The sequence below is a fragment of the Lotus japonicus genome, chromosome 1 (genome assembly GCF_012489685.1).
Source record: "Lotus japonicus ecotype B-129 chromosome 1, LjGifu_v1.2".
In the NCBI taxonomy this organism is placed as follows: Eukaryota; Viridiplantae; Streptophyta; class Magnoliopsida; order Fabales; family Fabaceae; genus Lotus; species Lotus japonicus.
This window is the reverse complement of record NC_080041.1, coordinates 126248687-126387829: the sequence shown is the minus strand read 5'-3', so window position 1 is coordinate 126387829 and position 139143 is coordinate 126248687. Positions and strand designations below refer to the sequence as shown.

The 139143-nt window shown below is 38.6% G+C and overlaps 16 protein-coding genes across 26 annotated transcripts; 8 read left to right on the top strand and 8 right to left on the bottom strand.

Moving 5' to 3' along the window:
* The first annotated feature begins 17977 nt into the window (after positions 1-17977).
* Positions 17978-24117, top strand: LOC130730411 (calcium-transporting ATPase 4, endoplasmic reticulum-type-like). The gene is made up of 8 exons (XM_057582421.1): positions 17978-19752; positions 19988-20051; positions 20466-20587; positions 21132-21413; positions 21508-21885; positions 22130-22239; positions 22926-23154; positions 23267-24117. Exons 1-8 carry the CDS (start codon positions 18340-18342, stop codon positions 23837-23839), a joined length of 3171 nt encoding a protein of 1056 aa, XP_057438404.1. The 5' UTR covers positions 17978-18339; the 3' UTR covers positions 23840-24117.
* Positions 24118-42600: 18483 nt separating this feature from the next.
* On the top strand, positions 42601-45321 carry LOC130730410 (ABC transporter G family member 20-like). The gene has a single exon (XM_057582420.1). It carries the CDS (start codon positions 42774-42776, stop codon positions 45081-45083), a length of 2310 nt encoding a protein of 769 aa, XP_057438403.1. The 5' UTR covers positions 42601-42773; the 3' UTR covers positions 45084-45321.
* A 1780-nt stretch (positions 45322-47101) lies between these two features.
* LOC130730409 (serine/arginine-rich splicing factor RS2Z32-like) lies at positions 47102-50404 on the top strand. Of its 2 annotated transcripts, XM_057582418.1 has the most exons (7): positions 47102-47210; positions 47504-47628; positions 48406-48445; positions 48619-48714; positions 49214-49401; positions 49524-49625; positions 49773-50404. In XM_057582418.1, exons 2-7 carry the CDS (start codon positions 47522-47524, stop codon positions 50164-50166), a joined length of 927 nt encoding a protein of 308 aa, XP_057438401.1. In that variant the 5' UTR covers positions 47102-47210; positions 47504-47521; the 3' UTR covers positions 50167-50404. The 2 variants fall into 2 exon arrangements, with proteins under 2 accessions (XP_057438401.1, XP_057438402.1); XM_057582419.1 differs by lacking the exon at positions 47102-47210 and having other exon boundaries at positions 48175-48445.
* A 2625-nt stretch (positions 50405-53029) lies between these two features.
* On the top strand, positions 53030-56908 carry LOC130730407 (serine/arginine-rich splicing factor RS2Z32-like). Of its 3 annotated transcripts, XM_057582413.1 has the most exons (7): positions 53030-53160; positions 53441-53566; positions 54292-54331; positions 54503-54598; positions 55758-55975; positions 56096-56194; positions 56369-56908. In XM_057582413.1, exons 2-7 carry the CDS (start codon positions 53460-53462, stop codon positions 56709-56711), a joined length of 903 nt encoding a protein of 300 aa, XP_057438396.1. In that variant the 5' UTR covers positions 53030-53160; positions 53441-53459; the 3' UTR covers positions 56712-56908. The 3 variants fall into 3 exon arrangements, with proteins under 3 accessions (XP_057438396.1, XP_057438399.1, XP_057438397.1); XM_057582416.1 differs by lacking the exon at positions 53030-53160 and having other exon boundaries at positions 54054-54331; XM_057582414.1 differs by lacking the exon at positions 53030-53160 and having other exon boundaries at positions 54054-54598.
* Positions 56909-58885: 1977 nt separating this feature from the next.
* On the bottom strand, positions 58886-61769 carry LOC130730408 (uncharacterized). The gene is made up of 4 exons (XM_057582417.1): positions 61422-61769; positions 61131-61306; positions 60125-60323; positions 58886-59260 (listed from the first exon to the last, which is right to left on the bottom strand). Exons 1-4 carry the CDS (start codon positions 61495-61497, stop codon positions 59037-59039), a joined length of 675 nt encoding a protein of 224 aa, XP_057438400.1. The 5' UTR covers positions 61498-61769; the 3' UTR covers positions 58886-59036.
* A 1885-nt stretch (positions 61770-63654) lies between these two features.
* On the bottom strand, positions 63655-65910 carry LOC130730406 (protein ALUMINUM SENSITIVE 3). The gene is made up of 3 exons (XM_057582412.1): positions 65349-65910; positions 64913-65158; positions 63655-64178 (listed from the first exon to the last, which is right to left on the bottom strand). The coding sequence occupies exons 1-3, from the start codon at positions 65652-65654 to the stop codon at positions 63867-63869; spliced, it is 864 nt and encodes a 287-aa protein (XP_057438395.1). The 5' UTR covers positions 65655-65910; the 3' UTR covers positions 63655-63866.
* Positions 65911-72904: 6994 nt separating this feature from the next.
* LOC130732630 (dirigent protein 17-like) lies at positions 72905-74941 on the bottom strand. Its single transcript, XM_057584641.1, has 2 exons — positions 74747-74941; positions 72905-73696 (listed from the first exon to the last, which is right to left on the bottom strand). Exon 2 carries the CDS (start codon positions 73686-73688, stop codon positions 73194-73196), a length of 495 nt encoding a protein of 164 aa, XP_057440624.1. The 5' UTR covers positions 73689-73696; positions 74747-74941; the 3' UTR covers positions 72905-73193.
* A 9082-nt stretch (positions 74942-84023) lies between these two features.
* On the top strand, positions 84024-87031 carry LOC130730404 (probable protein phosphatase 2C 38). 2 transcript variants are annotated; one of them, XM_057582411.1, is made up of 5 exons: positions 84024-84393; positions 84498-84886; positions 85413-85780; positions 86298-86534; positions 86616-87031. In XM_057582411.1, exons 2-5 carry the CDS (start codon positions 84598-84600, stop codon positions 86832-86834), a joined length of 1113 nt encoding a protein of 370 aa, XP_057438394.1. In that variant the 5' UTR covers positions 84024-84393; positions 84498-84597; the 3' UTR covers positions 86835-87031. The 2 variants fall into 2 exon arrangements, with proteins under 2 accessions (XP_057438394.1, XP_057438393.1); XM_057582410.1 differs by having other exon boundaries at positions 84024-84412.
* Positions 87032-88875: 1844 nt separating this feature from the next.
* Positions 88876-91339, bottom strand: LOC130730403 (protein MODIFIER OF SNC1 11). 2 transcript variants are annotated; one of them, XM_057582409.1, is made up of 6 exons: positions 90914-91339; positions 90738-90818; positions 90520-90648; positions 90369-90429; positions 90192-90271; positions 88876-90063 (listed from the first exon to the last, which is right to left on the bottom strand). In XM_057582409.1, exons 1-5 carry the CDS (start codon positions 91189-91191, stop codon positions 90236-90238), a joined length of 585 nt encoding a protein of 194 aa, XP_057438392.1. In that variant the 5' UTR covers positions 91192-91339; the 3' UTR covers positions 88876-90063; positions 90192-90235. The 2 variants fall into 2 exon arrangements, with proteins under 2 accessions (XP_057438392.1, XP_057438391.1); XM_057582408.1 differs by having other exon boundaries at positions 90192-90274; positions 90914-91338.
* Positions 91340-93066: 1727 nt separating this feature from the next.
* On the bottom strand, positions 93067-97846 carry LOC130730402 (zinc finger BED domain-containing protein DAYSLEEPER-like). Its single transcript, XM_057582407.1, has 3 exons — positions 97646-97846; positions 96796-96945; positions 93067-96711 (listed from the first exon to the last, which is right to left on the bottom strand). Exons 2-3 carry the CDS (start codon positions 96911-96913, stop codon positions 93209-93211), a joined length of 3621 nt encoding a protein of 1206 aa, XP_057438390.1. The 5' UTR covers positions 96914-96945; positions 97646-97846; the 3' UTR covers positions 93067-93208.
* Positions 97847-100945: 3099 nt separating this feature from the next.
* Positions 100946-103731, top strand: LOC130730401 (glutathione S-transferase L3-like). Its single transcript, XM_057582406.1, has 10 exons — positions 100946-101100; positions 101202-101273; positions 101397-101457; positions 102111-102197; positions 102277-102375; positions 102467-102569; positions 102660-102736; positions 102913-103020; positions 103224-103304; positions 103413-103731. The coding sequence occupies exons 1-10, from the start codon at positions 101090-101092 to the stop codon at positions 103422-103424; spliced, it is 711 nt and encodes a 236-aa protein (XP_057438389.1). The 5' UTR covers positions 100946-101089; the 3' UTR covers positions 103425-103731.
* A 550-nt stretch (positions 103732-104281) lies between these two features.
* On the top strand, positions 104282-106975 carry LOC130730400 (glutathione S-transferase L3-like). Of its 4 annotated transcripts, none has more exons than XM_057582403.1 (10): positions 104282-104439; positions 104540-104611; positions 104737-104797; positions 105412-105498; positions 105581-105679; positions 105770-105872; positions 105963-106039; positions 106266-106373; positions 106514-106594; positions 106713-106975. In XM_057582403.1, the coding sequence occupies exons 1-10, from the start codon at positions 104429-104431 to the stop codon at positions 106722-106724; spliced, it is 711 nt and encodes a 236-aa protein (XP_057438386.1). In that variant the 5' UTR covers positions 104282-104428; the 3' UTR covers positions 106725-106975. The 4 variants fall into 4 exon arrangements, with proteins under 4 accessions (XP_057438386.1, XP_057438384.1, XP_057438388.1 ...); XM_057582401.1 differs by having other exon boundaries at positions 104300-104439; positions 104537-104611; XM_057582405.1 differs by having other exon boundaries at positions 104382-104467.
* A 1575-nt stretch (positions 106976-108550) lies between these two features.
* Positions 108551-112135, bottom strand: LOC130730399 (probable serine/threonine-protein kinase PBL7). Of its 2 annotated transcripts, XM_057582400.1 has the most exons (6): positions 111750-112135; positions 110882-111072; positions 110347-110536; positions 109860-110251; positions 109451-109509; positions 108923-109060 (listed from the first exon to the last, which is right to left on the bottom strand). In XM_057582400.1, the coding sequence occupies exons 1-5, from the start codon at positions 111847-111849 to the stop codon at positions 109465-109467; spliced, it is 918 nt and encodes a 305-aa protein (XP_057438383.1). In that variant the 5' UTR covers positions 111850-112135; the 3' UTR covers positions 108923-109060; positions 109451-109464. The 2 variants fall into 2 exon arrangements, with proteins under 2 accessions (XP_057438382.1, XP_057438383.1); XM_057582399.1 differs by lacking the exon at positions 109451-109509 and having other exon boundaries at positions 108551-109060; positions 111750-112124.
* A 1257-nt stretch (positions 112136-113392) lies between these two features.
* Positions 113393-118427, top strand: LOC130730397 (pentatricopeptide repeat-containing protein At1g05600-like). 2 transcript variants are annotated; one of them, XR_009016336.1, is made up of 6 exons: positions 113393-113581; positions 114119-114192; positions 114341-114492; positions 115844-116083; positions 116387-117868; positions 118244-118427. XR_009016336.1 is itself a non-coding variant. In XM_057582398.1 (3 exons), the coding sequence occupies exons 1-3, from the start codon at positions 113834-113836 to the stop codon at positions 114360-114362; spliced, it is 264 nt and encodes an 87-aa protein (XP_057438381.1). In that variant the 5' UTR covers positions 113393-113833; the 3' UTR covers positions 114363-114493. The 2 variants fall into 2 exon arrangements, 1 of the variants encoding a protein (XP_057438381.1); XM_057582398.1 differs by lacking the exons at positions 115844-116083; positions 116387-117868; positions 118244-118427 and having other exon boundaries at positions 113393-114001; positions 114341-114493.
* LOC130730396 (WRKY transcription factor 44) lies at positions 115296-118868 on the bottom strand. The gene is made up of 5 exons (XM_057582397.1): positions 118644-118868; positions 118427-118558; positions 117146-117837; positions 115888-116046; positions 115296-115757 (listed from the first exon to the last, which is right to left on the bottom strand). Exons 1-5 carry the CDS (start codon positions 118866-118868, stop codon positions 115592-115594), a joined length of 1374 nt encoding a protein of 457 aa, XP_057438380.1. The 3' UTR covers positions 115296-115591.
* A 10303-nt stretch (positions 118869-129171) lies between these two features.
* LOC130724424 (uncharacterized) lies at positions 129172-130227 on the bottom strand. The gene has a single exon (XM_057575648.1). The coding sequence runs from the start codon at positions 130225-130227 to the stop codon at positions 129172-129174; it is 1056 nt and encodes a 351-aa protein (XP_057431631.1).
* Between the last annotated feature and the right edge of the window lie 8916 nt (positions 130228-139143).

Genomic DNA, 139143 nt, shown 5'->3' with positions numbered 1-139143 from the left:
TCGAGGACCTTTGCAATCTGAGGCTAGATTGCATCTATGATGACGGCCCATTGGGCTTCGAGAAGCCAGTGGTCGATGTTTCCAAGAAAATGGAAGCGCAAGACCCTTTAGAAGAAGTGGACCTGGGTGATGGCTTAGAAAAGAGGCCAACGTACATCAGTGCTCTCATTGACCCGGAGCTAAAAGACAGATGGTGAAATTACTCAAGGAATTCAAAGACTGTTTCGCTTGGGATTACGATGAAATGCCTGGCCTCAGTCGAGAAGTGGTGGAATTGAAGTTACCCATCAAAGAAGACAAGAAACCAGTCAAGCAATTGCCCAGGAGGTTCCATCCAGATGTGTTGGTGAAAATCAAGGAAGAAATCGAAAGACTCCTCAGGTGTAAATTTATCAGAACAGCTCGATATGTGGACTGGTTAGCCAACGTGGTTCCAGTAATCAAGAAGAATGGAAAGATGAGAGTTTGCATAGATTTCCGAGATCTTAACGCTGCCACTCCAAAAGACGAGTATCACATGCCTATTGCTGAGATGATGGTGGATTCAGTTGCTGGTCACGAATACTTAAGCTTGTTGGATGGTTACTCAGGCTACAACCAAATCTTCATAGCAGAAGAGGACGTGTCGAAAACAGCTTTTCGATGTCCTGGTGCCTTGGGGACATACGAGTGGGTGGTCATGCCATTTGGGTTGAAAAACGCTGGCGCGACCTACCAAAGGGTAATGAATACCATTTTTCATGATTTTATAGAAACCTTCATGCAGGTTTATATTGATGACATTGTGGTGAAATCCCCATCAAGGGATGACCATTTGTTGCATCGAAGCAAATCCTTTGAGAGGATGAGAAAATATGGCTTGAAGATGAATCCCCTTAAATGTGCCTTTGGTGTTATTGCAGGTGATTTTTTGGGTTTTGTGGTGCATAAAAAGGGCATCGAGATCAACAAGAACAAAGCTAAAGCCATTCTCGACACTAGTCCACCAACCAGCAAGAAACAACTGCAATCACTATTGGGAAAGATTAACTTCCTAAGGAGATTCATTGCTAACCTCAGTGAGAAGACCAAGTCATTTTCCCCACTTCTTCGACTTAAAAAGGAAGATGCGTTCCGCTGGGAAGCAGAGCATCAAAAAGCGTTCGATGAACTCAAAGCGTACTTGTCTAGCCCACCTATAATGGCACCACCTATAAGAGGAAAGCCAATGAAGCTGTACATCTCTGCCACGGATGGAACCATCGGAAGCATGTTGGCTCAAGAAGATGAAGATAGCAAAGAAAGAGCCATATTTTACTTAAGCAGGGTGATAAATGATGCAGAAACTCGATACACCATGATCGAAAAATTGTGTTTATGCTTGTACTTCTCTTGCGTAAAGCTGAAATATTATATAAAGCCAATCGATGTAATGGTTTTTTCTCATTATGATATAATAAAGCACATGTTATCCAAACCTATCTTGCATAGTCGAATTGGTAAATGAGCTTTAGCCCTTACCGAGTATTCACTAACTTATGCCCCACTAAAGGCAGTTAAGGGACAAGCAATTGCTGACTTCCTGGCAGACCATACTTTGCCTCAAGAAATCATAACTTACGTAGGCATCCAACCTTGGAAGCTATTTTTCGACGGTTCTAGCCATAAGAATGGTACTGGGATCGGGATGTTCATAGTATCCCCAAGGGGCATCCCCACGAAATTCAAGTTTAGGATTAAGAGTAACTGCTCAAACAATGAGGCTGAGTACGAGGCATTAACATCAGGCCTCGAGATCCTGATAGCCCTTGGGGCAAAGAATGTCGTCGTAAAAGGGGACTCTGAGTTGGTAATAAAGCAACTTACCAAGGAATACAAGTGCATTAGTGAAAATCTAGCTAGGTATTACACGAAAGCTAGCAATTTGTTGGCCAAATTCGACGAAGCTAGGCTAGGTCACGTTTCCAGAGTGGACAATCAAGAAGCCAATGAATTGTCACAAATCGCGTCAGGATATATGGTCGATAAATGTAGGTTAAAAGAGCTTATCGAGGTCAAAGAAAAACTAAACCCCTCTAACCTCGACATCCTGGTCATTGACAATATGGCACCTAATGATTGGAGAAAGCCAATTGTCGATTACTTGCAAAATCCTGTGGGTACTACAGATAGAAAGACAAAATACAGGGCAATGAGCTATGTCATCATGGGAAACGAGCTATTCAAGAAAAACGTCGACGGAACACTACTGAAGTGTTTAAGTGAAGACGACGCGTTCATAGCGATCTCGGCCGTTCACGACGGGCTATGTGGTGCCCACCAGGCAGGAATCAAGATGAAATGGATCCTATTTCGACAAGGGATGTATTGGCCTACTATTATGAAAGATTGTATGGAGTATGCCAAGAGGTTCCAAGATTGTCAGAGACACGCGGGGATACAACATGTGCCAGCAAGTGAATTACACTCGATCATTAAGCCTTGGCCATTCAGGGGTTGGGCTTTAGACCTAATTGGCGAAATTAACCCATGTTCTTCTAGGCAGCATAAGTACATCATAGTGGCTATAGATTACTTTACCAAGTGGGTAGAGGCAATTCCTCTACAAAATGTGACCCAGGACACGGTGATCGAGTTCATTCAGAATCACATAGTGTACCGCTTTGGGCTACCTGAGTCACTTACTACAGACCAAGGCACAGTGTTTGTAGGCCAAAAGGTAGCATCATTCGCAGAATCTTGGGGTATAAAACTCCTAACCTCGACCCCCTATTATGCTCAAGCGAATGGTCAAGTCGAAGCGGCCAACAAAACGTTGATCTCCTTGATTAAAAAACATGTTGGTCGAAAACCTAAAAACTGGCATCAAACGTTAGGCCAAGTGCTTTGGGCTTACAGGAATTCACCTAAGGAATCTACCGGAGCAACGCCTTTTCGACTAGCATATGGTCAAGAAGCGGTATTACCAGCAGAAGTATATTTACAATCGTGCAGAATTCAAAGGCAAGAGGAAATTCCAAGTGAAGATTATTGGAGTATGATGCTTGACGAATTAGTCAATCTCGACGAAGAAAGACTATTGGTGTTGGATACCTTAACCAGGCAAAAAGATCGCATTGCTAAAGCTTATAACAAAAAGGTTAGAGCTAAGTCTTTTATGCTTGGTGATTACGTATGGAAGGTCGTCTTACCAATTGATAAAAAAGATAAACGTTATGGAAAGTGGGCCCCAAACTGGGAAGGCCCTTTTACAGTCGAGAAAGTACTTTTAAACAACGCTTATTCGATTAAGTAATTAGGAGGTAATCGACAAATGACGATAAATGGCAAATATTTAAAAACGTATAAGCCAACATTGCATGAGATAAACATCGAATAAGGAAGTAAAAGAAAATAAATTGCCGAACGCGAATGTTTTATTGAGTAGAATAGAGCATTACAACTATGGCAAAGGAATTTTAAAAGGGAGGGTTGGCCCTACAACTATTGTATCTGGCCCTAAGAGGCTCTATGCGCCCCAAGACATCCTCTTGTTGGGATTCCAGTCGCGATTTCTCCTGTCGAATATCCAGCTCTTCACGGGCAGTAGAAGAAAGCTTGTCCACCAAAGTTTTCAGAGCTCCCACGCTCCCCTCGGGGTCCGCCTGGCTAAGAGCAGCCTTCAACTCTTCAAATTCCTCCATCTTCTCGTCAATCTGGTGTTCAGCAAAGAACACTCGAGCAGTAAGCTCCCGGTGTTCTTCATATAGAGGTACAGCTTCATGCAGGAGGCTCAAGAACTCCTGAAGAGGAATTCTTACCGAGGCAATAATATTCCTCGAAAGAAGTTGGTTAATGAGCCCCGTAAGCTCTTCAGCCAAAGGAAGGAAAGAGTGCAACTCCCAGAATAAGTCTTGGTCAAAAGCCAAGTTCCGGATCTGGTTGAGAACACGACGGCTAGCCATGGCTGAAGGGATTTATGAAAGCAGGAAAAGAGTTCTGGAAAAGAAACAAGGGAGAGTTTGGAGAAGTTACTGAAAAGAAGTAACCAAAAAAGCTCTATTTATAGGGTAACAACCAAGGAATGCATTAATTAATGGCAATCAGTTGCCAACTCTTCATCTTATGGTTATAGGCCATGCAGATTACCACCACCATCGTGAATAGCTTTGGCTTTTAATGAACAAAGACTTGCATTGAATCAAGAAAACGTGGTATAAGATTGCAATAAATTGGTTCATTCCCCAGAAACAAAGCGACGACTATGTGAGGGGGTGCAAGGAAGTTTGAACGATGCAACAGTAAATGAATAGCCGTCAAAATAAATGCGTAGTGGAAACTGAAAAGACTTGGCAAATTAAACGTCAAATTATATGGCTTAGGTGCCAAAACCATTGTCGAAATATTACACGCAATTGGCATAGCCATGGTTAGAATAGTGCCATCATTACATATTAATAAAAAAAAAAAAGAGTCCTACAGCAGGGTTTTAAAAGAGTTCAAACAATCAGCAAAGGTGGCAATCTTGGCATCGAGACCCTTCTTCACAGCCTGATCAATCTCCAATTCCTTGATAATCTCTTCTGTCGAGATGATTAGAGCCTTGTAGTCTTTAGTAAGCACATCCAACTGATCCTTCACAGCAGGGCCTTCCTCGACCAAATCAGCTCGCTTTTTCTCCAGTTTGGTAATCTCTCGATGCAGCTCTTCAAGTTTGATGTCGACTTCAGAGATTTCATCTGCGATCAAAACCTTCCTAGCAGTGAACTTCTTGAAGTCCTCTTTCATTGCTGCAACTTGAGCTTTACCAGCAGAGACTTTTGCTTCCTTAAAGCTGACAGCTTGACCAACGTCCTTGACTTGATGAAAGGTGGCTGAAGCATCCACTAAAAAAGATCGAATGGTCGAGAGCACAAAGCATTTGAATCGTTGGAATCGAACGGCTGCGATATAAAAAAAAAATGCTTGGTGTCTTTGAGCTAAAGCAGTCGACAACCAACATTTTTGGGGGGCAATTGTTAAGCCAAAATTACAAGTACTACAATTCTCGACACCATGGTGCAAAAGTGGTTTCTCGACAGAAAGGGTTGGGCGAAGCCGGCAACTCAGCACACGATGTCCCTCAAAGACAAGTTAGTAAAAGCCATAACTCGACACACTCAGAAGATGAAGAAATCTCGATCATCTTAATGGAAGAGGCAGTTACCGAATAACAAGCAACTACAAGCACGTGCGTACACCCACGATGCCACGAATAGCAACGGTTGCCCACGACTCAGAACCATCCACGTGGCAATAGAGTCACGTGCGCGAAGACCATCGGCTAAACGTGGGGTATGGCGCCAAAATTCAAAACCCACGAAGCCATCGTGCATCCAAGGAAAACCGCCAAGAACATGGGCAGAAAGAACAATATAAATAGAGGAAGCAGCAGCAGAAGAAGAGGTTCCCAACTAAAAACTCTGAAAATTCACCAAAAGCTCTAAACGTCCGCATCAATGAGACTTCGAGAGCAGAACGTGATGATGGAGGAGTATGTTGCAGAACCAACGCTTTAGTTTCCCTGCATTTCAGTTTGTTGATTTCCAGTTCTTGTGTGTAGCTTGTTTTGTCGAAATTTGCTTTCATGCTATTTTAGTTTGCTTGACTGTTTTGTAATCGACTCATATTCAATAAAGTCAAGTTTCGTTTGAGTTGTTTATTGTTGTCGAGAATACACTCGTTCACACACTACACTTTGGCAAAGCGTTTTCTCAAAAGGACCCCGAATCTAAACTTCCTTTAGTCGAACTAAGAGGATATTTGTTTACCAAAAATCCGTGTAAACAGGAATTAAATAAAAGAAAATGATCCATCAGGCTAACAGTTATAACTTATAAAGTGTGTGTTTGGTTGATTGCTGAGCACAAATGTCCTTGTTCTTCTATTCAAAAGCTAAATTGTGTAGCTTCTTCTAATTTGGTCCAAAAATTAATGCTCAAAAGCTAAACTAAACACAGTAACAAATAGTCAAGACTAACTAACTGATTTAGCTAAACTAAACTATTCTTTCTTATTGAATTAGGATTCATGTCACCTATACAAGCATGAAAATGATAATCATAGTGAGCAAAAGACGTCTAGCTAATAAACATCAAAATATCAAATATACAATTTTATTGTAGTTTCTAGATAACAACAAAACATAGACATGTTGAGTGAGCAGTAATTTCTTACATTCTTCCATTTAGGCTTTAGAGATGTTTTGGTTAAAGTTTCTCATTAACTAGAGATATTAAAATATATATGATGTCACTCTAAAAGTTTATTTAAAAATGAAGGTTGTTAACTTGTTATACCATTTATAAACTTAATTGCTCATTTAATCAATGTGAAACTGTGACTCTCATTAAAAAGTCCCACTAAGTTGTGAGATATTGCGCCTAAATCTGATAGAACATTAAATGCAATGAATAGATTATTATAGAATTAGGGTAATTGTTTTATTTCATAAAAACAACATAATTTTTTTAGGTGACAAAAGGCATTATTTGCATCCGTCACTATCAGTTAATAAAATATGGGTTATCATGAAACTCACTAATCCAAAGCCACCGGAGTTTCGATTCAGAACATCATTCTTTCTTTGATAATGGAGATTGGAGAGGGTATACATATCTTTTCAATTCACAAGATTACCTTCCATATCATGATAGAATTAACAAAAGAGAAAAAGTTTGATGCACCTACACCGTCAACCAATCAGATTTTAAGGAGGTGAGAAAATCTCTTTTTTCATTTAATTTCTTTAATTGACATGTCACATCCTTGAAATCTGATTGGTTGACGGTGTAAAAAAACTTTACACCGTCGGTGCATCAAAATTAAACTCTTAACAAAAATTTAACAAAAATAACCAGATTACTTTAATTTGTTACGGAACGCAACCCGAACATGCACGCATGGAAGAAACAAGAATAGAAACAACGTAACACAAAACATAATGACCACAAATTAAGAATTTGATTATTGTCATATGCAAGCAGCTAAACACATAATAGTAGCACAACCTATATAAGACAAAAGAAAGAATATTAATCAAGCAATCTGGTTTTTCCTCCTTAGACTTCTGCCTTGTATATGTTATGAGAATTTTTCAAATCTTCTCATTTAATGCTTTTGTTTGATTATATAGAAAATGAAAAAGATAAAAATCTTGTGGTGCTTGCTGTGGTACCTTAATTTAAATGAGGGTGGGATACCTTAAATGATGTAAAATTTATTTATCTCCAAAAAAATTTAACTTTTAAAAGCCTCTAGCACCATCATTTATGAGCATTTTAGTAGATTATCTCAATATCTTGTCGTTCGCCAGACACCAATTTCCATATCTCACCTTTATTGTGGTCAATAACTCTCTTGTTCTTACATCGCATACATTTCCACTTCCACCACTAAATTCTGACTTAAAAAAAGCTGCAACAACCAACATGACGTCTAAGATTCCAACAAAAGTCAAAAGATCTAATCTCCTCTCTTTCTTTGCCCTTCAATTTCACATTTTCTTCTAGTCGGGGTACCGTACCCAAAAGAAATTCAGGGTACCACAGAATTTACCTAAAATCTTCTCCCGTGAGAAAGATAACTAGGCAAGGAGAACAAAATTAATTTGTGTTAATATCTCTTTTTTCATATAGGGTATTTTTTGTTTGAACCATGCACAACAACATTATGAGGAGAATTGTACTGGTCATATCGGTCCTACTTAAATCGAATATGATTAACTCTATAAATGGTACATTTTATTCATGTAATGAGCTCTAGAAGATGGATATGAGTGGATATAATCTTTGTAACTATTTATTTGTAGACTAACCCACTCCTATCCGTGCATTTGCGGGCCACGCGAACTGGGCCTAATCGGACCCATAAGTGGTGCGTGTAGCCAACTCTACATAGAATCTAGAGTATTTTACCTATGTTATTTTGACCAAAAAAAAAACCTATGTTATTGTCCTAGCTATCTGAATAGTCAAGACTCAAAAGACAACCAATACAGTGCCCTTCCCAGTTTGCCCCAAAAAGTTGGACTGGCTCACTATCTGTCTTCATACTTTCAACGCTAGCCCCTGAATGTTCAAGTGAAAGCACTCTAGTCTGAAATGTGAATGTTTTTCCAACCTTTGTTGGCCCTAACAACTCGTACTTTTGATACTTCAACCATGACTTTAATGGCCAGCTTTGACTTTAAAGTTCAATACACACATTCCCTTTATATTTTTTGTTTTACTCCCTTCTCCAACCACTTTCTGTTGATCATCTCGTGGTAGAAATCACCTTGCTCGGTGATGCTTTGATTCACATCAGTTTCAAGCACTTATTGAATTTGTCACAAGAAATTGTATTGGCATTTTTATTTTAATGTTTTGTCACAAGAAATTGTATTGGCATTTTTATTTTAATGTTTTGGAATCCGACCCTACCGAAAAGCGATTCACGGGTCTTTTCATACTTTTATTGACACCCGACAAAGAAATATAAAATGTAAGAAGAAACAAAGGAATATAGAAAATCATAAATGTTGTGTTACAACTTAGGAAAAAAAAATATGAATAATGCGAACAAAAAAAAAATTACCAAAAAGGGGGAAAAAAATTGGTATTTACAGGAATGGTGTGAATCTTAACAGCTTGGAGCTTGCGTGGCAAAGAGGGTGGATCCGCTCCATGCTACACGGATTAGTGGAACAGAACTCGTGTCATGTGACGCGGATCCCGTGTAAAAACTTTTGAACTGAATTCGCGTCAGATGTAGCGGAATCAGTCTAATCAATGTCTGCACTTACCTTCCCAAGGGAATCTGACAGGAATCTGATGCTTTAGAATCCGCATAACCTGGGGCGGATCACTGGCAATAAATACGCCCCACATGAACCGGATCCTTGTCCGGGGGAACATGATGGGATGTTGGAGACAGGGGCATTAATACGGGTAAGGTGAAGCAGATTCATGAGAAGCATTAAATGCGGTTCATGTGAGGCGGATTCAACAAATTGGAGTTAATAAAATAATGCTGCGAACTCATGAAGCTCACACTCTAAAAACCAAGCTTCCATTCGAAAAAAGAGCTTCTTCAGCTCATTCTGAAATCTTGTAGATGAATCAAGTAATTGCTTGTGTGTGTTACAATGGTAGAGCTTACGAGGGCAATGAAGGTATGGTGTTTGAAGGCCCGAAGAAGATGATGCATCTGAAACGCAGCATCACATTCAATAACTTGAAGAAGAAAATGCATGGGAAATTGAAGCTCCGAAGTAATCAAGTTATTTCGTCGGTGGCATTTAGGTATTTGTCGTCATCTAATCCAATTCAATATACAGGTCTTCAGATAGTGGATACTGATGATGTGGCGGTCATGATGGACGTATTTACGCAACAATCTGCCCAGCAGTCAGTGGTGACCATGTTGGAGCTTTATGTTCAAATTGATGAGGCCGGAAGTTCATCAATACCGGTTTCAACGAATCCTACAAGCACTCATCCGACGTTGACAGACGAAGGCGTCACACAAATGGAGATTCACGAAGATGAACCAGATAACGTTCATTTGGGTCCCACCGTTAATTTGGATGATGATGATGATGTCCACCACCACCTTGTTGACAATCCTGACATCATATATTCAGAACCAGAGGGAAGTGAAGATGAAAACATGCTTCAAGCTGCCGACGGAGACTCATCGGACTCAGACCACTCAGAACAAGAAGGTGGACAACAGGCGGCTCCTGACCCCCCTGTTAATTCTCAAGTGCATGGTTTGTTCAACCAACTTATCTTATAATTACTGAATTGACCTACTTGTGCATGTACTGATTTTATTTTTATGTTCAGCTGTCCCAAACACCGAACCATTTTGGAATTCTCCTCCACACTACTCATATATCAATTGGGATCACCCAGATCAAGAGACAGATTTTTTTCCCGGTACTGATGTGGGTGGCTCGTGGGAGTTAGGTGATGATTTGTATGTTGGTTTACGTTTTGAGGGCAAGGCAGATGCCAGGATGGCTGTAAAGTACTATTGTTTCAAACGCCATCAAACCTACAAGATTCTCGAATCCAAACCAACTTACTTTACTGCATACTGTCCAAATACTGAGGATGGATGCCTTTGGAGGGTAAGGGCACGCTTAGATAAAAATATTGATAAGTGGGTAATATCTAGGTGGGTCGGCCCACATACGTGCGTCAATCCGATGAAATCGCAGGACCACACCAAGATGACTTCTGACGTCATATGCTCTTACATACTAGGTATGATTGTTGACATGTATATAATCTCATTCCTCTTAAAATGAATATTAACATATAACATATAATATCGTTAATATGTTGCAGGCATGGTAGCTGGTCAGCCATCTATCCCTATTGCGGCCATACAGGAGAGAATCAGTGGGGAACTTAACTACCAAGTGTCATACAGGAAAGCATGGTTAGCGAAGCAAAGGGCACTTGCTCAGGTGTTTGGCAATTGGGAAAATTCTTACAACGAGCTTCCGAGATGGCTTGGTTATATGAGTTCATTTTCCCCAGGATCCTACTACTACATTTACACAGATGATTATGTCAGTGCGGATGGTCTTGTTGATGGTAGTCGTCGCAAATTCCGTCGGGTGTTCTGGACTTTCAAACAGTGTTGTGAAGCTTTCAACTATTGTAAGCCGATGATCGAGATAGATGACACTTTTTTGTATGGAAGGTATAAAGGAACATTGCTGGTTGCCACCTCACAGGACGGAAACTCCAATATTTTGCCAATAGCTTTTGCAGTGGTGGAGGGTGAAAGTTTGAGTTCATGGTCTTGGTTTTTGCGTCTGATAAGGCAACATGTTACTCAGAAACAAGGTATATGTCTGATATCAGACAGACATGCAGGCATCAAAGCCGCTGTGGCAAATGCGAGAAACGGGTGGCAGCCTCCAAATGCGCATCATGTGTATTGCATCCGTCACATTGCTAGCAACTTCAACCATAAGTTTAAGAATGCAAAGCTTAAACACGAGCTGGTTATGATGGGTATATTTTTCAATTCAATTACTTAAGTTCCTTTCAATAGATAAAGTGGCTTACATTGCTCAATTGTGCAGGTTACGAGCCATGTGCGTACCTTTTTCAGCAACGATTGGCCAGGTTTCGACAGACTAGCCCTGCTATCCAGGCATGGATTGATGGAATCAGTAAGGAGAAATGGAGCCTCGCCTGTGACACCGATGGTCGTAGATTCGGTCACATGACAACCAACCTTGCAGAGTCTGTTAATAAAGTGTTCAAGGGCGCTAGGAACATGCCAATCACCGCACTTGTCAAATGCACATATGCCCGTCTCGTAGATTACTTTGTTCAAAGAGGCATTGCTGCAAGAGATCAATTGGCGGCCCGACAGGTTTACTGCAACAAGGTCATGGTCGCATTAGCCAAAAATCATGAAAAGGCATGTGCTCACATTGTGCGCACGTATAACGTGGAACGAACTAGGTTTGAAGTCGAGGAAGGATTCAACCAGCGCACGCATCGTAATGGTTACAGGTGGAGTGTTCGACTCGATCTGGGAACATGCGAGTGTGGACGTTTCCAAGCATTCAAGTATCCATGTGACCACGTGATCGCGGCATGCGCTCGACAGTCTATTAATTATTATGATTTTGTGGACCCTGTGTATAAGCTAGAGACTGTACGAGATGCGTATAAGGCTGAGTGGTGGGCCCTTGGCAATGAATTGAACATTCCGCCAGCAGATGATGGCCCTCGGCTAGTTCCAGACCCCGCCATGGTGCGTGCTAGAGGTCGTCCAAGGTCAACTCGCATCAGAAATGAGATGGACCTAAGGGAGCCTCAACCGAGTCGGAGAAATAATTCTCTCCAGCGATAATTTGTTTTACCATGTTGTTGTTGATGTCTTATCTTTGAGTGTATGCTTAATGATGTATAATAAACTTGTGTAAGAAATGAAGCATCATTTTTAATTCTCGATTTAAATGGTGATCACATCTTGAACACATTATAATAATTTGAAACAATAGAACTGAATGATCATAACATACAACCTTCAAACAACGAACTATTACAAGGAGCTGCATAGAAAATAAAAAAACATAGACACATCAACGTTGGTATGGGTTGATGGAAGGGTCATAGCCCGACGCATGGTAGCCTGTGAGGGATGCCTGATTAAGATCGATGTCAAAGGCTGTCTGTGTAGCACGAATCTCAGAATCTGGCGGATGGGCATGTTGCAAGTCTGGTGAACCTCCTAGCAAATCTTGTAAGGCCCCCCACCCGGGTCGGGGGCTCGGTGGGGTCCCCCATGACGAGGGTATCGATTGACCCTCTGGTGTGAACCACGTGTCATCTTGTTGCACTTGTGGAGCTGAACCGTGGTAAGGTTGGGACTCTGGAACCTGCTCAGGTCGGTAATACTGTTGAAATCCGAATGATCCCTCTTGTTGCTGACCTGCGGATGACGCATCATGTTGCTGAAATCCTGAAGCATTCCCTTGCTCATGGTAGGAAGACCCACCTTGTGGCTGACATGCGTATGACCCCTCCTGTTGCTGAAATCCTGAAGCATTCCCTTGCTCCTGATAATTAGACCCATCACCACTATAATAGTACGACATGTAAGAATCACCAGTCTGGGTGGGTTCTAACCAAAATTGCCCTGATGGCAGCTGTTGGGGTGCATCAATTTTAACTAGTTTTTCTCCTTCTTGTATTTCCCCCCGATGGAGATCTTTTCCTTGATTTCGTCCAAGCTTCGGGAGATAATTTCGGGCTTCCTCCGGGATCTGAACAGACTCCATTGGAGGCACCTCAAATGAGGGAATGGTGATCCGCCCCATCTCTTGGCATAAGGCAAGGCAATGCATGGTTTGCTTCTGAAGATTTTCAACTGTGTACCTCCCTTGTCCAATAAGAGGCAGCCCATACCAGATGTGATGCAGATTCGCCGCCTACAATTGTAACAAAATAATCTATTTCGGTAAGAATTAAGTATAAATTATATTAAAAAATTCAAAAGGTAACCATAACATTACCAATTGTCCTAATGCTGCTCCTTTGCGTGTAAGCCAACGTCGAGAATGTTGTGAATACCACCTTATGTACAAGTCACTGCCTTGTGCAAGCCTCGTTAATGTAGGACCTTGAGCCAATTGGCGATGTCTGTTGTTCCAAGCTGAAAGAAAAGGTGCATGCAACGTGACCCAATCCCAATCATGTTTCCCCGCCATTGACATGTCATGCACACCAGGAACTTGGAGAGGTTTTTCAGGAACATGTTGCTGCAATCCAAATTGCTGCATCACCCGATCAGGTTGATGCCATTCAACAATAAAAAAGGATATCATGGGTGCTAAACATCTCCATAAATGCATATTGTCCTGACATATTGGAGGTAGCTTTTGCATAACACTAGGTGAATAAGGCATCCATTCGAACTGTATACACAATAACACCGAAAATAAGAAGAAATTTACACTTTGACTAATATAATATGCTATATCTTAAATGTACTCACTTCTTCTGTTTTAATTGTGTCCAGTTTGTGCCTCCACCAAGGTAACTGATACTTGATCCATTCAGCATCACTAACCCACCTATATCATTTATCAAGTATTCAAGTTTGAAATAACGATTGGTTGGTATATGTTAGGTAACTTGTAAATTGATAAAGTATTCAAGTTTGAAATAAGAATTGGTTGCATACCTGGCTCCAAGAGCACGACCTTCAACGATTTTGTTAAGTTCTTTGACGGGGCCAATATTAGGAAACCTCGTCCAGACCCAGAACTGGATGAGTTGTACACAACCACCGATCTCCACGCGGGACGGTTTTGTTGCCAGACACATTTCCTTAAATAGATTGGCAAGTACCGCAGAACCCCAACTATAATTTCCAGCCTCCTTGAAATTCCCTAAAAGAGGAAGATATCTCAGAGGAACATGTGAGCCGCTATGGTCAGGTAAGAGGAAACCTCCAATCATGCGCATGATATATGCCCGTGCAAAACACGCCAACTGTTGGGGGTCGTTAACAAAGTCTCCCACATTATGAAAATTCTCATTTATCCACTTCATATGTAACGCACCGCCTTTAAAAGCCTTCGCCGGGGGTGTCTTTCCCAAATACTCCTGGACAACGTCGGGCCAATCACGAGCGGTGGGACCGGTGACAGCGTGACCATCAATTTTCAAGCCCAACTGTACTGCAACATCCTGAAGAGTTATGCTGCATTCTCCGAACGGCAGATGAAAAGTGTGAGTCTCAGGTCTCCACCTTTCTATAAACGCTGATATTAAGGTAAGGTCTGGATAAACATATGAGACTAGCGCACAATGGTAAAAACCTGCTGCTTCAAGGTGACCTCTGATTGGCTCGGGAACGCCGGATATGAGTCTCTGCGCTGTATACCGTGAATCACGTGCACGCCGGACTTTGAGAATTCTATCAGGTTTTTCATTCCAAACTTGGTCAGAAATGTGGGTTTGTTTGACAGTAAGATACAACAAATCAGTATTATGGGGACCAGGATTGATCACCAATTCATCTGCCATTGATAAGTATAAGAAGAGTGAAAAGATGAGTGGAAGAGTGGAAATTTCGAGTGTGAGAAATTGATAAGAGTTGGAAGAAAAAACTGATGTTCAGGGTCTGTTTTATAGGGGCTTCAAACCGCCATAAAATATGACACAGAAACCGCCCCAGTCAAAACGGAACCCTTGTCAGTCAATGTCTGATTGTTTACGCCTGGGACGACACGTATTCCCTGCAGTCAATGCGCCTCGATCCAAACGGAATCCTGACAGACCAATCAACGCCCTGTCGCTGCATCCCATCAAGTCAGATAAGCATAAATCCGAGACCATTGAGGCGGATTCAGGTAAAGACAAGGCTGACAGATTCTCCCTTGGGAAGGGAAGGAATCTCTGCGAAAGTGAGGCTGTCTGAATGTGTTGGATCCGTGTCATTTGAGGCGAATTCACTTTGGGATCCGTGTAGCATGGAGCGGATCCACCCTCTTTGCCACGCAAGCTCCAAGCTGTTAAGATTCACACCATTCCTGTAAATAGCAATTTTTCCCCCCTTTTTGGTAAATTTTTTTTTTGTTCGCATTATTCATATTTTTTTTTCACAACTTAGAAGGAAGGGTTTTCCGATGAATAAAAAAAACAACTTAGAAGGAAGGAAAATATTTGGTACACCATGAGGACGTAAGAAAATGAAAAGAAATGAGAGATAAATAGTGAATGTATATATGATATATTGTGATAAGAAGTATGAGATAAAGAGAAAAAAATATGTATTTAAGAGGTGTATGTACTTGTTTCGGGAGACATTTAAGACCGACTCTTACTAAGGATGATCGGTTCACGCTTATAGCTTAAGCTCCACAACCCTTGTAGACCAGAGCTAGAGGACTACTGATCCGGGAGACACTAAGACTGACCGCCCCCTGAGCCGGTCACATCCAACCTCCGATCGAGGACCTGAACCTGTCAATCTGTCCCAACCACACTGTGGGGCCTGGCGAGTTAAGTCATGAAAGCACCAATCGAAGATAAGATCCGGTTCACCTCAATTATCCTATTGCTGACCCTAATCTAGGACTAGCTGCATCGGCTAGGGGCGAGGCTTGATGCTTAGTCCAACTAACTAGGAACCCTTGGCTATCAGATCTCTACAAACAACATGAGCCCTAGAGGAATCCAACGACAGAAAGGCACATGAAGTCTAGTTACTCACGGCACCACCTAGGGCTACCTTGACCCCTCGGGCAGGGATATAAGACCATCTCAATGAGGGTTCCAGTCAGGTATTCACTAATCTTAACTTAGAGATTTCCCAAGAATGACTCATTTGTTAACTTAGGCATCGAAGTGCCCTTGTAGGGACCCCTCCCGGGCTAAACAACGGCGTTTGGATTCAACTTCTTCATCCAGCTAGCTCGAGACGTTACCCCCATCTCCTCAGCTCAGGCTTCCACCGTTCGCTCCTTGATCAACACCTCCCCGAGTGATTTAATCGGCTTCCCCCGATTAGTACTATAAGTAATCTATGTATCAGATTGGGTAAGCATGTATCAGAGAAATGAAATTTCTTTGGTGTTGTTAGTTAAGATAAATTTATGTCTAAGAGTTGTCGTGTGAGTCGGCTTAAAAATCACCGTAATAATATATTTAAAGTGATTTATCAATGGTTTTTTTTTTTTGAAATGAAATGATCAATGGTTTTAAAATTAAGAATATGTTTGTATCATATAATGCCACTAAGTATATTATTAGAAAATTAATGATACGGTTTTTAAAATGAGATTAATGGATATACACCGTCAGTGTAAAGAAGTTTTACACTGACGTCCAATCACATTATGCCACATAGGACTAAGTAGTTACAAATCTTTTTTATTTTAATTAGTAAATTAATAAATAGCTGATGTGGCGGAAATCAATTGTGGAAATCAATTTGGTGCATGTGTAAATTAGTAAATTATGTATTTCTCATTAGAAAATTAATGATATACTTAAAGTGATTTTATCAAAGGTTTTAAAAGAACGAACATATATGTTTTATCATTGATGTCTCATATCGGAATAGTGAGATCGATTGGAATATACCATGAATTATTCTATTTTGGAGGCAATAATAGTGATTATATACTTACTATTAATTAATTATACATAATAAGAGTTTAATATTGTGTGCGCCGGAGCATTGCTATTTCCAGGAATCCCGTACTACTGCAATTTAAAATTAGAGGGCCGTGTGCAAATCTGAGATTAATTAACAAGAACATTCCAAGAAAGCACGCATCAAAGCTGTTCCCTTGCAATTTGCATTCTTAATTGTTTATGCTAACTCCAATTTTATTCATTGTTAGAAGAAAATATATGTTTTTACAGTAATTTTAAACTTTACAGTAATACGAATTAATTTTTGAGGTTTACCTTAATAGCACTTTCTTAGAATAATCTTTAGTATTGTACAGCTTTAAAATTAAAGTTTTTATTTTTAGAAACATGGAGAAAACTGACCTTCCTGTGCATATGAGCATGTCTCTCATCCTAATAATCACATTCTTAAGCAGTCAGTATGCATATCAACATTACAGATAAATAAGTCCTGACATAGTGACATCCTTAGACTCTGTTATAATTGTGATGTAGCTCCTAAACATGGAGAATGTCCTTCTCCACAGCTTTGCCCAAAAGATATCACCCTCTCGAGTTGGGTAAGACGTTTTTTTATCAACTATTCAATGCAGCTGTATTTACCATGACTCGTACAAAAAAAATTTGTAGATAAAAAATATCCTATTGATCTACGCGTTTAATATGTAACACCTGACCAAATCAAAATTATAATGATATTGTTTTATTATTCTAATTTCTTTCAAAAGAATTATTCTAATTTTGCTACAATATAAATAAGTTTTTTGTAAATGCACGATAAAAATAAGATAAAATATAAAAATATAAAAAATTACTATATGATAAGATTGAATTGGATATCTGCATAATTTATTTTTGCATGATCTGTGTATGAGATAATTTTGATTAATTTATTTAATTTTTTAAATAAATAATTATTTTTACTTTACTAAAATAAATAAAATAATAAAAACTTTACATTTACTTCTCTAATAAACAACTTTTTTGTACAGATAATTAAGATAAGAAATTTAAAAAAAAAAAAAGATAAAATACAATGGTAAAATGGGGCAAACTGTTAGATTAGAAGTAAAAGATAACATTAAGAAACAAACAAATCAGCCAAATTCAGAGTGGACCCCGCACATGGCATCACTATGAAGTACTCACAACCAATGAAAACACGCCAAATCATCTTTAGAACCTGTCAATTCCCAATTTCAATTTTTTTATTTAAATCTATATATCAATCCCACACGATGCCGATGGTACTACGAAATTTCCTGTTATATGCTCCCTCTGATCCCTCACAAGTGTTGTTAAAACCCTTAATTAATCACCACTAACCACGCCACACAAACTCACACAACCACAAATTGTTACTACTAGCTTACTGGACAAGCACACCCTTCGATGCGTGTGTGCACTCGTTGAATACCACCTTTCCCTTACACTCACTCAACAAACGCCCCTTCCATTCATCGAACAACCAACAAATCTACATCACTAACTGCTTCATCTTCCTCGAAACTGCGAGCGAAGATTTTGCTACTTCATACTCTCACGTAACTGTTAATTAGGGTTTTCGATTTCCCGATTCATCGATCCAAACTCGAATCGATTATCGTTGAATTTCTGTTATTTCATGGATTGATTTTGAGAATTGACAAATTTGTTTTTATTCAACCGGATCTCAATGGGGAAAGGGGGCCAGGATTATGGGAGAAAGGAGAATCCGATTCCCGATGCTTCGGATCGAGAAACCTACAAGGCGTGGGCCAAGGAAGTGCGGGAATGCGAGGAGCACTTCAAGGTCAAGGTGAAATCAGGGTTGAGTACCGAGGAGTTTGAGAATCGGCGCAAGATCCATGGATTCAACGAGTTGGAGAAGCACGAGGGGCAATCTATTTGGAGTTTGATTCTGGATCAGTTTAATGATACTCTCGTTCGGATTCTGCTTGGTGCGGCGATTATCTCGTTTGTTCTCGCGTGGTATGATGGCGACGAAGGCGGCGAGATGGAGATTACGGCTTTCGTGGAGCCGTTGGTGATTTTCCTGATTTTGATTGTGAATGCTATTGTTGGGGTTTGGCAGGAGAGTAATGCAGAGAAGGCGCTCGAGGCTTTGAAGGAGATTCAATCGGAGCAGGCCTCGGTGATTCGAGATGGGGTGAAGGTTCTGAGCATTCCGGCCAAGGATCTTGTTCCGGGCGATGTTGTGGAGCTTAAGGTTGGGGATAAGGTGCCTGCGGATATGCGTGTGGTGGAGTTGATTAGCTCGACGTTGCGGTTGGAGCAGGGGTCCTTGACTGGGGAGAGTGAAGCTGTGAATAAAACTAACAAGCCTGTGGCCGCGGATTCCGATATTCAAGGGAAGAGGTGTATGGTTTTCGCGGGGACGACTGTTGTTAACGGGAATTGCATCTGCTTGGTGACTCAGACTGGCATGGGTACTGAGATTGGGAAGGTGCATATGCAGATACACGAGGCGTCGCAGAGTGAGGACGATACCCCCTTGAAGAAGAAGCTCAATGAGTTTGGGGAGAAGCTAACCATGATTATTGGATTGATTTGTATTTTGGTTTGGCTCATCAACGTTAAGTACTTCTTGACATGGGAGATCGTGGATGGGTGGCCGAGGAACTTCAAGTTTTCATTCGAGAAGTGCACGTATTACTTTGAGATTGCGGTGGCATTGGCTGTGGCTGCTATTCCAGAGGGTTTACCTGCAGTTATCACTACTTGCCTCGCCTTGGGGACTCGCAAGATGGCCCAGAAGAATGCCCTGGTTCGGAAGCTACCCAGCGTGGAAACTCTAGGTTGCACAACTGTGATTTGTTCTGATAAGACTGGGACATTGACCACGAACCAGATGGCTGTGTCGAAACTAGTAGCTATTGGCCCTAATGTGGACACGCTGCGAGCCTTCAAGGTGGAAGGAACTACATACAGTCCAGCTGATGGTAAAATAGATAACTGGCCAACGGGTAAATTGGATGCTAATCTTCAGACATTAGCGAAAATAGCCGCTATCTGCAATGATGCTGGAGTGTCACAGTCAGAGCATAAGTTTGTTGCCCATGGAATGCCTACTGAAGCAGCATTGAAGGTAAAATCTCTCTAAGTTCCTTGGCATATTTCTGATTAATTCTATGCAGCTTATCTCTGCATGACTCAACCGCCCGAGTAATTACCTTTGAGAATTGAGTGCTAGCCTAGCTGTATCAAATTCGCACTTTTTTTTAATTATCTTGGCTTTCAGTCTAATATGTCCTTTTTAACTTTCAATTAATCTGGTTAAGGTGTTCACCATTTGATTTTCACACTCTCCCTTGTCATTCTAGGTTTTGGTAGAGAAGATGGGCTTACCCAGTGATGCACGATCAGCAACCAAAAATACCTTACTACGTAAGTTATATCTTTTCGTCAATAATCAATTATCGCAACATAGCAAAACAAGTGGTTTAAAAAAATCTTTTGAACATACTTGGACTGCTTTCAAAAAAGTTTCTTGAAGTTAGTTGTTTACTTGTTTATAGTTGTAAAGCAAGATTGTTATACTTCAGTTAAAGGCTTAAAGCAATTTTGTTTAATGTTTTGTTTAGTTAAAGGTTCCTAATACTGATTGTTACTAACTGCCTGTTGGCTTTTGTTTTGTTCTGTTTTGTTTGTTTTTGTTTGTTCTGAGGTAATAGATTTTGAACTTTGACAGAAAGAGCCAGTATTTGAGGATTGACAACAAGTGTGGTTGCATTGTAATTTGAGTTGGTATTAAAATAGATTCAATATATGGAACTAACCTTTTTTCAACTTTTAATTTAGGTTGTTGTGATTGGTGGAATGAACAAGACCGGCGGATTGCTACTCTCGAGTTTGACCGTGATAGGAAGTCAATGGGTGTTATAGCGAACTCTGGTTTAGGAAAAAATTCGCTTCTGGTTAAGGTATTATATCTTTCTGGTTATGACAGTTTTATTTCCTAATATGCACTTATTTTTTAATCACAGAAAATCTTCTGCTCATTTTTATTTGAGTAAGGTTTTCTTCTACTGAAATAATGTAATCCATTTGGAAAGTAAAGAAAACAGTCACTGATGGTTTCACCATTTATGAATAGATTGTATATTTAACCAATAAATAGCATCCTAACTTCCCAAAACATACCTGACATGTTTTTGGGGAGTAGTAAAAAGAATGAAAATTATGTTTTATGGTGATACCAGTTCTGCACAACAAAGTACTTTTCAGTATTTGATTGATATGTTTCAAATTGAATTCCGTTACACGGGATGTCTATGACCAGCACATTCTTCTTCTCCTTCACCTTCTCATTTTGCCTCTATTACCATATTCTTAGTACATTTTTCTTTCCACAGTCTAAACATGATTCAATATGCTTTTGTTCTCTGACTTCTCTCCATTTCCTGTTTCCTTTTACTAGACTGCTGATTAATATTTTTAACTGACATTTGACCCTGCATTTAATAGGGTGCTGTAGAAAATGTACTGGAAAGAAGCTCGAAAATCCAGTTGCGTGATGGTTCTATTGTTAAACTGGACAACAATGCTAGGAACCTTGTATTACAAGCTCTTCATGAAATGTCCACTAGTGCATTGCGCTGTTTGGGATTTGCGTACAAGGATGAGATCCCCAAGTTTGAAGACTACGATGGTAGTGACGATCATCCAGCCCACCAGCTTTTGCTTAATCCTTCCAACTATTCATCAATTGAAAGTGACCTTATTTTTGTTGGACTGGTTGGGTTGAGGGTAAGTTTTTCATTTTCCATTTTTTACTTTCTTATTCTCGTCATATCTGTTTGTTGTGGTAAATTTGTAAAATTGAATGTTGAATTGTGCTCAGGATCCTCCTAGGGGGGAGGTATACAATGCAATTGAAGACTGCAGAGCAGCTGGAATTCGCGTTATGGTTATAACTGGAGACAACAAGAACACTGCTGAAGCTATATGCCGTGAAATAGGTGTATTTTCACCCAATGAAGACATTAGTTCGAAAAGTTTAACTGGTAAAGATTTTATGGAGCTGCGTGATAAAAAGGCCCATCTGAAACAGGATGGTGGGCTTTTGTTTTCGAGGGCTGAACCTAAACACAAGCAAGAAATTGTGAGGCTGCTCAAAGAGGAAGGGGAGGTGGTGGCTATGACTGGGGATGGTGTTAATGATGCACCTGCCTTGAAGCTTGCAGACATTGGTATTGCAATGGGCATTGCAGGGACAGAGGTATTTTATTTTCGCTATAATCATGGGGTATCTGGTACAACAAATAAGTGAATGTTAGTAATTGGTGTGGGCTTTCTAATTGGAGATGTTAATCTTGAAAATCTATAGGTTGAGTTTGGTGTGGTGGTTTGATGAAAATCTGATATGTTAGACATGCTCTGACTGACTGATGACTGAAATAAGTAATATTGTTCTTTTCTATGTGGCAACTCATTTTTTTGTTTTTATGCTTAATCCAATCTAGGTGGCCAAGGAAGCTTCTGATATGGTGTTGGCAGATGATAATTTTAGTACAATTGTTGCTGCTGTTGGTGAAGGTAGATCTATCTACAACAATATGAAGGCTTTTATCAGGTGAGTCCATTCATCTTTATATTTCTTATTTAACGACTGGTTATCCACATAAACCAATGCTGTGAGTAAAGTATGATTTGCTATATCACTTACATTCGATTCCAGTCTTTGTTTAGTTTATAGTTAAAACATATAAGAATAGAAAAATTGCAATTTGCATTTACTTCCTTTCTACTCTCTTCTTTACTATGTGTATGCTGGCTGTAGTTATCTATTCAGAAATAAGGAGGGCACCACATATTCACCCACTCAGATATGAACTTGGAATTTTGTGCTAGGAGTAATAAGCAAAAAATGAAAGGAGAATTATGGAATATAAGATAGAAGTGTGAGTCGTGATTAATCTGGTACTCTGTTTTAGTTGGATTTTGTAGTATTGTACATCGATTTTGGTTTTTAAAAACTGGGATATTGTGGTGGAACTGGGAACAAAGCACTAATGTACAAGTTACAAAGAGAATTTCCTGTCGTAATCTTCTTTCTGAAATCCCAAAGTGCACAATAGAATTGTCTATCATTGTGCAGCACTTAAAATCTGGAGGGCACTGCATGGCTTCCCATACACATGTTAAAATTTGTAATTGATACCTAGTTATCTCTATATGCTGCTATTTAAAGAACCTTCTCTATTCTCTAATAATCATAGTTATACTTAATAATCTCTCATGCATGAAAATTTTTCGCAGGTACATGATATCCTCCAATATTGGGGAGGTTGCTTCTATATTTCTAACTGCTGCACTAGGTATTCCAGAAGGGTTGATACCTGTCCAGCTTCTGTGGGTCAATCTTGTCACTGATGGACCCCCTGCAACAGCTTTAGGATTTAATCCCCCAGATAAGGATATAATGAAGAAGCCTCCTCGTCGCAGTGATGACTCACTAATTGATCTGTGGATTTTATTCCGCTATATGGTAATTTGCCGTTTTTATCCTTCCTTTCTGTTACACTATTGCTGGGCTATAGTTTCAAATACTAATAACATATTACTTATCTCTGATATCTCCCTGTTGTTACACTTTGCAGGTTATTGGGATCTATGTGGGATTAGCTACCGTTGGTGTCTTCATCATATGGTATACACATGGTTCCTTCTTGGGTATTGACCTTAGTGGAGATGGGCATACTCTTGTCACTTACAATCAACTTGCCAACTGGGGTCAATGCTCCTCATGGACGAACTTCACTGCTTCTCCCTTCACAGCTGGTGCTAGAGTTCTCTCTTTTGATGCTGACCCCTGTGACTACTTCCAGACTGGTAAAGTGAAAGCTATGACACTGTCCCTCTCTGTGTTGGTAGCCATTGAAATGTTCAATTCTCTCAATGCCCTGTCTGAAGATGGAAGCCTTTTGACAATGCCCCCATGGGTCAACCCTTGGCTGCTTTTGGCAATGTCCGTGTCATTTGGTCTGCACTTTTTGATCTTGTACGTGCCATTCTTAGCCCAAGTATTCGGCATCGTGCCCCTGAGCTTCAACGAGTGGCTTTTGGTTTTGGTTGTTGCGTTGCCCGTCATTCTTATTGACGAGATTCTGAAATTCGTGGGGAGGTGTACAAGTGGATCTCAAGCAAGAAGATCAAAACAAAAATCAGAGTAGACAAGATAAGATAGTCTTTAGAGTAGTTGCTCAATCCTTCAGAAGTTTGAAAGTTATCATGGAGACTGAAGAGGTGGACTCAACTCCAATTAATTTTATGTTAGAACTATTTTTAGGCCTCCCTGTAGTCTTCATCCCATTTTAATAGTGAGGGATGGCTGGGCTTGCATTGGGTGCACTATATATTGCTTCTTTTAATATTTTATTATCCTTTTTTCCTTGTTCTTTGAACTGTTTCAAGATTTTCTAACAAAGGAAAAACCTTTGGTTTCTTTTCACATTAGTTTTCTTGAAAAAATACATAACTTCTAGTTGCTTGTTTGTTTGGGTCATTTACTGAGGCAAAGGTAGTGCTAATTGTTGCTTGTCCAGTGGAGTCTGTCTTTTGTTTCAACGATACATGATGTTAACCCCAAGTTGAACAACTCATAAAAGATATAAATCAAACATCTCTTGCGTTTTAAGCATGCAAATCCCCCCCCCCCCCCCCCATCTTTGGTAGCAAGTGTGACAATGGAAAAATGTATGGCTGACATATCTAATCTAGAAGCCTTGATTCTTTGAATTTTGAGTACACAAACAAATTCTGAGTTAGGGTACCTGTCCACAAATTTGGTTAAAGGATACATTGAAATTTGAAATTGTAAAGGAACTAAGCAAACATATAAACTTTAGTGGCTTACAAAATGAGATTTGAGCACCAAGGCCAGAAATAATTGAAGCCAAAATGTTCTTCTCAAAGTATAAAGGAAATGAGAGGTGCTATGCTAGTGAGCATTGTGATACCCTGATAATTTAAAGGGTTGGAGAAGCTACAAGTTTTAGTATTATATGATGGTAGATTTTGCAAACAGACTTTTCCCACCAACTATCACCAAAGCAAAATAATAATCATAGTCTAAAGAAAATAAAATTTTGAACTGATTATTTGGCCAGTTCAACTACCTATCCGGTTTAAATCTACATTATTCTTTTTTTAGGGGAATACAATATTACTCCATACAATTTAAACTCTTATTATTTTAAGTTTTTTTTTTTTCAAGTCACATGTTCTTGAACACGATTTGCTTCTAATAATAATATTGTTGAGCACTGCCAATTACAATCAGGCATAAGGAATCGCATTCTCCTGGGTAGAAATCACTATGAAAGTGCACAAGTGCACATCAGTTTCCCTTTTTTTCCTAGTAGATGAACTCCCTATCTGTTACAAAAATAATTTTCTAGGGAGATTAGGACAGGAAACTAATTATATTAAATTTTGAAAAGAAAATGATGACATATTGTTAGTTCGATCCATCATGACCTTGTGCTTCATGCTAATCTTTTTGACTCGTGTTATTTATAATTTATTTTTATAGAATCCCTTTTGCTCATTTTGGACCTAGCTAGATTAACCTTTTACGATATGTAAGAGTCCAAATAAAATATTAGGGGTTATTATTGGGCAAGACAATTAACATATCTTAGCATTGATCAATCTTACACGCAGTCGCAAGTAGTTATCTACTAGAAATTAAACCCGTGCGTTGCACGAGTTTGTTTTTAAGTTATGTGTCTATTATTTGTAAAAATAATTTATGTAATATGAAATATTATTGAATAGTAGATAGTTAAGAATATGATAAATATATGTAATGTAATTACATTAATAAAGCTCAGTAAAAAATTTATTGTACATTAATTTTTTAGTATATTTTTCTTTGGTATAAATATTTGGTACTGGTCACCCTTTGCATATACCTACAAATTCGAGATTTAGTCATAATTAAGACTTTTCATCCCTCCTTCAGAGTGTATTGTGTGGGGATCGAAGCACATATTTTATATTTTATGTTTCTTTAATAAAAATTATTTTCAATTTATTTGTTAATTATATGTTTAAATAGTAATGCACTCTCAATATTATGTAAAACGATGAAAATATATAATTAGAGCTGAATAATTTAGTCTGTGTTTGTGTAAAGTCATCTATAAAAGTAAAACGACTTTTATAAAGTTGTATTTATCTCTTGCTTTCATGTTTTGGCCATGAAAGTAGTGTTTTCAGTTGAAACTTTATGAGAAGTGTGCTAATGAAAGTTTAATGTCGAAACATATTCTTAGTGACACATATAAAAGTTATATTATTTATTGCATAATGAATATTTAATTAGTTAATATGCAGTTTGTAAGAGCATATATTTTTTTAACTTATTTATGAATTAAGATAATAATTTATCTTATTCGATAAATTTTTATAGTTTTAAAGAAAGTAAAAAATTATAAAACCTCATAAGACAATTTTGCAAACACAAATCGTTCAATCTAATGAATGTCTATTACAATGGTTAAAATTAAATCTTTGGATCCCTGAGATTTCGTCCTTAAGGAATGCACCTTATGATAGACCTTTAGCTTTCACTACACTTGATAGAACTTGATTCCCTCAGTAGAGGATACATGTGGTTAACATAAATAAATTATAAGGACTTAGTTAAAAAAAATCTTAAACTCGTGTACCATAATAATGTGCAAAAGTGATGAAAGTTGGTTAAGAATAATTGTTATTTTTTATCCATGAAGAAATATTGTAGCTATATCAATTATAATTTCATTTAGGAAGTTTATTAAATACTTCATTGTATACTACATTTTTAGTCTATTGTAGATGAGTGCAACAACTATAAACCTCATAGGAGGTTATGAACCCATATGAAATATTATTAGAAAACATATTTGAAATCAAAATTATAAAATTAAACTATTTTGACAAATAAATTTAATTTAATTATTCTATTATTTTTTATAACTAACATGACATGCATAACATATATATTTAATATATATCTCCTAATTTAAACTTAGTTTTAAATATATTTAATTTATTTATCATCATATATATAGTTAAATAGAAATATTACTCTATGATAATTTTAAGGCTTAATTCCAGTTTGGGTCCCTGATGTTTCACAAATGTGCGATCTGCACCCCCTGTGTTTGAAATGTGCGGTCAAGGTCCCTCATGATTCTAGAACGATCTGCTGAGGCCCTTCCGTTAAGTTCCGTCAGTTGACTAAACGAAAGTCCCTGACTAAATTCATTAATTCTGAAAAAGCAAATTGGTGACAGAAATAATCCGTCACAAACACAGGCCTCTTCCAACCAATCCAAAAATACAACCCCCCTCAACACAATATAGAAACACAAACTTGGAATCAAAAATAAAATCCAGAAACACAAACTCCTTCAACAAAATTCCAGAAACACAACTTCTTTTAACACAAAATCTAGAACCACTAACCCCCGCACCACATCACCATCACTGCAACCCATTTTTTCACACTCATTTTCACCTTAGAAAACTCTTCATCCTTCCGTCTGAAAATCCTGGAGGAGGTTGAGAAATCTTGCATTTTGCCTCATAAAAAACCAATCTTCACGCTGATTGAACCATTTTTTGTACTCCTAAAAAAATAAAACTCATAGAATCAATAAGAAAACCCACTTTTACATTCCAAATCCTATACACTCAAGGATTAGAATGAATAAGATGAAGATATAATTTTCCATGATAAACAGAGAAAAGTGCTCAAGGTATGATCGACTCAAGATGTTCCCTACATTACCATCTCCTCTCCCTTAAGCTGTCTGGAAGACCAATGCTAGAGTCCTTACCTCTTCAACTCTTAAGCGCAAGGCAAGCCATGAGCAATTGGAAGAGCAGTCCCTTTTAAAGAAATCTGCTACTGATGGTGAAGCTGATGTAATTATGACAAATTCATCACCATCTCACAAGCAAGGGGAGACAAAGACTCAAAATTCCTCAGTTGATTCAATAGCAGCCGCATCAACATCTTATAGGCAGATGAAAAATGAGACCACTTTACATGGCAAAGTTAAAAGTAACAAGATGAAAAATGAGACCACTTTAGATGATATTTTTGACAAACTAAAATTACTACCTGGTATAAAATGTATAATTTTCTTTCTAATGAGAAAGTGTCGTGACCTCCTCCAAATTAGTCAAAGCCATCCCCTTTCCCTCGGTCTCCAAATCACCACCAAATTTACCTTCCTTCAACCTTTGAACAGCCCCAAGAACTCACCTCCATCCCAGCCAAACTCAACGACCTGCAAACCCCAATGCCGAGACACCATGAAATCCTCTTTTCTGTTTTGGCTTCCACCGCTGTTGAACCACACCCGTTTCGGTCCTCTCGCCTCGTCGTTGAGCTCGTTGGAGAGACTTCCACCACCCAACAACCTCCCTCACCCCCACCCTTAGAGAACTTCTTCCTCTCTTTTTTTCCCAACAACCCCACCCCAGCAAACTGAGACGCAACCACTCATAACCTGCCCTTAATTTTAAGGACGATGCTCGCCGGAGAAGACGTCGGTGGCGGTCGCCGGAGTGACGACGACCGAACATCAAATTGGTTGAGGGGTTTTGAAGCTGGCTTCAAGGGGAGTCTAACCATGGTGTTGATTTTTCCATTGGAGGTCGGACGGCTCTGAAATCGGGGCGAGAAGGTGGTGGCGGTAAGGTTTCATATCCTCTATTTTGTGTCGATTTTCTTCGAATCGGGAGGTGGTGTTGGAGCGCCGGTGTTCGCTGGGACAGGGGGAGGAGCATGCGATTGACAGGTGGTGGTCGCGGCTCTGGTGGTGGTCGTTGGACCATTTGCAGGGGCAGAGCTTCATGGTTGTGGCCAACGGTGGTTGTTGCGTGCGTGGAGGTGGTGGTTCAGCCAAGGAATGAAGAAGAGTAGTATGAAGAGGGTGATGAATAGAGGAGAAGGGTGCTGCCATGGTGTGTTGGGTTGCAGAGGAAAGGGTAAAGAAAAATGAAGAAGATGATGTGTGAGGGAGAGGAGAAAAACACGAGAGGGAGAGGGAGAGTGAGAGTGAGGTGTTGGCTGAAGGGTTTTGTGACGGAATATTTCCGTCACAAATTATTAGCCTATATTTCATGAATTAAATAAGTGACACGTCAGCATTTCCGTTTGGTCAACAGACGGAACCTAGCGGAAGTTAACGGAAGGGCATCGTTATCACGTTTTAGATATATGAGGGATCTTGACCGCACGTTTTAAACACAGGGGGTGCAGACCGCACATTTATGAAACATCAGGGACCTAAACTGGAATTAAGCCTAATTTTAACTATCAATAATTATTTAATAAAAATATTTATTAATTTTAAATCTACTTTATCTAAATTAATTAATTATAAATATTATTTATAATTGGCTTAATAGCTCTTTTAGTCCCTCACTTATCACGATTTTGCGCTTTAGGTCCCTCCAGAAAAATATTAGCAAAATTTGTCCCTCACAATTACACACTTTTGCCGCTTTAGTCTCAAATAGGGATATTTTTGCAAAGAATTAAGCAATGTGGAGGATCAAAAATGCTAATTTTTTATTGGGGACCAAAAGTGCAAAATCGTGATAAGTGAGGGACCAAAAGAGCTATTAAGCCTTTATAATTAATTAATTTTAATTCTTAATATTTGTCAACTCAAGTTATTTTTTTAAAATTATAACTATTATTATTTAATATAGGTATTTTTGTGAATATTTAATGTAGGTAGTTGAATAGCTTTTGACAATACAATTTTTTTTTCCAGTTTTTAATCTTATTATTTAATATATTTATTACAAAGATAATTTATTATTACTTAATGCATTATAATACATGTAATCTTTACTAATGTATTTAATGTAATGGTTCGAGTGTGCTTTACTTATATATATAGATATATAGATAGATAGATTTTTTTTTTGGAAAAACCAAAAAAAAAATTATATATATAGATATATAAATAATTACTTGGGGAAATAAGAGCCCCAAGTACAATATAGATAGAAATATATTGATAGAATTTTTTTATTTTAAAAGTATTTTATCTAAATTATTTATTAATAAATATTATTTTGATTTTTTAAATTTGTTAAATGCAAAGCTCAAGTCAATTTTAAGTCTATGAATGTTGTTATTTAATATAAGTAGTTGAATAGGTTTTTATAATACAATTTTTTTCAGTTTTTAGTTTATTAATTTTTTTATTTTTTAATGTATTTAATATAAATGTATGTGAGCTTTATTGATTTAATACATTAATTGCATGCAAAAACACAAGTGTGCTTTACATATATATATAGAAACCAAATATATATATATATATATATATATATATAAATAATTACTTTGGGAAATAAGAGCCCCAAGTACAATATAGATAGATATATATTGATAGAAATGTTTTTATTTTAAAAGTATTTTATCTAAATTATTTATTAATAAATATTATTTTTATTTTTTAAATTTGTGAAATGCAAAGCTCAAGTCAATTTTAAGTCTATGAATGTTGTTATTTAATATAAGTAGTTGAATAGGTTTTTATAATACAATTTTTTTCAGTTTTTAGTTTATTAATTTTTTTATTTTTTAATGTATTTAATATAAAGGTATGTGAGCTTTATTGATTTAATTCATTAATTGCATGCAAAAACACAAGTGTGCTTTATATATATAGATTTTTAAATCTCCATACGAAAATATTTTTTCATACATACCATGATATATTTGAAGGTATGAAAAACGGTAGAAAGGGGGGGTTTGAATAACGTTTTCAGTATAAAACTTCCACCTTAAAGATTTTGACAAATCTTTCGAGAACTTAAGTGCTAAAGATAAGAGATAGAAAAGCACACAAGGATTTTATCCTGGTTCACTTGATGAATCACTCAAGCTACTCCAGTCCATCCGTTAAGGTGATTTCTTCCTTCTTAAAATGAAGGCAATCCACTAATCAGGTAAGAGTTACAACTGCACTTGAAACCTACAAGTGACTAACAATTACACTGACTTAGCTCACACTAAGATTCACTCTCTTAGTCTTCTCTAGGATCCGATCAACCTTGATCTCCTAAAGGAACTAAACAAACTGTTTATCAAAGAATTGTTTACAAGAGATTTGCTTCTAAAAAGCTAATAGTAAACTCAATGAATTTCAGATGAAAGAAAGCTTAGAAGAATTTGAATATGTCTTGCGCGTATATGAATGCTTCTAGCCGCTTCTTTCAGTCTTCAGTCTCTTTATATACTCCAAGAATTAGGGTTGAGCGTTGCATGGAAAATGCTACCGTTGGAGGGCAGTTCTGGAAAATCCAGCTTCTGCTATGTCTGAGACTGTTAGGTAGGTCGTCAGGAAGGTACAGTTGCTTTTGTACTTGGATAGCGACTTGACCTTTAAACCTAGGAGACTTCTGATCAGGGGAATGCTTCATATTGGAACTTGTGAAGCCGGTTGATTAGAGTCAGAGGGAAAGCCCAGATCCTCTGACCATTGTTTCTTCTGATTCTGAACTCAGAGGGAAGTACATGGTCTTCAGAGTATCTTGCTTCTGGACATCAGAACTTCACTAATCAGCTTCTGGATCTTCAGAGTCTTCTACACCATCAGAATATCTGAGCCTTCAGTGTTTCTTGGTTATCAGACTTTCTGGATCTTCAGAACTTCTAGTGACTGAGTCCACATCAGAGTTTGTATAACTTCAGAACTTCTGAAGCTTTTCCACTGTTCATACTGAACATGGTGAATGCGAAAGCGTTGCTTGGGTCGCTCTTTAACACAGTGCTTCTGATTTGTGTGAGATTGTGTTGAGGTCAGAACCTGTAAATAGCAACTCAGAAAAAACACGTTAGAGTACCACAATTGTTCATATCAAAAGGTTAACTTGTAATCATCAAAACATAGAGTTGTACTACTAGATCAAAACTTGATCTTACAATATTTACTGAGAAGTATTTTCTATCTTAAACTATTGATAAGTAATATTTTTTGAATTTAGAATAAAATTTAAAAGTATGAATTGATCAAAATGAACTTCCCTTAGACCCAAGATTTGATAAGTGTTATGCTCTCCGTGTATATTGAATGGTGCTCGACTGAGTGATTAGTGGTGTGATGGGGTGAACGGTGGAGCACATGGTGAATTTTCTCCTCGCAATGGGAAGTATGTGAGAAAATTCATTTTCTCCTCAAATTTAGTCTATAGACAATAATTTAATGTTACATGTTACAAGTAACCAAATAAATGTTTAAAGACTTCTTACCTCTTGTCAACCCAAGTCTGATCTTTCTTCTTAATGTACCTTTGAAAACCCTATGGATATGCACCTCTCTTCCTAACTCTCTCGCCTAATATATAGAACATGATTATAAATCATGTGTAATACAATTATATAGTGTGAACTTGAAAATCTAAAATAATGAGATCAATAATTGACCTATAAACATTGGGGTGGACAGACTCATAAAATTGGAACGAAATAAAGATGAGTGAACAATTTCATAATTAATACTAGGGGTGCACATAGGTCAGATCAACCCGATTCGAACCTAACCCAGAAATACAGATTGGTTCGAGCTCGCAAAACAATTTGGATTTGAAGCTAGGCAACTCGAGGTGTTTGGTTCAAGTCTCGGGTTAGGGAGATCAAAATTTGAACCGACTTGAGACCCGACCATACTATCAAAGTCTAGTCGCGTTCCACACTTTCACTAACAACCTTCACATTTCAATACACATTTTCACTCCTAAAACCTAACCCTAGGTGGACTGGTCAGGACTTTGGGTCCACTAGCTAGTGTTGGGCATCCTGACTTGGAAGGGTTCCAGGTCGCAGCGTGCCTCCTATTAAGGGGCCTAACTGAGGACTAGCAAGAGCGACACGTTCCAAGGAAGACGCTGCAGAGAATGTGAATGGAAGACACACTTCATCCTCGAGACTTGGACTTGGTGTTTTACTAGCATGTGGATTGGTTAGGGCGCCTCACCTCGAAGCTAGCGGCTCGACCCTACACATAGGGGGTCATGGGCCCCATGGCGAGTCCACTTCTATGGACCTAGCAGGAGTCAACGTTAGTTGGGCTGATCCCGACACAAGGCCCATTAAGCTATAGCGAGAGCCGTTGTGTAAAAGACTTAGGGTTAGGGTTTAGCCCCAATATGAAAGGCTAGACCTCTGATTCAATAAGACAGGTTCTCTTCAATTTATTCTTTACGAGGCACAAAACCTAGATATAAGATCCCTATGTCCTTGCCATAGGTATTGTTTACACATGCGTCATCATCTTCGGATCTCTTCTCCCCACAATGTTGTTCTTCTTCCTTCATCGCCCTTCTATAGTTCCCTTCTCCCCCACGATGCGGTCCCTCTTTTTCTTTCAACCCTTATGTTTCTTCTTCACCTTGACGACAAATATGATTAGTGACATTACTCTTCCTTCTTCACGACGCAGTGACGTGTTTAACCTCCATGGTGCATTGCTTATGTCTAGTTCTACTCTTCTCCTACCCCATCACGACACGGCCACTCCGCCCCATACCGATGCGCCTCCGTCCTTCGCCAAGTTGAGTTCATCGTTTATTGTAGTTTTATTTCCGTTTGGTTCAAGATGCATTACAACATACAAAGTACAAACTCAAATTCCGTTTTATTTTTTGTTTTCGAAGAGGAGCGTATTTAATTTTGAGCTGAAGGTTTCTAGTTTGTGTTTGTTCTGGGAATGAACATTGAAGAGAGGCATAGTACCTAGAGGTAGAGGGATTGTGCCAAGAGAGAGTGAGAATGAGAGAGAGTGCTGAATTTCAAGTGTTATTTCATCCAATGAGCCAAAAAGTCCCTTACAATTGATAACTACCTCCTATTTATAGAGCTTGGGTACTACCTATTGGGCCAATTGGGCCTCCAAGATCAGGGCCCATCTGAAGGCCAGGGCCCCGCCTCAAGGGCGGGATATACGCTGGGCGTTGCCCCTCTAGGGGCTCGCCCAGTCCACTAGTCCACAAGACACCGAGCTCGAGGTACGAGAGCTAAGGGTGTCTTTTAAATGCTGTCACATGTCTTATTGTACACCGGAATCTACACTGCCAACATGGCTTGAAAAAAGAGAAGTTAACTATATCGCCAACATGGCGTGAGCAAAAGGAAACTAGCATTTTCAGTTACCCAGTCCACTGACTTGACGAGTAAACCAAGCTGGCAAGTCCACAAGTCCGCAAGCGGCGAGGACGACTACTTTGTATTGGTGACAAGTTGGAGCAGGTGTATGATCGCTCGCCAGCGGGAAAGGTGGCAGGCATGGGTCATGTGCTGATCATTCAGTCATTGACTGGCGGTGACCCCGGCGAGCGACTGAACTTCGTTGTTGGTGTCAATCGTCAGGCGATGGCGTTTGATCCCTATAGTGGCGAGGCTTTTCGCGCTTTCCCTTATTTTAAAACCCTTTCAAATTTCTATCTGCCTCACGTGGCTGCCCCACGTGATGTGTTGGTTACATCAATTTCCCTCTTTCTCCGGAACCGTCACTTCACCTTTCATAACCGTCCCATCGTGCGCAGTAACTCCCCTTTGCACGCGACCCACCTCCCTAAAACCATCATGACTTCCAACCTCCCACACGCGTCCAACACGCGTCACCCTTCCAGCTTCTCCCCTTCTCCTATAAAAACCCTTCTTCCCCACTGTCATCCCTTTCCGAGACCCCTCTTCACTTCCCTAATCGCTTACCAAACTCCTTCTGCCCACTTCCGCTCCGGAGCCGTCGCTTATCACCCTTTCCGCTACCCACTCTTCACATCCTACTCCGGTGAGTCCCACTGTCTTTATCTTTACATCGCACACATACTGATCTTTTCTTTTCTTTCACCTCACTGTCTTCTAAAAATGGCTTCAAACCCTACCTCCCCTAATCACTCTTCTTCCTCCTCCGAAAGCGACCCTGACTCCACCGCTGCCGGCGGCCTCCGTTTAGAGGTTCCGGAGATCCCAGCTCACCGATTAAAAACCTACGCCACCCTGCCCCTTCCAGTCCAAGTAGCCCCCAAACACGAGGCTATAGATCAACCTTCCATCTTCCAAGATAGCGATCCCATTGTGCAATTCGTGAACTCCCTGGGTGGCTTGTCCAATGATGATGAGTTTAACGCCAAACTCAGGATCTGGGTTTGCAGTCCCGGGGATCGCCCCTGGCTTCACAAGCCAGACGGCGACGTAAAGAGATCCCATTTTTTCTTTGCGTACGAATACATGTTTAGCGAGCTTGGAATCAGGCTTCCTTTCTCGCCCTTTGTCCAAACCGTCCTCCGCGACATCAACGTGGCTCCCTGTCAACTCCACCCTAACGCCTGGGCCTTCATTCGATGTTTTGAAATCCTAAGCGCCGCTGTCGGCATCGCCCCGTCCCCCACCAGTTTCTTCTACCTTTACGACGTCGACCCCAAGTCCATCAAAAACAAAGGATGGATTTCCTTGAAGGCTCGAGCCGGCCGGAAGTGTTTGCATCCCCACAAAAGTAACGCGAAGTCCTCCTTCGCACGAAAGTACTTCCGTGTGGCGGTTCATCCCGCCTACCCAGAGGCATTCACCCTCAGAGACGGGACCGCCCTCTTTCCTCTTTACTGGACAGAGAAGCCCAACGGGATCACCGATCCTTCAGAGGATTCCTTGTCCGCCAACGATAAAGCCTTTCTTAATCTCCTTGCCCCACTTCCCATCCTTGACTGCACAACAGTCCTTGAGGGCGCTGACCTCTCAAGAACTCCCAAATACTTAGGTTGCCCATAGCTCACTTTTATTATTGACATTTCCTTTCTCGACTCCTATGTTATCACTGATCGTTTTTTTTATTGTTACAGAAGATATGAATTTCACGAACGCCGAGCTCCTGAAGGCCCGCGAGAGGAGAATGGCTCGCTTCTCCCCAAAATTCAACACTGAGGGCGACGCGAAAAAACGGGGCGGTGCTGAAAACCAAGCCGAGAGCACCAAAGCTCCCAAGAGGAGAAGATTGACCAAAGCCTCCTCCGACGCCGGCACATCCAAACCTGGCGCTCAGCCCACCACTGCTGCTGCTGCGCCTAAAGGCAAAAATGTCGCTGAAGCCTCTGTCGCCGCAGCTACCGAGCCAACCGCCGTACCAGCTTCTTCTCCCGCTTCCGCCGGTGCGACCGCTGCTTTTGCCGCTGAGTCCTCTATTGGCGCCACAGCCGCCTCCGCCGGCGTTAACGCCACAAAAGCTGCTGCGTCTTCCGACACTCCTATTGGAGATAAGGAAAAAGAAAATGAAACCCCAAAGTCTCCCCCTCGCCAAGATGCGCCTCCTAGCCCGCCCTCAACACATGATGCGGGCCCCATGCCTTCCCCGCCTCATCAAGGGGAAAAATCCTGTCCTGGCGCTGCCACTACCTCTGAAGCAGCTCAAATTGAACAAGCCCCTGCTCCTGAGGTCGGTTCTTCAAGCTATTATAATATGCTCCCCAACGCCATTGAACCCTCAGAATTCTTACTTGCTGGTCTCAACCGTGACGTTATAGAAAAAGAAGTTTTGAGTCAGGGCCTGAATGTCACCAAGGAGGAGACTCTTGCTTGCCTCCTACGCGCTGGGTGCATCTTTGCTCACACGTTTGAGAAGTTCAATGCCGCCAACGTTGAAGCTGAGCGGTTGAAGGCCGAAAGTGCTAAGCATCAAGAAGCCGCCGCTGCTTGGGAAAAGCGTTTCGACAAACTGGCGACGCAGGCAGGAAAAGACAAAGTCTATGCCGACAAGATGATTGGCACGGCGGGGATTAAAATCGGCGAGCTGGAGGATCAGCTGGCGCTGATGAAGGAAGAAGCAGATGAGCTTGATGCAAGCCTTCAAGCTTGCAAGAAGGAAAAAGAGCAAGCTGAGAAGGACTTGATCGCCCGAGGCGAGGCGCTGATTGCTAAGGAGTCAGAGCTTGCCATACTGTGCGCTGAGCTGGAGTTAGTGAAAAAGGCGTTGGCGGAGCAAGAGAAAAAGTCTGCGGAGTCCTTGGCCTTGGCGAAATCTGACATGGAGGCGGTGATGCAGGCTACGTCCGAGGAGATCAAGAAAGCGACCGAAACTCATGCCGAGGCCCTCGCCACGAAAGATGCCGAGATTGCTTCCCAACTAGCAAAGATCAAAAGTCTAGAGGACGAGCTGGCGACGGAGAAGGCCAAAGCCATTGAGGCGAGGGAACAAGCCGCTGACATCGCCCTTGACAACCGCGAGCGCGGTTTCTATCTCGCCAAAGATCAGGCCCAACATTTGTACCCGAACTTTGACTTTAGCGCCATGGGAGTAATGAAAGAGATAACCGCCGCAGGACTGGTTGGTCCCGACGATCCTCCCCTGATTGACCAAAACCTCTGGACAGCAACTGAAGAAGAAGAGGAAGAAGAAGAACAGGAGAAAGAAAATAATGAATAATGTAATTTTTAACATTACTTTTATCTTTTACTGTCACCTTGTAGTGCATTTTTCCGCCATTCGTCTATGTTTAAGCAACCCTTCGCCATAGCTTTTTATATCGCCGTTGGACATTTTGTAAGTCATATTGGAATGCTTTCGCCGTACACTACTCGCCTTCCCTCCTATTCATTCGCCGACCTTATATCTTGCGCTATTTTTCACGCGTCATATGATTGAATTACGCCTAACGATTTCGTGCGTTAATTTTAACTAGGACTTGTTGCTTGGTATTCCACCACCAAGACTTTAGACGTTTTTTCCCTAATAGGAAGAAACGGCCTCCATTCTCGAGGACTTCGCCCGGGGCTTTGCCCGCTCGGGGCTTACAATGCTTGGATCCCAATGGCCATTTGGGGGTCCCAAGACTTTTGCCTAGTTAACGGCGCTCGTCGTATTCTGGCGAGACTTACCCAGCACATCGTTTACGGGACCGGCGATCACGTCAGACTTTCCGGAGGGTGATTCCCAGGCGTCAAAGGCCATTTGTGGAATCGCCACAACCTTCAGGGTTCCAGCAAGCCCCTTTGGGGATCAAGCTTGTCCCACTTAGTGATCGCCGTAATTCTTTATGTCGATCGGCAATTCCGATCGTCAGGGAATCCCTGGAATTTTTTGGACACGAATTTCGTGAATTTTCGTCTTATTTTATTGATTTGTCGTTGCAGTACATTGGACAATTTGAGAACACTTCAGAAAATATTAAAGATATCTGGCTCCGGCGATTCCGACTTGTTCACTTTCTCGCCTGCAATCAACTATAAAAGTAGCGCAAGCTCAAACCATTGAACGATCGAGGTAACCGCCTCCCATCAAGCTCTTCTAAGTGATAGGCCCCATTACCAAGAACTTTAACAATGCGGTAGGGCCCTTCCCAGTTGGGAGTAAGCTTGTTCCCCGGGGCTCCCGATCGCCACTTGAGGACCAGGTCGCCAACCTGCATATCTCGGACGCGAACCCTGCTGTTGAACTTTGCCGCCACGCGCTGCTTCATCGCTGTTTCCCGAATGTGCGCCTCGTCGCGCGTTTCCGACAAAAGGTCCAGCTCCACCGCCATGTTGGCCTGATTTTCCTCTTCAAAACCTGGTCGAGTCCGCCATGTAAAGTTGTCAATCTCCACCGGCAACATGGCATCTACCCCGTAGGTCATTCTAAAGGGGGTTTCCCTTGTAGTAGATTGCTCGGTGGTGTTGTACGACCACAGCACCGCCGGAAGTTCATCCAACCAAGCTCCCTTAGCCTCCGCGAGCCGTCGTCTTAGTCCTCGTAGGATTACCCTGTTTGCAGATTCCACCTGCCCGTTCGTCTGCGGATGCTCAACAGAGGCGAACCTCATCTGTATGCCCATTTCCTTGCAGAACTCCCTTGTTTGACTGCTTGAAAACTGGGTCCCATTGTCAGATACGATCGCCCTTGGGATCCCGAACCTGCAAACAATACGCTTCCAGTAGAAATTGACTATCTTTGCAGAAGTAATCTTGGCCAAGGGTTCAGCCTCAATCCACTTAGTGAAGTAGTCCACCGCCACCAATATAAACTTCATTTGTGCCCTGGCGGTCGGGAAAGGTCCAACTAGGTCCACACCCCACATGGCGAAAGGCCACGGGGCGCTCATCGTTACCAACTCTTTTGGCGGTGCCTTAGACAAATCCGCGAACACTTGACACTCCTTGCACTGCTTCACGAAGTCCATACAATCTTTCCTGAGGGTGGGCCAGTAAAAACCCGCCCTCAACACTTTGCAAGCCAAAGACCTTCCCCCGATGTGGCTCGCGCACACTCCTTCATGTACTTCAGACATTATCGCTTCGTACTTCTCTGGCGATACACATTTCAACAATGGCGTCGAGAAACCACAGCGATACAAGTGTCCGTCAATGAGAGTATAGTGACTCGCCTCCCGCTGCTGCTCCTTCGTGCATTGCTCCACTTCTGCCGGGTCCCCCGCCAAGATAGATATTATGGGATCCATCCATGTTCTCCCTCTGTTTACGCAGGACATGAGCTCGCCTTCGATGCTTGGGTACGCCAGCGTTTCCTGAATCACACTTTTGTTATTGCCGGGCTTCCGCGTGCTCGCCAGTTTGGCTAGCGCGTCCGCCCGCTGATTTTCTGCCCGAGGAACGTACTCCACCACGACCTTTTGAAAGAGTGTCATCAAATACCGTACCCGCTCAAGGTACTTGATCAGATTAGGATCTTTGACCTGGAAAGTTCCCTTCACTTGATTCTCCACCAATTGTGAGTCCGTTCTTATCAACAAACTCCTGATCTTCACTTCCCGCGCCAACTTCAATTCGGCGATGAGAGCTTCATATTCTGCTTGGTTGTTCGTTGCTTTGAACTCGAATTTCAGGGATTGCTCCAACACTAGTTCCCCCGGCCCTTCTAACGTTACTCCCGCGCCGCTGCCACTACTATTGGAGGATCCATCCACAAAGAGAGTCCACTGAGTGTCCACTCTTTCAAACCGATCTGGAGTCAACTCGACCACAAAGTCAGCTAGTGACTGCGCACCAACCGTGCCCCGCTTATCGTATTGCAAACCATACTCTGACAATTCAACCGACCAGGCGACCAATCTACCTGATAAATCCGGTTTTTGTAATACTTGCCTCAAGGGCAAATCCGTCCGCACCTTCACGGGAAAACTCTGAAAATAAGGTCTCAACCGCCGGGCGGTGATGAGGACCGCCAGCGCCGCCCTCTCAATTTTCTGATATCTGACCTCCGCGCCCTGGAGTGTGTGACTAACAAAATAAACAATTCGATGCTCGCCATCTATCTCCTGCAACATCACAGAACTCAGAGCACTATCGCTCACAGCAAAATACAAATGCAGCGGGTGTCCCTGTATTGGTTTCGACAAGATCGGCGGTGACGATAGGAGTTCCTTGAGGCGAACGAAAGCTTCCTCACACTCCGCCGTCCACTCGAATGCGACATTCTTGCGAAGACACTTGAAAAAAGGAAAAGATCTGTCACCAGACTTGGGAAGAAACCGAGATAAAGCTGCTATTCGCCCCGTCAAACGTTGGACTTCTTTCACATTGGAAGGGCTTTTCATCTGCTGAATCGCCTTGCATTTTTCTGGGTTTATCTCGATTCCTCTGGATGTGATCATGAATCCCAAAAACTTACCCCCCTGAACACCAAAAGAGCATTTCTCCGGATTGAGGCGCATACTGTGCTTCCTAATTTCGCCAAATGCTTCCTCCAGATCTTGATGATGGTCTAAACCTCGTACTGATTTAACAATCATGTCATCAACGTAAACCTCCATGTTTCTTCCCACCTGCCCAGCAAAAACCCTATCCATCAATCTTTGGTAGGTAGCCCCAGCGTTCTTTAGTCCAAACGGCATGGTGCGATAGCAATAATTGACTCTGGCAGTCATAAAAGCCGTTTTGTCCTCGTCTGCCGGGTGCATGCGGATTTGATGATAGCCAGAATAAGCATCCATCAAGCTAAGCAGTTCGTTGCCCGAGGCACCATCAACAAGGCTATCGATGCTGGGAAGGGGATACGAATCTTTTGGACATGCCTTGTTTAAGTCTGTGTAATCTACACACATCCGCCATTTCCCGTTCGCCTTCTTTACCATTACGACGTTCGCCAACCACGTCGGATACTTCACTTCCCTGATGAACTCTGCCGCCAACAACTTGTCGACCTCCTGTTGCACCGCTTCACGAAGTCCATACAATCTTTCCTGAGGGTGGGCCAGTAAAAACCCGCCCTCAACACTTTGCAAGCCAAATGTTCTGGGAATGAACATTGAAGAGAGGCATAGTACCTAGAGGTAGAGGGATTGTGCCAAGAGAGAGTGAGAATGAGAGAGAGTGCTGAATTTCAAGTGTTATTTCATCCAATGAGCCAAAAAGTCCCTTACAATTGATAACTACCTCCTATTTATAGAGCTTGGGTACTACCTATTGGGCCAATTGGGCCTCCAAGATCAGGGCCCATCTGAAGGCCAGGGCCCCGCCTCAAGGGCGGGATATACGCTGGGCGTTGCCCCTCTAGGGGCTCGCCCAGTCCAGTGTTAAAGATTCATATTTTGCCATTATGTTTCTGGCATGGAAGGCTAACATAGGGTGAACTCACTAAGATATTTTCTTTCTTTTTCTTATTGTACGAGACCCGAACAAACGGAAGTGATCCAACCCGAATGTTATCGGTTTAATTCATTTCGGATTCGTACAAATAAATCATACCCGATCTAATCCAACTTGTACCCTTTTTGTTTAGTTCAGATTCTATTTTGGTGAACTCATCTGAACTAGTCCGTGTGCACCTTAGTAATACAATGGGAACAAGACAAGGATGAAGAGAAACTGAACTGAAAAATAAGACAAAATATATTAGCTTAGCTTTTAAATTCTACTCAAGTAGATGGTAGATGCAGCGCTTCCAGTATACATTAGATATAACAATCCCACCTAAACTACATGAACTTTGTCTTAAAATATTCATGGAAAACAATCAGAAATTTATCATCCAGTAAGAGCCAACCACGTATGAACTCCGTAAGCTTGGGCTTTCGGTTTCGTGAAGAATCGAATGCGTGCGGGAAGCAAATATGTATTAGGGTGGTGTCTGGTGACCTCTTTGTATTGTGCTGAGCCCAAAACTTACATTTAACAAACAATATACCTATTGCAAGCAATTGACTCCACGCAATTTCAACACTTGACTATAACATTTCCATTTGCTCTAAACAACATCTTTAAAAAGTTCTTTTCCAGATGCATATTTAGATATCCAGTAGAGTATCACGATAAAATTAAAAACATAGTACATAAAAGTAATTTTAACTAGTTTTTAAGATTATTTAATATTTATTATGATTTTAACTTCATCATAGTTTTTCACAAATATCTAAACATGCATTAAATAATTCTTCAACTCTTATTAAAAGTGTGCTTGGAACTAGATCTCATTAACTTTTGGTTGAGACCTTACTTCACGCTTTCAAAAACAAATCAAAACTATGGGAAAATACAACTACTAGCGATTTTGCTATCAAAAATAAGAAAAAGTAATGTTTGCTAGATTCATTGTAGATTTTCTTGACGAAAAAGCTCCTTCCAGGGCTGCTGCAATAGTTGCAATTTAGAGAAGAATGGCATGTGTAGAAGCAAGTGTACGTGATAAAAAATTTGCCCATTCATAATTGATCAATAAGAAGAAAAAGTTGGCGGTAAAGGGATAAAAGAAAACATATAACATTAGATACATCATGCAAGGCTGTAAAATAAACATGACTTGTTAAAATGAATGATGGTATAATTTTGGTTAAGCATGGTCAAAAGAGAGAACACATAATGGTGATGATTTAAGGTGACAATAATATAATTATGTACTAAATATATCAGCTATCCATGTCTTGAGGCTTGGTAATAAGCAGTAAGATAGAGTCATAGATAGAGCTTAGCTTGTCTTGCAAATGTAAATGTCACAACTCCTCTCACCTGCACATGTACCTGCTAAATCTAGTTGACTTAAGCAACCCATTAAATTTGATTATCATTGTTGTAATACATTGAATTACCAAACAAAACACCACTCTCACTCCTCTCACCTTATATATAAAGACCATTCTCTTCATGTTCTCCCCTCCCATGCAATGCAAGGAAACCCCTCCAAAATGTCTCGCCAACCCCAACCACCACCGCCAAACCCAGCCACCGCCGATGACAGCCTCACTTTCTTCAACCAATCAATGGAGCTTGTCAATCTTCCCCCGACTCGAACCCGAACCCGAGCCCATATCTCTCCCACCCTCGGCGAACTTCTCAAACGTGTGGAAGATGCTCAACACCAACACCACCACCACAACACCACCACTACCATTGCTGAAAGTGATGAAAAACATCACGTTCTTGACCTCTCCTCCTCCTCTTCCTCATCACTTCCCTCTCACCCATTTTACCTCTCCTTCACCAACTTAACTTACAGCGTCAAGCTCCGCCGCAAGATGTCCCTCTCCCGCTGTTTCACCTCCTGCCGCAATTCCTCACCGGCAAACGAGCTACCAGAAACCAAACCCAGCGGCACTAAAATTCTCCTCAACGGAATCTCCGGCGAAGCCAGAGACGGCGAGATCATGGCAGTTCTCGGCGCCAGCGGCTCCGGCAAGTCCACACTCATCGACGCCCTCGCCGACAGAATCTCCAGGGAAAGCCTCAAAGGCACGGTGACGCTAAACGGCGACGTCTTGGACTCCAGCCTCATGAAAGTCATATCCGCTTACGTCATGCAAGATGACCTCCTCTTCCCCATGCTCACCGTCGAGGAAACGCTCACGTTCGCCGCCGAGTTCCGCCTCCCTCGCTCCCTCTCAAAGTCCAAGAAGAAAGCCCGCGTCCAAGCTCTCATCGACCAACTCGGCCTCCGCTCCGCCGCCGCAACCGTCATCGGCGACGAAGGCCACCGCGGCGTCAGCGGCGGCGAACGCCGCCGCGTCTCAATCGGAATCGACATCATCCACGATCCAATCATCCTCTTCCTCGACGAGCCAACCTCTGGTCTCGACTCCACCAGCGCCTTCATGGTGGTGAAGGTTCTCCAGCGAATCGCCCGGAGCGGCAGCATCGTGATCATGTCCGTCCATCAACCAAGCTACAGAATCCTCGGCCTGCTAGACCGTCTCATCTTCCTCTCCCACGGCCAAACCGTCTTCACCGGAGCTCCGGCGAGCCTCGCCACCTTCTTCTCCGAGTTCAACCACCCCATACCGGAAAACGAAAACCGGACTGAATTCGCACTGGACTTAATCCGGCAGCTCGAAGAAACCCCCGGCGGAACCAAAAGCCTTGTAGAGTTCAACAAATCATGGCAGTTGAAACACCAACGCGCCGTTGATAACCACCTTGACGGAGTTAAAGTGTCGTTAAAGGACGCAATCAGCGCGAGCATTTCTCGTGGGAAGTTAGTTTCAGGCGCCGCTAACGGTAACGGCGGTAAGAACTCAACGGCGTCAGTTCCGACGTTTGCTAACCCGTTCTGGATCGAGATGGCGGTTATTGGAAAAAGATCTCTAACAAACTCGAGGCGGATGCCGGAATTATTCGGGATCCGTTTGGGTGCAGTTCTCGTGACCGGTGGAATCCTGGCCACCATTTTCTGGCGGTTAGACAATTCCCCTAAAGGAGTTCAAGAGCGTTTGGGTTTCTTCGCCTTCGCCATGTCCACTACCTTCTACACCTGCGCCGAAGCTATACCAGTTTTCCTCCAGGAGCGTTACATCTTCATGAGGGAAACCGCCTACAACGCCTACCGCCGCTCCTCCTATGTCCTCTCCCACTCCGTCATCGCCCTTCCAGCACTCATCTTCCTCTCCTTCGCCTTCGCCGCAACAACTTTCTGGTCCGTCGGCCTAGCCGGCGGAACTTCCGGATTCTTCTTTTACTTCCTGACAATTGTAGCCTCCTTCTGGGCTGGGAGTTCGTTTGTGACATTCCTCTCCGGGGTGGTGTCCCACGTGATGCTCGGTTTCACGGTGGTTGTGGCGATCATGGCTTACTTCTTGCTCTTCAGCGGATTCTTCATCAGTAGAAACAGAATCCCTACGTACTGGTTATGGTTTCATTATCTGTCTCTGGTGAAGTATCCTTATGAAGGGGTGTTGCAGAATGAGTTTGACATTCAGCCGCCGCGGTGTTTCGTGAGGGGTGTTCAGATGTTTGACAGTACGCCGCTGGGCGATGTGCCGGCGGCGTTGAAGGTGCAGCTGTTGAAGAGTATGAGTAAGACGCTGGGGGTGAACATCACGAGCTCGACGTGCGTGACCACGGGAGCGGATATACTGAGGCAGCAGGGGATCACGCAGCTTAGTAAGTGGAACTGCTTGTGGATCACTATTGCTTGGGGGTTCTTCTTTCGCTTCCTGTTTTACTTGGCACTCCTGTTAGGAAGCAAGAACAAGAGGAGGTAGAGAATGGATGGTCCTACTCATTCTTCTGAAGAATAACAAGCAAATCCAGAATGCAACATGAAAAAAAGGAACACGCTTAGTTTATGATTGTGGTTAATCAAGGTTGTTTTGGTTCAAGTTTGATACGTTCTTGTGCTTTGATTTCTTTGGGAAAAAATAGTACTACTATAATTTTCTCTTTTTTTTTTGTTATAATTTATCTCAATTTATTTATGTACCTACACTTTTCTATGGGTAATTATTAGTCTTCAATTTATTTATGTATATGCAATTTGTTTTTATTAAATTGGTGTCGATTATATTGGTTAAAAATAATTGTTTGAATCATAAAATTAAGAGTTCAATTTTTATTGAGTCACTTGATACTTCATTTAAGGTGTCCCTAAAACAAAATTAAATTGATGTTTTGTCATTCTTTAGGATCTAGCTTGATTGTTTTTAAGTTGAGTCTGAATTAAGTTATTATCTACTACATTTGACCTCTCAATACACATGTCTAAAAGAAATGGAAACAAAAGAAGCTGCAATTGTTTTTATCCAACCACTACAAGAGCCTATGCTAGTCAATTTAGGTGCTCATCGGTAACTTAATAATATTGATCAATTTTCGGGTGAAAAGTAGGTATAGTTTTTGTAATATTCATTTACTTAGTCAACTATCGGACTTTCACCATTGTAACTGTCATCACTAGTTACTACCATCACTAAGGTCCCGTTTGGAAAAACAGCTTAATTAAGCGCTTATTGTCATAAGCGCTTATGACATAAGCGCTTATTCATAAGCTATTTTTAAAAATTTATTGAAATAAATTAAAAATAAGTTGTATATAAGCATAAGCTGTTTTTCATAAGCTATCATGAGTAGCTTATGAGAATAAGCTGAAAATAGCTTATGGCAGGCCATAAGGTGTTTGCATAAGTTCTCCCAAACACTGGCATAAGAGCTTATGCTGTCAGATAAGCTCAAATAAGCTCTTCCAAACTGGGCCTAAGTACTTCCAACCACACTGAATAATTATATCTTCACACCTCATTTTTTAGGTGTAGAGAGGTGGAAGAAGAGGGGGATAGAAAGAAACAAGAGAGAAATTAAAGATGTGATAGGTGATTTGATTGATAAATAATAGAGAAATAGATAGAAAATGAAGGTGGAAAAGAGGTGAACGTGTGAATGTATCATAACTCCTTAATACGTTGTACCACCAGTACTATGTACCTTATTTTCCATTTTCGTTATCACATAGTACCCTTTACCACAACCACAGACCGCCACCATCTACCATGGACGACATTGTCACCACCATTGACCTTCCTCCACCACCAGAGAAACTCACTCCACCATTGCTCTCGTTCAGTGCCCTCCATCGCGAGCATCGTCAGACACCCTCCACGGTGACCTAATACTCTTCATCACCACATTCTCCACCTATTAATACCATTTGTGTCTTCACCACCCTTAGGCACCTACAACCACTCAACACTCTTTATTGGCGTCACCAACTGACAAGGACCCATCTTCAAACTTATAGGCTTAAGCTCACTTGAATCTTAAGGAACCAAATATCCACAAAGGACCAAGTAAGCAAATGAAATAAACTTCAAAGGGGAGGAGGAATAAATGATTATGGCGCCACGATTGATGAGTGATAAGCATGGGATGAGAAGCTACAAAAAAATCTTGATCATTCTCAAGAGAAGGGGAAAAGGAAGAGGAAGAAGTTGACTTTTCAACTACATAGACCAAATTGACAATTGAAAAAATTGTCCGAAGGACACTTAACATGACACATCAACACCTCCATCAGATAACATTTTTTGACCCAAGTTCTATCATGACCGACACTTTACAATATTGCAAACTTCAAAAAGTATTTCCTAAGTTTAGAGGCAAACTTGTTATACGCTCAAGTCAACTTGATTATTCACTCTTGTTTTGGTTTTGTCTAAATGATTGTTTACAAGTTGCAGCCCAGCCCATTTTGGCCCAATTCTTCATTCACAAAAAAATAAACATTATCCATTTAGAGATGCAGTGGTATAAATAGCGAAACTCATGTTGAGATGCATACGCATCTCGAGAAGGATTAGGTTTCATCAGCAGCAGCAGCAACAAACCACTCGCAGCAGGTAACTTTCTCTGCTTCCATTTCCCCCCTTTCGATTTCGCTTCCTTTTCAATCCGATTTGCACTTTCACTTCATCTGTTTCAATTCACCTGTGCTTCAATCTTATCAATTCCCATTTCGATTTCTCATCCAATTTGGATCTTGATTGTTGATATTGGATCTCGCATCTGATTTTACCCAATTATTCATCATCGATGAACACGATCGATTATTCGTTTGCTCTGATTTGATTTATGCGTCTCTGTTCAGCTTCTTCCATTGTCAATTATGCGATTTCCATGATTTATTTTGCAGAGCTAGAAGAAGCTGAGAATGCCTCGTTATGATGATAAGCATGACAATACCCGCCTCTATGTGGGTCACTTGTCTTCAAGGACCAGGGAACGTGATCTCGAGAGAGCTTTCAGCAAGTATGGAAGGTAATCTAATCATTCCCTCACATGTATAGAACACAAGTCTTAGTAACTGCATGCAAAGCTCCTCACTTTGGTTTGTTTTTGTATCTTCTGTGTTTGATACGTCACACCGTGTTGGCTTATGTACCGATTTCATTTGTACGAGCCGGGAGGAACTCTTTTGTTCTCATATATTTTTAATCTAGACTATTAGGCTATTAGCATGTTTGGATAATTTTTTATAGAATGAATTCTGACACCCAGAATCTCTCACGAGCTTCTCTCCATAATTGATTTTGTTTTTCGAATTAGTTGTAGAAGGATTTTCAAACATGCCAAGTATTGTCTAGTCTTCTAGTTTGCCACGGTTGGGACAGTTTACCAATGGGAGATGGGAGATAAATTACTGATAATTTGGCATGGGGTACCTAAACTAAGGGGGTTATCATAACATGCAGGTTGTTCCCAAGCTTCATTTTGTGCTTGGATTTATGTTGGTTATTGGTCATGTTATGTCTAGAATCCACTTTCCCACGGTGTCATGTTTTAACTTTAATGGCCTTGTTGAAGGTTTCTGGGGTTTTGGCTAAAACCTGGAGATCTGTGTTGGAAGGGTGGCCTTGGTGAAAATTCCCACGAATGTTGACTTTGGCGATTCTTTCTCTATTGTTATTGCATATTTTTATGGAAATGGCAACAATCACATACTGGTGTTTAGTTCGTTTTTGAGGGGCGAAGTATCATACAGTTCCAGTAGTTAAGTAATGATGGCCTTACTGTTTCTGGAAACCATTTACGCAGAGTTCGAGGTGTGGATATGAAGCATAATTTCGCCTTTGTTGTAAGTTTCACCCTTTCTTTGTCTTCTTTTATTTATTTTTTTGTTGGATTTTATTGCTCCTCATGCCTTTGATCAAATGTGGCTTCTAGTATCTGCTTGGGGGAATTAAGTTGTAGATCATGGTAAGATTTTTGTGTTACTTTCCTGGTTTGTTCCTTACATCTTTTGAACAGGAATTTAGCGATCCTCGAGATGCTGATGATGCAAGATATAACCTGGATGGTCGTGATGTTGAAGGAAGTCGTATTGTTGTGGAATTTGCCAAAGGGGTAAGACATGCTTTCATACATGTTTTCTGTACATAAGAAGGGTTGCTTCCTAAACAGATGTTTTGCTTTATATTTCTGTCTTAATCTGGAAATTCTTTCTCAACGTACTTGTAGACATTGGTCTTGGATTGTATTTTTGAATATAGCATTGCCAAGGCAGTTGGTTTTTTTTTTTTATCATTTCTATCGCATCAGACATTGAGCTTTTATTTCTCCGAAGCTCCTCAATTCTCACATAAAGTGTTCTCATTCGCTGTTTTCATAACTTTTTAACACATCTATTATCTGTTCATATGTTTGAACAATTATTTTATGGTGGCTGTCTCCTTTTTTGCTTCATTATACATTTATTACAGCACCAACCACTTGCTTCATTGTGTTTGCTTATGGACCCTGGATTCTCTGATATTACTGTTGTTCCCTTACTTGTGAACAGTCTTTGTTTGCTTTTCATTGCATGTTAATTTTTATTTTAGTCTGATGATATGTAATTAATCAGGGTCCTCGCGGTAACCGCGAATACTTGGGTCGAGGTCCACCTCCTGGATCTGGACGCTGCTTCAATTGTGGCCTTGATGGTCATTGGGCCCGAGATTGCAAAGCTGGGGATTGGAAGAACAAGTGCTACCGATGTGGGGATAGGGGTCATGTAGAAAGGAACTGCAAGAACAGTCCCAAAAAAACGAGGTAGGCTGTATTGCAGTGTTTCCTAACTCCTGCATTGTTATTGAATTTTTCTTATAATGGTTGTTGCTTTCTGATGGAGTTTGTGAGATCTAATCTAGTGATGTCAATTTGACTTGTTATAGTGGCAGACGTGGAAGGAGTTATTCTCGTTCACCGGTCAGGTCTCGTTCCCCTCGTCGTGACAGAAGTCGTGATCGAAGTTATAGCCGAGACCGCAGCTACAGGTATGCAGTCATTGGGCAAGGTTTCAATAGAATTAGTTGTTTGCTGTTGTCTCAGTATACATTATTGTATTGTGAAATCTCAGTAGACATTAGTGTATTGTCAATTTTTGCTTGTAAGCTGAACTTTAGTGCCATTGTTTTTGCCAGCCGATCAAGATCCCCTATCGGTAGAGAAAAAAGCCCACTTCGTGATGGATCACTCAGTCCTCGCAACAGAAGCCCTGTGCCTAAAAGTAGCCCTCAGCCCTCCAAGACCAGGAAGCATAGTTTATCACCTGACCGAGCTAGCCCACAGAAGAGAGGTGACTCCTCTCCTGCTGAGGATGGGTTGGTCACCCAGCAAGATGGGTCTGACTACAGCAATGGCCATAGAGATAGGAGCAGAAGCCCTGCTAGCCCTGTAAGGGACCGTGAAGGTAGCCTTAAAGCTAATGGTCGCAGTCAGAGCCCTGGCCGAAGTCCAAGGGATGATGACAGGAGCCCCATTGATGATGATGATGGCAACCACCGCCGCTTGCCAAGAGGTAGTGAGTCCCCTTGAATTGTATTATTCTGAGAAATGAACTCAGGAAGCTGTGGAGTGTTTTATCTGATTTGGTTACCGAATGCACTTCATCGTAAATTATGTGTCAATTATTCTCGCTCAAACAATTGCAAAACTGTATATCTGTTATTCAGATTTAGTGTTTGTTGTGCTGTGTGCGGCATGACAAGAATATAGCTTTGAGGACAAATATTTTGAACCAATGCATGCGAATTGTTATGAGATTTAAAATCCAGCATGTTGTGTCCTTTCTTTAAGTTCAAATGTTGAAGCCTTTTTTTAATTATCTCGCACAATTTGGTAATGCATGTTAGGAATTAATGTGAATCAATCTGAAACTGACGTTTGACATGTTTAGGCTTTAGGGTGTTTTTTTAGTGTTACTTTGGTGAAGGTTTAAGTACGACTTCCAAAACCCCAATATAAAGTTGGCACAACAAAGCATTTCTAACTATTGCATAATCTTTCCACGGATTCTCTATTGCACTTCTATATTTTTTTCCTTTTGTCTTGTGCGCCTTTTCCTCCTTAACCGAAAGCCTTATGCTTTGTTTGGTTTACCGGTGTTTGGTTTAGCAGAGAAAAAGAGAAGAAGTAGAAGAGGGAACATGAGTGGAAAAAAGAACATATTTTTATTGTGTTTGATATACTAAAAACATAATAGAGAAAGATAGTCATAAAGGGTGGGTCCACCCATGGACCAGAGGGTAACTTTGTTTTTTCCCTTTACCTTTCCCTTTACCCTTTTCCTCTTCTTCCTGGCAGCCTCTGTTCCTCTTCCCTTCATCTTTATCTTAGCAAATTCCAGCAAAGGCTTCATTTTGCCACAATCGAAAAGCTCCACCACATTTTCAACTCAGGGGATGATTCAATGAGGTGATTTGTGTAGGGGCTCGTCTTCACTGCCTCCAGCTTGCGTCATTCGCCATCACAGAACGCTATCAGATTGGAGCCGCCGTCGAAGAGATCAAGGCGACATGCAAACTGCCACCAGATTGGAGCCGTCGTCGACACCGTCAGATCGAATCCGCTGTCGCCGCCATCATTCTCCATCATCGCCTCCATGACCTAGATCTAGGGTTTCTCACCTTCATGGGGTTCTGCTAAAGCTTCGAAATTTGTTCAGCAAATGGGTTGGTAGGTCGCCATGCTTAAGCAATTTCTCAGTAAGATGAACCTGTTCGTGAGCAAGCTGGGCCTTATGTAAAGAGGCGAACTTTGGTTGAACTTGTTGATTTTGTGTCTTCCTGTTGTGTCTGGTTCAAGTTCAGCTTTTTTTTTTTCGAGTTTTTCATCTGTTTTTATGAGTTTTCAGTATGAATTGATTTCTGGAACAATATGTATTTTGAGTTTACTTCAGATCTGGTTATTATGACCAAGCTTTTGTCACCTTCTTGTGTTCACATATGGTCTTTCAATTGAAAAGGTGTCTTCATCAGCTAAGAGATATCATCCAGCATTTGTACCCTTTCTTTAGAATTGGAATGTGTTGATAATGAAATTGTATGGGAAATTTCATCAGCTAAGAAATTCAATACAGATTATGGAACAATTCTGCACGAATGTACTTGGAATAAGTTTATTTAAACTGCAATTATTTGAGAATGACAATGGAGGGATTGAAGGAGGTATAGTTTGGCTTGGTTGTGGTCTGATGGAGGTTGGTGGTGGGGTTTCGCTGGGAAGGGTGAGGGAGGGAGAGAAGGGTTTGACATTTTACACTTTTGCCCTTTTAATTTTCAACAAATCCTAGCCGTTGATCTAAAGAATATTCCAAGATTCTCTAATCCAATGGTGTTTAAGGATGGTCCACCCATGGACCAGTTTATAACTTGCCCACCCTAGTGGGCACCTGTCATAAAGTACCAAAAAAAGTTATTATTAACACACAAATTTCATCTTAACTTTAGAGAGAAATATGAATGGGAGAGATAAATAATAGTTACGATGAGTGGTATGATAGGAAATGAATTGATGGGTGTGCAAAGAATGAGTTAGAAGAGAAAATGGGTGTCAATATATAAAAACTCTAGAGAAAGGGTGACATTTTGGCTGGAAAAATGAAAATATAATAATAGAAGGGTTAAAATAGGCATCAATGCTTTTAAAATGACAATATATATATATATATAATTAGGTTTGAAAATGCAAACTGAAATTGTATCAACTGTTATGGTTGCATTTGGGTCAATAACTTTATTTAAGTCTAATGAAAAGTTGAGAAATTTATTGAAATAAAATCAAATTAAGTATAGGTAGCTATAAACGCTTATTCATAATATAATCTGATATACTTGCAAAAATAAACTCAAAATAACTTTTATGTAGGCCATAAACTATTAATAAACACTTGCATAAGCACTTATGCAATAAGATAAACTCATAAATTCTTCTAAACTTGCCAGTGTAGAGACAAATATTTTACCGAACAAGTCAAGTGCTTTATAACTAAAGGGAATAGCTCTCACCACCCCAAGATACTCTCTTCAAACCACCTTTTTTTGTTGAACTTCCAAACATACCCTCGATCTTCTCCCCAACCCCTTACGTTCCCCTTCCTCTCCCATAACCACCCGACCCTCACCCTCAACCTCACTCTCACTTCCCCAACCAAAGTCGTTACACCACCGTCATCATCGTAAATGTTATTGTCGTCTCGAAAGTTGCAAGGAGAAGAAGACGCGCCATCGAAAGTGTTTCTAAAAGAAAGTTTATACAACTTCCGGAAACTAGTTCGAAAGCATGTAACTCACATTCCAAAAACATGCCCTTCTCCTCTCCCTTAGGTAGCCTACTAAGAGTATTTTGAAGAATAAAAAAAGTTAAGTGGTTTGGGCCTAACCCATCAGAAGCCCCCTGTTGGCCCAAGTTAAACAAAAAACAAGAGGTGGCAATCACTCACTCTTGTATAAATAGTGAAACATGTGACCAAGGACAGATCCACTTCGCAAGGGTTAGGTTTCGAGAGAGAAATCAGCAAACTACCCAAAGGTACCTCCTCTCTCAATTCGATTCCATCTTCTTCTTCTTTCTTTTCTGGTTTGTGATTTCAATCGGAATTTTCCATCGCACGCTTTTTCTTGTCAATTAATTATCCCCTCAATTGAATCGATTGGATCCCTTTTGTTAATTCTCGAAAGGATTTGTTCTTGCAGTATTTTGATTTTGATTTGTTTCAATTTGTCGTGATAATTGCAATTGGAGTTAGGGTTGTTTCTCTGTGATCAATTCCTCAGTTAATTACGCAATTTCTGTTTGTTGTGTGTTTCAGAGCTTACAAGGAATCAACAATGCCTCGCTATGATGATAAGTATGGTAACACCCGCCTCTATGTGGGTCGCTTGTCTTCCAGGACGCGTTCCCGTGATCTCGAGCGAGTCTTCAGCAGATATGGAAGGTAACTCCCCTTCTTATCACCAAAATATGCATAGATATACTCTTGGTTACTGCTCAATGCAATCTTGGGACATTGTTGTTTGCAATGCTTTGGTATCTTTTCTGTGTTTGTTCTGTCATGCCATGGTTGCTTTTGTGTATATATTGGATAGGATAGGATTGGATAGGATGAATAACTTCAATTCTATGATTACCTCCTTTTTTTCGCTGAGAGTCGCAAAGAACTTTTGTTGTAGCACATTGTTGTTCAATTTGTGTCAATTCATGTGTGGAAAACTGATTATCATTTACAATGGGCAAGAGAGATAAATTAGGGATAAGTGGGCGTGGGGTGCCGTCCATGTGTTGCGCTGGAATTTAAGGGCTAATATACAGGCTTTTCCAAGCTTCGTATTGCGCTTGGATTTATGAATTGGTTATTCGTCATGTTATTAGTGGGAACGATATCCCTTAGGTGTCTTGTTTTAACTTGAATGATCTTGTTGAAGGTTTCTGGGGTTTTGGCCAAATCTGAAGGTCTGTGGTGGGAGGGTGTCCTTGGTGGAATTGGTGCAATCCCCCTAGTATCTCCTTTGGCGATTCTTTCTGTAATGTTATTGCGTGTTTTTATGGAATTGGCAACAATCACAAACTGGTGTTTAGTTCTGTCTTTGAGGGGCGCAGTATCATGCAGTTCCAGTAGTTAAGTAATGATGGCCTTACTGTTTATGGAAACCATTTCCGCAGAGTTCGAGACGTGGATATGAAGCGTGATTATGCCTTTGTTGTAAGTTGTCACCCTTTCCCTGTCTCTGTTCTTTATTCCTTTTGGCTTCTATTTTTCCTCATGCTTTTGATTAAAGGTGGCTTCTAGTATCTGCTTGGGGGAAATCAGGTGTAAATGTTGGCAAGATTTATGTGTTGCTTTCCTGCCTTGGTCCTTACATCTTTTGAACAGGAATTTAGCGATCCTCGAGATGCTGATGATGCAAGATATAACTTGGATGGACGTGATGTTGATGGAAGTCGTCTTATTGTTGAATTTGCAAAAGGGGTAGGAATACTTCCCTTTGAGGCTTATCAGTACCAGTTTTTTATTGGTTATTTTAGTCTTATTATATCATTTATAATTAACTATCAATGTGATCTTTCCTTTGGTGCTATACTATTGGTTAATGCATGTCTGTAAAAGAGTCGAGATATTTCATTTGAAAGAGCTTACTCCATATGTTCACATTTACATGCATTGGATCTTAAAGTTACGTACAGTGACATGATCCTTGTGTTTGTGTTTGAGCGCACCAATTTTGCAAAGGCAGTATGTGTTTGTGTCACTTTTATAATCTATAAATAAACTTTTTCCTATCCTCAGTGTCTCACCAACATTGTTTACTTCAGTGATTCTTTCGATATATTGATTCTGGTTATAAACTTTTAACTGGAATTGTCCCTCGACTGATTAGAATCCTGCCTCGAATAATATTGAAATTTTGCATTTAGTTTTTTTTGCTTCACTATTAGCTTTTGTGCTATTGAACCATCCTCTTTTTATGTACTAGTTGTTTAAATTAGAGAGTAAATTACACTCCCCTTTCCCGAGTGACGCCTAAATTACTGTCCTCTCCTTCAATGTAAATAATATCACTAATCTTTCTTTAAGATAAACATGTGTTGCATTTTTGTCTATTACTGCCCTCTCCTTTAATGTAATTAATATCAGTACCCTGTATTTACGATATACAAGTGTTGCATTTTTTGTCTATTTGAGCAACCTTCTTGCATACCTCTTTTTCCTCCATTTGTTATTCTTGTGATCATGAGCATATAGTTTTGAACTCATCAACCATTAGACTATGCAAGTTGAAATGAAGGGTTTTCGTACAGTTTTGAAGTGTTGATAATATGAGTGCTATAAACAACATTATATCCACTGAAGTCCTAAAATCAATAATAAGTTGCTCAAAACTAGTTGTCTTTAACATTTAACATTTTTAGAGAAAGGAAATATATTTTGGGGGACTCAATTGTAGTTGCTTACCATCACTAAAAGGAGACGCAATAATATTTTGGGAGACTCATCAATTGACTCTTCTGTGGATGGTATTTTATTATTGTAGTGGTTGCTTGAATACTTTTCATAGTATCAATTGTTTGTGTACTCTGGCATTCCTGATCTTGTTTCGATTGTCTTTATGTGGTTTTTAATTATTCAGGTTCCCCGTGGTTCTCGTGAAGGGGGCGGGGGCCGGGACCGCGACCGGGAATATATGGGTCGTGGTCCACCTCCTGGATCTGGACGCTGCTTTAACTGTGGTATTGATGGCCACTGGGCTCGAGATTGCAAAGCTGGGGATTGGAAGAACAAGTGTTATAGATGTGGAGAGAGAGGTCATATAGAAAAGAACTGCAAGAACAGTCCCAAAAAGTTGAGGTAGGCTCCAAACTGCTGCTGCATTGTCACTTTGTTTTTAACATGGCTACTGCAATATTGCTTTCTAATGGATTTTCTGAGCTTTTATACTGATGGTTTCAATTTTACTTTTTCTGTAAGTCGACACCCTAGGAGTGATTCACGTTCACCAGTCAGGTCACGATCTCCTAGGCGTGGCAGGAGCCGGGATCGAAGTTACACCCCAGAGCGCAGCTACAGGTATAATACTGTTGGTCGTTGAGTCTAACATGTGATGCAGTTGTTATGCTGCAAGGTTTCATTTATAATTAACATTTTTTTGTTCTAGATGTCTTGTTTGCCGTTGTATCTGTTATCTTTCTGTGAATTCTTTTACTTTTTAAGCTAAACTTTGGGTGCCTTTGTGGTTGCCAGCCGATCAAGATCCCCAGTCAGAAGAGATCGAAGCCCTTTTCCTGAAGATCGATCAAGGAGTCCTCCCTCCAGGACAAGGAAGCATAGTCTATCTCCTGACCTAGACAGCCCACAGAAGAGAAGTGATGCATCTCCTCCTGGCAATGATAGGTTGGCCACAACCCGAGATGGATCTGACTACAGCGATGATGCCAGGGCGAAGAGTAGAAGCCCCGCAAGGGACCTTGATGATGATAGCCCCAAAGCTGACAATGGGCGTAGCCGCAGTGCTAGCCCTAGGGATGATGATAGGAGCCCCATTGAAGAAGATGATGACAACCACCGTCAATCTCCGTCACCTTAGAAAGTACTTCTCTTATAAATGAGCTCAGGCTGTGTTCCTGGATTTATCTTCTTTATTTATGAAACTCTGGTGTTTATTTATAGTTATGACTTTTGAAGATTGGATTTATGTATGCTATTGTATTGATTTTGTTGGTTGCGCTTACATGCGTGGAGTCTAATTTGAACTGATGTGAGTTAAGAGATATTTGCTTTAAATTCTTTGAACTCCATTATAGGCTTTATGTCTTTCTTTTCCGCTAATTAGGTTGATAATTATTTATGTTCTTCAATTTTGTCAAGGAAAAACTTAGGTAGTTATTTGGGTACTCTTTATTACGCCCAATTAAAAACTTACCTACCCACTATCTTAATATTTTTTGAGTAAAGCTATATGGCATGGGAAAATGGGCGACGAAGGTGACGACAAACTAATCAGACGGTTTAAATGAATTAAGTTGGAAAAAAACCAGAGTTGTTACATATTTTACTCACGGTGTGCAATTTGTGGATAGTTTGGGTCGTGCCACGCCCATATTTTTTAGTGTGGTTAATTACTACGCCCAATTAATACTCTTTATCACACATTGAATTGCATGTTAATTGTTGCTTTCATTTTTGTACAACTCCACGTACAAGGGTAAAATATTGTGCAGTGTACAATTAGAAATTGAGTGCATATGTTGTAAAATAGGGAAGGAGTAATCTTAAGGAAAATGTTGAGGGTGATGGTCATGACAGGGATAAAAGGGGTAAAGAGGACACTTGGAAATGCTAATGCAAAATGAATGGGTGCGGTGCGGTGGATTTCAACTCCAATGATAATATTGAAGACATTTACTTGATGATAGTTAAGGGGAAAGAAACTCGAGAATTCATAATGCTGATATAGCTTGAACAATTCTAGTTCTTTGGTCAAAAGGTCTTTTCTGAATCCAAGGTAGGAAAACTCCAAACTGCCTTCCCAACAATTTTCAATAACTTTTTTTTTTCTTCCCACGCCACACAATTCACATCAGTTTCACATTATTATAACTTTATTTCTCTGCTTTCTAGTTAGCACGATGCCTCAACAAGCAAAATGCACTAGTCAATGTCGTTATTGAGGCATGATTAGAGAAAATCTAACCAATCACTCTAGGTCGAGTGTAACCCTTTAGATATGGTGTTGGTGCTATGCTTATCGTATGTTTTTCTCCACCGGTGGTATCTAAAAGGCATTCCGACACCCAAGTCCCCAATTATATATGGTAGGTTCGGTGTAATTTGATTGTGTACCTTAATTTATTTGGTCCCTTCTCATATAGGAAGATGATGAAGTATCATGTTTAATCAACGTCGCTCAAATTCTTAGGTACAATGTGGTTCGCAACAAGATCTCTGAGCTTTAGGGTTAGGTGTCCTTCCTGCATTCGAGTTAGGCCGTCACCGAGTTAGGCTGCCACCTGCTTTGTTCGTCCTCAAGGTTGGATACCTGGACAGATTCAATTAGGAAAAACATTGGGAGAAGTGATTTGAGTCGACATTCAAGTAGAAATTTTTCTGTAGAAAGTAGGTTGACGAATCTAAGTCACATACTGTAACATAAATTCATCACTAAGTCCTAATTCAGCGATGATTGGGATGTTGGTAGCATGACGGTTGAATGTTACAGGTCATGTTTTTTACGTTGTAGTAACTCAACCTCGTTGTTCTCCTGTAGAACACAAGATGACGGGTCTAAGTTAGATGTCGCAACAAAAGTGCGTCACTAAGCCGTAAGTTGACAATGGTAGGGACATTGGAAGAGTAACAATTGAGTTTCACAGATCATGTCATTGGCTTTGTAGTAACTCAGCATAGGTATGCGGTGTTGAACCTCCTTATACGAGAACTTTAACATCCTTTCAAAAGAGATTGGTTTTAGCCGTAACCATTTCCTTTCAATCATATTATTCCGCGATTTCCAGCTCAGGTGTGTTTCCTCAGATATTCATGAGGATTGGTGAATTTTTCAAAGCAGATCAAGTGCTCAGCCAACCAGATACATGTACCAGCCCCTGACCTGGGACTATCCATTGGTAGAGGGCACACAATATGCCATGTAACTCTTTAACTCTGATTTGAATATCGATGAATTGATCAAAGCAGTTTTTATGGTGTTTGAGCAACTCATTCAGATCAAGTATGTCAGTATGTGTAAAATGTACAAGTAAGTGAATGTGAACAATAACACATTGCTATCCACCTTGACAACTATCTCATCGTCAAAGTAGCACATCATTTACCAGAAAATCCTTTCTCATTCTTTTTCATAAACAAAATTGTGTAAGGAAAACCTACTGTACAAGAGGGTATTTGTTTGCTATCATATTATAGTGCCCAGCCCGAGCTCATCCTCAAGGTCATCTCCTTCTTCAAATAACTTCAAAAACCGAGCTTGATCTTGCTCTCTCTTCTTCTTTTGCCAGTACTTATATGCACCCATCATTGCCAGGATCAGTATAGCTGAGACCAAAACAACCAGCAAGATTACAAGAGCTACATTCATTCCTTTTTTATCACGATTCCCTTCAGGCGCAGGGACAGCAACTGCATATATGAAAACAATTATTTCTGTCAAACATAAAATTGCAAAAGTAGACGGTGAAAGGGTATAGATGCATGCACACCCATTGTAGAATTATTTAGAAAACATCATGAGAGGTTAATTCAGAAATGCAATGAATTAGAACAAACTTAACTCGGGCATGTCCAGTATTTTCCAGAAAAAGGACAAAAAAAGAAACATTGAAAAGAAAGTACTTTCAGATGACAGTTAATGATAGCAAGCAATTTTGAGACCTTATCCATCTGGTGGGATGAGATATAAGGTTATATATCAGGGATAATCAGCATACAAGTTTGAAGGTTGACATAAATAAGCCAATGTATCTTCTTTACAATCAATACAGCCCAATCCTCTTTCCAACCGGTTATGGGAAAAATTCTCTCTCCCTCTCTTTGTCTCTCTCTCTCTTTCACTCACACACACAGACACATTCTTTATAATAGAAGTAAAATCATTTTCTATACATAATTTAAGCAAACAAGTCATATATGATGAGAAATTCCTATTCAATAGATGATTGAGGTTACTTGCACTTTTTTTAAAAAACTCCAACGAAATGTAAGCTAGATGTTCAAAGAATCATACATCAAGTAGAAATTAATAAGTTTTGATAAGCTTTCTAATTGTTGCAGTGGTATCATAAATTCTCCGAGTTACATTTTAGGAACAACACATCGATAGATATTAGATATCCGAATTATGTATATTTTTTCTTTCACAATTCAGATTGAAGAACTAAATCAGACAGTTATATGAGTGAAATTTTTAACAGCTTCTATTGAATATAAAACAGCCAGCAAGTGATAAAGGGAATTTTGAAAGAAAAAAGATTGCAAGGCACTCACCACCAGGAAGAGTTAAGCACTCTGGGCAGAGGAAAGTAGCATTAAATTCTTTCTCCTTGAAGAGGCTGTATTTTCCATCAGGGGCGGCAAAATCAGAAGGACACAGCTCCCACTCATCAAACACATCATCTGAAAGAATGGGGTCTTTCTCATACAATCCACATCGCTTGCACTTTTTACTAGGGAAGTCAGTCAAAGGCTGAAAAAGCACAAAGCAAAATCTCAGTAGTTGCTTCCAACAGTAACAATTGTAACAACAAATGCAAAGCCATTTGAATTCAACGACTACGCTTCAGGTTACCAAGCAAATCAAACCAAGACTGGAAAATTGAAATTACTCAAATACTTTCTTTCCTTGTAAATAACATATCCAGTACATAATGAGACGAGCCTGCCTTAAATTAGAAACAATAGTTGTTTGGCTAACTGCGTGTTTGGATCTATTGTTAAATACTTAAACCTCTAAGAATCACTTCTGGCCCCATAAAAGTTACTCATAGTAGCTTCTTTCAGAATCACTTCTCCCCAACATGAAAATCTACTAGACCTCCAAACATACACTAAAAAGGCATGTATTTCTAACTACCAATTATAGCATGCTTGAATCATCTTATCTTTCCTCAAAATCAATTCTATAACAAAGAAGCTACTGACATATGCCTTTGGGGCATTGGAATTCGAGATCACACATTCCAATGCCCCAAACGTGAAAGAGGCTTTGGACCTCTGTTGGGGTAAAAGCAAAGCACTTTCAAACTGAAAACAAAACAGACACATAAACTTCTCAATTATAGAAGGATTTCCAAAAGTGCATTTAGTCATATAGATTTCTTTCTCCGGTAAAGGGTATCGTGTGAAAACATATAGTATGAAAGAATTAATTTTTGTTAATCACAGCTTATAGACTCAATTAACATAACTAAATCTCAAGAGAGATTAATGAAAACCAACAACAGTAATAAAAACAAAACAAAAAAGGTAACAAAGATGCAATAGAAGGAGAAACCTGCCAAGACTCTTCACCCTTGAAAGTATACAAAACATGGGGTTTCTTAATATCAGGCAACACGGTTTTATTGTCCCCAGTGCATCGAAAATAGACAGATGGAGTAGCTCTTAGCCACTCATGCGTTGTAAATATCTCAAGGGAACTCAGCGTGACCACTGCAGATAACACCAAACCTGTGAAATTGACACCAAATGATAAATTCCAAAAACTTTTTATTCAACATATAATCAATCTGATAAAAATAAACACAATAAAGGTGATTGTTTGATTCTGGGAAATAACACATACCTGGAGAATTGGTGAATGAGAATATGGAGAGGATGAGGAGGATGAGGCGTGAAACCCTAGAAATCGACGCGGACATGGCAGGGGGAATTGGGTGTGTGAAGCGATGCGATTGATGAAGGAAGGATTAACATACAAGATGATTGAATTGAATTGAATTGAATTGAATTGAATTGAATTTAGGGATTTGGTAAACGACGACGTTGAATGGGGAGAGTGTGTGACCAGGTCCGGTCCAGGTCGAAGCAAGCTGGGAATCTGATTCTTGTGATCTGGTGCGTGGGTGGGCGCAATAGTCGCCCTAGTTTATGATTAAGAAAGGTAAATCCTTTCTATGGACTAGTACTTCAAATAAATTAACTCATAAGTTGTAATAAATTTCTGATGGGTTGGGTTGGGTTGTTTCAATCACCCTAAATAAATAAAATTAAAATTAACTTATTGTAAGTGATATAATAATAAATATTATTTTCTTCCTCTTGAAACCAAAAATATCAAAATATAATTATTCTACTTATCTAAACTTTGGTTATTAAGATGACCCCCCAACTTTAAATACTGAATACAAAAAGCTATGCTACATTTGATTTTGTTGTCTTGAATGGATATATTCTCTTTAGTTTAATATATTGCATTATGTATTATGTATTTAGATGATTATTGTTCTTTCAAAAAGTACAAGGGGTGTATCTCATGCCAATGTGTGGCAAGATACAAGGAGTAAGAAAGTGTGGTGGTGCATGCATTCAATATTGAATATTGACCAGCGTGAAATTGACACTATGACGCTATAGTTAATTAGTAAACGAATTTGGACAATTCTCTAAATAATTAAGAATTATGAGTGAACATTAATAAATAATGCTTAGTAATTGAACAACCAAATCTGTATTTGTAGTGGTTGAACTATGTATTAGTAGGAAAATTAAGTTTTTGCTACGTTCTCTCGTTTCAGACTTCTGATAATTTAGCTACATGTTTGGCCGACTAATACGAAGATCACTTATTTGTGAGTTATGTATCGTTTAGAAATATCCCTCACTGTCTATATATAAAGAAGAGTAAATTGACTAATTATGTTAGTTAATGAACACTTAATCACAAACCCATGTTCTTCTGCTTACAAGTGCTAGTGAATCGTGAGTGTTTAATACTCTATCTCTCATAGTCAGCCTCGAAGCTTTGATCAAGCCATTCTTCATAACTTAATTAAGCTAGTTCACTTTGTGAGTAACCACTTTCTCTATTATAATGGAATTGAACCAATAACTATTCTGCAAGCGAAAATATTTCAGGTGCTCCCAAAAATATCTTATTTCTTTATACTCAAGTCTCTAAATTTGTCCACAAATTCCGTCAAAATACATGCCCTCTTTTACCTAGCCGTTTTTACCACGTTGAGCCAACGGTTAGTATTCTCTCTTTGGGTACTCTTCTAACGGCTAGTTCATATGCGATGATTAACTTGTCTATTCGGCTGTGTGAAAAAGCTGTTACGATTTTTAAAGTACTAAACATTGTTCTTTATTATTTCGGCTCAAATATGGTTTAGATGTTCTAAGATTTGATATATGAACAAATCCTCGCTATACAAAGTTCTCCAAATTATGAATTGAAACAACGAGTTGTTAATCACACCGAGAAGGTCATCGATGTTGATCATGACTTATCAAACGACACCAAGCTTATGATCAGCAGTAAAGTTGATCAACTTCATAGTTCTAGTAAAGGATCATCCACTACTAGAAATGTGTTTATTACCCGCGCATTTTGAAATTAAAGCACAATATCCAACTTCATAATCAATGAAATAAAATGTCAGCCTTGTACCCCTGCATATCCACAATATCTGATAACTTGAGGGCGCGCGTGTGGTATCCATGTTTTGAAAGCACAATATTCAACTAATATTGATTTTCTAATTAAAACAGTTTTTTCAACTGAGCATAGTTTTTGGATTAAGAAATTAAAAACACAATCACCTCCAATATAATAGATAAATAAACACACAATTTATCTTGATATAAAAAGTGTTGTGATAGAAGTAAATTATGCTATCATCATCTCTATATTACTATCACGTTATGAAAAATGTTATCAATATTCACTTTCACACTTCAACACTTCTTTATTTATTAATTGAAATTTATGTGAGATTTACTAAAAAATTGGTCTTGCTTCAAATTGAATGAGATGCACATGAATTTCAATTAATCAATTTATAATCAAGATTGAGTTATCTTTAATTTTATCAATTCATTGTCCATATAGAAATTATATCAACACAACCTTCAGAACTTTTGTGGACTTTGTTTAATCAAAATTTGTTCTAGAAACAAACTTATCATCCTAAAGTCATCATGAATGATTAAAAGAAAATGTGGGCTTCTAAGGTTGGATCTCTGATCTATGGAGATTTGAAGGGGGTCTAACTCATGTTAGGTGGAATCAATTTGAGAAGACTTTGGTTTCCAACTGGTAGGCTTTGGTGAAGAATGCTGGCCAACAGAGGTATGTAGCCATCATGCTACTCATAGTTGCTGCACCAATCATCATATTCATGACCACAATCTGTAGCTGAATGGCTTCTAATGGGGAAGCCCCTCCCATGATGAGACCAGTCATTGCCCCAGGAAGAGAGATCAGACCCACTGTTTTGGTGTTGTCCACTACAGGAGAAAGTGCTATGATCAGAGCCCTTTTCACTTGCTGATGTGTTGCTTGTCGTGGAGTTGCTCCAAGAGCCAAAGCTGTCTCAACCTGCAGTAATCACAAATTTCAAAAAGTATCCATTACAATACATGATAATTGATATGATAAGTTAATCACAAGGGTTATCAAATGTTAACCCTGACTTATCAGTACAGTTATCACATGATTTGTCATGATATTCTTGTGCTAAAGTTAAATGGCATATTCCCTTTCAAAAAGTATCAAAACCCTTTAAAAAAACTTTATTTAATGAATAAAAAAACATGTTTCACAAATTTAAAAAACTTCTCCGAAAACTTGGTTCATGAGTTAAAAGAGTTCCGCCCCAAATAAATTTTAGCATATTGTAAGTAAGTTAGATTAAATATTACTAGTTGCAAGAACATAATTCATGAGTGTACCAGTTTTTAACATGATCCACTGCAACATTAAACTAATTTTAAAACTAAATTTACTCAAATTTCACAATGCACTAGTTTCAAACCGTGAGTTTCATTACAAGAATCTTGTGATTTTATCTACCATAAGTTGAATAAATTTATAAATTTTGTGTTACCAAATTAAAGAGCTTGATATTTTTCAATGCTTTTCAACTTTTTTCCTAGGCTTGTGGGATCTCTTCAAATTTGTGTAGATCTCATCTTACATCTCCTTGTCATAAATTGTAAATGTTTGAGAATCTTTTTATAATTCGACTCTAAACTCAATCTATATTAGCTGCAAAATTAAGAGGAAAGAGTAGTTATTCCAAAAATACTACTACTAGCTAGAAGAAGACATACCAAGTTTGTCTGAGTTTTAATGTCATCCCGGAGTCTTTTCATGGTAACTCCAGTTACTGTCATGGAATTGCCAACCATCATGCCAGCAATGGGAATGATATACCTGGGAGTGAAAGGAAACACACTCAGCAACACCAGCAAGAACATGGTCACTGCAGTTCCTGTCAAAATAGAAACCCCAGCCACATACTTTCCACGAGGTACATGTTTAGCACGCTGCCCCGCCGTGTAGCCAGCAACAGACACCTGGAATCAATCGGTTTCTCTCTTTCATCAGAATCAATTTTAAAATTCAGAAACTAATCACAGAAGCTCCTCACTAGAATTAATTCTGACATCAAAAGACGTTAATTTGCTATATGAAATGTGTTTAGAACTTCCAAAATGGAAGAAAATTGAAGGGAATGGAAAAGAGGTGTGGAAGAAGAAGAGTGACCATGAAAAGGTAAGCTAGAAGGATCCATCCTGCGTTGTCCTGGTTGAAGATGAACTGCAACACGAAGCCAATAATAGAGAGCTGAATAAATGCTCTGATAACCGCTACAACCATCTCCACCTCCAGGCCAAGCTTCTGCCAGAATGACAACCCCACGGCCAGAAACACCACCGCTGTGGCGGCCACTGGCTTCACCATGCCCTTCAGAAACTCCACCAGCCATGTCAAATCCGTGCCCACTGCCACCTCCTGCTGCAAGAATGTTTGATTCTGGAGTAGCGTGGTTTTGAGGAAGAGAGATTCCATAGTGATGATGATGAAACACTAGTTAGGAATTGGTTTAATCATGTTCATTCAGAGAGCTTATGATAAATAATGATATATGAGAGCGAAATGCAGAAACGACCTTCCCTAGAATGAGAGTCACCTGGTGGAGGAGTTGCGTGACAGAGCAACTGATTCAGCAGTATCTCTTATCTCTCTTTGTCAGTTTCTTTACTTGTTTGATTCTCGATTTCTCGGTATCTCACAGCCGACACCTACAAAACTAATCAACTATGAAACTAATCTTTTTATCACTCAAAAATCACATTAAAGAAGTAATTTTTCCTAATAAATTCTATAACTAGAAATTGAATCGACTAAATATTTAAAGAGCACGACTATCTTTTTCATAAGTGGAATATGTTAATCCACACACTACATTTATATATTCCATTCCCACTTTAATTAGATGATCGACTATAGAATATTTTACTTCAACTTGATTATCCAATTGAATATCAGCAAGTGATGATACTATTACTAGGAAACGAATCATGTTTAATATTAATGATTTGATATCGCTTTTAAGTACGATATGATTGAATTATTATTATAAATTGTACAGTTATCGACAATAACTGGACGTACGTACGACCGAGGACGGTAACGATAACAGTAACGAATAAACGTTTGGTACGGCTCAGCACGTTAACGTGCAAGTTTGACAAAATGCTGTTGATAACAGAATCAGAAAGAGGGAAAAAGAGAGAGAGAGAGAGATTGACATTGAATCTGTAACAATATTCTGTTATGATGAAAGCTTACTATTACAAAGAGAATCTATCTCTTATATAGAATCCTGATCTAACTGAATGCTAACAGAATACTAACAACTAACTGTACAGCTGTCAATACAGCTGGCTCATGACAGCTGGCGATATTTCATATCCCTATATTACCCTTATACACTTATACACCCCCGCAAACTGAAGTGGGTTGGACAAACCTGTGTTTGTCAAACACACTCAGTTTGTCTCTAAGAAACTGAAACCTAGTAGGAGACAAAGCTTTAGTGAATATGTCAGCCCTCTGATGTTCGGATGAGATATGTTGAACCAGAAGTTGCTTGGCCTGAACCTTTTCTCTGACAAAGAAGATGTCCATTTCCATGTGTTTAGTTCTAGTGTGTAGGATAGGATTATGAGTAAGCAGTACCGTGCTCATATTATCACACAAAATTAAAGGTGTTTGGAATGGAATCTTCAATTCAGAAAGTAAGGACTGGACCCAGAGAAGCTCTGCTGTTGTATTAGCTAGGCTGCGATATTCTGCTTCAGTGCTTGATCTGGCCACCAATGTCTGCTTCTTGGCTGTCCAGGAAATGAGATTAGGACCAAGAAACACACAAGATCCAGATGTAGACCTTCTGTCATCTGGATCTGCCCCCCAATCTGCATCACAAAATGCCAGTAGAGGAAGAGGTTTAGAAAGTGAACAGGGCTGAAGTTGCACACCATAGGAGATTGTCCCTTTGAGATATCTCAGAATTCGTTTCACTGCCTTCCAATGTTCCTCTTGAGGTTGAGATAAAAATTGACACACTTTGTTAACAGCAAAAGCTATTTCAGGTCTAGTGATAGTTGCATATTGAAGAGCACCCACAACACTCCTATACAATGTAGGATCATTCATAGTAGTGCCACCATGCTTTGAAAGTTTAACTCCATGTTGCATTGGTGTTGAAATGCCTACTGCATCAGTCATTCCTGCCTTGCTCAACAAATCTGAGATATATTTAGACTGATTAAGCAATAAAGTACCATTAGGAAGGTGAGAGACCTGAACTCCAAGGAAGTAGTCTAGTTGCCCTAGCTGTTTGAGAGCAAAAGTAGAGTGTAGCTTAGTTATGAGAGCCTGAATATGAGTCATAGATGCTCCTGTGATGATAATATCATCCACATACACTAGCATATAAATGCAGCCTTGAGGAGTGTGATAAATGAACAAGGATGGATCACATTTACTGGCAACAAACCCAAAAAGGAGAAGAGCCTCTTTGAGTCTTTGAAACCAAGCGCGAGGAGCTTGTTTGAGCCCATAAAGGGCCTTGTGTAGCTTGCAGACTAAAGCCTTATTGCCATGCTCAAAACCTGGTGGTTGAGACATATAGACTTCCTCATCTAGGACCCCATTCAAAAAGGCATTATTCACATCCAGTTGTTGTATAGGCCAACCTTGAGAAATAGCCAAGGAGAGGATTAACCTAATGGTAATAGGTTTAACCACTGGAGAGAAAGTTTCTGAATAATCAAATCCTTGAACTTGACTGTAACCCTTGGCCACAAGTCTAGCTTTGTACTTGTTAACAGTACCATCTTGATTTTCCTTGATCCTAAAAATCCATTTGCACCCCACTGCAGTTCTATGAGGAGGAAGAGGGACCAAAGACCATGTCTCATTTCTGATAAGAGCATTATATTCCTCTTGCATGGCCTGAAGCCATTTTTCATCCTTTAATGCTTGCTTGACTGTTGTTGGTTCCACTTGTGTGAGTAGAAGAGTTGGCTGCAGCCTTGGCTTCACTATACCAGACTTAGCCCTTGTCTGCATGGCATGAGTGTTGACTGGTGCAGGAGGAACTTGATCTACAGCAGCTGCTGAACTGTGAACTGCCTCAGAGAGAACTAGTGAATCAGTTGGCTGAGAGGAAGCTGATTGTGATTGTACATCACTGACTGGCTGAGGAGCTGAAACTACATCAGTAGAAGGGTCCTGAGAGTGTGATGGCTGATGCACTGCAGAAGGAGCTGCTGAAACCAAAGGAATCAAAGATGTAGGACTATACAAATCAGAAGGTGTGGAGGAGGAACTTGTTGTCTGAAAAATCTCTTCATATGGGAACCTATGTTCATGAAAAAGAACATCTCTTGAGACATAAATTCTGCCTGTTGAGTCTAAGCACTTGTACCCTTTATGACTGGAAGAGTAGCCAATGAAAACACACTCTCTTGAATGAAGTGATAGCTTGTTAGAATTGTAGGGCCTGAGATAAGGAAAGCAAGCTGCACCAAAAATCTTTAAACTCTTGTAATCAGGATGTGTGCCATATAATCTGAAATAAGGACTCTGATTTTGAAGAGCCACGGTAGGCATTCTATTGATCAAATAAGTTGCTGCCAAGAATGCATGATCCCAATATTCAAGTGGTATCTTTGCATGAGATAACAGGGTAAGACCAGTCTCCACAATATGCCTATGCTTCCTCTCTACACTACCATTTTGATGGTGTGTATGAGGGCATGTCAGCCTGTGAACTATACCCAAGGATCTGAAATGGGGAAGTAAAGGTTGGAACTCTCCTCCCCCATCAGTTTGAACACTCTTCAATTTGTGGCCAAATTGAAGCTCAACCATAGACTGAAAATTAATAAAGGTTGAACAAGCATCTGATTTTCTTTTAAGTGGAAAAATCCAAGTAAACCGTGTAAAGGCATCAACACATGTTAAGAAATAGCTAAAACCACAGGAAGATTCTATTGAGGAAGGTCCCCATAGATCTGCAAAGACTAACTCAAAAGGTGTAGAATAAGAAGTTGAAGAAAGAGTAGAGGGCAATCTATGTGATTTGCCTAAGCAACATGCTTTACAGAAAGAAAATATACTTTTATTGCTTGGAACTGGAATATTACAAAGACCTAAAGCTTGCTTGAGTACATCATGGTGAGGATGTCCCAGCCTGTAATGCCACAAATCATACACAGAAACTTGATTCCTAGTGTCACTAGTACAACCATCACTACTCTGTGAGTATGACTGAACATGAGAGCCTATACTCAACCACAAAAGCTAGCTCAAGAGTTGAGGTTTGCACTACCCTTATAAAGGCTATCTATGCTCTATCTCTAGCCAATGTGGGACTTCTAACACACCCCCTCACGTCCAGGACTGAACAACCTGGAACGTGGGATCTACAACAACGGGTGGCCCAATAATGGGAGGTCTCCACAACAAACAACAACTGGATCTAGGATAGGCTCTGATACCATGATAACAGAATCAGAAAGAGGGAAAAAGAGAGAGAGAGAGAGAGAGAGAGAGATTGACATTGAATCTGTAACAATATTCTGTTATGATGAAAGCTTACTATTACAAAGAGAATCTATCTCTTATATAGAATCCTGATCTAACTGAATGCTAACAGAATACTAACAACTAACTGTACAACTGTCAATACAGCTGGCTCATGACAGCTGGCGATATTTCATATCCCTATATTACCCTTATACACTTATAAAAAAGAGAGAGAGAGAGAGAGAGATTGACATTGAATCTGTAACAATATTCTGTTATGATGAAAGCTTACTATTACAAAGAGAATCTATCTCTTATATAGAATCCTGATCTAACTGAATGCTAACAGAATACTAACAACTAACTGTACAGCTGTCAATACAGCTGGCTCATGACAGCTGGCGATATTTCATATCCCTATATTACCCTTATACACTTATAGCTGTTGCTTTCACCTTGGCCTTGTTGACACTTGGATTCAATATTCTTATTTATTCATTAATTTAAAGTTTTGGTGATGTGTTTGTGGCAATGTAGTGGCCATATATGTTGCCATGATTATGTCCATGTTCACAGTAGGTATTTTACAGTCACATGATGCCATCGTTATCATGGGCTGTTTGTCATTTTTATATGATTGAATCAGCTTCACTTTCTTAAAAAATTAATTCCTAACAAGAAGTCATTTATACAAGTTTTGTTTTACAGAAGTATATGGAAGCCTAAGTTCATATTATAATAGGCGACGATCGATCACGCATCATCTTTATGTGAAAAATTTAGTGTTTTCGGAGCTCATGAATTATATGGAAGACCAAGTTCAGACACTCTCCTGATCATTATCTCGGATGAGTAATTTGGAGAAATGAGATCACAGGAGATTCAAACAACTTACTTAAGGAGAGCAATTCATGAAGAATATAATCAGATGGAGGACTGTCTCCAACATCATGGATATCACAATTAAGGTAGTTGCTCAATAACGAATTTATTTAAGGAAGATGTCCCTGAATGATAGTCCTTAGTGGTAAGAGTTAGGGGACATGAGGGTTGGGTGAGGGAGGTCCTGAAATCAACCCATGATGGGTGCAATTTATCTTTCCGATGTACCAATTTTTTTTTAAGAAGGGTCATTTACGTGTATTAATTTGTGATTGTAAGTGTGCAATTTAGGCGAGTTTGAATATGTCAATGATAATACCTCTATAATTATGAGATTAATTAGGGTGAGATTGAAAGATTTGATTCTCCCACTAATGGGATGGGTTAGTTTTTGTGTATAAAATGGAATGAGCAAATATGTCAAAGTATTCTCAATTGTGCTCCGGAGGCTAGGTCTGAATCATTGTAATTTACACTTAATCTTTAGAGATTTTTATTTGTGAACATTGGCACCCTTCGTGGAGCTCTAACGAAACTATTCTCGGAACCCCAGGCTTTTTTAAGAAATGAAGGAAGCGAATGAGGAATGAATGGCAATGAAGCAAATGGTAGGAGAAATGGTGACCAGACAAACAGAGAGAGAGAGAGAGAGAGAGAGAGAGAGAGAGAGAGAGAGAGAGAGAGGGAGGGAGGGAGGGAGGGAGGGAGGGAGGGAGAGAGAGAGAGAGAGAGAGAGGGAGGGATGGAGGATGCTAAACCTACTAGAGTTAATCAGGTCTTGTTGGATCAAGTCACTATCCTGACTAGAGAGATCGGGAGAGGAGATTCCGATCTTTTTCAAAGGAGATAACTAGGACAGTTATCCCATACAATCTAAAAGTGTTGGCTTTTAACACCTACAAACGACAGTTTGATCCTAAGGAACACTTGGTGGTTTTAACATCAAGATGATCATCAATAAGGCTATAGTAGCTTTAAAATGCAAGATATTTCATAGGACGCTAAAGAAATTAGCTCTTGCGTGATTTACCACTCAACCATCTAAGTCTATAATTTCTCGAAGTTTTTGATGAAATTCCTAGCATAGTTTTCGGCCAGTTAGACCTGAAAGGCAACGTTGGGAAAGTAACTTAGTGTGAGGCAAATTCTAGGGGAATTGTTGAGGGGTTATCTCAATTGATCCAACGATTTGTGCTTCCATCTATAAGACGTTGGGATAGTTACTTAGTGTGGGACAATTTCTAGGAGAATCGTTGAGGATTTGTCCTTCCACCTAGAAGACCAGACACCAACAATATGCATAATGACCTTTGAAAATGGGTTCATGTCAGACCCATTCAATAACTATATAAATCATCAATCAACCAAAACCATGGATGACTTAAGAGACGGTGCTCGAGACTTCGTACACGTTGAGGAGGATGGTTATATGAAAAAGGGATCGTGAGGCGTTGGAAATAAAATACTCGACTTAAAATCCAATATAGTAATAGTAAGGGAATTCAATGGCAAGGGACTCACGTGCACTGATTTTACTTATTTAAATAAGGTTTGTCCTAAAGACTCGTGCTCATTATCTAATATTGATCAATTAGTTGATGGAGCATCTAGATATAAACTTTTAAACTTTATGGATTCATATTTGAGATATAATCAAATACCCATGCATCCTATGGATGAGGAGAAACCTGCTTTCATGTATGACCGGTCGAATTATTGTTATGAAATGATGTTTCATGGATTGAGTGTTAAGTGGTCAAATCAGTCATAATGTTGGAGTTTTTATGGATGGCATGATGGTAAGTTTCTCGTGTTTAAAAAATGTCATTTATTGGGCCTTCATGAGATCTTTACCGAATTTATGTAGCATAAAATTAAATTAAACCTTAAAAAAATGTACATTCAGGGTTTAAAGTGGTAAGTTTTTAGGGTTTATGTTAATACATCGTGCATAAAAACTGTGCTTGACAAGTTCGAACCTATAATTGAAATGAAGCATCTGATGAATGTTAAAGAAGTACAATGGCTGACTGGAAGAATGACAGCCTTCTCAAGGTCCCTCTTGTGCTTGACCGACCAATAATTACCAATTTTTCAATGCCTTAAGAAAAATGAAAGATTTCCATGGACGAATGAGTGTGAAGAGGTTTTCCATTCAGATTTAGCACCTTGGCCCTTTTGCAAATGGTGTGGCTATTTAGGCCCATTCTACATGCCTAAGGTTCTATGGGAGGACACCATAACAACATACCAAATTTGACCAAAAAAAAACAACATACCAAAGAATATGTAGAAAATTTCAGAGTAATAACAGTATATGGCACATGATAGATCATCAATTCATCATAAGCAAATTTCTTTGAAGCTTTTATAAAATCTAATTCATCAGGTAACAAAATAATGTCAATCGACACTATAACATCAGCATTCGAATATTCTTGGGGACCAGTTCCCCACTTACAAAACAACAAAATTTTAGTTTCCCTCAGCACCAATTTCCTAATTGCTCTTTCATTTTGACCATTTCAAAATCGATTAATTGCTTTGTGTGGTGCCACTATGTATGACATGCTATGTAATTTGATATCTACAAATCACAAAATTTTCAACTAAAGCTCCTTGCTATGATCAAGGAAGAATGATCTGTTTTCCTTTCGTTGTCTTCTTTTTGATTTTGGGACTTAGTGAATGAGCAGCAACCTTCTTGGCAGATTTCTTAGCAGATTTTGCATTTTTCTTAACAACACTCTTTGCCAATTTCTTAAGCGGAATTTTAGCATCCAAAGGGAGAAGCACCTCATCCAACTCACGCCAATTAAGATCTTCAGTGTCACCATCTTCATAGCGAACCCTGAACCACCGATTCTCTTTGTCGAACTCAGTTACCGTACCCGAGTAAAATCTTCCCATGAACCACTTTTTTACTTCCCTCCCTTCAAACAATTCACCCCAAAGCGTAGGCTCGCGGTATTCAACAATGCTTAAAGGATTGGGGGGAGGGGTGGTGCTGCCACCGGGAGTTATGTCAGGCACCCCATTGATAACAACAGCAGGTTCTCCAGGTACCTTATAAACCGCTGCACTTGAAGCATTTGGTTCCTGCTGGTTTCCCTTGTCTTCCATTTCTTCTTCTGAGGAAAAAAAGGCAAAACAATCGGTTAAATATAAAATGACAATCTTATGATTCATGAACATGAGGAATCAAACTAGTAAAAACTTGAACAATCATATTAGCTACAAATCATTCATGTCACAAAAAAAAGTACGGTTTTTTATTGAAAAACTAATCTAAAAAATGAAAATTGAAAAAAGTTATAAAAAAATATGAAAATCAATCAAACCATAAACTAAAAAAACAGGGGTAATATTGAATATTTATAAATATGTCATGCTATTCATACTTACACATTTACATCACAAATACAATTTGTAATTATTTACAAAAAAACAAATTTAAAAATAGATCTTGAATTAATAATATAATCAATTTTTTTTATATAAATTATGATTTTAATAATGTACAAAAAAAAGTAAAAATGTAGCAAGAAAAAAGTATACACATTCTCAAAAAAAAAAATTAGGTTACACACAAGCATCAAATTAGGTTTCATCTTGTTAAATCATAATTAAATTAAAAGTTGAAAAAAAAAACTAAACAATTAGACAGGCTTATGTGTCAAATTATTTCTACCATACATCTATACAAATCTTTTTTTTTGAAAGAATACATATATACAAATCAAATTCATAATTTTTTAACATCTATTTATCATACGTTATATATTTCAAGACTTGTATTAAAATAAAACCTACGATCTCAAAGAAAAAAACTTAAAAAAAGTCCAAATTGCATTAAATTGTATTGGATCTGATTGAATTCGAATTCAAATTTAATGGATCTTTCAAAAACGCAAACAGCCCTATACAACAAGAGTGCAAAGTCCATGAAAAAAAAAAAAAACTCAAAATCAAAATTCTGGTTTTCAATTTTCACCCTCCTTAAATCAGATTCAGATTCTACATTAGATTCACATTTAAGACACTAATATGAGATTAGCGAAGCGTTCAAAATGCATTTACTGTGGCCTAATTGAGAGATTAGATAAACGAAACAGTGTACACAAAACAACAACAAATGGAAATTGCAATATTCTGAAAGAAGAGGGAAAAGTACGTGATACCTCTTTCGATTTCGCGACACGAATCTGCGGTGGAAATTGCAATGTTTCGCGAATCTGGAAAAGGGCGCGGTTTCTTGCTCCTCCTCGCAGTCACGGCACGACGGATGAAGCTCTCTGAAAACCCTAATTCACGGCCGAGGAAGAAGAAGAAGCGTTTTTTGTTTGTGAAACCCTTTTTTCTGTTTCTCTGGTTAAACGCATCGTTCCACTTACTAGGCTCTTTTTCATTTATAGACTAACCTCTTAATCTTTTTTAGAAAATCATTATATTACTTTACTATTATCAAATATTTTTAAGGACATGACTATTAAACATTATAAGGAAATTAAATTAATATTTTTAAAATCTTTTTGACTGATAATAATGGGTTTTAATTGCAATTGAAATAAATTAATTGAAATTATGAAAATAACAAATGTTTGAATTTTTTTGAAATGTTATAGAATTAATTTAATTAATAGGAAATTATTTTCATGATTAGTTGTGTGATAAAATTTGACTCCCTTTTTATTAAAAAATAAAATAAAAATTGACTCCCTTTTTATTAAAAAATAAAATAAAAATTGACTCCCTTAAAATTACAGACAACTGGGAAAATTATCTAAGTTGAACTGTTTTACAAGGAGAGTAAAAAATGAAGACTTTTAACTTTTCGCTTGAAAAAATAAATTAGACTTGTATCTTATCGGGTTGAGCCAACCGATCACTCATGGGAGTGTTTTGATGAATGATGAATGGTGGTGGAGATGGTGGATTTCTGTGCGCCTTCGTCGTACGAATGCTCAGGTGGTGGCACTTGCAAAAAATACTCTACGCTCAAGTTAGAACATGGGTGAGAAGGGGCAAAGAGATATAAATAATGTACATTATGGTTCATAGAATCTTCATTTTGTAGGGTGAGATTTTGATGGTTTTAAGGTAGGAGAGTATGAGGTGGATGGATTGTCATGTGGGTGCAAGGTTCGATGAGTAGGGGTCATTGGATTGTATAAGACATGCATCATTTAATCAGACAGGTGGAAGAGAGCTTGTGTACAAAACTATGTTCTTTTTCTCTTATGCTCTTGCTTTAGAGTATTTGTTAGATGTAGTTCAAATATTCACTTTGGAGAATGTGGGTGTACTGTGTTGTAATATCGTGTTCATTCCTTGAGAAGAGAGTCAATGACTTTAGAGGAAACATGGTTACTTGTAAAATATACTCAGTTATCCAATCCTGAACAACGACTGATAGTGGCGTATGCAGAAGGTTGTGTTTGCGCAACATGCGGTTGATCCATGCACACACTTTATTTATTGAGACAATGGTGTTGAGTCCATTAGGTATGGGTAGATAAGGGTTTATCAAGTATGACAAAAAACGAGTTATTATACATACATACCTTCACTCCTTTTTCACTTCATTTTCTATTTATTTCTTTCTTCTCTATCAATCAAATCACCGACCACATTTTTACTTTATCTCTCATTTCTTCCTATCTCTTACTTCCTCCACATCTTCACACCTAAAAAATGAGGTGTGAATGAATGATTATTCAATAAGAAACACACTTTTCACGGAACCACAATCGGCTTTGTGTGATTGGAATACTTGTTATCTTGGCCAGCGATTGCAAGGACGACTTTCCAACTTTTGTAACGCAAAGGGGGTGTATCTTAGCATTCGTTAATTGGCATGATAAGATCCCTTGTCTATCGAGTATTGTTGTTTGGCACTTGTTGCTACTTGTTGGAGAACGATGGTCACATGACAAAGTGCTTGTCAATTGTGTACCAGAATGGTCCTTCAGCTCTTGGCGTGAGTGGAAGTTGACGACAAAATAACTTTCCTTACCTTTGGTTGAAAGGTGGTCGTCATGTACTAGTAGTCAACGTTTACATATCCTATAAGTGTTGCCTCATTAACAAGTCAAGGATTCTCACTCTGGGTAACTCAATACTCAGTAGTGTCATTTATTCCTACTTACCCCATACAAAATTGTATTGGCTATTTTTAAGTGTATGTGACAAAGTGGATGAACCCATACAAAACTTAGTCTACAAAGGGAATACTTATAATAGGTATTCACTCGAAACCCTTCTATATTTTATCCTAAATGGCTTATTAGTGACAGGATTGATAATGAGAAAAGAAAAAAATAATCCAAACATCTTACAATAACCTGATAAAGCATCTCCTCTCCTAAGCATTGTGATGGCCTCGATTGTCAAAAAGTAAGAGTGCTCTCTTTTGAACAAATTGGATGGAATGACAACATCTTAACTCACGTGAGAAACTCAGGCCCAACCTATTCACTCAAATGCAGTCCCTGACTCAATTCTAATGAGTCCCAAGTCAAATATATACCTTTATCATACATAGATGATAGATCATTTTAGAAAGCAAAAGTGCATGCTTGGACCATGAACAACATATGATTTAAAAAACAATATACGTTGGTTCGTGATGAAACTATATATAAAAATTGTTCCATTTCATAATGTTTGTATCTCAAACAATATCTTAAATTAATATATTTTGAGGACTTTCAAATTATTTTGGGGAAACTGATATGACCTTTTATGTATTTTTTTTTATAAGCCAAATGAATATATTGAATGAAGTACAAGGGGTACTTCAACCCAATACAAAGAGGAAGAAAGATAAAGTAGTAAGAAAGAAGCAAAAAACAGTGAAAAAACATGTCAGGAATAAACCCCCTCCTCCTTGAAAGCACAGCATAATAAAATATGCCTCATTAAAACCTTTCCAGGAAAACCCCCTTGGGAAAAACCTGGAAAAGGAAAAAGAGTACATATTTTAGAAGGCCATAACAATACCTCCAAGGAGAAATTACAAAACCCACCCACTAATTGAAACTGAATGAAAATAAATCCATAGCACTACCACCCGAAGCCAGTTTAGCAGTACAGCTTCAACTATATCAAGCAAAGATTCATTTACACCAACAAAGCAGCTAGTAAAAACAAGGCATGGTATCACCCCAACAAATCAACCTAGCTCCACCATAATATAGCAACAGCTCCAAGCCTAAGAATATTAAGCCAGTAACAGTACCAAAAAGACAAGGGATTCAAGCAATATCAAACGTCCCCACAGAATAGCAGTCACAAAGCTGTAATACAACAAATAGGATTCAGAATCCAATCTGAAGAAGAGGCCTGGAAATTCCTCCCCTTAGCTTTAAGCCATAGCCAAACTTTAAATTGTATCAGTTCTGTAATTTTTTCAACGTCCACCACACCACCTTCAAAAATTGCTTTGTTACGATAAAACCATAAAGAGGATATTGCAGCAATCCACAGCAGAGTTGATACACATTTCATATTCTTCCCTGCCCCTAAGATGAAACCAAAATGGAGAAAGTGAGCTCTGACATTCATCGGTAAAACAGTACTTACCCCAAGCCATCTACATAATTTCATCCAAACCTTCCAAGCTATTGAGCAGGAGAAAAAGAGGTGAGATACTGATTCATCCTCCAATAGACACAATCCACATGAGATCCCAGAATTAGTCGGGATGGCATTTCTTCTAACCAATTCAACTTTAGTTTGCACTTTATTAAGGAGGACCCTCCAAGCAAGTGCTCTCGAATTAGAGGGCGCTTTTATGTATGGTATAATCTCAAAACAATATATAAGATTGTTATATTTCATTTAACTTTTATGCTTATGATATGTATTGGAATAATTGAAGTTAAAAGCTAGTTGACTAGTTGTTAGTTAGAATAGGTTAAGTTGTTAGTTTCCTATTATATTTAGTTGGTTAATATCTGTTATACAGTTATAACCAAAACAGGAAACTTTCGTCAGCACATGTATAAGTTCATGTAACTCAATTCAATCAATGAGAGATTCATTTGTCCTTCTTCATTTTCTATTGTTTTTGTTCAAATATTTCTTCTTTGCTTCTGCTATCAGGGCTCTCTACTTCATTGAGCCTCTTTCTTTCGAGCTCAGGATCTTACCATTATCAATGGAACCTTTCCCAACCTACTGATGACAATCCCAATTTACAGGCTTCGATTAACAAGATCACATGGGTATGTCATGGATCTTGAGTTTTGTTTCTAAGGACATTGTTTCGAGTATCATTATTTATTGCCTCTGCGAGGGAAATTTGGCAGAATTTGCGAGATTGATTCCATCAACCTAGTGGCACACACATTTTTAAGCTCAAGAATGAGCTTGATACTCTTCATTAAGAGAACCTTTCCATAAGCCATTTCTACCCCAAACTCATGTCAATTTGGGATGAACTTCAAGATTATCTCCCTACAAAAATTGCACATGTGGGGGTTAATTGGGTTCTTTTGGTTTATTTGCATCAAGAACAAGTTATTCAATTTCTAATTGGCTTGAATGTTTCTTTTAATAAAGTGAAGAGCCATATTCTCCTTATGAATCCATTTCCTTCCATCAATAAGGTATTTTCCATGGTGCTCCAAGAAGAGGGATGGGGGAAAATGGTAGTTCCTTCTACTGATCCACATCTTGCATTTGCTGCTCAATCTTCAAACAAAGGAATTAAGTTTATCAAAAAGGAAAAAGATAAAGCACTTTGCACTTATTGTGGTCATGTACGCCATATAATTGATAGATGCTTGAAGAAACATGGCTACCCTACTGGTCTTAACACCAAGTTCAAGCAACAACTTGTTCACCATGTTGCTTCCTCTTCTCAAGCTTCTCATTCTGGTCCTCCAATTCCAACAAGCCAATATCAACAACTATTTGCCTTGATGATACAACTTTTCCCCTGATGTTAAAGGTCAGGTTCTCTCTGTTGCCTCATCCTCTTTTTTACTGATTCATCTTTTTGGATCATTGATTAACTCAGGTGTTTATTGTGATGTTTGTCACAATCTTGTCATATTTCATACATACCATTATGTTAGTTCTGTGTTCATCTCTTTGCCAAGTTGCATTAAATTAGAAATTTCATAACGATATAACATTGTTATATTTCATTTAAATTGTATGTTTGTGATATGAAGTGAGCATATTAATTTCTCATAACCTAACAGTTCATAGTAATTTCTACTCCAACTTTGTTTTTCTACCATTCAAGTTTCTAAAAGCATTCATTAAAATATTAATCAGTAAACATGTGTATATTTTACATAAAATGTTTAAATATGGATAAATATTTTTAAACACAAATGCATCCAAACATCAAATTTAGAAGCAAAAATGTAATTCAAAGAGGAATGAAAAAAATTAAACACAAATATATTTTATATTAAATTTTCATAAACTTAACTAAGTTTTAGGCAGCACATATTTTGGATTATATGCTGGCAAGGCACTAACTTCATTCACATTGAATGCAATATATGGTTCAAACAACAACGTTTCTACATCATAAGTGTAACATCCATAATTATGCACAACTTGTAATCTGGGGTATAGATCATTTCAAAAGAGATTAGTAATTACACATGAGAACAATTTTTGCTAAATGATTCCACTCCATGGAGAGCTCACCAATTAAGAGAGAAATTGGGAGTCTGTTTTCTATACTGGTTTCAATATTGTAATCATACTCCTTAAAAAATGACTTTTATTTTTTGAAAATACATCCAAATTTGATGGTGGTTAGGCCTACTTGGGTATTTTGTTTTTTGTTAGTGTTAGCCTGAAGGTTGCAAAGGAAATTGCATAGCCCTGTTTCCTTCAACCAATATATATACACACACATGTTGCACATGTACTCATGGTGGCTAAATCTGCACTGTCATGACTATAAGTCTTCTCCTCTTTATTCATACTATTATTTAACTCAACCACCAATTTTCCAACTCAACAAGTAGTCCAAATTATTTATCATATCACAACAACCAGTCCAGCACTAAGCACTTGACAAGTTCAATAACCATTTTTATTAGTAGCACCGTAGCAAGCTTTCAATTATTAACATGACAAGATTCAAGATTCAAGAGTGATCTATCACATATGAAAATAAAATACTTATGGTACATACAGATTAATCTTGTAAAGTATGAGAACTTTTTGACCATGTAACATACCTCTAATTCATTTGGATCATATAAATAAATTTATGTATACACTTGCAAGAATCTATTTACCACACGATAACTCTTTCATCTGTAAGAATCAGATTTCTATATAGGAAAACAATGTCAATTCAAATGAACAAGACTTTACTAACCCCTGCTTCCATTAAACTTCATTTAGTTGAAACACTACATATCTTATCAAATACTAAGATCATGAATAAAAGTATATGCTATTGTGTCACTTATGGAATTTGAAAAAGGTTCCTGAATCTTAGAGACATCGATAACTTTAGTTCTTCAGTTACCAAGTGTGACCATTCATTTGAACCCCTCACTGTTACACCACCTCCTCCTCTGTTCTCTCCTCTCGCCCACCCTACCTTCCTCACTCGCTCCCACTACCACCTCATTCACCTTTCTCATGTGATCTTTGTAGAGAGAAAAAAAAAACAGAGAAAAATTGCTTTCAATGTTTCTAAATCCCCATTTGAGCAAGGCATTTTTAATCTGTCATGCCAAAACCTAAGTGACTGTTTTAGACTATAAATAGCTATGGTTAATTTACAAATATTTTGGGGCCTTGCATCATCAATAAATCCTTCATGTTTCCTCATGAAGATAGTTTCATTCAACTCTCCATTGAAAAAGAGGCATATTTCTATTTGCCTAATTTCCCTATTGTGATGCACTGCAAATCTGCAATTGATTAAATAATTCTAACTTTTTCAATAAATTTATTAGGAAACTAAATGCTACATTTTTTCTCAAGGATCGTGGAAATAATATACATTACTTCCCGGGAATAGAAGTTAGTAGAGATATATGAAGTCTACACCCAAATACAATTCTTATGTTCAAAGGAAAATTTATTTGAAGGTTAATATAATAGGAGATTGAGATAATGAAATGCCTCTTCAAGTATTTCAAGGGAAAAATGGATCACTGCTCAAACATAAAGCCATCAACAAACTTGAATATCTTAGGATTTTCTGATGCAGATTGGTCCACCAATATAGAGGACAGAAAATGAGTTGCAGGATTTTGTGTATTAGGTGAGTTTGATAACCTGATCCTCCACGAAACAAAAGGTTGTGTCTAGATCAAGCATTGAATAAGAGTACAGAGCCTTAGCATATCTTGCAACTTAAGTTGCTTGGATCAAGTCTCTACTACAAGAAATTAAGCTAAGTTTACCTCAAAACCCTATATTATGGTGCAATAACCAAAGTGATAAAGCCTTAGCCTACAATCCAGTCTACCATGCTAGGTCCAAACACATAGAAGTAGATGTGCATTGTATCAGCGAAAATAATTCATAAACATGCAGTTTCCGTTGACATTCAATCGACATGCAGTTTAGCGGCAGTTTTTAATCTCCGCAAATATTTGCAGTGATTTTTTATCTACTGCAAACAGAAAATAGAATCATGTTGGTTTAAGTTAAAAAATTCAATTCTGAGGATCCATATCAGCTAGTTTTAGATTGTATGATGTTATACCAAACCATTCTCTTGTATAACAAAACTCTGCTATCTCCAGCTGTATATCAAAAGAAATAATAGCAACCTGATTTCCTTCCTATTTCCTTCTAGGATAAGTATATGTAACTAACATTATTAATTTCCTTTGGAGCTATCTTCCCCCTTTTGAGTGAGGTTAAGTTGGGCAGGCCCACTTGCTAGCTTGACTATTTATTGAAAATCTATTTAAAACTAAATGTGATGGATCATGCGGTCATGGTTCTCACCATTTTCCTAAAGAACTCATCCAAATTCATTACAAGTGGAACCCATATATAATAGCATCTTCCATTTAGCCAATATCTATGATCACTTAATGGAAAAATCTGTTTTGATATCTCTTTTATCATTGGTACTAATTATTTGTTTGGATACGATTGAATGCAATATAAATAAACTTTCATCTCAATTTACCGGAAGAGTTATGATCACTATTTTATTTTGAAGTGTGTACTAATATTCGTTTAAACTGGTACCGACGAATATCTAAACATGACTTAGACTTAAACTAATACTAGTTCACCAATTCAGACGACGGCAAGTTTATATTCTTAAAAGGAATCAGGAATTCTAGTTGCTCTGTTGCTATCTACAAAGAGTGCATGCATAATCTCAAGTTCCAAGGTGTGTTCATGCGCATACCATATCTAAGTTTTCAAAGCTTATTACACCCGAACATACAGGTAGGTGAGGTTTCTTCAAAAGGGGCTTGCTATCTTTGTAATAGAATGTAGATTTCAATAATGAAAATTAAACAAAAAATGTACATTTAAGATGTAGTTAGCCAGTGTCACAAATGTCAGGCTTGTCCCTATAGAAAAGTGATTCCACGGGAGAAATTGGGTGGATAAATTTGGTATTGCAGTGGCAGGTATTTATAGCATTGCTTTTAATCATCTCATTTTCTTTGTCTGGTTAAATTTGCAAAGTAAAAGCATACGTGAACAATTCCTTTTTGACTTATAAAACTTTAGAACGTAGGTGCGTGTTTGGAAATATTTATACAATTGATTATGATGTCAAAATCAATTTTGTGGAGAAGCTTAACAATAAGTTTGTTTCAGAATCAGTTTGAGTAGTATCGTGTATTTTTGAATAAGCTACTAGGATGAACACGACTTTGGATGGAATACCATACATATAAGTATAGCTTTTGAGTATCAGAATTGATTATAAAAAAGTAGAAGTTGATTTTTTTTAGCAAGAATAGAAAATAATCCAAACATGGTGTTACAAACATTTTTGTCCACAAAATCAATTAGGTGAATTTTTTGACAAGAACAACTCTTAAACCTAATTTACCTAAGGGTTTTACAATTCACTTTCAGATTTTCTTTAGCAGAAATCTACCCTCATCTAGACTTTATATTTTCCTTAAAATTCAGACCAAGATAAATCTATTCTCAATTGAAGCAAAGGTGACATTTATCAATACCAAGTGTGTAGATCAACTTCCACTCGACATTGGATTCGAGCCCTTGTGGATACATTGTGTTAAATACTTAATAGGAGAGCATTTATCACTCATAAAAGACTAACCCCACTCGAATATGATATGATTGTATAGCGGACAAAAAAAGTTACTACACTGGAATGATCAAGTGAGCAAACCTGTGGATCATTAACTCCAGATGTAGTAAAATTCTGAAAAAAATATGGAAGGTGGAGGTGGTAGACAAGCCAAGTTACCTAATATTGAGGATGGAACTCAAATCTCAGCCATAAAACCATGAAAAACCCACATGGCCACAAAACATCAAAATCACAAGGGACAAATGAAAGGACAAAGAATTACATTGTCAGAACTTGGTAGCTTTAAATCTCTTTTTTCATTTTCTTTCCTGATCTTAGATCTAGTGTGACAGTACCCTGAAGATCCTCTATCAAAAAGATCCAAAACCCTTCTCTTATCCACTGTTTCCTTCTCATCACTCAAATCTTAGACCAACTCTACCATATTGAGTCCTTATGTACTTTTACAGCTAAGTCGGGTCCTAGAATATGACACACCTTTGAGGTCCAAATGCATTAAACTCTGTTTCAAGGTACAGAGAACCAACACAGGTTCTGAATTCTCTGAACTTGCATGAAAGCAACAGCTAGGTTGGTTTCTTATCCCAAGGTACACTCTCAGTTGGTTAAGCCCATACCAATTTGGTTTCTAGCTCTATCTTGTTTATTTCTAATAATTTCTCTGCTTCTCATAGGTATATATAGCTTCAGTAAATGAGATCATGTGAAGTGTAAGCAGGATAAAGAAAATAAACTGATCTTGTTTCATTACTGAAAACTTGATCTTTTACTACTATGGTTAGATCCTGCTGGAAAATAACTGGGGAGGGTGGTGATGATGATGTGAATGGAAGAGTTGATGGGTTGCTGTGGTATAAGGATTTGGGGAACCATCTTTATGGGGAATTCTCAATGGCTGTGATGCAAGCAAATAGTTCATTGGAGGATTGTAGCCAACTTGAATCTGGACCCTTGAGTTTTGACAATTTGGGTCCTCAAGGAACCTTTATAGGTGTTTATGATGGTCATGGTGGAACCTCAGCCTCTCAGTATGTCAGTGACAATCTTTTCCACAACTTCAAGAGTATGCTCTCAACTTTATTCTCAGCACATATACAAATGTTATTGGAAATGTAATTTTGCTCTGTACTTCTTTCAAATGTAATTAATTCGTGCATGTTTGGAAACACTTCTACCATTGATTCTGAAGACAGAATCAAATCAATTCTAGGCAGAAGTTTTCGTGAGTAGCTTTTAAGTGGGAGAATTGATAATGAGGAAATAGAATTTGATTCATGACAAAACTATTCAAATTTTGGTATCCTTAAAATCATTCATTTCCCAAAAAATCGTAGGAACCATAAAATAGGAGTTGTTTACAAAATTTCAACTTCATAACTAGGACAAATTTGTACTCTTATGTATTTCTAGCATCTTTGGACCAGCTTCTCTTTTATCGGAATCAATTTTGAAATGCAGAAGCTATTCAAAGAAGCTTCTCCTCATAATTGATTTTGTCTTCAGAAGGAATTGTATAAGGGTTTATGAACATGCACTTCATTGTGGTGGTACATACTGAATACTGAATCATTTTTCTCTGTATGAACCAGGTATTGCAGCTGAACACCAAGGCATTTCAGAAAAGGTTATCAGAAGGGCCTTTCAGGAAACAGATGAGGGGTTTCTCTCACTTGTCAAGAAGCAGTGGCTAAGCGAGCCACAGATTGCATCCACTGGTTCATGTTGTTTAGCAGGAATAATTTGCAATGGCATGCTATATGTTGCAAATGCAGGAGACTCAAGGGTGGTGTTAGGAAGATTGGAGAGGGCAACAAGGGAAACATTAGCTTTCCAATTATCTGAAGAACACAATGTTAACATAGAAACTGAGAGAGATGAAGTTCGGTCAAAGCACCCCTATGATTCACAAATTGTGGCCATGAAACACAATGTTTGGCGTGTGAAAGGTCTCATACAGGTAGAAACTTGAGTTATTCATATTGTTTTTTGTTACTAATGCAGATTTTAGATTCTAGAGCCAAACCCTTTTGAAGGAAACAAAGGAAAGACTCATATCTAGAGCAAAAACAAATTGTTTATGTGCATGATTGAAAACTCGTTTGAAATCCACAGTGAAGCCAAATTCTTAGTGGACAGAAGCAAAAAGTAAGAGAAGTTGCTTTTGTGCTCCATGAGTTTTACTTCTGTGGTTTTCAAATGAGTTTTCAATATTGATTCTGAAGCTAGTATCAATTCCGGAGATAATCATATGTGAGTAGCTTCTCAATTGATTATGGCGAAAGAGAAGCTTATCCAAAATTATGATTGTTATTGCACAATTGGTTTTGCTTGACATTGTTGAGAAGGCCATAAGTAACAACAACAAACACATTGAATTGCTAACAACCTAAAAGTCACATGTTCAATTCCTTGTAGATAACCTAGAACCTTTAATTACTCTCCAATTAAATGTTAGCACAAACTTGCCTTTGCAGGTTTCAAGATCCATAGGTGATGCATATCTGAAGAATGCAGAATTCAACAAGGAGCCTCTACCACAAAAGTTTAGACTACCTGAAACTTTCTTCAAGCCAATTCTTAGTTGGGAGCCATCAATAATAACGCATAAACTCCACTCTAATGATCAATTTCTCATATTTGCTTCTGACGGCTTATGGGAGCAACTTAGCAACCAAGAGGCTGTCAATATAGTCAGCAACAACCCTCGAAACGTAAGTTCCATTTGATCAATTAAAGTATGTTCTCTTATTCAAGTGTCATTTTTTCTGACTTTGTGGTTCATCATGTAACAGGGAATTGCTAGGCGGCTCGTGAAAGCTGCGCTAAGAGAAGCAGCTAAGAAGAGAGAAATGAGAGTCTCAGACCTCCAGAAGATTGAACAAGGAGTGAGGAGACACTTCCATGATGACATTACAGTAATTGTTGTATTTCTGAATCCCAAACTGATAGATAATAACTCTCTCTGGGGTTCTCCACTTTCTATCAGAGGAGGTGGACCAGCCAATTCTTAGTGCAAAGAAATATAGGCTTCCAATTATTCTTGTATAAAGCAGATAAGTAGATATTCTCATGGAAAGAGTAACTCTTTTCAACATTTATCAAGGGAGACCCAAAAAAACTGTACAACGTTTATAATGAATTGATGATAGCTGAATTTAAGAAAATAGTAACTATTAAGAGATGAAAGTTATGATTTGTTAAATGAGAACATGTATTTTTTGTGTAATCTTTACTTATCTTTCCGACATAAGAATCTACAACCTCAGGTCCAAGTTCAGTGGATAAAAACTCAAACCAAACAAGAAAGTAGCTGAGACTTTTATGGCGTGTAAGTATTAGATTTCCTTTAAAGCAAACTAGCGTTGAGAACAAGGAAAATAATGTTGTGACAAAAATAGTTTTGAAGCGAATTGTGATTTGTGAGTTGTAACATGCAGTTTTAAGGTATAGAAAGCGAGTTGTGTTAAGGACAGAGTTAACAGAACATGTTATTAATGGTTACATATTTGAAGGTGACGTTTATCGGTGACAGGGAGGACTTGGGTCCACCTCAGATAAACTCTTATAATAAACCTGGGAAACTATGGGTGCGAATCATGCATTATGCAACACGAATGCATGGCAGGTTTGTATGCAGGTCCAGCTAAGGTAAAACACAGACCTGGCCCTGGCAGATGTGATCCGCAACACAGGATGGTGTCTGAACTGACTGTACACCACACTAGTTGGCCGCCTCAAATTCAGAAATTATTGGAGGAGTTAAGTCCACATATAGTCCTTGATAGAGAGGATACTTGGACTTGGGAAGGAAGCAGTGAAGGCTTATGCTTGGTTAAACCTTAAACCTCAAAAACCGCACGGTAACCGGGGGTAGTGATTGAAATTGGGTCTAGAAATAAAGGTCCAGGAGAAAATCCATATGCCGTTTGGATGGCTTTAAACGATGCTCTTCCAACCAATGCGAACAGGTGCCAGATGGTTGTTTCCTCTATGTGCTCAAGGTGCTATCCCCCGGTTGAGGGTACCATGCATTGCCTTCATAAGTGCCCTCATTCGTGTGAAATTTGGTTGAGGTTAGGGGAACTTTCAGCGTTCGGATCTCATGATTTGGATCAAAAACCTTGCATATGGGGAATCTGGAAGTGGAGGAACAACATGATTTTCTAAGAGAAGCCTTGGACAAAGCTTGACGTGTGGCGTCGTATACGCCATGAGTACTATGATGACTTTCGGATGGTGCTGGGCAAACAAATCGTAGAAGAGGGAGATTTCCAGTTGAGTAGTTGTTGGTGTCCTCCACCAGTTGGGTATGTGAAGCTGGTTGTCGACGGGAGCTCCCGCAAGTCTAATAATTACATGGGGGAGGAGTCATTATTGGGATAATCAGGGTTGTTGGTTGATGAGTTTTTCTCCTTCAAGCGGGAGGATTGCTTGTTGAGGGGTTTTACCTCCTTCAAGCAGGGGGAGAGTTTGTTACCGACGGAGGCAATGGCTTGGAACCAGGGTTTTAGAAGTCTCATGTGCAAAGTGGATTGTGAGGAGTTGTTGGTCACCTTAGATGACAATGTGTGTTCCTTCTGGTGGCTGCAGAAAATTAAAGAGTTGTTTGGGAATGATTGGTTTGTATCTATTTTACGTCAAAAAATACACCATTTTCAGAAACTTTAAAATATAAAAACCTACCTTAAAATTCAATTGAAACACAATATGCATTAGACGACCCCTAAAGTTAACAATTTTAAACATATTATGAAATCAGCATCAGTATCAAGAGCACCTTAGCTATCACAGCAACACCGAAGCTCTTTTAAGTTCTAACAAACCCGCAGGTTTGGAGGCAATTATTGGATCAGAGAAATTTTCCAGTTTAGCTTCAGAAATTTGTAAGCGTTATAATCTCATATAACACTACTTTTTCAGGTATCCATTCATGGCAATGGCACAGAAAACTAATGCAAAGGTTTAACTAAAAAATGAGGGAAAATGTTTAGTCAGTTTCTGAAAATGCATAAGTAATGGTCATTCGGCATTCCATTCATTTATACCAAAAGATGCTAACCCCGGAAAAAGGATATCTCCATTCTCTAAAAGTTCAAACTTTGATCCAAACAAAAAGCTTTAAATTAAATTACAAGGTAATAATAAAACAGAAAAGGTAAAGAGATCCCTCCACATCCAGTATTACAAATATACAATTATAAGAAACATCTTCAAAAGGTTCACTTATCTTAAGGTACCACAGCAAAGATCATAAAAATTGGAAGCTACAGCCTTGAAAATAAACGAGTTTTAGAACCTGCTATGAAAACAGCCACTCCTTAGTTTTCACTTGAAACACTCAGCATACCAGTATTCACCCTCATTTTTTCATGAGCCTAGTGCCAGAAGATAGTACCAGGAACATAAGCTACGACATTTCTGCTGATCCAGTAAGGAAACACAATACTCTATACCAAACTTGATACATTTCTACAACCACCAAAACAGTCTTATTGATCCCTTTTCAAGGAACATGCTTAGTAAACCATGTTTTGTGCTTTAACTGCTACGTTCCAACAAGATCTAAACACAATAGAACTGTAAAAGATTAAAGTTGGAGCTAACATATAGTAACGAACAACTCAAATGGATTGAGAAACAGTCGTTTGAAATGCAAGTCAAGATGAAGCCATTACCAGTAGCCATTCAAAAACAAAAAACCTGAAACAAATTCGACCTATGCAAGCGTTTCTACATTCAAGGGCCTATTTTCTCAATTAACCACCACTCTGAAGAAAAATTAGTAACAGAACCTATCCTAACATTAGAAGATTCTGGATCAGCATGATGTCGGAACAACAAAACCAACCTGGTACTACATTATGGCACAATGATAATTGGCATTTCACAAGCAGTAGATTAGAGTGAATAGATGGAGGGCAGTGATAGGGATGAAAGAAATTGAGAATAAACTAGCTTCTCTTTTGCAAAACATTCATTCCATTTAAATTTTTCAAGGCTGTAAATTCCAAAATTCAAATCTTTGCAAACTTTAAGATAAGTAACACCAAGAAGATGGCCATTAATTACCCATTGGTATAAATAACCCAGAGAGCAAGCTTCTTCAGACCGCATGTTCCATGGCTTAGAGGAAGGCACCAGCAAACAAACGAAAGATAGATGCTTCTAGGGATTAACTTGTAGACAAGTAGATACGGTGTGGATGCTATTCTTGGGATCTTGAACCACTAAAAACTAGAACTGCAGAAAAATTAAAAGAAAAAAAGGTTTATAAAAACAGAAGCACAGTAATATCACAAATTGGGTAAGTAAAATGTAGTTTACCAAAGCAAAGGATAACAGGAAAGAACGAAAGGCCATTGACTTACAAGAAAAAAGAAAAATTCCTACAGCTACGGGATCAAGCAGCGATTCAGGTCCCTCCTCCAGCATTGCCCGCAATAGCTGCCTTCTAGTTTGAAACAAAACAAACAAAAGGGTCAACAATCAACATGAGCACATACTCCAATTACACAAAATCATTGGATATAACCAAAGGGCCTTACAGGTTCAACATTCCCCTCTCCATTGACTTGAGGTATAGGAGTTGATGATGCATTCGAAAATCTGGCAACAGAGAAAAAAAATATACTATAAGATACTAGTGCTACATGCAAACTCAATCCACAATTCACATACAAGAAACAACCCACTCACCTGAGTGCTCTTGCTTTCCTTTTATCTTCCTCCAAAGGATCAACCTTAGAAGGTGGTGCAAACCTAGCAAGACGAGCTTTCTTCTTTGCATCTTCATCAGCACCAGTAGAAGGAGTAGGCATTCCAAACCTGAAATTGAATCAGAATCAGTAAAGCAACACAATTGTATTCCAACTGATTTAGGGTTAACAAGAAAAGGGGGAAAACGAAAGAAAAACCTCTCAGCCCTAGCCTTCCTCTTCAGATCCTCCGATTTCGATGCCTCTGATCCCTGCGATGATGCGGACACAGTACCAAACCTGCAAGCGAATCAAAACCAAACCCCAATTGAATTCAAGAAGATGATATAGCGAAATTGGAAGGTGTGGCGAGAGCGAAAGAGAAAGGGTTAGACCTTTCTGCACGAGAATTGCGCTTCTCTTTCTCGGATAACTGGACGGTAATCCCGAATCGCTCAGCGCGGCGCATCTTCTTCTGAACATCGGAGAGAGGAGCATCGCTGGCGGGTTCTGGTTCTGGTTCGGGTTCAGTTTCAGGTTCGGCGGCGATTGGATCTGGTTGGGATTGGGGTTCGGATTGGGGTGGGGTGGGTTCTTCGGCTTCTTCTTCGGGTTCTAGGGTTTTGTTAGGGTTTTCCTGTGTGGGGGTGGTGTCGTTGGGAGAGGACGCCATTGGAGAGAGAACGGAGAAGATGAAAGAGAGAATCGAATTGAGCACAACACGCTGTGTGTGTGAGAACGTGATTGGAATGAATTGAATTGTGAGAGCAAAATCAAATAAGATGCGTTGTGCCCTTGGGAATTCCTTTTCTTGCTGGGTGCTTTATCATTATTTTTTCATAAATATAATCTTATCAGTGTCTTTATTTTATTTTATTATATTCACACTCACTATCTCATTCATATCAAATTTACTAGTTTTTTTCTCATATATCTTCCATCTTTTTTTTACCACGTCATTTATCATATATCTAAGTTGGATAAAGCTGAGAACAATACGAAAATGAGTTTGAGAAAATCTTCAAAATAACTTAAAGGAATTCTAAGTTTGACATTCACGATAGACCAGACGTACATACAAAGACCATCAATAAGCTCCAGGCATCAGAATCAAAGACAACTAGGGTATATATTTGTCGGCTAGGTCGCCATCCAGTGTTATTTCTAGCCATTCATTTACTACCTCCTCGGTCCCAAGTTTAAATTTACATGTACTTCCTAAAAAAAATCTAAGCTCTCAATCTTTCTCCTTCAAAGAGGTCATAATTGAGAGTTGGGAAGATGGAACACCTTTTCGACGACCCGTAGTTGAAGAATATCTAGTGTTCGAAGTAAAAAATGTGTTAATAAAATCTCTATAGAGAAAGAGCCACTTCAATCTCTCTTAAGATCCATACTGTCCTCGTATATCTCTTCATTTAACATTGTAAGCTTTGTTTGGAAGTTTATCTATATATTTCTATAACAGTGAAGGGGGTTTCACATTCTAAAGAGGAATGCGGGAATCCTTAATCGCGAGTTCTCAATAAGAGCCGCTATCACTAATCTCACTCATACTTTTCCTCCGTTGAATCAAACTCAACCATTGAAATTAGATGAAGAAATGAACGATTTTTTTTTCTTTGTTAAGTAAAAAAAATAAAATGAACGAAATTAAAAAGGGAGTATACCTTAGGGAAGTGAAAAGGAAGTTGGATGACCAACCAAGAACACTTAAGCTCTCAAACAAGGGACTCACCCTCAAAGGGCTACTCTCAAATAGATAGAATGCAAAGACTAGCATGAAAAATGCAAAGTCTAATTTTTTTTTTTTGCATTTATTAAAAAAATTGGGAAAATGGGCAATGCTCTAGAACGTGCCCTCCAAATTTAAATTTTAAATTGGAAATATAAAAAGGGTGCAAAGCCTAAAACGAGTAGTATGAAAAATTGGAAAGGTGAATACACTCGAAGTGATGACCCAATCACATATCTTTAGGATTTAGCATTGAATGTCAATTATAATCTTCATCTTTTTCATCGCTCAAAATATTACATTTTCCCCATTTAGTCTCCTACATTAAGTTTTTTTCCCAGACAAGTTCTATATAGATTACTTTTACTCTGCCAAATCATTATCGTTATATATTAGGTCACTTAAAAATATCATAATTTCCAAACAGATCTTTTGTTCAACAATCAAGAATTGGAAGACTTGACAAGATACTAGACAAGCAATTGGACCAAAAGGCATCACTAGCTCAAGGTTTCCTTTGCACTAGCTTGACATAATTTGATGATCAAACCAGGGTACAGATTCGACCAAAAAAAAACCAGGGTACAGATAACTGAAAAACTTGAAAAGATACTACGCATGCTCAATTTCTTATAAGTAGTCGGAAACAGCAATCTATAAAATTAAAACTAGTCCATTCCAATTAGAGTTTAATGGATATGCACTGTCAGTGCTATTTTCCAATTATATGCAGCTCCTGAATCTATAAACTTGCAATGACGCATAATGGAAAGGCAGGATGGATCTATTCTAGCATCTAAAACAAAAGCTAGATGATTTAAAATATCCACGTCCATTCATCGAAATAATCACTTAAATGTTACAAATATAAACCAATGAGAACTAAGGACTTAAAGTAAAATACCACTGAACCTACCATCATACATGGTACAACAAAAAATCCAGAATTCCATTTTCACATGCCCATTTCAGCTGCTATATACTGCATCCAGTCTTTGGTACATACAAGGGCCTCCACCGCCTCTGGTCGCAAGGAAGATCGATACTGATCCATTTCTTTGCTTTTCCTATCAAAGAAAGATTCAGAAGGAACAGTAGAAACTGGTATAGACAATATGTCCCGGGCCATCTTGGAAAGAGTAGGGTACTTGACTTTGTTTATCTTCCACCAACCTAATACATCAAAGTCCGGAACACGTGGCAACAATGATTCCTCCAAATACTGGTCCAATTCAGACTTCATCTGTTGGCTACTAGTTTCCATGATATAGGCATCAAAATCAGTAAGGCCATTATCTGTCGTCAGAGTTCCTCCTTGGGATTCCCCAATGAGGCTTCCAGCATCTCCTTCTGCATATGCTGCTGTGAGTGGCAGAGGATAGTTAACATACTCGTGAAACAGCTCATGAATTCCGTCATTGACAATCTTGACATGCACATGGGCATCCTTGCCATATATTTTTGTGAAACTGAACTCAACAAGCTTCATCTTGAAACGAGGATCCATAACTACAGCAGTAGCCAAAATCAGACTACAATCTCTCCAGTACTTACCAATCCTTTCCTGCATAGGTTTAGTTAGGTTGCTAATGAATGGATCCTCATTCATAGCAGCACGAGCCAGATCCAACTGCATTTTCCAAACTTCATGAAAGCAGGTAATAATAGCTGGATGAGTTGTCGTGAGAAGAATGTTGGCTGCATCAAAAAGGGGCTTCAAGTATGTGCAGAGGGTCTCAACAAGCTTCCAATCTTGAATAGATGGGGCTCCTTTGTAATCAGGATCATACGTGTCCAAACAAGAAAACACTTCCTTTAGTTCAGAAGCTGCAACCAGCATTTCATATGTTGTATTCCATTTGGTTAGGTCATCAATAAAAAGGCTTCTTTCACTGGGGACCTGAAGTTGCTGTTTGAGTTCCAGGAATTTGTCCTCATGTATATATGAAGTCTTCACATATTTCACACTATCCCGGATTTTACTGACTATATCTTGTGCCAAGCTCAACAAATCATTTGCAACATTGCTTAAAGTACGGGCAATGCAATTTCCAATTAGCAACTGACCATTGAGGATAAGTGGATTCTTCACAGAGAGCAAGGGTCTGAGATTTTCAAGAGAAACCTCAGTCAGTGCCTGATTACAAGTGATAGAAAACATCCTGCCCTGCAGATTCCAGTCCATAATGCAAGCAGCAACAGCATGGCTGATAGCTGTGTCAGAATCAGGGTATGGTTCCATCACAACATTGAGAACTCTCCTGTGCAACTTCCAATCACTATCCGAAAAATGTCCCGTAATTAACACATAGCCTACAGATTGACTTGAGCTCCAAACATCAAGTGTCAGACAAACACGTCCTGGTAATCCCCTAAAATACTTCACAAGGAATGACCTACCATTCAGGTAAGCAGCAACACAGTCTCCTTGAACAGTATTAAAGGACACCATGTTGAACTGAGGCTGCAGATTTTTGACAAATGCAACAAATCCTGGATGCTCAACCATGTGAAGGGGGTAATCATGCATAATGACCATCTTAGCAATCTCATGACGACAACGATCTTGGTCAAAAATTATGTATGGAGTGCTAGGGGATCTATAACGTCGCTTTGGTGTGCTAGTAACGCTAGCACCACCTCCCCTCAGCACAACATCTCCCTTTTGATGTGGAGTATATGGGGTTTCCTGATTCGGGTCTTGGTTACGCAGAAGAGTTGGGCACGCCCCCTTGGCAATGTGTCGTTTAAGGTGGCTGGTACCAGCAACTTTTGAACCGGTACTGTAGGCAAAGCTTTGCTTGCATTCATTGCAGTATGCCCTTCTACATCCATCACCGACTGTTTCTATGGTAAAGTGTTGCCAGACAATAGACTTCTTTTTCCTTCTCTTATTAGGCTGTGTATCTGGAGTATGTTCCTCATTGTTAAGTAAAGTTTCAGCATTTACTATCTCATAGCTGGGAATAGTTTGGGCACTGACTATCTCATAGTGTCCTTGAGAAGTGATTAACTGATTGCTGTGCAGTGGTTCACTGTTTACCAGCTCATAGTGAGTCATCATTTGAGAACTAGCTAGCTGATCATGGGACAATGTTTCATTATTAGCTAGCTGATAATTGGCCAGTGCCTCAGAATGGTCTAGATGATTGTTGGGCAACATTTCATACTCAGGTAGATGATTATGGGGTACTGGTTTCATGTCTGCATGATTACTGTCTGCCAGTGGTTCAGATCTAGGTGGTGATTCAGAATTGGGCAACGGTTCAGGTTGTGGCAGTTGATCTTCAGGAATCAAATCGAGATCACTGAATTGATGATTATCATGAAGAGTTTCTGAATAGGAGAGCTGAATGTTGGGATCTATGGTGGAATCGGCCAACTCAAATTCAGATAGAGCTTCAGACACAACCACATCATTTCTGAACTGGGCTTCATGCATGACGGTCTCATCAATGGTTTGTGCATCAGACATGGCTACCTCATTGCTATGAAGTGTACTGGACCCAACCATATCACTCCTGATCCGTGCTTCATACGTGACGGGCTGGATGTCAGACATGACTACCTCACAGCCCAGCTGTGTGTCAGACATGACTACGTCACCGCATGGCTGTGTCTCAGACATGACCACCTCACTGCTAGGCTGCGAGTCAGACATGATAACCTCATTGCCGTGCTGTGTTTCACATACAATCACCTCATTGTTTTGCTGTGTTTCAGATACAACCATCTCATTGTCGTGCTGTGTTTCACATACAATCACCTCATTGTTTTGCTGTGTTTCAGATACAACCACCTCTTCTGCATGCTGTGTTTCACATTCAATAATCTCATTGCTGTGATGTGTTTCAGATACAGCCACCTCATTGCTGTGCTGTGTTTCAGATACAATCACCCCATTGCTGTACTGTGTTTCCAATACAACCACTTCATCTCTATGCCGTGTTTCAGATATAAACACCTCATTGCTGCCTTGAGTTTCAGATATTGCCACATTATTACTACCTTGAGATTCAGAATTAACCACACCATTGTTTGGCAGAGCCTTAGAATTGACCACCTGATTGCTGCACTGTGTTTCAGATACCACCACCTCATTGCTGCCTTGAGTTTCAGATATTGCCCCATTATGACTAGTTAGAATTTCAGAATTTGCCACACCATTGTTTGACAGCGCCTCAGAATTGACCACCTGGTTGTTAGGTTGTGCTTCAGAGCTGACCACCGGCTTGTCAAGTGTTGCCTCCGAAGCAACTGGCTGACTGTTGTTTGGGGTCTCAACATTGCCCAACTGGTGGTTGGATTCTGGTTCAGAATTTCCCAGCTCATGTTTCAGAGATTCTTCAGCGTTGTCCAACTCATTTGCATCACCACCAGTAGCCTGGGTTTCAGATGCAGAAAGTCCCTTGTTAGGTTGCGCTTCGAAATTGGAGAGATTCTTGATGTGCTGAGAACCTGAATTTTGAACATTACTGTTAGATAGAGTATCAGATTTTGCCAGGTCATAGCAAGAATGAGAATCAGTACAAATTGACTCACTTTTTACATCAGGGGCCACCGCCAATTTGTTGTCTTCAAGAGTACCCATCTTGTCAGAGCTGATTGTCACATCTGTAACATGGGCCACCACCACTTCGCCTTCTTCAAGGGTAGCCATCCTTGTCTTGGTATATATCTTCCTGCTTTACCCTGAAGAAACCATTAACTAACTATTAGAATTGATATTCATCGTTAATCACAATCAGGAAACATTTTCCACGCATGGACATACCAAAGTAGATAACATGAAATCATTTGAGCATTTGGTATCAAGTTATCAACCCTCCCATGAAAAATATATAGCTATTTTATTAGCATTAACAATTAAACATACATTGCATTTGTCTAATAGAAAACTCCAACAAAGTATTATTTTTGGTCCCCTTCACTATTAAACTAGTTTTGGCTAACCTGTTATCAACTTTCAGAGTGTAGAAAAACTCCAAGGAAGGCTATGCTAACAATATGAAATAGAAAAATCAGCTTATAAGCATTGCACTTGGCATGAGTTTAGAGAAAACTCTTCACCAAATGTATTACATTCTTACTTTGTTAGCAACATGCCAAGATAGTGCCTATATATATATATATATATATATATATATATATATCCAATCCAAATCAAATGCTCAAACTAAATCACAGCTTAGAACTGATAAAAACTATATATCACACTTCAAAAGCAAAAAACAAAAGCAAACCACGACCGAGCAAACTAGTTTCAACGATCAATGCAGAACGATCATTTATACCACTATAGAATTTCGAAAAAATAGATCGCAGTTGAAGAGAAAACTGAAGAAGAAGAAGAAGAAGAAGAAGAAGAAGTGAAGTTAGGTTTGGGATGTACCAGCAGTGTGTGGAGAGAATCTGACGGTGAAAACGCGGTGGTGGGAAGCTCGGAAAGCGAGCTCCGGGAGGTCGGGAAGAGAGATCTGGGGTTTAGCAGAGGGAGATTGGGCTTTGGAAACCAACCCGATAACCTAATTGGACCTTCGACTTCGAGAGGTGGCTGGTCCTCAAAACTCAAAAGAGTTGAAAACTAGGGTAATGCTTTTTGGATTTCACAATTTGGACTCTTAAAGTCCAGTATTATTATTTAAATTAATTTATTGACTATTTCCTTTTTCATGGTTTTTTTTAGGTACGGAGTTTCTTTTTTTGTCACACCCTTTGCCTTTGCCTTTGCCTTGTCGTTTATTTCCCATTCGGAATGGACCCCAAAGCTTGCAGTCTCGCATAGCCCACACCTCGAATATATATATATATATATGAATAATACTAATACTAATAATTCATATTAGTTTTTTTGTCAAAATAATAAGAAGACTAGTACATTATGCTTTTTTCTCCTTCTAATTTCATAGTCAAAATAAAGATTAAGCATAAGTGAAGTCAAACATCACTTAAAAGTGAAGACCTTATTCATAATAAAAAACGATTCTCTCTTCAACTCAACAATAACGGCATAAAACTCTAAATATAAAATATCTAATTAAGTTTATGTAACAACGAAACTAAATCACAATAAATCACACCATCCAATCCAATAACATAACAAATCAAAACAAAACTCATATCAACTAAAATAAAATAACAATAGTTAACACATGTAATGTGCCTTCACAAAACAAAAACACGTTGGGTCAAACTCAATACACATACACCAACACAATTTAAAACCGCAAGGCTTGAAAAAAAAAATTAGAGTATGCTAGCTTGTTCAATAATGTGTATGTGTTCTATGTTGCAAGTGTTCTAAGGTTTGATACTCTTAGTTTGTAAGTACCCTTTGGCTTGATTTTCATCTTAATCAACCTTTGACCAAAAACAAAAAGCCTAATTCTAAATCACACACACCAAAGGGAGGTACGGCACACACAAACAGTGTTAGACAGGGAGATGGGAGAAATTAAAAATGGAGAATAGATCAAGAGAGACCAGAAGAGCAATGTATGAACAGATATATTGAGAAAAAAATGACCAAAGAGCTATGAAATGTACCAGTTGAGGTTTGAACTATTCTGTTTCTTTCCTCTTCTCCACTGGTTCCAATGTTCCTCCACAGATTTTGCCTTTTAGCTTCTGCTCTCTCAAACTGTTTGCTCTCAATGTTGAACTCAAATCCAATTAATATTTGAAGAACCTCAGCTCTAGGTATCCCAAACTCTCCTTCCCAGTAAAACAAACCTCTGCTGACACTACAAACCCTTAACATAGGAAATACTTACTTTGAACCCACTTCTTTCGAATTGCAGCAGCAAGCCACAACAGGATAAGTCCCTTTCTTTTTCCCAATCTTTGCTCTCCAACATCTTACTTTTTTTCGTGCCTTTATTTGGTATAGCCTATTTTATGCAAATATTTGGCTTCTAGCAAATGCTAGTCAATGCTGCACAATGCACACCACATTGCCATGCCCTAGAAATTTCCCCTTCCTTCTTTACAAAATCTCTTTGGTTATTTTCCTAATTACATCTTTCCTATTTGGTACAATTTCAGCTTGTATTCTTAATAAGCCTTGTCTTTTTGTTATTTTCTTTGTGCTCAACAGCTCAAGTATGCCTGCCACCAGGGAGAAATCGCACACTCCACCCTCTTTGGAGTCTTTTTTTTTTGAAATGTCTTTGGAGTCTTTTTAATTTCTTTGTTTATTTTTTCTATTTCGTAACTTTTTGAATTTTTGTTTCTTTTTTTTACTTTATTAATTGATAATAGTAAATAAATGAAAAATAAAATAAAATAAGACTATATATGAAAAAAAAATGAGAGTAAAAAAAAATGAGTCGATTAAACTAGTCGTTGACTGAAACTCCAATACGCTTGATCTTGTGATGAGAAAGGTAAAACATATTCACAAGAAGCCAATTTTGGACACACAACCGAGCAAATAAAGAGTCAATACTCAATAATCTAGAACTTATCAATGGGTAAGCCAAAATCATGAGATAACGGATAAAAGCAACAAATGCTCGACAATCTGGACAACAAATCTAACATTAGATGTTGGACAACTCGAATAAAAAATCGACGTGAGATTCTAACATCTATGCTAAAATGATAGAGACAGACACACAATAACTCTTATGAGGAATTCTAATGTAGGAAAAATTCGATAAAAAACAACAACAGCTCCACAATCTAGACAACTAATCTATAGAGAATTCTAACGCTGAACTAATTTGATATAACACTGGGAATTGTTATTCAGACCTCCTTTCCCACATCTATTTGTACCCAAAACAATTCTAAAAATCAAAAAATACCCCTGTCGAACGCGCTTTGAAAGTGTGATAGGTTGTAGAAAAAGAAAAGCTTGTAATAATTAAACGAACTGTAACAGCATAAAATAGGAGAAATAGAGAGAGGGGAGAAGATGAAGGTTGTTGTTGTGGTGGTGATGGTGACGGTGGTGGTGATGGTAGTGGTGGTGGTGGTGGTGATGATGGTGGTGGTGGTGATGACGGTGTTAGTGACAGTGGTGGTGGTAGTGGTGGTGGTGATGGAGGAAAGAGGAAAGAGATGAGAGGAGAGAGAATGTGTGGAGGGGGTGAGGATTTTTTATAATTTTTTTCATTAAGGGTATTTTAATATTTTTACACTTTAAAGAGGTTAGAATAAATGTGAGAGAGGTCTAAATAACAATTCCCTAAAACACATGTGGGGAGCAAATAATTGGATGTTTAAAAAGTGGTGGAAAAAAAATTAAGTTTTCCATTTATGTCGATCAAAAACCACAATAGAAGTGAGGTGTCAAAAATAGTCACTGCTATACTTGATTTTTCAAAAAAAAATAGAGAAAGAATGAGTCTCATCACTCTTCAATTTCATTTCAACCTCATTTAAAAAATCAAAACAATGAAATAAAAATCTCTAATCCCATTCCAGCAGCCATTAGCATGAATCCAAACAAAACTAGATATTAGTTTATGTTTTGTGCGTAAATTTTATGAGAAAAAGTTTGATGCACCTTTACACCGTCAACCAATCAGATTTTAAGGATGTGAGAAAATCTATTTTTTTATTTAATTTCTTTAATAGACATGTCACATCTTTGAAATCTGATTGGTTGACGGTCGGTGCATCAAAATTAAACTCAAATTTTATTTTGTTTGTTCAATGCCCCCGGCTAAAAGTAGATAAAGCATTCGTCACTGCTGGCGACTTCTTCACATTAATGGGGTCCCTTCCTTCCTATAAAAGGTGAACCCGCTTTCATTTCATTTCATTGCATGCATCTAGACGCTAATCTGCAAAAGGATTCTGATTCTCTCTCACTGAAAGAAAGACAACAATGTCAACAGCGTAAGACTGACACATAACTCACTGTGTTGTTTGTTACTTTATATCTATTAGAATCAGTTCTTCTTCTTCTTCTTGATCTAGCTAACCCCTTTCATTTGCAGTGTGCAACAAGTTCTTCCTGCACCATTAACTTCCACCTCTGATCTACTTCCACTTTTTGACGGAACCACCAGGTTCTTCTTCTTCTTCTCCTTCTTCTTTTTGTTTATTTTATCCATTGAACTATATCTTAGATTTGATGATCATATATATAGTTAATAATGATTTTTTTTTAATTATTTGGCATCTTCTTTCAGGTTATACATCAGTTATATTTGTCCCTTCGCACAACGTGCATGGATCACTAGGAACTATAAGGTTCTTTCTTCGCTCTGTTCTGTCATGTCCGAATTCCTCTTTGTTTCATAATTTATAGTGTGCTAGCTACAGTAGGATCCACAAATCAATTTGTCTGGAAAAAAATTCACATTAAATAAACAACTTCAAATGAATTGAGATCAACATCAAATTGAATAAAGGGCTTGTTTACTCAAACAAGTCCTTTTGCCAGCAAGTGATAAGCGCTTATTCATAAGCGAATTTGAAAAACTTATTGAAATTAGCTGAAAATAAGTTAAATTCATTGATTTGGTATATGTCCCCATTTGGAAGAACTTATTTGAGCTTATCTTATAGCATAAGCGCTTATGCAAGTGTTTGAGAAAGCTTATGTAAATAGTTTATGGTTTTATGTTTACCCGTAACCTATTTTCAGTTTATTTCAATAAGCTTTCCAAATTAGCTTATGAATGAGTGCTTATGCCATAAGCACTACGTTAAGTTGTTCACTATAACGCACCTCAATACCTTATATCTGTTTATAAAAACCAGCTGGAATCAGCTTCAGATTCAGTTCTTAACTTCATTGATTCAGCTCAGTATTCACCTAAACTTCTATAGACCCACCATTTTATTTGTTTATTATCTGAGTCATAAGTCATTATTTTTCTTGATTTGTTCATTATCTGCAGGGATTACAAGATGAGGTCAAACTGGTTCCTTTGGACCTTTCAAACAGGCCTGCTTGGTATAAGGAGAAAGTTTACCCCGAAAACAAGGTGCTTATTTAGCTTGTTGAAAGAGGGAAATAAACTAGTTATTGCTCAGTTAATTGATCATGACTTTCTCATGTTACAGGTGCCATCATTGGAGCACAATGGGAAGGTCTTGGGAGAAAGTCTTGATTTGATCAAGTATATAGATGCCAACTTCGAAGGGCCATCTCTGGTTCCAACTGTAAGAACTGTGCCTTCTCTTCCTCTGCTCATCTCATAATCTCTAATATATATCATTTGGTGGAATATTTTTGAGATTTTGTTTTTTTTAGGATCCTGCAAAGGAAGAGTTTGGTGAACAGTTAATTTCCGATGTTGATACATTCACCAAAGACGTGTACTCTGCATTCAAAGGAGATCCTATCCCACAAGCTAGTAAGTAGTGAGGTTTCAAGTTTTGCAAATAATGGAGAGTGTTATTCAAGTACCAACATAATGAAATTCAGAACTGGTGATTTGAATCAGGTCCTGCCTTTGATTACTTGGAGAAGGCTCTTGGTAAATTTGATGATGGCCCATTCTTTCTTGGTCAATTTAGTTGGGTAAGTTGAAATCAAGAACACTAAGATTTCCTTTCTAAATTTCTGCTTTATTTACTTAGTATTAAAGTAGCCATACTCATGACTTAAGTACAAATACTTTATCAGATAAATGATGACATTGTTAATATCAATGACTAAAGTCTCTCATATAAGTTGTAAATACTTGTGATGATCAGGTGGATGTTGCCTATATACCATTTGTTGAAAGATTCCAGATCGTCTTTTCTGAGGTGTTCAAACATGATATAGGGGAAGGAAGGCCTAGACTTGCAGCGTGGATTGAGGTACACATGAATCAACTCTGTAAATTTAATTCAAATTTCAAATCATAGCTTCTTTGCTTTCCTTTATATGATAAACTGTATCATAAATCATGATCATTGATTTGAACTTAGAAAACTTTCCCATCTACGAAGTGGAAACAGACAAGTTCATTTAACGCGGTTCTAGTGCCTTTGACAATGGGCCTTACTATTAACTTTTGCAGGAGGTGAACAAGATTGACGCTTATACACAGACTAGAGCTGACCCTGCGGAACTCCTTGACCTTTACAAGAAACGGTTTTTGGTACTACTAACAATATCTACCTTTATTTCCATATTGTGTTTGAATAATTGTGATGGTTTCTGCGCATTGTCTTTGCCACTTCTTAAACTTGTACACATCACCCTGCAGGCTCAACAGTGAAAACTGGGTTACAGTGAGCTCTCTCAAAGGTGTAGATTGTGGGAAATAAAGCATCATGTGTGTTTCTGGGATGCTTCATTAGTCAAAAGTTGGTGTGTTTGTCCGCTAGAGTTGCATAGCTTGAATGTGATATTTATTTGATGTGAGACTTGTGATGATGTTTATCAGTTTATGTACCAGCTTGTGATGCTGATTACCATTGTGATGATGTATAAATAATCTTGAATCATCGTTGCTAGTGACTGAATTATCTTCTTTCTATTCCTGTTAACCATGATGATGAGTGATGAAATCTGTCATTTTGTAATTTTATTTACTTCTAAAGTAGGACATTACATTTCCATCTATACTTAATAAGACCTAGAATGATGAGGAAGTTGACAAATATCCTCTTAATCGGTACATTAAATCCTTTTAAATAAGGGATATGTTTCAAGTGAGGATCCTCATTTTACGTATAACGCTCCTCCTGCACCTTTTGATAGTTGACAGTGGATTTGTAATTTGATAAAACACCGGTGGGAGAGCAAATAATTGGATGTGTCAAAAGTGGTGGAAAAAAAACTTAACTTATCAAAAACCACTATAAAAGTGAGGTGTCAAAAGTAGTCACTACTATAACTTGATTTGTCAATTTTATAGAAAGACTGAGTTTCATGTGTCTTCAATTTGATTTCATCCTCATTCAACAAAATCAAATGAAAAAGAAATAAAAGTCTCTATCTAATCCCATTCCAGCGGCCATTAGTACGAATCCAAACAAAACTAAATATTTTAGTTTATGTTTTGTGCTGTTCTCTGTAATTATTTTTTGGTTTGTTCAACGCCCGTCGCTAAAATTAGATAAAACGTTCGTCACTGCTGGCGACTTCTTCACACTGAAGGGTCCCTCCTCACTTCTATAAAAGGAAACTCACTTTCATTGCATTGCATGCATCTAGACGCTAATCTACAAAACGACACTGATTCTCTCTCACTGAACTGAAGAAGAAAGAAAGACAACAATGTCAACAGCGTAAGATTGACACATAACTCACTATGTTGTATGTTACTTTCTATTAGAATAAGTTCTTCTTCTTCTTCTTCTTGATCTAGCTAACCCCTTTCATTAGCAGCGTGCAACAAGTTCGTCCAGCTCCATTAACTTCCACCTCTGATCTGCTTCCACTTTTTGACGGAACCACCAGGTTCTTCTTCTCTTCTTCTTCTTCTTCTTCTTTCATCCATTGAACTATACTTTTTGATTAATTGATTTGATGATCATGTATATAATTAATATATATTTTTTAAATTATGTGGCATCTTCTTTCAGGTTGTACATCAGTTATATTTGTCCCTTCGCACAACGTGCATGGATCACTAGGAACTATAAGGTTCTTCCATTGCTCTGTTCTGTTCTGTCCTGTCCAAATTTCTCTGTTTTATAGTGTGCTACAGTAGAATCCACAACTCAATTTGTCTAGGAAAAAATTCACATTAAAAATCGAACCTCAAATGAACTGAGATCAACATCAAATTGAATCAAGGATAGGGTGCTTTTGAGTAAACAAGCCCTTTTGCAAATAAGTGACAATCCCTTATTCATATTGAAATAAGCTAAAAATAAGTTAACTTCATCGCTTTGGTTTATGGCCCCATTTGAAAGAACTTATTTAAGCTTATCTTATAGCTGATAGCACAAATGATTATGCAAGTGTTTGGGCGAACTTATGTAAATAGCCTATGGTCTTATGCTTCTCCCCTAACCTATTTTCACTTTATTTCAATAATTTTCCAAATTAGTTTATGAATGAGTGCTTATGCATAAGTGCTAAATTAAGTTGTTAACCCAAAATACGCCTTATATTTGTTAATAGAAACCAGAAGGAATCAGATTTAGTTCAGTATTCACCTGAGCTTCTATTAACCCGTTACATAATTTGTGCAATTTATTATCTGAGTTAAGGTCATCTTTTTCTTGATTGGTGATCATTCGGTTAAACTGTAGGGATTACAAGATGAGATCAAATTGGTTCCTTTGGACCTTTCAAACAGGCCTGCTTGGTATAAGGAGAAAGTTTACCCTGAAAATAAGGTGCTTATTTAGCTTGTTGAAAGAGGGGGTAAAAAACTAGTTAATTGCTCAGCTAATTGATCATGACTTTCCCATGTTACAGGTGCCATCATTGGAGCACAATGGGAAGGTCTTGGGGGAAAGCCTTGATTTGATCAAGTATTTAGATGCCAATTTTGAAGGGCCATCTCTAGTTCCCAGTGTAAGAACTGAGCTTTCACTTGCTTCGCTCGCCTCATAATCTGTAATATATCGTTTAGTGGAGTAGTTTTGAGATTTCTTAATCTTTCAGGACCCTGAAAAGAAAGAGTTTGGTGAGCAGTTGATTTCCCATCTTGATACATTCACCAAAGACGTGTACTCTGCATTCAAAGGAGATCCTATCCCGCAAGCTAGTAAGTAGTAAGGTTTCAAGTTTTGCAATTAGAGGAAAGTGTTATTCAAGTATCAACATGATGAAATTCAGAACTGGTAATTTAAATCAGGTCCTGCCTTTGATTACTTGGAGAAGGCTCTTGGTAAATTTGATGATGGCCCATTCTTTCTTGGTCAATTTAGTTGGGTAAGTTGAAATCAATAACATTAAGATTCTTCCTTTCTAAATTTCTACTTAATTACCTATCCAACCACAAGAAATTCTGGTGATCTGATAGATCATGGAACTTAGTATTAAAATAGTCATACTCATGACTTAAGTACTAACACTATATCAGATAAATGATGACATTATTACTATCCATGTCTAAATTTCACTCATATAAGTTATAAAATATACTTGTGATGATCAGGTGGATGTTGCCTATATTCCATTTGTTGAAAGATTCCAGCTCGTATTTTCTGAGGTGTTCAAACATGATATAGTGGTAGGAAGGCCTAAATTTGCAGCATGGATTGAGGTAAACTTGTAGCAACTCTGTAAATTTATTTTAAATTGCTTTGCTTTGCATTCCTTTATATGATATATTGATCAGAAATCAAGTTTATTTAATGCGGTCCTCGTGCCTTTGACAAGGGACCTAACCATTAACTTTTGCAGGAGGTGAACAAGATTGATGCTTATACACAGACTAGAGCTGACCCTGCAGAAAACCTTGATCTTTACAAGAAACGTTTTTTGGTACAATTAACAACACGTACATGTATCTCTAGATTGTGTTTGAATAATTGTGATTACTGATTGGTTTCTGTGCATTAATCTTTGCCACTTATTAAACTTCTACACATCTACCCTGCAGGCTCAACAGTGAAATTTCGGTTACAGTGGGCTCTCTCTCTCTCTCTAAGGTGTAGATTGTGGGAAATAAAGCATCATGTGTGTTTCTTGGGATGCTTCATTAGTCAAATGTTTGAGTGTTTGTCTGTTAGAGTTGCATAGTTTGAATGTGACGTTAGTGATGTTTATTTGATGTGAGACTCATGATGATGTTTATCAGTTTATGTACCAGCTTGTGATACTGAATTGTAGTGATTTATAAATAATCTTGAATCCTTGTTGCCAGTGACTGAATTATGTTTCTATTTCTGTTACCATGACGATGAATGAATAATTCTGTCATACTGAATTGCTAGTCTTAATGTGATCCCTTCTAGTGCTTGCATGATTTGTGGTGCTCAGGTAGAATCAGTACTTCACTGTTTAAGAGATTGTATTGTTACTCGTAGAGTTTGGCTCGTTGCTGGTTTTGATAGCCAGAGCGAGTGGTTTGTTTGCAGTTTCTTCTTTTAATGACTGAATCAGTCCTTGCAAAGGCTCTATGTTAATTAGTATCGTATTATTTTTTGAATCCTTCGGAAATTTAGATGCCAAATACTATTTACAAGGGCGTAGTATAATCATGTGGCAGTGTTGCGTGAAGTTCAAAAGCTTTTCGACACCATTTTCCGGGCTTACCTGGATGCGGGTAGTAGCTCTCTGGGGGATGGTTGTGTTGCGTTGTATGTTGATGGGAGCCTGCTTGGTGAGCTCGGCCATGCCAAGTTTGGTGGTTTGATCCGGAACACTGGGAGGATGATTATTGGGTTTTGCTGGCCATTTGGGACTTAAATATCTTGAAGGCATATCTTGAATGCAAAGTTGTTTGCTATTGAGGTTGGCCGGCATTTGTGTTGGGATGCAGGCTATTAACATGTAGCATTTTCTTTGATTCATTGAATCCCATTAAGCTTATTCATCAAGGAGCTTCATCAGTGTTCCATCTTCATGTGTCTCTTATTAGCAGTATTCACAATTTATTGGGGAATCATTAGACTGTTTCTCTTTCCTTTATTTTGACTTTTGAGAGAAGGGAATGTTTCTGCTGATTTTCATGCCAAGCTTGGTGTCAGGTCGGATCAAAGACTTCTGTGTATTCCAGAGTCTGTCTGAGGGCATTCTTCCTTTTTTTGAGGTGGGACTGCATGGGCACATCTTTCTGTAGGGTTAGTTTGGCGCAAGCTGTTTCCTGCTTTTTCTTTGCTTTTGTTGTTGTTTCTATTTGCCAAAAAATTATTGAGTATATATATATATGAATTTGTATGGCTAACATTTGCTCTTATGAGATGTTCCTCATAATGGGAAACAGAACCCAAAATGAGCCTGTGGTTGTATATTTTTACACAGTATAAAAAATTGAGTATATATTTGGTCAATATTAAGATTACAATATAAAAAATATAAGGTAAAAATGATATAATTTGATATTGATAAATAAAGGAGAAATAAAAAAAGAATAAAACCAAACATTCTCTTTTTTGTTCTTTCAGATGTTAAATGTTATTCTAATTTCCAAGACTTATAGTTATTTATTGTTATTTACTATTTAATAATCAGAAGGGTGCATATGCAATTACTTTCATGTTCAAATTGGGTTATGGAAAAAATTTGGGTTATGAAAGAGGTGCTAGCTTCTCTAAATTAAATCATCTAAGGATTTAACCTTAATCTTACTTGTTTGAGAGACAATCTCACTTTCTATAAGTTTTAGACTCAGCTTAATATCAGAACTAGGACCAAGTATATAACCAGTGCCAAGACCTGCACATGAATTATGAATCAAGCAATTTGCTCTTAAATATAAATTTAGAGAAAAAGAAGTGGAAATACTAACTTAGCTCCAAATAAATATAAATAGGAGCAGTTCTGTGCACCAGAAGTAGAACAAAATTCCACATGTTTTTTTTTTCGCAACTATCCTCTGAACTGAGAGAACACCATGAAAAACAACTGATATTAACATCTATAACCCTATACCTTGAAGCATGTTGTGAAGCCAGTAAACAACACATTTGGCATTTTTTTTCCAGACTCTTACACCCACCAAACATTGAGCTTCATATATCATTGCCCTCTCCTGGTTCTAGGAGGAGTACCAGGAGCAAGGCGGGAGCTTTGGACTGTCTGCGTATTGGGATCATATCTTTGTGTAGCAAGGTAAGACAAAGCTGTGACAACATCGGCTATAACTGGACGCATATTTGCCTGCTCCTGAACACACATTGCTGCAACAGCAAGTGCCTGGTAGAGCCCTCTTGAAGGATATTGACCTTGGAGCATTGGATCGGCCATCTGTGAAAATTTCCTTCTATCTTTAAACAAGGGTCTTGCCTGCAGTTAAATTAGAATAGTCCATTCCAAAATTAATACTCAAATAAAGAACAAGACAAAGACTGTGTTTGGAAGAACTTATTGAGCTTATCTTATCAATAACACTAATGCAAATGTTATAAGCTTATGAAAATAGCTTATGACCTACCTATAAGTTGTTTTGAGCCAATTTTCATAAGTTGCTCCTATAAGCTATTTTGAGCTTATTTCAATTAGTTTCTAAAAAAGGCTTATGAATAGGATAAGCGCTCATTGTCATATAGCATACTTAATTAAGTTGTTTACCCAAATGTACCCTAGGCCATATAGCATATTTCATTCTATAATAATTCAACTTCTACCCACAGAGATATTCAAAGGGCAGTTAAAGAGTATGAAGAAGATAGGCACCTTAAAATGTTCACCTAACTTTGACTGCTACCTTTGATCATCACAACAATAGGAGTTTCCTTTTGAAAAAAAGAATTTGTTGAGAAATGAAGAAAATATAGAAAAGGAGGATAAGCAATCCTAATCACAGAAAGGAAAACCATAAAAAGAACTAAAACAAAGAAGAAAATATCATCTTGAAGGGGCTCTCCAAGACTCCAATCACTACGAATTTTTTTCTCTCGATTCCATCTATAATTGTATAAGTTTTGCTACTTTTAATTAAGATTGGTTGAGAACTATTGGAGTGCAACGGAACTTCCACTCAGATCAGTTTGTGTATAAGGATTGGTGTGAGTAGTTGACAATTCATTTTTTGTTTTGCAGCTTTTAAATCATCAGCCAACTCTAGGAGATAAGAGTTTCTTACCCATGCAACAAGATTCTGCTCTCCTGCAGATCTCGAATTGTCAATCGCTTTCCTTCCAGTAATTATTTCCAGAAGAACTACACCAAAGCTATAAACATCTGATTTTAGAGTCAGTTGACCAGTCATCGCGTACTCTGGAGCACAATATCCATAGGTTCCCATAACCCTTGTTGATACATGGGTATTTTCTCCAACTGGGCCAAGTTTAGCCAAACCAAAATCCGATAGCTTCGGGTGATACCCTTCACCAAGCAAAATGTTGGAGCACTTTAAATCTCGGTATATGACCGGAGGATTAGCTTTGTCGTGTAGATACTCCAGTCCCTTCGCTGCCCCGGCAGCTATTTTCATTCGTGTGTTCCAATCAAGTCGTTTCTTGCCAGGAGGAATATCTACAAATCAAACATATATAACCAATATTAACATGAAGACGATACTGAATTCAATCCAGGGGAAATAGACAATTGCATAGTTGAAATACAAATACCGTGCAAGTGATCTTCCAAGCATCCTAGCGGCATATATTCATAAACTAGAAGCCTTTGATCACCATCAGCACAATAACCAATAAGGTTGACAAGGTTAGGGTGATGGAGCAGACTTAACATCAACACTTCAACAAGGAACTCCCTATTCCCTTGCAGTCCATTTCGGTCAAGTTGCTTTATTGCAACAACCTATATTCAAAATCAGAAAGAGATCAATGTGGGAAAGGGAGAAAAAATGTGATCGAAATATATTGTCCCTGTTTGGCGTCCCCTTCCTCATCCCACTAACAGAATTATATCATGTCAGTTAAAAAACGGCATGAATATGACAGTTATAACCTAACATGTATGATTTTTAAATGACATGACACAATTGTATTGCTGTGACAGTGAAGGGGACACCAAAGGGAGACAAAATTTCGATCCGAAAATATGAATAGCATAGAAAAAGCAAGAATAACTTCATTACCCTGAGATGCAACTCCCCCCTATTTTTCGTCAACAGACAAATAAAACATGAGAAAATACACTCACCTGATTTATACTTTCGAGACGCCCTTTGTACACTCTACCAAAGCCACCCTCTCCCAAGAGACATTCTGCTCTAAAATTTCTAGTTGCAGTTGCCAAGTCACGGAATGAAAATGTCTGTGCTGCAATGTGATCAGTGCTCCCACTTTTAGATGCATCCTTGGAATTTGTGGATGAATTCCTCTTCAACTTCCCTGTACTCAAGTGGCAAGTTAGACTTAAGGGGGAAGAAACATGAGCTACATCTGGGATAAATTTGACTTCTAAGACCAGAACTTGTTCATGCAATATTTTGCAATCATGAAAAAACACATTTCTACATTGAAACTTAGCGCATCGCCTAAATTATTAATACACCGATCCAAGATAGGGATAAAAGAAGACAGTTTAACAAACGATCAAAATGCAAACAATCAAGTTGTTTAAAACCAACACCATATCATACTAGCTTAAAAGTTTTTTCTCAGGATATATAACTAAATATAGTAGATTATACTAGATTATCATATGCAGATTCCAATCCCCCCCAAAAAATCACTTTTTAGTAGCAGTCATTAACCACATCAAATCCCAACTATCTTTGCCTAAAAAATTCACCATCAAATCCCAACTATTTTTGCCTAAAAAATTCACAAATCCAGGACATCAATCTGGTATACCAACTACTCAAAACTCACTTGAATTTTCAATGTTAGCAACAAACCCCCAAATAAAAGCAAGAGATAAATTTGCAAAAGACATATCATACAAACCCCAAAATAGCTCCATTAACTCAAAGCTTAAATTTTCCCCAACAAGTTCTTCTCACTACAAAAGAACCAAAGTTGACCTTTTTATTGTTCCTTAAACTGAAGACAACAAAAATCAGTACCTGGGGTTCCTTTGATCTGACCAACAACGCTGTCCTGCACTTCCATCTTCACCATCTTCTTCTTAGTGCCTGAGTTTCCAGAACAGGGAATCCAACCCATCTTCTTTTTCTTCTTCTTGTTCTTCTCTGCAGATGGAAGCAGCACAGTGATCAGCTAAGAACAACCTCTCAATCACCACACGATGCTCGGGGCAGGTTGCTCCAACAATTTGCAAAAGACTCTCCTTTCTTCTCTCTCTCTCTCTCTCTCTCTTCTGTCTGTCTATGTTACTTTATCATGTGTCTGTGTTTCCTTTTTTTGTTTCGTATTTTAGTTTGAGACCATTAATTTAGTCATTGGTTTCTTTTTTGGTCGGAAAAACCCCATGATTGGTTCAAATGTGCCTCACTGGATCACCTCCAAAACCAACTTCAAACTAATCCCATATTAAAAAAATTGACTTTTTTTCTTTTTCTTTTTCTTTTGGGTAAAGCATAAAAATAATTGATTTTGAATTAAGTTAATTTATTTCTGTCTGTCAAAGATAGCATGTCATGCTAGCCACTCCTATATGTACCCTGCTATCTACTACTACTGCTGTGGGAATCTATTAAAGAAGATGCTTTGTACATTTATTAGAACAAGTCACATATACTATATATGCTACTAGTAGTATTTTATTTTCATTCAAGTCAAAAAATTGTGGTGTTCATTTAATTTTTATATTGGCTGATGTGTGTAATTTGAATGATGAATAGTTGTTTTGGCCGCCCTCATAGTTCAAGTTTTGGCAAACAAGTACTAACAGCTGTTGATCTTAAAGACATTCCTATAATTATGACAAGATGGGGGGGCTCATCATACCATCTAAAATTAGTTCACTTTCTTTTCGTTGATTTTCTCCCCTTCTGGTTAGTGAAAGCTCTTTGGAGGGAAAACACTAAAATCATTTACCAACTGGCTTTTTAATTTTTTTTGAAGTAGACTCTTTCAATTGAAAACATGACCAATTAAAACTATAATTATTTTTTGTCGCTTTGCTACAAGCAAAATTTTGGTCATTCGTGTTTAATTGATAGTGTTGCACAGATCACATCACCAAAGACTAGAAGTTATTTAGAGAGTTTAACAACACCATTGTTACCTAAGTAAAAATTGAAATGGTGAGTCAAGAAAAAAATATTAATAAGCCTTTTCATTGAATACAAATGTACTTTTGATAAAACATACACCACTCTATAAAAATTTAACATTTTTCCTCATTCTTAAATTTTCAGCGGAAAAAATAAAAAAGATTAATTTATATGTGCTAAAAGTACACAATCATTCAATCACATTCCTCAATTTTAGTAATTCATAATTAATTAATTTTAAATTTAATAATATTTAAAATAGGAAATGAAAGTTTATGATTGAATGACGGTGTAAAATTTTTTACACTATCAATATTTTTATAATTATTAAGTATTTATATAAAACCAAATATTTTTCAAATAAAATAGGTTATGTCTTCAAATGATAGCTCAAGTGGTAAGAGCGACGGGACATATGAGTTGGGTGAGAGAGGTTCAATGATCAATTTATGGAGGGTGCAATTTATCTTTCCGATGTAAAAAATATAAAAATATAAAAAAGTTATGAAAAATGGGCTTGGACAAACATGTTAGGCCCATTTCCCATCTTCTTCTCCGGTGGTTCATTCCCCACTGACACTGTAGCTCCTCCTCCTTCCGCTTTTACTTCCACCACCACTGTGTCAACTTTGAACCGCCCCACCAATCATTTGCTGCGCAAGTTTCCTAATTGAACTCAAAAGACTAAAGCTTTCTCAAATTCAACCACAGCCATTGAGGTCTTTGTTCACTTAAAAAATCTCCATTTTTTTTTTGTCTTTTTATGTTTTTTTTGTCACCAATTTAATTTCATTGTTGCTGAGCTGAATCAATTTTATGATTAATTTTATTTTTATTTTAATCAGTTGATTGATTTCAGGATGTAAATTTTTTATGAGTTTTGCATAGTTGAACTGTTTTAAGCATATTAAGAGAGAGGGAGAGTGAGGAGTTTCAGAATCCTTGGAACACCAGGGAGACTCAGTGAGAAGATGAGAGAGGATTCATGTGAATGCAAAGATTCAGTCTTTGTGTCTGCTATTAAGATATATGCAAAAGCAGGGCTGGTAGATGAAGCAATCTCTCTCTTTAAGAACATTCCTCAGTTTAACTGTGTGAGCTGTTGGACTGAATCCTTCAATACCTTGTTGCAAATAATGGTGTGTGAGATTCTTTGTGTTTTGGCACATGTCCAGTCATTGGTTATATTAATAATATCATCATGGAGCCTTATTAGGTGGCATTTTTATTTAACTTTCAAATGGTTATACTTATAGATGGACTGCAAGTTGATGCCATGTAGCAAGAGGGTGACAATGGATAGAGTAGTAGACCAGGCCTCGCAATACAGGTTGTCCTTTTTGTTTTTCCATAATCACCTAGTTACTTTTATCTTTGAAATTTAATTAACATTAAGAAGCCAGAAGTTTTACTCTTCTTTTTCTGGCAAAATTTCTACTTTTGACTGACTTGTTGTTATTCTATGGTATTGGGGGCAGAGGGAGAGAGCGGAGAAGATGAGATTGAGTGATCTGAGCAATTATTTTCATCTGCCAATTGAAGATGCAGCAAAAACAAGTGAACTTATGCCCCCACAGTGATGAAGAAAATTTGCTGTAAAGCAGGACTAGCACGATGGCCTCACAGAAAGGTTTGAGTTCTGCAATTTCTCTATTTTATTTATAACATGTTTGGTTTAACGGTGAAATGTTCTAGAATCACTTCTGGTTAGAACCTATAAAAACAGATTTTGAGTAGACACATCATGAAAATAAAATGCCCTTAGCTATATATGAACATGTGTCATTTATATAGAATGTTTGTTTGATGTGAATGACTTGACATGATGCAATATATTGGTTTGGTGAATTGGTAAGGTGAATAGCTAAGATCCTTTGTGAATAATGTCTGTATTACATTTATTTCAAGCAAAACATTGACTTCGTAAAATCACGCAAGGCTAGGAATTGAGGTTATAAATCATGTAAAATCATGCAAGTTTTGAGGGAAGATATATCTTAAAATGGTAAAGTGTAGATATCAGCAATACTGTAAACATCAATTTCTACTTTTCTCTTTGATTTTCTCTCCCTGTTCTTTTGAGCTAACTTAATTTGGTAAGATCCCTATTCTTTGTTTTAATTGAAGTGTTTTTGTTGTTTAAACGCAAAAGATGCGTGCAAGTGATCGTTGAGAAAGATGAAAAAAGTGACATTTCAAACACTAATTGCCTGTTTTGATCTACTTGTCTTTCTTCATAATCAACTCTGACACCCAGAAGCCTCTCCCCATAGTTTATTTTGAATTTAGAATCAAACATGCACTAAGTGTAGCTTTGATGCCCTAATGGTACATAGATCATGTTTGATGTTTCTATTTAGTTTATATCATCTATTACTAACACATTGACTTATGAAACTTAAAGGAATATGGGGAAAAAAGAAAGCCCCAGAATGCTGAAAGGGAATATAACAGTATTGTTTGTTAATTATGCTGAAACTGAACATGTACTAACAGATGTAGATCTTAAATACATTTCTTATAATTATTCTAAGCATGCTTAGTTTTGGATAGCAGGAATAGATCATTTCATATGAGTTGCTTCTAGCCTATCAAAATTTGAAAAAATATATCAGGGAGATTGACACTTTTCAAATGACCTTATGAAAATGTATTATAAACGGATTCTCTCCGACTAAGTCATACTGTTATTCTTAACTAATTGAAGTGTTAATATGGTTTATCTTTATTTAAGCCTGTGAATTTTTTTCAGAGGCCACACTTGCTGTGTTCTTGAGTGGCATCTCATGGTTGTGCTTTCCCTCATAGGTAGTGACAAATGACTTCGGGTCATCTATTGCTCTCTCCACGTGTTTGCGAACGTTACACTTGATATTAGTACATCTATAGTAACTTCTGCAAGACAAATCAATTGATTTTGTCACAAAAATGTTATGCTAGTCACTAGTTATTTCAATTTAATAATTTAAACTTTACAATAGGAAAAGAAATTGTGAAGAAGAAGATGCAGTGAGTAAATATGAACCTGGGATATGGATTTCCCTTCACCACTTTCTGCCCATATTTCCTCCAGCGAAAGCCATCTCCTATTATTTCAGAATCCATTGAACTTTGCATCACAATGCGTGGCTCTGCTAAACCTTCCTCTGATACTGCTGCTTCATTGGATTGATTCTCATTTTTCCTGAACCATGAGAGACATATTTGATCATTACAACAAGGTAGGTAGCTCAAAATTTAGAATTGCTAATTGCTTGTTTGGAAAGCCACAGTGAAGCCAAAATCATGGAGGACAGAAGCAACTTCCTTAGCTTTTACTTCTCTCCACCATGATTTTGGTTTCAACGTAATTTTCAAACGAGTTTCTAAACATACACTAAACCTATTCTAAATGCACAAACTCAGTTTTGGAGAGAAGGTTCAATGAGTAGCTTCTGGGTGCTAAAATTGATTCAGTGGAAAATAAATTGATACAAACATGCTATAATATGTTATAACTTGATTGGCATTTTGTTTTTGGACAGGATGGAGGAAGCAAAAAAACTCAAGGAGCATGTCACTAACCACCTATTCCCAAAACTTGCTATTAGCTTAGGAGACAATGATTTATATTACATCCTTAACACCCCCCACTATACAAGAGTTCATTGGACCAAATATGTGGACAATGCACAAACTTAGCTGACTTTTGTTGAAATGATGATGTACCTAACTAATAACTTATGCACATATAACATGATATTGCCAGAAATATAATGTCAAACTATGTGAGAGTTATCAACCAATCGTTCAAGTTTTTCTGATAGTTAGCTTGTCACATTATTTTATAGTCTTTATGTGGTCTAAAGTTTGATCTTGTTTCCCTTATGCTTATGATTTAAAATTGAAATTCAACCCAACGTGGTTGAGTTTGTGCATTGTCTATACTTCAAGCCCAATAAGCTATTGCGGGAGGGGCTGTGCACTATGTTAAAATTTTGGGATAGTTTGTTGGATGAATTTCATTTCCCTAGTTTGTTTCTCTCTTTGAGGGTGAGCCTCAGCAAAACGGTAAGGTTGCTCTCATGTGACTTTGCGGTCACATATTCGAGTCGTGGAATCAGCCTCTTGCAAAAATGCAAGGTAAGACTGCCTACATTAGATCCAGTAAGTGGGTCTGGCCCTCTTCCTGGACCTCGCGCATAGCAGGAGCTTTATAGCACCGGGTTTGCGCTTTCTTTTAGTGTGTAGAACTCTTCCCTCCCCCTTTTTTATTTTTCTATAGTTTCAGCAAGAGTTCTTACCTTCTTTTACTTCTGGATTCCTCTTCCTCTGCCTCAAATCCCTTACTTGCTCCCTCGCATTCCCCACTCAGACCACAAGAATTTTCTGTGTTTCCTCCACCAGCATTCATCGCACCAATCAGAACAGCAGAATCATTATTAGCCTGTGGAGCTTTGACATGATAAGCTGAATGCACAGACGCTATTCCTGTGTCATTCTGGTTCTCCATTCTACCTTCATTGTCTTCATTCCTCTCACTCTCAGACACTGAACCTTGTGCCCCTCCTGCTGAGTTTCTCTTAGGAAGCTGTGGCTTTGCATGGCTGTGTTCACCTTTATAAACAATTTCTGCAATCTGACCATCAAATGATCTTTCAACCTTCTTCTTCACTGGACAATTAGGATACGTGCACTTATAATAACTTCGCGGGAATTCGCTTCCTTTAACTTGTTTCTGCCCATATTTTCTCCAGTTATAACCATCATAAGAAGGTCGATCACCATTAGCAGTTGATGTTAAAGCTTTTTGGTCTTCCTCCAGGTTCTGTTGTACTATCTTACAAGGCTCAGTGGTTTGACATGTTTCTGCATAAGGAGTAATGCTCTGATGAAGATTTGAGCTCGCTTTGGTTCTGAGTTTTTCATGGTTGGAATGTTGAAGATTGGCCTCCATTGGTTGGAGTGGTTGTTGCTGACTAGTACTGCAGTTTCCCTTCTCCAAAAAAAGAGAAAGAGACGTTCAGGTCCCCATTAATATAACTGCATGTTTGGAAATTCTTTTACAATTGCATGTTTGGAAATTCTTTTACAATTGCATGTTTGGAAATTCTTTTACAATTGCATGTTTGGAAATTCTTTTACAATTGATTCTAGTGCCTGATCAATTATGAGAAGAAGCTTCTTTGAATAACTTTTGAGGAAAAAGAAGTGGACCCAACCATGCCCTAAAATGCTTTTTGGAAGAGTCTTATGACATTTGGATCAGCTACTCTTTTTTTCAGAATCAATTCTGAAACACATAATTTACTTACATAAGCTTCTTCTCAGAATTGATTCTAGCTTCAGAATGTTAAAAAATCCTTCTACATTTGATTCTAAAGTTTGAATCAATTCTGCAGTGAAACTTCCGTGAGTAGTTCCGGATGTCAGAATTGATTATAAGAAAAGACAATCTGGGCCAAACTTGCCATTAGCTGTGGAAGGATTTCCAAGCACCTACTTAAAAAACAAGTGAGAATCATATGCTAGAAAGAAAGAGGTGTGTACTATTCATATATATAACCTGGATAGCAAATACTGACCATGTTTGACAGAAGAGAAGCAGTTGTCTTTGACACAACCTTTGCCATTGGCTTGTATATGAGGGACTGGTTGGTGTCAGGTTTAGGACTCTTGTCAGCGGAATCACCAAATGCAGCTCCATAACTGTCACCCTGAAATTGCAAAAACACAAAAAATGTTGGAAATCAAGAAGCTTCTGCAGAAAAGTTTGTCTTAGTGCACCAAAAGTTCATTCACCTGAGAAGAAATAAACCCAGGAGTGGGGCAATGATTCATTGCTGGCTTGAACCTAACTGTCTTTGGTCTAATGGCAGAAACTGTAGTAGCTTGAGAAGATGCAGTAGGGGGAGAGTCATTGATTGCTCCTGCTAGGAGCTCTGAGAAAGATTTGAAACTAGAACAGGTAGGCCTTGAAGCAACTGGTTTGGCAACCACCACCCTTTCTGATTCTTGAATATCCATCTAGCAATGTAGACTATGTTTCTCAAAGTATATGTATGTATGATTGTGTTTGCAAGAAAAATAACTTGCTTTTTCACCTTCCAAAAGTCAGCAGTGATTTCTATTTTCTACTGATGATGGCTTCAATTGGATCAAGATCACCTGGAAAGTGCAGTTAATTAGCATTCTTATTTCAAACTACAGAAATTTAATCCAAAATGATATTTTACTCAATTTAGCCTCATCCCTACCCAATAAAAATAGCCAAACATTTTAGGGTAATATATGGGGTGTGATCACAACAAAGCCAACCTTTTTTTGTTATTGAGGTAACATTTGGTGATGGATCAAGAGAATATTAAAGACCAATAAGGGAAAGATGCTCTTCTGACAAGACAAAGATTTATGCTCCTAAAATTGTGACATTGGATTCCATTGGAACAGACGAACAGTAACTATGGGAAGAATCAAGACACATTTTATATATTGGACCACATTCATTTATGTTTCATTGTGTATTTATAATTAATAAATTGTACTCAATGGGTTAGAATAATTGGTTATTTGTGAATTGTGATACAAAAATTATGAATATATTATGGATGATACAAGAGAAAGCGTCTGTTCTCAATCCAAATATTTTTTTTCTTTCAACTCAACATCTAAGAAAGGATATAGTAGTATCATTTTGACAAAATTGCTAGTTTTTTGTTTTGTTTTTATGTTTGATAAATACTCCAGTCTGATACAAGAAAAAAGAACAGTCAAGAGAGTGATGTACTTCTTTTTTCTAGGTAAGAAAAATATATTAACATATTCTTTCAAACACTTGTTATTACTTATAAGGCTAAATTCATATTTGTTCCACTAAAATAAATGTATTTCACTTCCTATTTGCTGAGAATTATAAACAAAAATACCTAATATTAAAGGCAATGTTCAATATTGTATGTTAAGAAAATGTATTTTAAGCCTTGAAATATATGACATACAACTTAAAGATGATTCAAGCAACCAACTATTTTGTCCTATAGTATTAAGAATACCACCATTTAGAAGTAATAGAGGTGCATGCTGCTGTTTTTTCTGTTAACCTTTTCTTAGAAAGAAAAGTACCACAAACAAACAAGATTTGTATAGTTGTGAATACTACAAACGCCGGTCTAACTAGTACTAGCTATAAGGGTTAGCTTAGCTACAAACCTCATTATTTTGCAAAGCTCCAACGCATATGCAATTTTAAATATCTCAAATATATCTAAAGAGAAGTTAAAATTTATCAAATTAAATTTAACGCGAATTAAAAATAGATTCACGTTAAATTCAATGAAAATTCAAATACACATATGCTCTATTTCCAAGTCCTAAGCACATTGTCTTTTTGATCGGAGAGCTAATGGATTTTATGCTTGTGCCAAGGAAGGGGAATGAAGTAGCCAGTGTCCAACTTGAATAGAGGCAGTAGGAAATTGAAAGTCCACAAAGACTAAACATGTGACTTCACTCATATATATGTCTTGTCAATATAATTGATCTCCATGCAATATTCTTTCACAGTTCACACTAACAATTACAATATATTTTTCGCTTTATCTTCATACGAAACTACCACATTCACATCATCAATCATGTGTACATTGATTGAGATTATCATTAATTCAAAATCAGTATGGTTTCACATAAGAGATAAATGATTCTTACACTTTTAACCTATCAATTTGATCAATTTGTTACATATTGAGGTGGTGGTCACTGAATTTGCGTAACAAAATACTCCATAGAAAGAAGAGACTGTATAGACTTTGTCTAAAGTAGGCGGTGTATATGAGTATATCCGTACACTACTCATGACTTGTAGTTTGTAACTATGTGTAAAAAGATATCCAACTAATCATGCGATAAGTTACAATATATGTTACAAATTACTAATTATAAACTAAATTGGTATTTAAGCCTCCACATTATAAAAAAAATTATAAACTACATTCAATAAGTTACAAGTTCTGTCTGAGTACACTTCCCATTTTCTTAGTTTGAACTTGGATTATCATAACCTTACTGCTTGAGCTTAATATTCCTTGTTTAAATTTGGAGTATCATAAACTTGAGCTTAATAATTCCATATCAAACTTTGTATTAGTTGAATTTTTTGTTAAATTAGTTAAACTTTTATCAAGTATTTTCTTAAATTAAAAGTGGAATTTTAAGTATTATTAATAATATTCTCCTCTAAAAAGTCTATAAATGTTTTCTTATTTGCTAAAAGTGATAAAGAAATACACAGTATAAACATATTTATTTCATATTAAATTTAAAAAGAAAGTAAGTGAGACATAACAAAATGGCATATCTAAACCAATAAGATAAGTATTACAATTTGTTATAGTAAACAAAGGGACACCATTTTTTCCCATTCAAACCTCCCTTCCTCCATTTGATAACTCCTCTGCCCAAGTTTTTATTTTCTTCTTGAACTCCAGTTTTCTGTTAATCATTCTACTTTTACTGTATTGTAACATGCATCTATTTTTTTTTTTGAATTCAAAAAAAAAAAATGGACCAAACCTGCACTATACACCTATATAACTATATAAGGAAATAATTTACCAACTGTGTTGACTTATTCGTTCATGAATGCAACAATTTCATCACATGGCCCCCCTCACTTCCTGTCTATACTTCAACTTAAAGCTTGTTCTTCCTCACCTCCTCTTAATTAAATGGTGTTCAATGTTCATGCTCATCAAATGGAATCAAACTTCGTCGTCCCAAATGATAAGTCTTTCCCTCTTAAAAAATGACATAGTATAGATATGTCTAAATTCTAAAGTAACTTATATGAAGAGAAATGCTTTTTTTTTTTGTCCCTGAAAAGGAGGTGATCCAGCCGCACCTTCCAGTGCGGCTACCTTGTTACGACTTCACTCCAATCACTAGCCCTGCCTTCGGCACCCCCTCCTTGCGGTTAAGGTAACGACTTCGGGCATGGCCAGCTAAGTTATGAAAAGAAATGCTAATTAACAACACTCTTTTATGACATTCTTTTTTTTTAACTCTCTTTAATTGGTCAAAATCCATTGAAGGGCGGTAAATTATATGAATCTCACTCCAAACTTAGTCAGACCTACATGTAATTTTAATCAATGAAAGAGAAAGAAAATGTAAAAAAGAGTGTTGGTATCACTCCTCAAATATAGATTTGACTCCTTTAAAGTATTTTAAAAAGTAAAGTAAGTTATCATAGCTCTGTCCCCGTAGGATAGTTCAAGTGGTAGAAGCTGAGGGGACATATGGGTTGGGTAGGGAGGGTCCAGGGATCAATTCCTGACGGGTGCAATTTATCTTTCCGATGTATAAGAAAAAAGGTTATCATGGCTCTTGATTAAAAATTTAATGGTTGTGATTGTGATAAGATACTTTGCATGTTCTTTAAATCTGAACCATTAATTTCCCAATTAAGGATTAATAACTTATTTTACCTTTTAACTCTGCTTGAAATTTATTCTCAAAACCACTTTTATCACCAACATGAAAATTTACCAAATATTCAAAATCCTAATAAGTTACTGAATTAGCCAGTAAAGCACCAAAATTAACCCAGAAATCAAAATCCTAATAAGCTAGAAATTAAAATTAGCCAGTAAAGCACCAAAAAGTTATCTGAATTTAAAGAGGTCTAAATGATGGCCGTAGTCGTACGCAGTTCTGTAAAATCATCCTAGTTATGGTTTGATTTCTGCTAACTAGGGAAGTAGTGTTATCAGTAATAGTAATATAGAAAACAAAGTGAGAAGGGAAAAGATGAAAGAACTAACCAGAAAGCCGAGAGGAAGCAACATGGTGAAGTCTCATGTCCCTCATGTATGTAAAACTGAGTTCATAAAGGGCCTCATGAATCCAAGCTTTTAACTTGGGGGAGAGAAACAACTTACTGAAGCTAGCTAGCACACAGAACCTCGGTGTTACTAAACTATGGTTGTCTTCTCTTTTCACAACAAAGAAACAAAGTGTGAAAAGAAAAGAAACAAGGTTGGGAGTTGGAAGCAGTTTCTTTCTTTCTTATGAGAGGATTTTGTCAAATCTCAACAGTGAAAGGTAGTAAAAAATAATGAAGCAGACAGGATCAGAGTGTGTGAGAGATAGTGGGAGAAGAGAGATGGGACATGGTGCAGCATTGGTTCCAGAAGTTGTGAATCTGAATGATGATTCCTTTTCAAAAAATCTAGGAAACTACACAACACAACACACTGCTTCTTTTCTTAATCATTAAAAAGAAATTAAAAATAAGAAGATGATGATGATTTGATTCATTGGTTGTTGTTACTTGTTATTGGGAATTGTGAATCTTGGGATTGGTGGTTTGCATTGGAAGCCAGCCAACCCCCAACCCCCTGTACGGACAACTAACTGTCTCACACTGTGACCTTTGACCATTTGCTAAACTTCACTGTCTCACCGAGTGACACAACAGATTTTTTTTATTAAAAGGTCCAAAATTTTACACACATTACCTCAAATTTGGGGTATTATTATCTTTTTGTATTTTTTTATGAGAAAAATAATGATATACTGATGTAAAGTTTTTTTACACCGTCAACCAATTAGATTTTAAGAATGTGTTATTTTAATTAATGAAATTAAATAAAAAAAAAAGATTTTCTCACATTCTTGAAATCTGATTAGTGGACAGTGTTAAAAAAACTTTACACCGTCGGTTTATAAAAATTAAACTCTTTTTCTATAGACAAATGTTAAGTCTTATAAATTAATACAAATTATTCTTCTCCAAGTTCGAACCTTATTTGTATTTTTTTTACCTTTCATATATTTTGAATTCAACATGTTAAAATCGTACTTATTTAATTTTTTTTTTTTGAAAATTACTTATTTAATTTAAGTTAAAGGTAAATTTTTTTATTAATATTTTAAAATAAATGAAATTACTTTCACGTTTGCACAGCATAACACATACATCATATCTATCCTCATTTAATTTACATATATATTTAAAGCGTCTTTGTGGTATAGACACAAAATGTAGACATGATGGTGTCATATCAAATTTTCATGAGTACCTAAATTCTAAAATTAACAATGGTATAAAGAATTAGTATAAGGAGAATAAAATTTAAATTTAAATACTATGTTTATTAAGGATAATTTTTTTCTTGAGACTCCCATTTTAAATATACTTAATTAGTTCCATCACAATTTTGAGCAGTTCTCTAACGTCACTGTTAGTTTGTTCGATGATAGATATAAATACTGCTATTAAATTGTTTTGAATTGACAACTACTTTATTGTCATTTTTTTCTAATTACAAACATTATTATTTACTCCCTCCGTTTCATAATAACTGTTCACTTTGTAAAAAACAAACATATTAAAAAGTGTAATTAATTTTATTAACTTTTAGAAAAATATCATTTGTTTTCCTACTTTACCCTTTACAATACATTTTTATCTCTTTTCATTTATTCTTTTTGTAAGGGTATTGTTTGGAAAAACATCAATCACTGCTTTATTCAAATTCTAAGTGGACTGTTATTTTGAAACAAATTTTTTCTCTAAAATGGACAATTATTTTAAATCGGAGGAAGTACAGGTTAGGACCAAGCAGTGTAATGATAGACCATCGAACATATGTTTTTTTTTATACAAAGAACCAAAGAAAGCAAAAACCAAACAGACAAAAAACAAAAAACTAACGCCTAATAAAAGCCATGCCTAGGGCATCTGCAAGCAGAAGCGGAACTAGATCTGGCGGCGGCGAAAGAACCAAGCTAAATCCCTGATCATGCCCCGAACCTGCCTTGGCTAAGAAGTCAGCACAGGCATTACCCTCCCGAAGCGTATGCTCGAGCCGAACCTCCCACTGGCGCCTGAGTAAGTCACCAATGCTAGCAACAAGGACAACACACTCATGAAAACCAGAAGGAGGTTGGTGGATCAAGGTCACAGCCAACTGCGAATCAGAAAGACACAACACTCGCCGGAATCCCCGCTCCCAAGCCAACCGGAAACCATGAAGAATCCCCATAAGCTCCATCCTCAAAACTGACCCGTTACCTCCAAAGCCCATGAAACCCACGATCCACTCCCCGAGCACATTCCTAATACAACCTCCAAACCCACTGCTATTCCCCAACGTCCCCTTGCTCCCGTCACAGTTTACCGCCACCTCAAAATCATGAGGAGCTCTCCAGGTCACCATCCTTGTCGGTCGCGCATTCACATTCTCAGGCCAGGCACGAGCGAACTCCTCCTTCATGTCTAAGATCCACCAAACCACTGAACTCACAGCAAGGACCTGATTCTCAAGCACAACACGATTTCGGGTAACCCAAATTCCCCACACTGCAGCCAATAAAAGGCTCGCGTTTTCACCCATCAACTGTCGCGCCCAAGCTCGAGGTTCTTCTGCAGTAAAATCTGGGTTGCGCACATTCACACCCAATCCCTTCCATATCTGTCGTGCAAAGAAACAATCACGAAGACAATGAAGCGGATGTCTCTAAGTAAAGACGACAGCGCCCACAAAGAGGGGTCTCCGCCATTCGACGCCGGAATCGAAGAGCATTAGTGGGTAACACATCCCTCACAATTAACCAAACCAAAAAACAAACCTTGAAAGGTGCACGGAGCTTCTATATCCAGCTCCACGACTCCAAAAGTGCCGGCTCATCCTCCCACCCACCATCAAGCAGCCAACGGTATCCCGATTTAGAGGAGTAGATACCTGACATATCCCCAAGCCAAGCATGGCAATCTGAAACCTCCCTGTGAGTCCAAGCTGGGATGCGATTTACTACTTCCACCACTTCCCCAGGAAGATTCGTGAAAAGGTGGTCCAAACGCCAACCTCCGCCACCGTCAACCACATCCTTGAGTTTCACTTCAGTATCATGAATGTCCACAGCCAAAATCTGATCGCAAAGTTTATAGTCCCCTAGCCACTCCCCATACCAAAACGACGTCTCCCCATTCCCTAACCGGAATCCAAAGCCACCACGAAGAGCTTCTACCGCCTGGCCAATGCCCTTCCAAACCTCTGACCCACCAGAGATGTGTTCCGTAAACAAGCTACCCCTCACCCGATACTTCCCCTTCAATAACGCTACCCAGGGTTTAGTAGTACCTGAAACCAACTGCGCCACATTTTTACCCAGAAGGGCCACATTATGCTGACGCGCTTTCCTCAAACCTAACCCCCCTTTGTTCCTCGGTTGAGCCACGCAATCCCAATTAACAAGATGAAGGCCCCTGTCACTTGCACCCTTCCAAACAAATCTCCGGATGCTGGCATCGATCTTGTCACACACTGTCTGAGGAATCCAGATATTTTGCATGCAGTAGGTTGGCATGGAGGAAAGCACTGATTGAGCCAATGTCAACCTCCCCGCACAGTTCAGTAAACGACTTTTCCAAGAAGCAATTCTACCACAAATCCGATCCACCACGAACTGGAAGCCCCTACACGTTGCTCTCTTATTAAAAATAGGAAAACCGAGGTACTTCCCAATATCCGCAGCAAAACTCACCCCAGTAATCTCTACTACATTCGCCTTAAGCACACTACCAAGGCTGTGATGTCCCACCACCCTAGACTTTGCAAGATTCACCCGCAAACCCGACGCCTTACAGAACTTAGTGAGAACATCCTTCATAACCTGAACCTGGTCAACCGTGGCTCTAGTAAAGAGAAAGATGTCATCTGCAAACATAAGATGAGAGAGCTGAAGAGGGGACCCATTCACAGTGACTGGAGCCCATCTATTAGCCTGAACCTCCTCCATAATAAGCATACTCAACCTTCCATACATAAAACAAACAAGTATGGGGAGAGCGGATCCCCCTGTCGCAATCCACGTCTAGGTTGGAAGGGGGGAGCTTATCCCCATTCCAAAGAATAGAGAGATGAACTAAAGTGACGCAGAACATAACCAACTCGATGCAACTAGCCGGGAATCCAAAAGTCCGCAGGGTGTCCTCTAAGAACCTCCAATCCAGCCGATCATACGCTTTCTCCAAGTCCAACTTGAAGATCAAGTCACCCACTCTCCGTCTAGTTCGGGACATAGAGTGAACCACCTCCTGGAGGATGATGGCATTGTCTGTTGTACCACGCCCAGCAATGAAGCTGCTCTGAAAGGGACTAATAAGCTTGCCCATGAGCGGACAAATCCTATAGACCAGCAACTTGGAGACTAGTTTATGAGTAACATTACATAGGCTGATTGGCCTTAGCTCTTTGAACGACCTTGGATTATCAACCTTGGGGATCAAAGCAATCATGGTGTCCGCTGTAACCGGATCAAAACACCTATTGTCAAACGCGTCCTGTACAAAACGGAAAACAGAATCCCCTACCACATTCCAATACTCCTTGTAGAAACAAGCTTGGAAACCATCGGGGCCCGGCGCCTTGAAGGAGCCATTTTGATGGATAGCAGTGGTCACCTCATCTTTTGTAACCCGGCGCATCAAATCATGAGCAGCTGCATCCGGAATCACTTGAGAGGTAGCAGTACGGGCTCCCTCGAGGTCTACATCCTCTGTGGTCGCAAACAGGCCTTGAAAGAAGATTTGCGCCTCCTCTTTCAACCGATTCCCGTCCATACACCACAACCCATCATCAAGCTCCATGCCTTGGATATGATTTCTCCTACGTCGGACAATGGTTTGAGCATGAAAGAACGTCGTGTTGCGATCTCCGAGTTTCACCTACCCTCCCGGGATTTCTGGAACCACAACATTTCTTCTTGGGCCAAGATCTACTCTTGCTCCTTTAGCAGCTCCCGAAGGCGGAGAGTGAGAATAACAGAATCAACAACCTCAAGGCGTCCCTGTACGTTGCGGATTTGGTTTGCCACCCTCCTCTTCCTTCGAAAGATATTCCCAAAAACCTCTCTGTTGAACCGAAATGAGTCTTCTCTTACATGCCCTAAGGATGACTTTAGCACCGGCATACCCTTCCTCCAAGCATCACTAACCACCGTTGCATATTGTGGGTGCTTGATCCAAGCATCCTCAAATCTGAACTGTTTGTTCTCAATCGGAAGGGGCCTCGGACAACAACGAGAAGAAGCAGACTATGGTCCGAGTGCATTCGAGTCAGAACCTCAATCGACCCCTCCGGGAAGGCCAATCTCCAATCTAAGTTAGCCAATCCTCTGTCAAGCTTTCTATGTAGGGGAGGGCGCCCGTGAACATGCCGGTACCACGTGAAGTGCAGCCCGAACGTACCTACATCCATGAGCCCGCACGCCTCAAAATTGTCAACAAAACTCCGAGCCCTTGGTGCCAAGAAAGTACCCCCACGCTCCTCCGTGGCAGATGCAATGTCGTTGAAATCCCCTAGAACAGCCCAGGGCCCAACAAAGGGGCTAGAGATCTCTCGCAGATGAGTCCAAAGTTCCCTTCGCGCCGTAGGTACCGGAGAGGCGTAAACACCGGTACAAACCCAGGTTGCAGAAGGGGTACTGAACTTCAAAGTCACTGCCTGTGCATGCAAATCCACGACCTCGACATTCACCGGAAGGGTGGACAATCCCATGGCCCAGATTCCTCCAGCGTGTCCTTGTGCCTCTACCACTGCCAAGGCACTATAGCCCAAACGTGTCCAAAAACTCGACAGACGACTGAATTGAACATGCGTCTCTGTAACAAAGCAAATATCAGGCTGATACTTCCTTACCACTTCCTTAACGCTTCTCTTACAAGCAGCACTGGCCGCTACTCTCACATTCCACGCAAGGATATTTAAGCTGGTTGTGTTCATCATTAAAAAACCAACTTAAGAGAGGGAACCAATATATTGGTACTCTTACTGGTCAGGTGGCTTCCCATGGAAAACCTCTCCAACCCTACCGTTATTATCATGTCCATGCAGCAGCTCCATGAAATTAGAGGAGCCAATAGCGTTGACAACATGTGAGGGGTACGAGCCCGCCAAAGCTGACTCTTGGTTCTGGCCCGCCGGTCGTGGTGTCGCGGTGGCGAAGGGTCCACCGCCATGCCCCCCCTTGTTCGCGGATTCCTGTCTCTTAGTCGGTCTAGTTTGCCCTTCTCTCCCTGGCCCACTCTTGTGTTTATTTGACTCCCCCATCTTCCTCTTTTTCTGATTCAAATCTGTTACTCCCCTGGGCCCCACAGCTCCTGCAGTAAATTCCCCCACAAATTGGGAGCTAAACATGTGGTTCCCAGTATCCTTCCCCTTGACCTGATTTCGTTGACTACTAGGAGGAATATTCCCCCTTGACGGCGCACCAGATCCCAACACAGGTGGGAGGGAAACCTTTTTCTTCTTTTTATATTTGACCGTTAGCCAATCACCTGCACCTCCAGATTTGCTGGGTCCACTGCAGTAACTGCACTTTCATTAGTCACCTGCGATTCCGCTACGACCACAATGATTGGATCAATCCCCGCCGGCTTTATCGGGGTTTCCATATCTGGACCTGTCGGCTGAGTGGGAATTAGGGTTTCTGTAGCTTTCAGCGGCGCCTCTGACGCCGGAGTCGAACTTGGAGGCTGCTCTGGCTGCTGCGAGTCACCTCCTTCCGTCACCACACACTCTCGTCCACGGTGCCCATAGCACCCACATTTTGGGCAAATGATGTGAAGTCCTTCATACTCCAATTTATACCAAAAACCCTCGAACCAAAACTTCCCCACCACAGGCATTGTCAGATCAATCTCAATACATATTCGAGCAAATCTCCTTCGCTCTGCACTCAGAGTGTTCCTATCCACCTTAATAGGTTTCCCTATCAACCTGGCCATGGACAGCAGGAAGCTTCCATTATAGTACGTGACATTCAACCCTGGTATACGAATCCAAGCCAGAGTCGACTTTATTTGTGCTACTGGACAAATAAACGACCGATTCCAAGTAGCCACCGCCAGATAGTGATAAAAAATCATCCACGGTCCACCGTCCATCACCTTCTTTTTGTCCTCCTCTTGGTCGAACTTTACCAAGAAAAAACCATTGTCTACATCCAGGAGTTCAAAGTCCCCTGTCAGTCTCCACATATTGCTAAGTTTGATTTTCATTGTACGAAAACCAAGGCGTTTTCCCAGTAAACCCACCACTAATGCATCCTGCCATGGTGAACACATGCCATCAATGACAGATTTATCCACAAAGAGCTTGGGCAATTGTCTATTTCCATTAACAAAAGCCACCTTCATTTTCCCTGTCTGCCACATATCTTCAACCTCTCGAGTCTGGGTCTGGCGTACACCTCCCATTAGCGTATCCCGAAAAAACGGCTGAGACCCTTCACCTTGCAGCGGTGGCGGCGGTTGGCCACTATCAAGGCCATTCACGACGTTTGCTCCAGAGAGCGAGTCACTTTCAATATCCATCGCCATTCTCACAAATGAGAATCCTAGTTAGACTAATAAAATTATGCATATCATCGAACATATGTTGAAGGCTAAACTAACATTTATGTATGAGTTTCTTAATGCATTAAAGTATATAAAATTGTATATATACACCCCTTTAAATATTAAATAAAAATATTATAATTAAGTAAACACAAAAGTTTAATGAGGTCACTTTGTTATACTACTTACTAGATATTATACCCGTGCGTTGCACGGGTACGGGTTTATTGACAATATTTATTAATATTATATGAAAATTAGTATAGAGTAATTATATAAATAATAAATATTAAAATATTTATTCAATAAAAAAATAATAGAAAAGATTATTGTGGTTTAGATATTTAAATAGAGAGTATTAGAGTTTTTTTATGCATGAAAATGTTTGTAATAGATTTCTCTTTATGTAAATAAATGATATTACAAAAATTTAATAAATTTTTTGGTTAATGATCAAATTAGTCTCAGAGTTTGAAAGCGAGTTTAATTTTAGTCCATATGAGAAAAAATTACGTTGGCAATCAATTATACAATCACTGGTAGTTTTTTACTGCCACTAAACGTCATATATCCTCAGAGGGACTAAAATCACACCCGCTTACAAACTTAGGGACTAACTTGACCATTAACCCTAAATTTTTTTGAAAAGGAAAATATTATTAATAACATAAGAAAAGTTGAGAAAATGTTTTTACTATTATATAATAGGTCAAAAAACACATTTGAAAGTATTTTTTAAAAATAATACACGCCTGCGATATATTTAATAGTAAATATCTTATAGAGAAATTTATTTAATTTTTAAACTATTTTTCTAGAGTGTTCATTAATAAATTTTATCTAGAATATTATTTAATTTAAATTGTTAATATTTACTACATATAAATATATTTCTTAATGTTTCCCTCAATTTATGATTGATGGTTAATATTCTGACTATTTTTAAAAACTACTTAATAAATTATTCTTTTATATAAGAAACTGAAAAGCTGACAATTAATAGTTAATAAAGTTTATAACATAAAATATTCATCAATAATTTATTACTATCATTATTAAGATAAATCACATGTAAATTTATTTTATTTTTTTAAATAACACGCGACTACATTATAGTTAATTTAAACAACATAAAAAATTATTTCATATTTTAAATGTATATTTCAAGATATATATTTACAAAAAACATTCAATCATTAACTAATTTCAATATCTAACATGTTTATTTTATTTAAAAGATATTAGTTTGTGCTATTCTTGTATATGTTTTCTTCAACCTTAGTTGATAATTAATTGAACTGAAAATGAAAATAAAAAATTAATAAATCTCGCCGGTAATGGAGAACTTAAGTCAATTTTTTTTGTTTATATATATATAACTTATGAACTCCATATCTGACTTTAGTATTTAATTTTTTATATATACGTAAAAAAATTATCGGTTAATTTTTTAAACTCATCAACTTATGATTAATAATTAAAATTAAAATAATAATTTTAATATTATTTTAATTTTAACATATAAGAGTTTGAAATTTTTTACAATTATTTATTAATATAATTTTATTTTTACTATATATTTTTATTAATGTAAAGATAATCAATTAAAATTATTATTATTAAAAATTTGTCCTCAAGTTTAATCAACATTAAAAAATATTTTAAAACATGAGAAATTGAAAAGTTTTAGAATTATTAATTAATATAATGAATAATAACAAAAGGGCTGAAAACATGAAAAAAAACATGAAAAATTTACGCTGGAGAGAATGAGAGAGAGAGGGTCTAGAGAGAGAAGTAACGTTTGGAAGCCCCGATCATGGTGGCTCCGGCAACAGCAATGGCAGACGACTAGGGGAGAAAGGCATTCATGGCAGCCCGATCTCGAATGGCAGCGACAGGGGTATAACTCGACAGGTCATACACGCAACGTACAGTATGGAAGGCAGAGGTTTCCAATAAGGTATCAGCGACCACCAAGGCCTGGGCATCAGCGGAAGGAGGCTGAAAGTTCTCCACGTAAATGGTGGTCACAGCCAGGCTACGATTGTCGTGATCAATGGAGCAAACAACGTCCACCTGAGGTTCTGGAACAGGACAAAAATAAACGTTACCAGACATCTCAAGATCAACAGAATTTGAAATCACAGGGGATGTCATTTTCAGTTTATGTTGGTGGCTTGAACGATAGGATCACCATGCTGAAACTGAAATCAATTTTTGGAAAGGCTGGACAAGTGAGAGATGTCTTTCTGCAATTCAAGAAAAAATTTCAGCAGCGTTTCCGTTACGGTTTCGTTCGATTTCAGAATGATGGGGAGGCATGGCAGGCCATTCGAATGTTCAATGGGGTGAGGCTGGAGGGAAATTATCTTGCTGTGAAACAGGCACGCATCAAACAAGCCACCACGAAGGAGAAGAAGGGAACAGCAGAGAGTAAATCTGTGCAAGCTCAGGTAAGTGGAAAAATATGGAGGCCAAAGATTCAGCATATTCCAACATGTCCTGACAAAAAAGAGATGTCAACAAAGGAAGAGCCTCCTGGCCATATATATGAGGATGCACGGCAGCCAGGAATGGAACATTTGAGCTTCTCAGCCACTGAGTTGGATAGTCTGTGGTATCAACGATGTGCTCGGGCTCGTACTCTTGAAGCTAAGCCAGTTGATGTTATACAGGATGAGCTTGCCCAGATCGGTATGTATAATTTTCGTTTCATCCCATTTGGACCAATGGGTCTATGGTCGGACACTTTCTTTACAGCCGTTGGAAATAGAATTGGGAAATTCGTGAACATGGATGTCGCAACCAAACACCGTCATCGGGCAGATTTTGCTCGCATACTTGTCCGTATGCATCACCCGCTTCTTCAGTGTTTTACTATGTCAGTGGCTATGGAGGGGACAACCTGTGTGATTTTGGTAGAGAAAGATGAGTCCGCCTATGACTATGGCAAGGTAGAAACTATGCCATCAACGCCGGTGAAGATATATAATTCTGAAGATGCTACTGACTTCGGGGAGGACTCAGAAAATAACGACGACATCATTGCTGAGGATGAAGGTGAAACAGAAGCTATTTTTGACAAAAGCTATGATGTTGCTGGTGAGGCAGACTCAGGAGAAGAGGATGAAGTATTCCGGAATGAAAAATTAGAAGGGCTTCAAACCATGGTGGAGGTGGCGAATTCTCAGATGGCAACTGACTCAATAGATGCTCCAGAGGCTGACTTTCGTAATACAAGGCCTGAGCAACACCTTGGACAGGTTGGACATGACTCACCGGCGGTAGTGAAAAGCCATGAACGGCTGCAAGCAAACCAGTTGGGTGACCGGAAAATATTTTCAAATTCTACAACCATTAATGGTGCCATCAACGCAGGAGAGGATTTCATGGAACAGTTGCACGTTTTGGAGGAAACGGGTTACACAGAGGAGGAAATTGAGGCTTGGAAGGGAAATATAAAAGCTGGAGATATAAAGATAATTCAAAATCATATATTCCCTTTTAATTTTAAATATCCTGATATTATTTCAAATAACCAGTTTTCTGTTACAGGATATTCCTTTAACACTCAGGATATGACTCAAAAATATAGATGGCCACTATACTCAACTTACTGGGACCCGTTTCAAGTTCAACAATTGATAAAGCAGTGTTTGCCTACGGATTTACACACAAAACACGACTTTTTGTTGCCTGCAGCTTATTTGCAACCATCCACCACTTCTGCGTTCCAGGCTCAAGACGCAACACCGTGTGAAAATTACGTCCGGACTTCGCCACACCAAATCGTGAGGCAAATCGTTCCCTGCATTGGCCTTCCACCTCAACAGTGCGTCCCCCCAGAGACACAGACGCCCATGAAAAGTCTTGATCTTGTGCTGTCTGATCCAATAACTCCAACGCCTCACAATTCCCCAAACACAAACTCGTCTAAGAAAAGCTCACAGCGGGGAAGGCCGAAGGGAAGCAAAAACAAACCTATAGCTTTGCCAGATGATTATTTAGAGCCAGTGACAGGAGAAGACGGTGTGACAACTCGTGCTCAACGAGTTTGGTTGATTGGACAGCAGCTTGGTTTAAAACCGCGTGGTTCTGAAGCTTTGATGATAAGAGGGTTGGAAGCTCAAATCCGCGACAATCATCCGCATCTTAATTAATATGCCGGGACCTTGGCTCACATGGAATGTTCGTGGGCTAGGAGGAACAACGAAGAGGGAGATTGTGAAAAAAGCAATTCAGCAGCTGAAACCAGATTTACTTTTTCTTCAAGAAACTAAACTAAACGAACAACGACAGACAACAATAGAAAAGTGGGCGCAAAGTTTGCATATGCGTCATGTCGCGGTATATTCAGTAGGTGTAGCAGGAGGGCTCTTGTGCCTGTGGAAGGAAAATAGTTGCCAAGTCTTGACAGTCGTGACTGATAACAATTTTATTTTGATGAAGTTGAAGCTCCTGAACTCTGAACATATAGTGTTGGTGGGGAATGTTTATGGACCACATACAGTTGCAGAACGAAGAGTATTTTTTGAGGCACTAAAGACTCATGTTATGGGTCATTCTGGCATGGTATTCCTAGGTGGTGATTTCAATGCAGTACCGTTGGCTGCAGAACGGTCCTCAGGTGGTTTTCTAGATGCAGGAGATGCTAATTTTCAACAGTTTGTGCAGGATAGCAACTTAACTGATTTACCACTTCTGAATGGGGAGTATACCTGGTTCTCGAGTCGAAATGATGGCTTATGGAGTCGCCTGGACAGATGGATGGTGTCTGATGAGGTGATTTTATCATTTTCAAATATTTCTCAATCTGTTCTAGACTGGAACGTGTCTGATCATAGGGCAGTGTCTTTGATGTTTGGTACGCATGATGCTGGTCTAAAACCTTTTCATTATTTCAATCATTGGGTGGAGGAGGACGGATTTAATGAGGTGGTGGAGTCTTGGTGGCGTTCTTCAGTATACCAAGGTTGGTCGGGTTATGTCTTGCAACAAAAATTGAAGGGGTTGAGGGGAAAAATAAGAGAGTGGCGAAGGGGGAGGGGAGCATGGGGGGCGGAAAAAATAGTGTTGTTAGAGGGAAGACTGCAGGAGGTGATGGGGGATATGGAAGAGCAAGGGGGGTCACACAATTTATCTATGGAGCGGAGGGGCATTCTGGAGAATTTATGGAAAGCATACCGTGAGGAGGAACGAATTTGGAGATAGAAATCTAGGGTGCGTTGGCTCAAGGAGGGGGATAGGAATACAAAGTACTTCCACCGTATCTGTAAGGCAAGAGTTGTGAGAAAGAACATTACTCAGTTAAGGTATCAGGATAGAGAGTTAACAGCTCCAGCAGAAATTAAAGAGGCTATGCGGCATCACTTTCAGAATTTTTTCCGGGTGGCTGAAGTAGCTAGGCCTCGGCTGCAGAATGTGAATTTGCAGAAGTTGTCAGAGTCTGAAAATCAATTATTAGAAACAGCTTTTTCATAGGAGGAGATTTGGGAAGTTGTTAAGAATTTTGATGGAAATAGAGCACCTGGCCCTGATGGTTTCAGCATGGATTTTTTTAAAAAATTTTGGAACCTGGTGAAAGATGATATACTTAAATTTTTTGATGACTTTTATAATACAGGTCGAATGGTAAAGGGTTTGAACTCTACTTTCATTGCACTTATTCCCAAAGGAGGTCATCAGAAAGAGATATCAGATTACAGACCCATAAGTTTGATTGGTAGTGTCTACAAACTGCTATCCAAGGTTTTATCTGCCCGCCTCAGTCTGGTTCTTCCAAGGTTGTTAACTCAGAATCAGTTTGCATTTACAGCAGGGAGACAGATTGCGGATTGCTCTTTGATTGCAGCTGAAATTGTCCACTCTATGTCTGTAAGGCCATAGGGAGGTTTGCTTTTTAAAATTGATTTTGCAAAAGCATATGATAGCGTTGAATGGGGTTTTCTTTTGGAGCTTTTGCAGGAAATGGGTTTCGGATACAGATGGATTAAATGGATGCAGTGCTGCATTTCCTCAGCTTCTTTGGCGGTTTTGGTTAACGGATCCCCGTCTGATTTCTTTTCTATTGAAAAGGGGTTGAGACAGGGTGATCCTTTATCCCCTCTTCTCTTTAATTTAGTGGCGAATGGAATGTCATGTATGCTGAATCAGTTGCTAGAGCAGGTTAACCCATGCGGGGTAGAAGTGGCTCCAGGCCTCTATTTAAACCATTTACAATTTGCTGATGATTCTTTGCTATTTTCAGATTGTGTTCAGCATCAGTATGAGAACCTGGCCTTGGCAGTTGAAGCTTTTTTGTTTGCGTCAGGCTTAAAAATTAATTTTAGCAAATCTGAAGTATTTGGGGTGAATGCCCCTATGGTGCTGGTTCAGGAAGCTGCAAACTGGTGGAATTTCAAGGTGGGCTCATTACCTTTCATATACCTTGGCTCGCCTCTCGGAGGTAATCCTAGAAGGTTAGCTTTTTGGAATCCAGTTTTGGAGCGGTTGACAGCAAAATTGGGCACATGGAACTCACGTTTCTTGTCATTAAGCGAGAGGTTAGTTCTTGTTAAATCTGTTCTAAATGCTATTCCTCTTTACTACATGGCATTGTATCGTGCACCAAAGGGGATTATTTTGAGGATAGAGAGAATTATGCGACGCTTTTTGTGGGGGAGATCTCTGGGCTCAAATAAAATTATGTGGGTGGCTTGGGAGGATATATGCAAGGGGTCTAGGTATGGTGGTTTGGGGGTGGGTTACCTTGAGTGGAAAAATAAGGCCATGCTGTTGAAATGGGTTTGGTGGTTTGGGCGGGAGAGAAATGCATTGTGGAGGGAAGTAATTTGTGGCAAATATGGTTTGAAGCGGGAGCTTATATCACTTAGTTTCGATGCACTATCTCATAAAAATTTGTCATTCCCTCTTGCTGAGGTGTGTGCAATTTGGCGTGAAAGTGGGCTTGTTGGTACTGTATTCAGGGATGGAATAGCTTGTCAAGTGGGAAGGGGGAGTGGAGTTTTGTTCTGGTTAGATCATTGGGTTGGTTCGGGACCACTCCGATGTGTTTTTCCTCGAGTCTATGCTCTTGCGTCACATAAGAGAGCATCGGTGATGGAATGCGGTGTGGTGGTTGGGCATAAATGGGTTTGGGATATATCTTTTGAGAGAGAATTTCTGGGTTGGGAACGACAACTGTATGATGATTTTCAGCTCGTTCTTCAACAATTGGTTCCTAAACAGGGGGTATATGCGCATGTGGACTGTTTGGTATGGAAGCATGATAATATGGGCATGTTTAGTGTGAAATCGTTATGTGTTGTTGTTGAGGCAAGATGGTTCTCGGAAGATGGCTGGTCGGTTCCAAAATCACTACGGCCAATTTTACCATCCAAGATAGCTCTTTTTTTATGGCAGGTTCAGAAGAACAGGGTGGCTACTAAAGAAAATTTGAGGCGCCGTGGCGTGGCCTTGGAAGAAGGGGCGACTTGCGTGCTGTGTTTGGGTGCACCTGAAACGGTGGCCCATCTTTTTCTGCATTGTCCTAAGGTTTGGCAGCTTTGGGTAAGTGTGTTACATAGAGAAGGTGTTTGGTGGGGGGTGTCCGAATCGATTCAGGCGTGCTTTGCTGAATGGGGGTCACTTCGAAGATCTACAGCTAGGATTTTATGGGACTTGATACCATATGCTTTATGCTGGGTGGTGTGGTTAGCTAGAAATAATGTGATTTTTAAAGAATTATCTTTTGATGCTGAAGAGGTATGGGAGTCTCATATGTTTATGCTTTTTACTTGGATAAAGGCTTGGTGGAAGGATTGTCCTTATGGAGTGCATCAATTCTCTCAGGGTTTTACAAAAATAGACATTCAAGGCAAGGTGGGGGTGCGCATAATGGTCCCTTGGAAACCACCCCAAGGTACGAATATGAAATTCAATGTTGATGGGTCTTTTCAGTCGGGGTGTGCTGGTATTGGTGGTATTTTGAGGAATGGGGCGGGCGAAGTGCTTGGTAAATTTTCCAGAAAAGTGGAGGTTACAAGAGCTGATGAGGCAGAGGTGTTGGCTATTCTCTATGCTCTCTTGTTTTGTCAACAATTTATGGTGTCTTCTGTGGAGATTGAAAGTGATTCCACACTTGTTGTTGGCTGGGTGAGCGGTGGAAAAATGAGACCTTGGAAGCTTACAAATGAGTTGAATATGATTGATTATTTGATGCCACTCGTGAATTGTATCGGGGTAAGTCATATCTTGAGGGAGGGGAATGCGGAGGCGGACGAGTTGGCAAAAAAAGGATGCTTTTGTGTGGAGCCGGTTTGGTTCTATTCAGGGGCATAGTTTTGCCTCATCGTAAAGAGTTGTTGTTTGGTTTTATTTCTTACTTGCAGGAACACTTTGGAATGCTTATCTTTGAGGGCCATTGCAAAATTCCATGAATCTGGACTACTTGTTTGCTGGTGTGCTAGTTGTTGCTGCTGCTGTTTTTTGCTGTCTTTGTTGTTCCTGTTAAATGTTTCTGGTTCTGTTGCAGGTTTTTCCATGCTGTTGTTTTTACTGCTGCTGGTTTTCCTGTCCTTGCTGTTGCTGTGAATGCTGCTGGTTGCTGCTGCTGTTTTCCCTGTTGTTGTTTTTGATGTTGCTGGTTTTGCTGTCGTTGCTGTCGCTGTTAAGTGCTGCTGGTTGCTGTTGCTGTTGTATTGTCGCTGTACGTTGCTGATGCTGTTTCCTGTTGTCTGAAGGTCGTTGCTGGTGCTGTTTGCTGCTGTTTGATGCTCTTGCTGTTTTACGTTTGCTGTTATTGATGTACATGGTTTTTTTTCCAAATTTTCGAGCAATGAGTTAAGCTCGAATCAGTTTTAATTTTTAACTTTGTGTTTCAGATGCAGAATGGCTATCTCCGGATAGTGGTACTCT

What these genes read in the sequence shown, in the direction of transcription:
- LOC130732630 (XM_057584641.1), bottom strand. Translation starts at nt 73,688, where the DNA reads ATGGAAGACAAGGGAAACCAGCAGGAACCAAATGCTTCAAGTGCAGCG.
- LOC130730408 (XM_057582417.1), bottom strand. Translation starts at nt 61,497, where the DNA reads ATGTCCGCGTCGATTTCTAGGGTTTCACGCCTCATCCTCCTCATCCTC. An exon ending in CTCATTCACCAATTCTCCAG is followed by an intron (nt 61,307 to 61,421) that starts GTATGTGTTATT and finishes TCAATTTCACAG; the next exon opens with GTTTGGTGTTATCTGCAGTG. An exon ending in AGGGTGAAGAGTCTTGGCAG is followed by an intron (nt 60,324 to 61,130) that starts GTTTCTCCTTCT and finishes GTGCTTTTTCAG; the next exon opens with CCTTTGACTGACTTCCCTAG.
- LOC130730396 (XM_057582397.1), bottom strand. Translation starts at nt 118,868, where the DNA reads ATGGATATTCAAGAATCAGAAAGGGTGGTGGTTGCCAAACCAGTTGCT. An exon ending in CTGGGTTTATTTCTTCTCAG is followed by an intron (nt 118,559 to 118,643) that starts GTGAATGAACTT and finishes TTGCAATTTCAG; the next exon opens with GGTGACAGTTATGGAGCTGC. An exon ending in GAATCCAGAAGTAAAAGAAG is followed by an intron (nt 116,047 to 117,145) that starts GTAAGAACTCTT and finishes CTCATGGTTCAG; the next exon opens with GAAAAATGAGAATCAATCCA.
- LOC130730401 (XM_057582406.1), top strand. An exon ending in AAGTTTACCCCGAAAACAAG is followed by an intron (nt 102,198 to 102,276) that starts GTGCTTATTTAG and finishes CTCATGTTACAG; the next exon opens with GTGCCATCATTGGAGCACAA. An exon ending in GACTTGCAGCGTGGATTGAG is followed by an intron (nt 103,021 to 103,223) that starts GTACACATGAAT and finishes TAACTTTTGCAG; the next exon opens with GAGGTGAACAAGATTGACGC.
- LOC130730411 (XM_057582421.1), top strand. Translation starts at nt 18,340, where the DNA reads ATGGGGAAAGGGGGCCAGGATTATGGGAGAAAGGAGAATCCGATTCCC. An exon ending in AAAATTCGCTTCTGGTTAAG is followed by an intron (nt 20,588 to 21,131) that starts GTATTATATCTT and finishes TGCATTTAATAG; the next exon opens with GGTGCTGTAGAAAATGTACT. An exon ending in TGGGCATTGCAGGGACAGAG is followed by an intron (nt 21,886 to 22,129) that starts GTATTTTATTTT and finishes AATCCAATCTAG; the next exon opens with GTGGCCAAGGAAGCTTCTGA.
- LOC130724424 (XM_057575648.1), bottom strand. Translation starts at nt 130,227, where the DNA reads ATGGCGATGGATATTGAAAGTGACTCGCTCTCTGGAGCAAACGTCGTG.
- LOC130730407 (XM_057582413.1), top strand. Translation starts at nt 53,460, where the DNA reads ATGCCTCGCTATGATGATAAGTATGGTAACACCCGCCTCTATGTGGGT. An exon ending in TTGTTGAATTTGCAAAAGGG is followed by an intron (nt 54,599 to 55,757) that starts GTAGGAATACTT and finishes TTAATTATTCAG; the next exon opens with GTTCCCCGTGGTTCTCGTGA. An exon ending in AACAGTCCCAAAAAGTTGAG is followed by an intron (nt 55,976 to 56,095) that starts GTAGGCTCCAAA and finishes TTTTTCTGTAAG; the next exon opens with TCGACACCCTAGGAGTGATT.
- LOC130730406 (XM_057582412.1), bottom strand. Translation starts at nt 65,654, where the DNA reads ATGGAATCTCTCTTCCTCAAAACCACGCTACTCCAGAATCAAACATTC. An exon ending in TTCTAGCTTACCTTTTCATG is followed by an intron (nt 65,159 to 65,348) that starts GTCACTCTTCTT and finishes GATTGATTCCAG; the next exon opens with GTGTCTGTTGCTGGCTACAC. An exon ending in TTAAAACTCAGACAAACTTG is followed by an intron (nt 64,179 to 64,912) that starts GTATGTCTTCTT and finishes TGATTACTGCAG; the next exon opens with GTTGAGACAGCTTTGGCTCT.
- LOC130730409 (XM_057582418.1), top strand. Translation starts at nt 47,522, where the DNA reads ATGCCTCGTTATGATGATAAGCATGACAATACCCGCCTCTATGTGGGT. An exon ending in AGCATAATTTCGCCTTTGTT is followed by an intron (nt 48,446 to 48,618) that starts GTAAGTTTCACC and finishes TCTTTTGAACAG; the next exon opens with GAATTTAGCGATCCTCGAGA. An exon ending in AGCCGAGACCGCAGCTACAG is followed by an intron (nt 49,626 to 49,772) that starts GTATGCAGTCAT and finishes TGTTTTTGCCAG; the next exon opens with CCGATCAAGATCCCCTATCG.
- LOC130730410 (XM_057582420.1), top strand. Translation starts at nt 42,774, where the DNA reads ATGCAAGGAAACCCCTCCAAAATGTCTCGCCAACCCCAACCACCACCG.
- LOC130730402 (XM_057582407.1), bottom strand. Translation starts at nt 96,913, where the DNA reads ATGGCTACCCTTGAAGAAGGCGAAGTGGTGGTGGCCCATGTTACAGAT. An exon ending in GGTGGCCCCTGATGTAAAAA is followed by an intron (nt 96,712 to 96,795) that starts GTGAGTCAATTT and finishes TTCAAAATTCAG; the next exon opens with GTTCTCAGCACATCAAGAAT.
- LOC130730404 (XM_057582411.1), top strand. Translation starts at nt 84,598, where the DNA reads ATGGTTAGATCCTGCTGGAAAATAACTGGGGAGGGTGGTGATGATGAT. An exon ending in TCTTTTCCACAACTTCAAGA is followed by an intron (nt 84,887 to 85,412) that starts GTATGCTCTCAA and finishes TGTATGAACCAG; the next exon opens with GTATTGCAGCTGAACACCAA. An exon ending in TCAGCAACAACCCTCGAAAC is followed by an intron (nt 86,535 to 86,615) that starts GTAAGTTCCATT and finishes ATCATGTAACAG; the next exon opens with GGAATTGCTAGGCGGCTCGT.
- LOC130730400 (XM_057582401.1), top strand. An exon ending in AAGTTTACCCTGAAAATAAG is followed by an intron (nt 105,499 to 105,580) that starts GTGCTTATTTAG and finishes CCCATGTTACAG; the next exon opens with GTGCCATCATTGGAGCACAA. An exon ending in AATTTGCAGCATGGATTGAG is followed by an intron (nt 106,374 to 106,513) that starts GTAAACTTGTAG and finishes TAACTTTTGCAG; the next exon opens with GAGGTGAACAAGATTGATGC.
- LOC130730403 (XM_057582408.1), bottom strand. Translation starts at nt 91,191, where the DNA reads ATGGCGTCCTCTCCCAACGACACCACCCCCACACAGGAAAACCCTAAC. An exon ending in AGGAAAGCAAGAGCACTCAG is followed by an intron (nt 90,430 to 90,519) that starts GTGAGTGGGTTG and finishes CTCTGTTGCCAG; the next exon opens with ATTTTCGAATGCATCATCAA. An exon ending in GAGAGGGGAATGTTGAACCT is followed by an intron (nt 90,275 to 90,368) that starts GTAAGGCCCTTT and finishes GTTTCAAACTAG; the next exon opens with AAGGCAGCTATTGCGGGCAA.
- LOC130730399 (XM_057582399.1), bottom strand. Translation starts at nt 111,849, where the DNA reads ATGGGTTGGATTCCCTGTTCTGGAAACTCAGGCACTAAGAAGAAGATG. An exon ending in GTCTCGAAAGTATAAATCAG is followed by an intron (nt 110,537 to 110,881) that starts GTGAGTGTATTT and finishes TTTTGAATATAG; the next exon opens with GTTGTTGCAATAAAGCAACT. An exon ending in AGCAGAATCTTGTTGCATGG is followed by an intron (nt 109,061 to 109,859) that starts GTAAGAAACTCT and finishes ATTTAACTGCAG; the next exon opens with GCAAGACCCTTGTTTAAAGA.
- LOC130730397 (XM_057582398.1), top strand. Translation starts at nt 113,834, where the DNA reads ATGAGAGAGGATTCATGTGAATGCAAAGATTCAGTCTTTGTGTCTGCT. An exon ending in ATACCTTGTTGCAAATAATG is followed by an intron (nt 114,002 to 114,118) that starts GTGTGTGAGATT and finishes TTATACTTATAG; the next exon opens with ATGGACTGCAAGTTGATGCC. An exon ending in GACCAGGCCTCGCAATACAG is followed by an intron (nt 114,193 to 114,340) that starts GTTGTCCTTTTT and finishes TATTGGGGGCAG; the next exon opens with AGGGAGAGAGCGGAGAAGAT.